The sequence below is a fragment of the Pseudorasbora parva genome, chromosome 22 (assembly GCF_024679245.1).
Source record: "Pseudorasbora parva isolate DD20220531a chromosome 22, ASM2467924v1, whole genome shotgun sequence".
NCBI lineage: Eukaryota > Metazoa > Chordata > Actinopteri > Cypriniformes > Gobionidae > Pseudorasbora > Pseudorasbora parva.
The window spans coordinates 3,338,096-3,440,615 of record NC_090193.1 but is presented as its reverse complement, the minus strand read 5'-3'; the positions used below and the strand labels follow the sequence as shown (position 1 = coordinate 3,440,615).

Here is a 102,520-nt window from a genome sequence, read left to right as displayed (position 1 = left end):
CCTTCTCTAAGCTCCAGTTGTTGTTGTCATCTCATTTGCATTTAAAGAGACACATGACCGCATGTTTTTGCTGCCACCCAAATAGGGGCTTTCAAAACATCCTATAATTAATAATCCGTGGGGTATTTTGAGCTGAAACTTCACAGACACATTCTGGGGACACCTGAGACTTATATTAGGCTACATCTTGTGAAAAGGGTATTAGGACCCCTTTGATTTAGCTGCTTAATTTCCAACTTTCTTACTCTTTATATGCTACTACTCACCATATGATTTGACAAGATTTGACAAGACACTCGTGAGCGACTGGCGTAGGCTATGTACGCACTTTCCCGCGAAAACCATCCCGCCAGGCGCAGTATCATCTCTAGCTCATTTCTGACTGGAGAAATAAGCCATGTTGCAACCGTTCCGCTCTCCCCTACTTTTAAATTCATGCTTCATTTCATCTGTTACTGTTTTGGTTTTGTTCCTTGTATTCCCGTCCATAAAGGACACTATTTAACTTGACTATGAAAGCTAAAAGTTAAAAGATGGAAACAGGTGCAACAGGAGCATTACGAAGAGTAATAATCATAATCACTTTACTATGAGATTTATAAAGAGTGAGTACAGGTAACTCAACAGCGTCACTCTGTGGATGAACTGCAAAACGTTTTATCAGAAGGTTAAGCATAAAGCCAAACTCATTAAAAAACCAGGACAAGAACAAGAACAGTCATCTCATTTATAATAACTAATTCAATTGCATTACACTGCCATAAAGCCAATGGATATGAATAATTATAATGCAATTAATATTAAATTAGAAATATATAACGATGATGCATTACATATACAACAAGATTTACATTGGTATTATATTAAAATACCCATTTAATAATATTAAAAAAGATATCAAACACACAGTGGATTACAGTAACTTCAAATAGCCTAATTAGATGGATTAGAAACAAAGTTCAGTTATTCCAAATGTACAACGTATAATCAAATAGGCGTATTATACAACATATGATGCATCTGCTGTAGATATAGAACTCGATGACTCTGGTTCTGACCCTGTTGGTAAGTTAAGCAGAAAACAATCGAGTTGTGGCTCGAAACAAATGTACCAAATACATTTTCATATTTCTTTTGTTTCCCTTCATTGGTTTTCAAGGTCTTCATGCAGCATCTAAAACCATCCTTGACCAGAAAAGAAAAGAAACACATTGTTTATTCATTGTCATCTCAATTCTCTTTTTATGTTAGAACAGAATATGATAGAAATCTCTTCATCGCGGCTCCTGTTTGTGGGTGGGACATTTTGTTGACATTTTGTCCTCAAAGTTGATGTGTTAGAAGAAGGAATAATGGGCAAGCGTAAGGATTTGAGCGAGTTTGACAAGGGCCAAATTGTGACGGCTAGACGACTGGGTCAGAGCATCTCCAAAACTGCAGCTCTTGTGGGCTGTTCCCGGTCTGCAGTGGTCAGTATCTATCAAAAGTGCTCCAAGGAAGGAACAGTGGAGAACCGGCCACAGGGTCATGGTCGGCCAAGGCTCATTGATGCACGTGGGGAGCGAAGGCTGGCCCGTGGGGTCCGATCAAACAGACGAGCTACTGGAGCTCAAACTGCTCCAGAAGTTAATGCTCATTATCAGAGAAAAATTCTCTTAACTTTACATTTTGATTTTATATTTAACATATCAGAGATTCTCTTCCTATCACACTAAAATTAATTTTCAAATACATTTATTTGGGGGGGGGGGGTGTCATTGCTAGTTTCATTGTAATCACCTGTTACTAGTTCTGTTTATTATCCTTTTATATATAAACCTTCAGTTCATTCAGATCTTTGTCTGGTATTGTCTATATTTTAATATGGTTGCATTCATTTCTACTGGATTTTTTATTATTAAATACTGTTTGCTGAGTGCATTGCTGCAGCCAAATGTGATTCCCTAGGCTATTACCACATTAACACATTGTACAAAATAATGTACATACAAACAAGAGTTTAATATGTGCAATAATACATCAGAGCATTTACATTGACGTGGGAGTCAAGGGCACTGAAAAATAAACTAGACCACCAGCATAGTGCATTAAAACTGATAACCGTGTCTGCTTGGGATTCACACACACACTGATAAGTGGACTTTACAACAATATGAGTACTTGCAAAGTCTGTAATTTGGGCCAGTAGGCTATCTCTTACATGACCAGCGGGGCTTGTAAATCATTATTCGTGTCCACAGAGTGCACTATATGAGGCCATGACATCGCAAAGAGGCAGCATGGGGATGTCCAGTGAATTTGTCAGTGTGTGGTCCTCAGAAAACAGTCCACAGATCAACTGCTGACTGAAAGAATGTGCAATCAATGGCGTATTAAGGAGATTTCTGCCTACAGTAAAGTTGGTGGAAAAATCTCAAACTATACACGTCCAAAAATACGTTGCTAGAGCATATTGAGTTTCTAAAGATCTCTGGCGCCACCACGTGGACAAAATGATGTGTGATTTATTAGTGTTTTTGAGGGTATTGCTGTCCCCAATAAAACTAATACTGTGTGCATGCTATTTTACGAAGCCTTAACAGAATGTAGATCAGTGTTGCTTTTGTAGTCTACTTTTCGAAACTAAATATTAAAAGGAGCCTTTAAAATGATTAAAGAACGATCCACAATGCCATCAGTGAGATCTTTCTCTGTCTCTATTATCTGTGAAGTTTTGCTGTGTTGAATCCCAAAAGTGTAATTAAAATTGTGTAGGCCTAATACAATTAAATAATTCCTTACAATAATCTATTTATTAGGCCAACCTCTTGCTGTAATTGTTCATTGTAGGCTATTAATCATGAAACACGACCCAATTAATCACCTGCTCAAATTATTTCGTTGAAATCACATTTAATCTCAATCTTGACATGAATTCATGAACTCACATAGCAATATTCTTTTTCATTTTATGGTCTCATTTAAATAAAAACCTTTTTCAAGCTGTAGCCTAGGCCTACTAGGAAAAAAAAGACCAAAGCACGTGAAGCAAGTGTGTTTTGCTTTTATATACTTTTATTTAATTTGCTACTGTAAATTATAGAATACAATCAGTTATATAATTAATATCCAGGTTTATAATGACAGTGAAAGGCAGCCCGAAATTTGAAGCTCAAAAAAGTGCATCCATCCATTATAAAAGTGCTCCCTCCACACTAGCCTGGATGCCCACAGATACACGTATACAAATCAAGCATAGACAGTAAAAGAAATGGACGGAGCGATCCCATTGACTTCTACGGCGTTAAGTGGTGTCAGTATAGGAGCACTCACTTCCTGATGGCTGAGCGTAACTGCGCCGGCTCAGACTGAGCTTGAGGACGTAGATGTGACGTGAGCCTCCTGACGGACAGCTGTAGGTCTTCTAGTAGATGTGGAAAGTGAAATCTGAATCACGTAGTTTAAATATTTTCTCCCGTTGCTTTTGGCTCACTATGGGCTTCTCCCCATTCTCCTCCCTTGACTTTATCAGACTTTATGTCTCCACGTCCCCTCCATTCACTGTCAAAGTGACTCAAAAATGAATGGGAGTCAATGGGATTCTAACAGCAGGTGATGGCTTGGTTAGCAATGGCAGCCCCTAGGGGTGGAACGCTTTCCGAGTGCTAGATTACCCCCTTGAAATCAAGCCTGCAGTCTCCCTCTCAGATACTGAAGCTTTCGCGCCTCGATCGCCCCCCGTTGGCCGGTCCCAGTATAGCCGCCCCTCTGTGTTTTCTAATGGACGCGAGGCAAACTAAATAATAAAATTACACTTCAAATATTTTTTGAAGGTCCCAAGATGTCCGCACCGTGCAGGCCGCCTGAAAGCTTCAACTCTGCCAAGCGGAAACGGATGTCGAGTCGTCCATATTTTTTTACGGTCTATGATACATATCTATGTGGATGCCAGCCCAATTTAGCCCCGCCCACAATATTTTTAGGTCAGTCTCGCTCCATAGAGGAGTAATTATCCCTGAACAGAAAATTATCCTTCGGGAAAAAACGGTGTTTGGGGGGTAAAATGTGGTATTTTGGCAAGGTTGCCTGCTAAAATTCGCACTCATGGGTCTATATTACATAGTAATCGCTTCAACCCGCGGACATAGAAAACGACACGGACTTGGCAACACAGTGCAGTTGAACTCTGTTGACATTTGACAGTCGCTTCGTTGCTCTGATTGGTTGTAGGTCTATCCAACTGAGGTCTTTCCTGGTTCGGTTGAAACACGCCCCATAATCACAGCCCAATGGAGCATCAGACTCATATTCTGACTAGAATTGAAAGAAAATGAAGAAAAATACCAATATTTAACACGTAATGAAGTAAAATATTAAGCTTCCGGCAGACCGCCTTCTGTATTCAACTTACGGAAAAAGCGAAGTAAAATGCTTACGCTACGTCCAAACTCGTCGCACCAGTTACGCTTTTTCCAGTGAGTCCAATACTGACGATGGTCCGCTGGAAACTAGATATTTTACTTTATAAAGTTTTAAATATTGATATTTTTCTTACACAATTCCATCAGTTTGCCTCAGAAGGCCTCTATATATTAACTTCCAGTTTCTACATTTTTGGGTGAACTATCCTTTTGGGAAAACGATTTAAAGAAAAAGAAAAACAATTGCCCCATTTTTTCAGACGACCATTTAAAGTTAATGCTCAGATTATGAAATGATGCATTATGAAATGTATGCCTGGCCGTCTTTAGGGTGGTGCGACCGCATTGGGCGGGTGAACACAAACAGATGGAGGGAGTAACTCACACAGGACAGAAGAACTGCTCCAACATCCAACAGCAGACATCCGGCCATACAGGCACATTATTTTCTCTCACTTTGACAGGTACTTGAAGAATAAGCCCTGTTTTTGTCAAAAATCTTAGACAGACTAATGAATCTAGCACCTATCAACCTTTACTTGTAACTATGGAAATTTCAAATTGGCTCTAAATTATGGACATCATACATAACAAAATATAAACAATGGTTAAAACGAAATTATGAAGACCCAATTTAACAGAACTAAGCTACTCTACAAGTGCCAAAACATTTTAGAGAAAAGAGTTGTAGAGTTTGGTTACAAGCATATAACACCACACCATATGCAAGCTTGTGTGTTATTCTGTTTAATGCGGTCAGGTTTGTAATTCCAAGATGAAGAATCAGGGCCCGTATTCATCAAGCTTCTCAAAGTGCCATTTTAGTCTCAAGTGCTGAGAGTTCATGAAATTTACTCCTACTTTCAAGGTTAAGGATCAAAGCAAGTTATCAAATTTCTTAAAGCTAAGAATCCCTCTGACTGTCCCAAGTATTTAAGACGGCTCGAGAGGTCTCTCAAGTGGTCAGGAGTGTCCAGTAGGGGCTTGAGACGGCACTGCGGAGACAGAGACGTGCGCAAAACTTCCAAATGTTTGACGACGAGCTCAAGCGGTACCGTTTGGACAGAGCAGGCATCATCTTTGTCAGTGCTGGATAATGTTGGACTGAATTTGCCTTATTATAACATTCTGCTGTTTGACTAATTCAGGCTTCTTCCAACAGCCAGTTTGGTTTTATTTGGTGGCTGATTATATCATGAAATCTAGGCTAAATATAGGCAGGTCAGTTAACACCACACTCAATCAATCAATCAATCAATCAACTTTATTTATATCGCGCTTTTACAATCACGATTGTGTCAAAGCAGCTTCACAGTGTCAAACAGGATAATATTGCGACAAAATTAGATTTGGCTGTACAGTCGTACTGGAGAAAACAGTGATGTTATCAGCTTATTTTAATTTGTCATATAGCGACAATGTTGGCAGATCAGTGTTATAGTTTGTAGAATTAAATAAGACCTAATTCATTCATTTTATTTGTATAATAAGTTGAATAACTTTAATCATAATAACTTTAATCATACCAGTTTAAAATAACTTTAATCACACCAGTTTAATGAAAATGTGATGCTTACCCTCAGTGCATCCAACATGTAGGTGTGTTTGTTTCTTCAGTAGAACACAAATGAAGATTTTTATCCCCAACCGTTGCTGTGTGTAGTTCATATAATGGGGTGACTAGGTAACAATTATGAGAGCAAAAAAAACAAAAACATGCTTAGACAACGTGCACAAAAACCCAAACTGTTGATCAAAATATATAGATTACTTTTATTAGTGCCTGCCCGGATCGGTTGAATGAGGATCTATATAATGTATATCTATGATCGCACCAGCTTGACCTCACCAGACGGAAGTAACAGCCGATGGGAAAACTTGAGGAGACTCGTCGGGTTATGAGGTAAAAAAATAAATACTGTTGTGTTTCTCACAGAAATCAATGTGTCGTCAGGAGCAGCAGGGTTTTTGTGCACGTTGTCTAAGCATGTTTTTTTTTTTTTGCTCTCATAGATTTGTTACCCATTCACACCCCTATATGAACTACACACAGCAACGGTTGGAGTTAAAAATCTTCATTTGTGTTCTACTGAAGAAACAAACACACCTAGATGTTGGATGCACTGGGGGTCAGTTTTGGGTGAACTATTCCTTTAAGACATGGTGGAAAACTTGATTATCTTTCATTTCAAATGTGTATATTATGTTTGGTCTTGAAAACTCTTTATTGTCAAATGTGTGTTGAATCTAAACTCCTCTTAGGAATTTCACCATTCAATGTGAATTTATCTGAGAATATTCCTAAATAAGGACATCTCTTCAGTGATTGGTTCATGCCTATGACATCATCCAAAATCCCGTTTGTGGCAGAGAAAAGTGTGGTGAATCTACTCTAAGACTGACACTTAAGATTTAGTCCTACACTTCACTTAAATTATGTTTGGGATGCTTGATAACTATCTTTTAAGCGCAGCTTTGAGCCAAGAATTATTTTACTCTTAAATCAATTCTTAGCTGTGTTCTTGTGAGTAATTCTCAGAGGCTTGATAAATACAGGCCCAGGTCTCGTTTCAGCATCATGTAAGAACATGTGGAGGGCAGAAACACAAACCATATGGAAAAACCGAGGAAGAAACGCATTCATTCATCCTGCTGAATATGTGGCTGTGCAGGCGGCTGTTTTGGCCCATCTAGATTTTGTCTAATTTCTCACCCAACAGGGGAGAATAGGAATGGCTTTGTCAAACCTCAAGGCCTCTTGTCGGACCACCATGATGGCATTCCTGCGTTAATTACCCGGATAATAAACGAGAATCTTCTTGTCTACTTCCATGTCTTCTGATACGGAGAAGCTTCTATGTACAGCATACATTATCCCATCTGAATCCATAAAGGGTCTTCCAAATTCTGATGTATTGACAAATAAGAAAATTGATTAAAACAAACATGCAGCTTATATACAGCTGATAAATGGGTTGAGCTTTATTTTATATGTGCACTTACAGTGTACCGACCTAAGAAATAGGTATATACCTAATAAAAAGTAATTTTATTTATTTTAATAAAATTAGTTTCTTAATATTTAGTGTTAGCGTTTGGGTAGTTTGTGTGTTACACAGATCCTGGGTCAGCGTTTGGGTAGTTTTTGTGTAACTCAGTTCCTGGGTCAGACGTAACAACCCAGTGTTTGGGTAGTTTGTATGTCACTCAGATCCTGGGTCAGACGTAACAACCCAGCGTTTGGGTAGTTTTGGTGTTAAACAGATCCTGGGTCAGACGTAACAACCCAGTGTTTGGGTAGTTTTGGTGTTACACAAATATTGGTTCAGACGTAACAACCCAGTGTTTGGGTAGTTTGTGTGTCACTCAGATCCTGGGTCAGACGTAACAACCCAGCGTTTGGGTAGTTTGTGTGTTACACAGATCCTGGGTCAGACGTAACAACCCAGTGTTTGGGTAGTTTGTGTGTCACTCAGATCCTGGGTCAGACGTAACAACCCAGCGTTTGGGTAGTTTGTGTGTCACTCAGATCCTGGGTCAGACGTAACAACCCAGCGTTTGGGTAGTTTGTGTGTTACACAGATCCTGGGTCAGACGTAACAACCCAGTGTTTGGGTAGTTTGTGTGTTACAAAGATCCTGAATCAGACATGACACAACCCAGCGTTTGGGTAGTTTGTGTGTTACACAGATCCTGGTTCAGACGTAACAACCCAGTGTTTGGGTAGTTTGTGTGTTACAGAGATCCTGGGTCAGACGTAACAACCCAGTGTTTGGGTAGATTGTGTTACTCAGATCCTGAGAGACGTATCAACCCAGCGTTTGGGTAGTTTGTGTGTTACACAGATCCTGGGTCAGACGTAACAACCCAGCGTTTGGGTAGTTTGTGTGTTACACAGATCCTGGGTCAGACGTAACAACCCAGCGTTTGGGTAGTTTGTGTGTTACAGAGATCCTGGTTCAGACGTAACAACCCAGTGTTTGGGTAGTTTGTGTGTTACACAGATCCTGGGTCAGACGTAACAACCCAGTGTTTGGGTAGATTGTGTTACTCAGATCCTGAGAGACGTATCAACCCAGCGTTTGGGTAGTTTGTGTGTTACACAGATCCTGGGTCAGACGTAACAAACCAGCGTTTGGGTAGTTTTTGTGTTACTCAGATCCTGGGTCAGATGCAATAAATACTTATGTTAAAATGAGTTTTCCGAACTGTACACTGATTGTTTATGGACAGGTTATGGAGACAGTCACAGAATATTTCAGCTATGAGTGAAACAGCGTTTCAGGCCAGACGGGGTTGTTCTTAACCCAGTGTTTTTGTTGGCCATTTCCGAATATGCATCATTATGAGGATGGTTGTGCCAGTGGTTTAACTAATGAAGTTGAGCTCTAAATACAAATGCTTTTCTTCCAAGAATATCCATTTGATTTGAAACGTTTTTTTTTTTTTAATTCAAAATGTATAATTTTGTCCACATTTCTGACAACTCCACTGGTCTGTTGACGTAATAACCTGTACTTCATCACTGGACCTTACCTGAGAGGTTGGACGACATTAATAAGTCATTTTTCAATGCCCAGTTATGCCTTTAATCTCAGCTGATCGCAGACATAATGAAACAATTAGGTGAAGCCCTCCTCTATAACACCACAATAATAAATTCAAAATTCCACACCATGTTAACTTTTATTAAAAAAATTGTACAATTCAAAGTAACGTTTAAAAAAACACATTTTTTGAAGGCTGTCCTGCAGCTTTTTGTTTTGTTCCATGATTTGATAACCTGAAGGAGAAAAGAAGAGAAAAATGCATCAAAAGTGTTCCAGAAACCTTTAACACAAATGGCATGCTTCAACTAAACACTGAACATTCAGATGCATCTAACCGGATCATGGGCCAAAACATAGTGTGCATATTTTATTGAGAATATTGAGAAAATTTCACTAATAAAACCAAGAGATACATTTTCGAAATTCTTTTAAGGAAACTTGAGCGGATTTGAGGCTTGAATTAAGGTTAAAAAGTTACCAATTAAAAGAATTAGTTCAAGTGTGTGCTTTGCATATGGCTGGTAATATTGAAATGAAGTGTTGTATCTTTGAGTGAAGGAGTTTCTGTAGTGATGAAGTTTTTGACCGTCACCACCATTGTGCAGAAGAGTAGAGTTTATGATGGATAACCGCATGCACTAATACAAAGCTTGATGCCTTGTTCAGTGAGCATTAGGGATGTCAATACTCAATATAATATTGAACCGTTCAGTACGGTATTCACGGTTCAATACGCGCTGTTGAATTGCGTTTTTTTTTGGTTTTGCATTTAAATTATTATTTCCATTTTCCTGTTTGAAATATTCCTCTCAGTTTATTTCGGCTCTTTCTGAGTGTGCCTGCGAGTCTACGCTCTGATTTCAGCAAATATCCAATCATATGCTCTAAAGTTAGGGGGTGTTTAGCCGCGTTTTAAAGCCTTGCCGGTTAAAAATGTCTAATGTTTACCCGGCAAGGCACGGACTGTTCAATGCATGCACTGTTTTGCATTGAGCGTGAGCACTAAACGTCTGTCTGGATCTAAAAATTACTGGACAGTCTTCCTGCTGTAATACTGTCAAATACACACACGGTTAACATATAAACGCAGTCTGTTATATCTAAAGTGAAAGTTAAATCACGTGCGTCTATATATGAGATGTGAGCAGGTCTCTAACTGACAGCAGCAGCCTAGTGAACACGTGTCCTTAAAGGGACAGATCACCTCTAAAATGATGCTAATAAAAAAAAAAAAAGACCTTTAATACAGCAGCTTTTAATAAATGTTGTATATTGAAGACTATTTAGTTTTAATTTAAGCCTACAATTATTCATTCAATTTCATACTTAAATGCTACTGTACATCTCTGAGCTGCCACTGTTAATCTTTATATATATTTATTTTATATTATACAATACACTGGGAATGTGTACAAGGGTCTTTTAGGTAAAGTTTTAAGTTTAAGTAAGGGTTTTTAAGTCTTTTAAGTAAAACATTTTCTCCTTAACCTTTTTCTGTTCCTGTCGCCTAAGAATAAAAAAGCAAAAAAAAACGAACCGGTGGTTAAAAACCGAGGTGTGTATTGAACCGTGGACTAACTGTATTGTTGCATCCCTAGTGAGCATTACCTTTGCTAATGCCAGTGCAGTAACAGGTTTGTTTCTACTTGTGCTGTGCTTTTAATTGTACAACATAACTCAAAGTCAAACATAAACTCTCAATTCACTCTAATTCACACACTTTTGAGATAGAAATTAAAATAAAAAAGCACATTTCACTAAAAAATTTAATGAATTGCGTCATAAACCCTATGACAGAAATTGTTTCTTACGCGAATGTCCGTAAAAATAAATGTGCAGCCACCAGTGATAAACTTGTGCATTCGGATGCCGTTTTATTCCCGGTGGAGGAGCGAGCTTTGATCTGCACTTGGGAATGCTCCAAGTGGTCAAAAACATTAGCCTAGAAATCTAGACGCACCCTAGCGGCAGCAAATCTAATCTGCCGCGAGTGTCGTCTAGCAACTCTCAGTACACTTCTGAGCTGTAAACGCCAAACTCTGGTCAGGCCAATCACATCGTGTATAGAGTCGGCGGGCGGGGCCATAATGACGGCAGAGTTGCGTTTGCGCACTTCTAGTAAACACAGAAACTGGCGAACGGCGGTCTTTCGAATCAGCTTTGACCGCGACTCTGGAAGACTTGGAGTTAAGCTTTTCTCTGAGAAAAGAACGGCACTGAAGTCATTCGGTATCGGAATCGGCCATGTAAAATCATGATCGGTGCATCCCTAATTTCAGCAAATATCCAATCATATGCTCTAAAGTTAGGGGGTGTTTAGCCGCGTTTTAAAGCCTTGCCGGTCACCGGTTCAATGCATACAATGCATTTGACCGCGACTCTGGAAGACTTGGAGTTAAGCTTTTCTCTGAGAAAAGAACGGCACTGAAGTCATTCTTAAAAAGGGAAGATGTGTTCAGAGTTTAGCCGACCGGATACCGCGAATGTTTAGTCTGTCAGCTAGCTCCGCTTCACCTTCGTTGCTCTGGTTGGTGTAGCGCTAGCCTATCGCGTGCAGAGGGAGTTTGAAAGACAACCGTTTATCCGCCCCTCGGATTGAGCTGCCAATGGTGAGTTTCCAGACCAAACATCTTGATGTGGGACTGGCTTGTCAGGCTACAAAAACATGACTGTCTGCTGTAAATAAAATGTCATATGCTTGGTATAATAAAAATAAATGCATATTTGATTTATTGGAAAATAATATCCTAATTATTATTTAAATCTGTCTAAAAATAGTAAGCTATATAGACACACATTATAGTTAAAATGGTTATGTCTTGTATTTTAACTTAAAATAAAGGACGTCATTTTATTCCACATTACCCTGGATGCCTGCTGAACGTAGCCCTGCCCACAACAATCAAATCATCAGGGCGGCCTTTATACGATGATTGACAGATGATCAACAGTAATGTAATCATCACCAAACAGCGCTGGGGTTGAATTCGCTCTAATCCTAAACGGAGAACTTATTTGTATATGCATTCACCTTTAATATTTCTCTCAAATATGATCGTGTTGGTAAGTACTGACTGCAGTCTGAGTATGACGACGTCAGGCTAATTCCACATGGAAATGATCCGAAATAAGTTAATACAACGGCCCATTTCAAATGTTTACATGTTTTTATTTAAAAACTGAGCTGTGATGCTCATTTTTCAAAATTTTGAGCGGTGATGCTCACTTGCCAGCATTTCAGCAATAAAAGTCTAGATCTTTAAAATGCACCCAAATTACAGCGAATCACAACCGTACGGTGCTCTGCAGGGGTCAAAAAGAATATAAACAGTGAATTTTTAAGTGATATATTCGTGAAAACTTGCCAGGGTGTTTGTTTGAAAACAGGAGGTAATCTAGCCAGGATTTTTACGCAGGTGGTGGGAGAAAAACACTATTGCCGTGTGAATCCAGATTGTCAATCACGGACTAGCCCCTGTCAATGATGAAAATACCTTACGTCCCACGAGAAACAATATAGAATAGAGCTATATGCGAAATAATTAAGGAGATTTTACATGATTTATTAAGGTTGATTCCATTAAAGAAATTCAAGCCTTAAAATCTATCCAGAAATATGTGTAATAATGTTACCATAAATTTAAAGCAGCACTAGGTAAATTTTCAACCTTCATAATATATTTTTTAAGACTTTTGTGATGATAAATCGACTTACAATAGGTTGAATGACACGTCTGCCATAGCCTGATGGGGTCTGTATCGTTTTTAATCGTACTTTTAAACTTCCGAGTTTCGGGTAGTAACCCGAGAAAAAGAAAAGAACTACAAAATCCGACTGCTTTACGGCATATACGCCACTTCCACCAACACACACACTTCCTTACATTCGGACGTGCGAGCCCAACTTTGTTCGTCGGATAATACAGTCATGTCCGAAGCAGCACAGACAAATAAGAAAGAAAAGGTTTTGTTGGAGGAAAGCAATAAGAGGAAACGAAAAAGTGATGTGATTAAAGGCAGGACGAGGGTCAACATGTGACCAGCGTTTGCTCGTCGGCGTGAGCTGAAGGAGGCGCGCCCGACCGATGCTGTCCTGCTTGTTACGGTGAGCTACCACACAAACATTGAACTGAAGGATCATATAGATTCTGGAAAACGCTAACCAATAGACTACTATAATGACGCTGGCTTGTAAACGTGAGCATCGTGATTATTTAGCATTTGAAAAAATAAAACCCATGAAATTATATTCATATGACATGCTGAAACATATGCCACTGACTGTACCTGGGATGACATTTCACACACGCCGCCAGAAGAACACCTGCATGTGAACTCCTCCTGCAGTGTTCAGGGTAACTGTTAGTGCTGCACCGACCCACGGGACGCTTTTATGAAGTTATTTGGCCCGCCCCGCACCACTATATATATTTTTACAACCCGCCGCGCACCCGCGACCATTAAATAGACATACGGGGTCCGCGGGTTATGAGACGACCCGCGCATCACTAGTTCAGGGCTATCAGGGTTGTCATGTCAACAAATGCACGCGCGATGGCATCCCCTGATGTAGGATGACAGCTCTTACGACAGTAGTTGAGGACATTATTTTTTCCAAACTGTAGGGGGACCCCGAGAGCAAAAGTAGCCAAGTGCGGCGTTAAGTTACCAATAGCACACTTTTTTTTTACAGTGCAGTAACAAAAGAAAACACGCAAAATGTATCAAATTCAAACAAAATCAGCTTACCGTTTTAAATATTGTCCGTCTGCAAACGTGTTGAAAACAGCACAGTCTCGTAATAGGAATGAGTGTTAAAATGTTTGTGCAGTCGCTGATTTAGGGCAGGAGTTTGCCACAGTCTTTAACTACCCTAGAGGTAAAGAAAAGAGTCCTTTAGTGAAACAACGAACCAAACGACGATCAATCCAATGAAATAAACTCACCTTTGAGATCACCGGCCATTTGAATTTGCTGTAACTGTGTCACAGGTATAAAATCCAGCAGTTTATATCCCTGGAAAAAGAAGGAATGGACTTAAAACCAAAACAAGGAGAGAAACAAAAAGACATGTAGCCAAGCACAGAAAGACTGAAGTCATAAGTGTCTCATGCACCACTGACACAAAAGACTACTTTAGAACAGAAAATGTACCGAACCTTACTTAAGACACAGTTGAAAATGTGGTCACTGTGATAGTTCGGCAGACATGTTTTCACCACAACCACGAAAACAACCAAACAACAGAATCTTTACACTGTTACCTCATTTTGAGGAGCACAAATAATTCACATGAAAGAAAACTAAAATTCTCCTCTTACCTACCAGTCTGGCATGTTAAACACCTTACTTTGGTAGCTGTTTCTCGCTAGTCTTACAACAGCAATCATCTGTTCTCAATAAGACTGCTGGCGATCCCAATAAGCTAGCCTCTCAGCTGGCTCATCCCAATGGCTAGCCTCTCTTCGATGGAGCGCTTCTCAACAGTCTCTTCTCTTTGGCTAGCCTTTAAGCTGGCTCCTTCCTCCTTTGCTGGCACTTCTGACCGTTTACGTGCGAGATTGCCTTCAGGTGGCAATTCAGAGTTGCTAAACATCCTCTTATGGCTTTCATTGACAACAGGAACAGAATTTTTCTAGGAGATGAACTACGTGCCACCCATGTGTTGCACGATACAAAAACACGTGCTAGGCTCAATTATAACAGTAAATGAGCAAGCTGATTCAGCTAAATGTTTTCATATAACCAGCGTTATATTAATTAGGCAGCAACCAAGGCTTTAGGGTAAAGCTACAAAAGAGAAATACCCGACGGCATCAGAATGCACTGTGGGTCCGAGAACTGAAGAACATCATCAGGGTTTCTGCAGGTTTGATGAAGGTAAATTTAAGACCTTTTAATTAGGGGTGTAAGAAAATATCGATACACGTGAATATCGCGATATTATGTTTGGCGATACTGTATCGATTCTCAAAAACGCTGTATCGATATTTATTTATTTATTTACATCCAAGATTCCTGGCTTTGTGTTTGGTTTAAACCACAGACTGTATAACACCCAACCGCTAGATGGCAGTGTTATCTCAGAACGTATAACGGACGCGGAGAAGTGCAGAGTAAAAGTGCGTGCATCACTAGTGTTTAGATTAGCAAACCCAGCTCTCAAGACGATAGCATTATTCCGCTCCTGCAGTATAGAGCTGAAGTGTGGACTCATGTTGGCTTCAGCTAAAAAGAAGCCACTAAGGAAATCGACAAGAATCATTTTGTTTGCAAAATAGGCCAAGTTATAATCTTATACTCGGGAAACACACTGAAACAGAGAGCTCGCTTAACATCCTGACGTCACCCGCGCTGCTGAGAAGTGTTTTGATAGAATGTCCTGCACGCTTTCCTCTCAGTAACAAAATAAACACACACCAAAACTGACAGCGGTGGCAGGAGAACGAAAGATAATAGCGATGTGGATATGGATGCACCAGCTCTGCAGTTCAGTAACGTTACTTGAAATAGCACTTTATACAATAGACTGCTTTATAGAAAACAGCTTTAGGGTCCGATCACACAGAACACGTTTTTCAGGTTCGAAAACGCGAGGCGCACTGCACTCCCTTTTTTGGTCTGCGTTTTCTCATTCAAAAATGAGCAGTGCGCTTTAATGTTTCTAGCCAACCCCCGAATCACCTGAACTGTCAGTCAAATCAATGTAACGGTCAACGGAACGGAAGGCCCGCCTCTTCATTCATTCGATTGGACAACAGAACATAAGCGCGATGATGTTGCGCACTTTTCCGCTCAGAGTTGACTTTTTTTCAACTTCATGCGCTCGGAGCGCTCCTTCAAAAACGCGAGGCACAGCAAGCGGTTTAAACGCGAGGCGCCCAGGGCGCATAAGCAGCGCGCATAACGCTCTCTGCCAAACGAAATCCATTCAAAAAAGGCGCCTCTCGCTGCACAAACGCGTTCTGTGTGATCGGGGCTACTGTGTTAAATATAAAACAAACAGTCACAAAGAATCCTGCAGTCACTTTACATTTCCCTCAACTTAGATTGCATATGATTAGTGATATAGATTATACTGCATTAATTAAATAAAATACTTTGTCTCGTGTTTTAGGCTTATGGTTGTGTTCTTTATTCTTTTAAATTATAAAAAACAAAAACACACAAAAAAGAAATATAGCAATATATTGCCTCTCTTACAATATCGCAATATATTGCAATATATCGTATCGTAACCCCTGTATCGTGATACGTATTGTATCGCCAGACTCTTGGCAATACACAGCCCTACTTTTAATAACACGTCAATATGTTCTCTGTCTAAGCACAATGATGAGTTATATTAGTGACGCTTCAAAGTTTGAAAACGCAATTTCCAACAGATCTCCATTACTTTTGAAATAATTTTACAAAAAAAAGGCTTATTTCGAGATGAGAAATCTTTGGAAATCTTGTGATTTTATTATTAAAACAAGAACAAATATCTGCCAGTTAGTTCATAAAAATCTTTGCTTTGAGACTTGCTCTTGTTTTAAGCACTAACTCACTTAATTTTGTTAAATTACTGAATTTCTTCATGCCATCAAAATTTTGATCTAAGGATGTTTTGATGCTGGAAAACAAAAATCCTGAGGAAGAACATCAGTTTTTACAGCGCATGCAATTTAAAATTGCAATTAAATCTTTTATTTTATTTTATAGTTTCTCCTATTTTTTTCCCCCCTGCTTTAATAGTTGGATTACATTGCTGACTTCCGTTCATCTTAAGAACACAAATGAAGATATTTTTAATGAAATCTGAGAGATTTCTGTCCCTCCATTGACAGTCTAAGCAACTTCCACTGACGCTTCAGAAAGTTCATAAAGAGATCGTAAAACGAATCCATACGGATCAAGCGGATTATTCCAGATGTTCTGAAGAGACTCGATGGCTTTATTTGATGAAGGGTTTGGATCGACATTATGAGGAGTAAATGATGACAGGATTGTCACTTTTGGGAGAACTGTCCCTTTAAGTGCTCTGACCTACTTTTGATTTATTCATCCGAAACTTGGACAAATTCTGTGTCATTACGCATTATACAGTAAATTACATTTTAATGAATAGATTCGGCAATTCCATCATCCCAGAAATCAGAGCCCTAACTTAACGTCATGATGTTTAACTTAAGACTTTCTGATCCAATTTAAGACATTTTTAAGGCCTTAAATTATGGAAGGTCAAATTAAGACCCGCAGAAACCCTGATCATTTACCAAATCAAAACACTGACGAATGCAATTAAATAAAAAAACTGGAGCGGTTTATTTAATCTTGATTGGTGACTGTTTACATTTAAAAAAAAGAAGAAGAAAAAAAAGAAATGCATAAGACAGACACCCTACTGGTTCAAGAGAAAAGCCAACACAATAATTAAACCCTGCATAAAACCTCATTGGAATGCTTTGCACTTCACAGACAAAAAAAGAAAAGAAAAGGGAAAACTACAAACTAGTAAATGTCTTCCAGGACAAGAGTACTTTTGAAAACGTTCTTTTTTTCTTCTTGTATTTTTTTTTTTTTTTTTACACTTTCAAGACCCCCAACCCCGTTCCCACATGATTTTCCTCCCCTATTGAACACGTTCTCTTCGCGTGGCAGACGTTAATATCGCCAGCACGCCGCTTGGCTGGGCAGATCTAGGTGTAAACCTGCTTGCTTCTCTCCTTTCCCTGTCATCTCTCTCTGGCTCTCCTCTAAGTACTGTAGCCTGTTGGACAATACGGAACATAAATTCAGTTACACTTTGCAACCTGGCTTTGTCTTTATCAAGAGCTGAACTGGAGGGGAATGAGTAGTAGTAGCACAGAAGCAAACCTTCAGGTCAGCTAAGACTGCATGGTTAGGACAATGAGGATGAGTTTGCATGTGCTGCAGCCAGAAGGTTTGGAGAGCAACTCAAAATCAACATTCGGCTTGTGATACTGGATCTTAGCTTAACAAGATTTGAAGGTTTGCTGCTGGATCCCCTGCACTGAAAACTCAATGGTTTTACTCATTTACCGACCAATTGAAGAGTGATTAGGGGCTAACATTTGCATAGGTTACGCATCTTATGAGATGTTTGGACATGGATGAGCTAAAACAAACTAGTGGCTAACTTCAGAGCCTCTTTCCACAAGCGGGGCAAATTCTTACCCTGGAATTTAAAACCTCCGCCCGCCAGAGCTGCCTCCATAACCACCACTGGAGCCTCCTCCATAACCACCTATAAAAAGAAGCATGATCGAGCTATGACAAAAATCCAGTCATGATAATAGTTCCTTTCGATAGACTTCAAAACATCCCAACTTCCAAAAGAGCCTCAAGGCTAGTTCACACCAAGAATGATAACTATAAAGATTTAGTTTTAGGGGGGGGTCTAATGCTATTTCATGCATTCTGACTTATTTACACTGTTAAAGAGTTGATTCACTTGATACACACTCCTTCAGAATTCAAACAAGTTTCAGTAAGTTAGTATCAATATGGTCCCATATGACTTCAAAAAGATCAGGATTGCTTGTATGGACACTTCACCTCGATGAGCACACACACAAGCACGCACGCACAGACAAAATCTGCAAGTTCTGCAAGTGTGCGTGTTTGTTCCCGGTCACGAGTGGAAACCGCAGGTGGTGAGTGCAACTGCATCAAATGTGTGTGGTGCTGGCAATCGGCGCAAATGCATATAATGTAAACAACCCCAACCAAGCCTGCAGTCTTCCCCTCAGATACTGAAGCTTTCGCGCCTTGATCGCCCCCCGGTGGCCGGTCCCAGTATAGCCGCCCCTCTGTTTTCTAATGGATGCGAGGCAAACTAAACAATAAAATTACACTTCAAAGATTTTTTTCCCAAAGTTAGTTTATGTCATTGAAGGCAGTTATCACCACGATGATTTCATTTCAAGTGTTGGTTTTTAAAAAAAATGTATTTTTAGTTAGTTATCTGATGCTATAAAAACGGGGAGGGGGGGGGAGAGACGGATGTCATGATTGACAGCGACTGACGGCTTCTCTGAGTGAAGTTGTCACTGAGGCACTAACGGACTTTTTTCAGAATTTTTGGGAGCAGATTGGAGCTTTAGCTTTAATTTCTACATTTCCATAACTGTTTATTTCACACCAACATAATTTATTGTTCTGCATCTGCAAGAGTGTGGGCGGGCTTTTGATATCGCAGCAGCATTTCCTGCTCGTTCCTGCTCTCTAATGCGCAACTCCGGTCCCGAAATCGCTACTGCGCAGACTCGGTCCCAAGATGTCAGCGCCGTGCAGGCCGCCTGAAAGCTTCAAATACAGCAAGCGTAAACAGATGATGTCGATTCGTCCATATTTTTTTACGGTCTATGACCCCAACGCATAGAGAAGCGAACGTTATCCAGGGATAAAGCATGATGTATTGTGTGTGTGTGTGTGTGTGTGTGTGTGTGCCTCCACAAGCTTGGCTGTCGTGATGTGCGTATCCGCGATAGCCACACCGCAGGTTATGTGGTCAAGTATAGGGATCGCAGTTGATCAGATCCGGTTAGGAAAGCATTTTACATTTGCGGAAAAATTGCAAAGTTTAACCATCATAAAGTGAAAGTTTTTCATTTCCAAGCGTTTTTAAGTCCTGTTCATTTAAACAAGACGACCAGAACTCACGCATTGTTTTCTGTGCGCACAGAACCATGTGAAGTCCATGACGACCGAATTACGTTATTTATTTGTGCTTGAACTGACGTGTGCACACAAAAGTGAAATGCCAATCTTGGCGAGTATCCTTGAAAACGCAGTTGATTATGTTGTAAACAGAGAAAAAACCCAACAGATGCTTATTAAATTGGATCAGTGCGTTTGTCTTAAAGTGACAGTAGCCTAATATCCCTGCTGCCTGTCACCAATTTTAATCAAACAAAAGAAAATCAATGTTGTAGCTTTAACAAAGATAAATTGTATTTATTAATTTAATTTATACAGTGAGGACTTATTTTACATTTGATTATTTGATATTTGATATATATTCTGTACCTGAATACTGTTAGATTTACCTGATAGCATAAAGCACTGCTTACTTCATTTGTATCTTTGTTCTATCACATTTATCTATGCTTGCAATGTGTTTATTATTTTCTACGCAGGATGCACTACCCTACAAAATCAGCCCAATCAACCTAGAATGATGAATTCTTTCCAAACAGAGCGATTCAAATCATCAGGTGAAAGTTTTCATATTGCTAAATATATCATAGGAAAACTAAATATCGCAATGTCAGATTTTTCCAATATTGTGTAGCCCTACAAAAACATTGACAGCCAATCAGAATCCATCCTGCTGTAAAGAGCTTGAACATTTAAAGTGACAGTCAAGCATGCGCTTAGAATAAACGATATCGTTCGCTAAAAGAGTTATCTTTATAGTTATCATTCTTGGTGTGAAAAGGCCTTTACACCGTGTCCTAACCATATGCGACATGTGATAAAAGGCATCTTTTCCCTTTTAATCAGACTAGCTGCAGTATGCAAGGAGTGACAGGGGATTCTCTTTTAGAAAGGGTTTGTATTTCTGCGATGTCCCTGCTGGAACAACAACATACAAAGTATGACAATGATAATCTGAGGTGGTGATTAAATGATTTAAACATTAAATAAAAGCACACAAAGTGACTACGCGACAATGGATAATTCACCTCAGATACTGAAAATAAAGGAAACGTTCAAGCTGAGCAATGTGAACAAAAAAGTGTATTCTATGACAAAGATTGTTTCAGTCACTCAGTATGTATTTTTTAAAATGCTAAATGGCGAAACATTTACGAATTTGTTTATGTGCGAGTGCAGTGCGCTTGCAGAAAGAGCTCCGCCCACACGCTCTTCTGATTGGCTGTGATTTATGACTGATTTTGTCATATCCTGTAGTTGCGTCACGTCTGGTGAAGACAGACAAATTGCTTGTTGCTGGAATTTTATCGCATCTGGTTAAGACACGGAGTTAATGCAACAATTTGAATTTAAACATGAAGTGATAATACTACACTGAAATAATCACTCACCACCATATGGGCCACCGCCACCGCCGCCACCACCGCTCCTTCCACCACCTCCGTAGTTTCCTCCCTTCATTGGGCCGTAGTTAGAGGAAGATTGGTTGTTGTAGTTGCCAAAATCATTGTAGTCACCACCACCTCCACCTCCAAAGTTGCCTGTGAAAATTTAGGTGATCCATTGAAAACGTATTTGCTACAGAAGCAGCACGGTATCACATGTAGAACTACTTTAACAGTATGTACTTCAAATTAATATTTTATGACTAAAAACTAGAGATGCACCGATTGCAATTTTCTTGGCCGGTGCGACCCGCCGATACCGTTTTTTGCACTTAAAAAGCACCATTGTAGTGTAGTAAGAAATGTGTTATACAAATAAACTTGCCTTGCGTTATTATCCAGATTAAAATGTGCGAGCGAGCGCGAGCACGAGAGAGAGAGAGAGAGAGAGAGAGAGAGAGAGAGAGAGAGAGAGAGAGAGAGAGAGAGAAAGAGAGAAAGAGAGAGAGAGAGAAAAAGACGTGCGAGGGAGGATCTCTCTGCTCATTCTCTCTGTTAACATGCGAAGCAGGATCTACATCACTCATAAATGTAGAAATAAATCCCAAAGACTGATCATATTAAGGCTTTGGTGGGCTAAAGATTCAGAGATAAAACAACTCAAGTATTGATAGCGGTATCGTTTGTCCTGATGCTTATCAGTATTCTGGTATTTGACCAATTACGTACTCGTCCAAAAAAAATAGGGTTTCTCGGTACCCATCCCTATATATAGACCAGTTGTGCGCACACTTTTGGTGAGTGCGAAACCTGCAGGAATGACAAAGGATGCGGACCCTGTACAGGGTCCAGAATGAAATCCGCCTGGATTTGGCCTACCCAAATTGAAAAGCTTCCCATACCCACATTCAGTTATTCTCTAAAGAATCAATTTTGGTGTAATTTTACAGAAAACCCTTTCAAGTAGGGATGTGCATTTCAAGCAAAAATAATATTCGATGATCGCTGGGAATTATTCGAATATTATTCGAAAATCGCACCCCTCCCCCGCATGCACGCAAACTGGCATAGGTATATCCTTAAATAAAAGCCTTTGGTCAATTAAACGCCGGGTCTCTGATAGTGGCGTGGTCAGCACAAACAAATAAAGACCGGGGGAAAATGTGTGTATAATCTCCTAAATGCCTTTCATTTAATGTGCACTCAAGTTCATCGTGTAGGCTACAGTCGGGTTGTGCCGTGAAGGCTGACCAACATCACGCAATCATCCTGATGCCACGCCCGTTCTTGCGAGTGCGACACACACTAATTCTATATAGTCTCTTCTATAGTTAACCTAAAAACTTTGTAGGGATGGCTCTGTAAATTAAATTGAGAATATAACTGATGCATTTATGCCATTTTAAATAGGCTAAATGATGAGAGATGAGATCTGTGAAAATACCGTGTCAGGCAGGCTACACAAATATTGATCTTCTCGTCGTTTTTTATACGTCTTAAACACTATTCGCACGGGATAAGTATTATCTAGGGACCTCTGTGATTTAGAAATTACTCCCCCACAACTGAGTTTTGCGTGGCGCGCATTCGCACGGGATAAGCCTGTGATTTTACTCGAATTTACTGACTTATTACCCGGATATGATGTCAAGACTTCGTTATAGATATAGCTGTATGAAATCATTAAACAGGCATCGATTTCGTTTTGATTATTTTATAGTAATAAATAAACATAATTTCGTTTTTTATTTATTACGCAAAACTCAGATGTGGGGAATTAGCCTAATTTCAGAGGTCCCTAGATAATACTAATCCCGTGCGAATAGTGCTAGCCTACTCTGCATTTAACTTAAAAAATATATTTTATTTTGTACACAGAACAAACAGAATAGAATAGGCTTCAAAATAAACTATGTTGATGAAATATTGTAAAGTGGTCATGAACTAGGCTACACGAACGACCGTTAATAAAAATAGGCAAAATCAAAAATGAATAGGCCCTATCTCCGAGAAAAGTGCGTGCAACCTATTGGAAGCACGGGTGAGTATTAGTTTGGTCAGAAAAATAACTAAATTATAGTTAAAAAAAACTTAGTTAAAAAAATTATGTAAAGCGACATATAAAGTGCATAAACTCTTCTTAAGTGGAAGGAAGCTTTTTTCCCTCACGTGCAACGATAGCCTATAGAAAGCGCGGAGTCATTAATTGGGTTAAAAAAATAACGAAATTATATATATTTTTTAATAGAAAATAATATTTATGTAAAGAAATATATTAAATTAAAAAGTGCTTAAAAGTACACTACTCTTAATGGAAGAAAGCTTTTTCTCTCACGTGCAACCTAAAGCACTGAGTAGGCTAATTAGTTGGGTTAGTAAAATAACGAAATTACAGTTTAAGGATAAAAAATATTTATGTAAAGAGATATAGTAAAATAAAAAGTGTTTAAAAGTGCACAACTATTCTCAAGTGGAAGGAACCTTTTTCCCTCATGCGCAATATAGAAAGCGCAGATGGATCATTAGTTGGGTTGGAAAAATAACGAGATCAGTTTTTTAAAGTAGACAATAATATTTATGTAAAGAGATGGCCTATATTAAAATAAAAAGTGCTTAAAAATAGGCTATACAACTCTTAAGTGGAAGAAGGCTTTTTTCCCCTCACGTGCAACCAGGCTGTAGAAAGCTGAGTGGTTCGGCTAAAATAACCTCACGTGCAACCTATAAAAAATTAAGCGAGGAATAAGCATTTTACATTTTTCTCAATGCTTGTTACCGATTAGGCTACAGTAATTCTGACCGAAATTGCTTTGTCGACTTTCTAGCTTGTTGTTGTATAAATGGTGATATGTTTGCATGTTTCGGAAAAAAAGAAAAAAAGAAAAAAAAAAAAAAATCAATGATAGATATCTGTCCACTGGAACGTTATCGCTTTTATTCGCTATTAATTTAAAACGGTTTAAAGGCTACATATATGAAGAAAGAGAGGGAGAGAGACCAATGGTGACTGTTTAATTCATTATGGTATAGTTAACAATTAATTCACTGTAATGTGGATAAACGCGCTGTCCATGAATCTGTCGTCAGTGCCATTTTTTCAACTATCCCTAACTGACTGTGCAGCTCCCATGGTCATCAAAAAGTTTCTCCAGTCTGACAGTGATCGTCTTTCTAGACGGGACAGTAAACTCGGGTTCTACAAACTCCATCAGACTTCTAAAACCCTCTCCTTCTACAAAGCTGATCGGAAGCATATCTTTAGCGATCATCTTCGTGATGAGGGCCGTTGTTTGCTCTGCCCGTCTAGCATCCGACTTGGTTGATCGGATCATAAAACTAGCCACTGATTGCTGCTGACCTGTGGATGGACCTGCTGGGTATTTTGCTCTCAGATGACTGTGCATTGTAGTGGTTGACCTATGATAAGCAAGCATCGCATGGCAGAGTTTGCACTGCACTTCTTTTTCATTAATTTTATTATAAGAACTCCACACAGAACTCTTATTCGACATCGTGACTCCACGTAGTGTGCATGATGATGTATTATTTTTTTCTTGTGTGAAAATTGATTGACAGCTTTTATGTGCGGATTTGACAGCGCGCGCCACCCGCTGGTTACATTAACACGTCACCACCGCATCAGCGCAGCAAACCTGGATTTTTTTTAGACGACAATCGCACAGCCTATTCGATATTCTATAGTTAAATCAACTAATCGAATATTCGAAAATCGTGACTCATCCCTACTTTCAAGTTACATAAAATACTGCTAAAAGTGATAAACAAGTAAGTATAGTTTGTCTAAGCAGTAATAAAAAAAGCCCCCAAAAAAGTGGCGCTTTTTGTCCTCCCTTCAGATCCATTTGAATAAATCTAGCATACATGATACAGACAAAAAAAATGTCCAGTGTTTGCTGCCATCTACAGGCAACATATACTTTTGTTATACTTACAACATATACTTAAAGTATACAACATATAGTTACTCATAGCTCAGACAACGTATACTTATGTTTTTCACTTTTAGCAGTATTTTATGTAACTTTAAAGGGTTTCCTTTAAAATGACACCACAGTTGTGTATTTAGAGAGCACTGTATGTGGGTATGAGAAGCTTTTCAATTTGGCCCCAGGGCTTAAGTGGTTAACCGGAGCGAATGAGACCAGAGAGTGAGAGGATGCATGTGTCACTCGTGAGAATGCACAGTTGATGTTAATGCCAGTGTTGCTGGCAGAAAAACCCGGCTGGAGACTGACCAGCCCAGTCCAATCATAAGGAAAATCGGCTGATTCTGGTCCCTGGCCAGTCGATTGGTGCATCACTACTTAAAACTAAAGCCGCGTTTCCACAACAAGAACTTTACCCAGGAACTAGGAGCTTTGGGCTGGTACTCTGTGTTTTGACCGCAGGAACCAGGGTCTAAATGAAGTTCCGGGTAAATATTTCCCCCTCCAAACGGCCCTGCTCGCGAGGTCGTACTTGTTCAAAATTCAGGAACTATCGAGAGCGGGTCTTGGGTGCTGAACATGCTGATTGGTTGAGCTCACGCAGCATTTTATTTCAACCAGCATTTTTAAGTCTTTTGAGAGGTTCGGTAAATATCAGTCTTGCTCTTTCTGTCTGATGGCACACGTTCGTCTCAGCCATCTCACAGTCAATGTTTGTAATATCTGATAATAACAGTCATTTTAAATCTAGCTTTACAAGCTTTCAGAATATGCTTTAGTATCAGTGCTCTTATTCGCCGTTTTGTTAATTACCTCTATAGTTAACCAGTACATAACCAGCATGAATCTCCTCCATACTTGTTATTGTTGCAGTGTGTGTCGTGCAAAAAGTATTACTGTCCGTCGCTGACTGAGAGGAGCAGTTGCGCACAGTCCTACATCACCAGACTAATTTGCCTAATCTTAACGGTACTTTAGACCGCAGTGGAAAACGCAGACAGTAGCAGGTCTGGGATAAAAAAAGTTCCTGTTACAAATTGTTCCTGGTAATTTCGGTGGAAACAGGGAAAAAGAGATGACGGGCAAACCTGAGAAAACAAAAAAGGGAACGTGATGATGTGCTAACAAGGCAACTGACCTCCTCCTCCTCCAAAGTTGCCTCCACCACCACCATTGTTATAGTTATCATAGCCGCCGCCGCCACCGTAGCCTCCTCCTTGGTTTCCATAGCCGCCGCCACCACCGCCGCCTCCACCTCCATAACCACGGTTACCACCACCATAATTCGGTCCGCCGCCTCCACCATAGCCACCTTAAAAACAGATGGTAGATAAATGAAAAATTATTATGGAAACTGTTTAACTGTCAAGCATAATGAGAATTGTGTTTATAAAAAGGCCTATTGATTTACCATTCCCTCCATAGCCGTTATATCCACCATCTCCTCCACCGTAACCACCACCTCCTCCTCTTCCTCCTCCACCACCACCACCTCCTCCTCCTCCATATCCACCTACAAATGAAAAATATTTCAAAATGAAGAACTCATTAAAACACTGCAGACCAGAAGTTCTCAAACAGGTGTGCCATGGAATTAGTCCTTACAACCCTAATAATCTTTTCTAATTACGAATTTGCAAAGTACAAAATTGTATTTAAAATAATTTGAAATTAAGGACTAAATAGGGTTATCACGATAACCGCAATATTGTAATACCGTGACACTGACAAGCCGAGCGCAGAGAAATGCAAGGAGCTGTTCACGTTTTTGTCTTTTTTCCGTCATCAACCATGATGGAGATCACTACATTTACATTTATGCATTTAGCAGACGCTTTTATCCAAAGCGACTTACAACTCAGGAGTACAGGAAGCGATCACTACTATTGCTGCTCTCTGTCTCTGTTGTTTGAGTCCTAAATATGCCGGAAAGCCAAACGCCGACGTGTCTGGGACACAGCACCCTCCAGAGGGACACACAACTCTGTGGATTTCACCATCTTCTCCAGCGCTACTTGATGAGATTGAGGCGAATATTGTCCTCACACACCATTCACGTCACCCGGCAAATGTGCTTCTATTGGCTTTTGGTGTGCACACAGCATTACTGTCAGGATTCTGGTCTATTATGTGGACCCTTATTTTGACATTATTTTCTGTTTCACTGCTCTGTTTAGTTTTGGTTTGATTGGTTACGGATGTTCTTATTTGCTGCTATAGTTAGGTTTAGTTTTACATATGTCTAGTTTACTTTTGTTTGTTCTACCCGTTTATACGTCCCTGGGTTTCGGTTGTTCTTGGTCAGTTTGCGTTATTTATGTTCATTCAGAGGATTTGGATTATTAATAATGCCTGTTTTGTTTTTGATTTTCCGTCTTCGTGACTAATGAACATATTGTAACACTTATTTACATGGGCGATATTTACCTGCGTCAGCAATGTATTCGCAGAAATTAAGCCAACTAGATTAAGTTTGCTTGTTATTTATTTACCTACTCATTTAGCCTATTTAATACTTTACTTAATTTTGTTATCACAGGAAATGCGCTCTAAATGTGAATCATTGTTTTTCCATCATTTTGAATATATTTGCATTTTAAACCATGAGGGTGGGTCCATTCATGTGGATTTAGATCTCACGCACGTGTGTGGAGGCTTGACTAAACCGCAGGGTTGCCAGGTTTTCACAACAAAACCCTCCCAATTACTACTCGAAACGAACCCCAAATAAGCCCAATCGCGTTTTTGGGAGGTTCCCCGGTAAAAATCATGTTCCGGTTGGGGGGGGGGGGGGGGGGGGGGGGTTGGCTTCAACCCATGGACATGAAAAACAGCCTGCAGCAACAGTGCTAAAGTAGCCCAATTCCACAGGAAAAGTTAGCAACACTGCTTAACTGATCCAACTTGGTACCTTTTCCCACAAATTAGCAGTCAATGGGCTACACTTGTAACCAGTGCTTCAGGCGCACCTTTAAGACTACATCTACACTAATCCGGATAAAAACGCTCCGCGTCCACACTATCATTTTCCAAAAAATGTTCATCGACACTGAAACGTCTGAAAACGCTTACATCCCCGTACTGCGCATAAGCAAATCCAAGACGCTTCGACTTGCATCATTCCCGCTACTCATTTATTTACTCTTTGAAATTTTGCGGCAATGTCGAGAAGAGGCACTGAGTTTTTTAACAGTGCGTACAAACTGACATTAATATTTAAAAAGGCTGTCAAAACAGAAAGCATACAAAACAACTGCTGTACAATGTCGTTCACCATCTTGGCTGAATTGGTCATATGACTGCATCACATGGCTAAAAATGCGTCATCGTATTAAAAAGCCTCCGTTTTCACAGTCCACACTACGACGTGAAGACGGCGTTTTCCAATGTATCCGCTTTGGAGAGCGTTTTCTAAACGATACGTTTTCATTGACTTAAAACACTGTCTCAGTGTGGACGGAAGGCCAAAACCGAGAAAAAAATATACGCCTAAAAAAAGATCTCAAGTTGAGCCAAGGAGAGATTTTGACTTTTTTTGGTTTTGTTTGATTGTTTTCTGCATGTATGCTTCAACATTGTATCACACACTCAACCAAGCACTGTGCCTTACACACTGATGTTACTGATGGCACAGAAACAGTTATTTCTTTTAATTCTATTATTTAATGTTATCGTTATTTAGTAGTAAATATATTTTTTGAGCTTAATATTTGGCTTGCGTGTGTCCCTGGTTTTTGTTGCTTCCCTCGAGTCAGGGGTCGTAACACCCCCCTAATGTCACCCATGCGTATTTATATAGCAAAGAAAAAGATAAAAGAAATTTTTTTTTTTTTTAAAAGTTACATGGAGCCACTCAAAATCAGTGCAGGGAAATTCCTTCACTGTGACAGCACTAGGATTAATCTAGTACAATTTGTACACTTATTCACATTTGGAGATGTACACAATTGTATTTCGTGCAAATGTGCGCACTTTAAACTTTACTAAAGTAATATTTAGGGACAAAAGAATGAAAATCTCTGCTATAGAGCACTACAACTATAAAATAAAAATAAGAACATGATATGCAGAACGATACCTCCTCCATATCCACCTCCTCCTCTGCCAAAGTTTCCACCGCCACCACCCCCTCGCCCACCTAAGATGGGTTTTATGAAAGATTTTAATAGTCAGAACAAAATCACAGGGCTACGCGACAGCTAAAATGAACATGGTTGACTCTAAGGTACATTTAAGTGAATTCCCCGTCTCCAGTGCGTGATTCTCACCTCGTGGAGTCATTGAGACTCTGTTCATTTCCTCTCTGGAGAGCGCTTTCCTGACTTCACAGTTGTGTCCATTCACCGTATGGTACTTCTGAACTGTGGGGTCAATGGGTATTTTTTTTTTTTAGATGGTTTTAAAAGAAATATTTTTAAATGTAAATCTGCTGACAAAGGATTGGCATTCACTTACTGACAATCCTGTCAACGGCGTCATGGTCATCAAATGTGATGAAGGCGAAGCCCCTCCTCTTATCGCTGTTCTTCTCGGTCATGATGTTCACCTCTTCAATTTTACCAAACTGGCCGAAATACTCGCGCAAGTGTTCCTCATCGGTGTCTTCTTTGATGCCGCCCACAAAAATCTTTTTAACAGTGGAGTGAGCGCCTGGTTTGCATGAGTCCTGAAAAAACATTGTGAAATTAGATGCCTGAAATCAATGATTCAAATATAAGATTAAAACTAGGGCTGGGTATTGACATAAACTACACCATTCGAATCCAGCTCAATTCACAAGCTTGCAATTCGATTAGATTATTTTGGATATCAGGTACAATCCATGGCAAATTTTCTCAAGGAAAACAAATCTATTAACTAATGCAGTTAACTATTTGAGTCGGTTATAGCCCGTAGGCTACATTAGCCTACTATAATATTGAAGGTAAAAATGAACTGATTTGTATACAAAACCTTAATTACTCTCAGTGTTTTTATAATAATAATAATAATAAAGTTATAATACTAAATTTACAATTAGATAATGATATTTTCAGGCAAATAACGGTGGCTGTCATAAAAACTTGCCAGGTTTATTCATACATGCATTAAATAACGTAAGAACCAGTGGCGTAACTTTGTTTTAAAAAGTGGGTGGGACATAAATTGCGTATCATATGCACGCGAAAAACTGCGTAGGCTACTATGCTCATTTTGACGTGTGAGGGCGCTCATACGTCAAAAAGAGCTTTGGCGTGCATATGATATGCACTATGTGGCGTTTTAAGGGCGAATTAAAATATGTACAATAACAATTGCAGAATTTCTTTTATTAAGATGTCCGGAAATCAATTTAATAGGTCGTTTATTGATATAGATCTCGTTTAATTATAGCATCTAAACACAATATAGTGTTGTGCCAAGAATTTTCACGTGAATAAAGCCATATAGATTTGCACACTTTGCTTATAATCCCTGGTCTAGTCTGTTAAACTTGTCAAAAGTTCCATACTTTTGACAAGTTTAATACTTTTACAAACCCCGTTAGGAACCCTGGAGTAATATTTCTCAAAATAAGCCACATACTTCTCTAGAAACCGCCCTCTTGGGTTCGACAGCTCTTCCGTCGACTTTGTGGGGACGAGCGTCCATCGCTGCATCCACCTCACCCACTGAACTATAGGTCACAAACCCAAAGCCCCTCGACCTCTTTGTGTTGGGGTCCCTCATCACCTGCGAGAACAGAAGGGGTTAAAGGAATAGTTCACCCAAAAATGAAAATGTGATGTTTATCTGCTTACCCCCAGGGCATCCAACATGTAGGTGTTTTTTTCTGCAGTAGAACACAAATGATGATTTTTAACTCAACCGTTTCTGTCTGCCGGTCATATGATCATGTGAATGGGTAACAATTCTATGAGAGCAAAAAAAAAAACATGCTTAGACAACATGCACAAAAACCCTGTGGCTCATGACGACACATTGATATCTTAAGACACAAAACGATCACTGTGTGTGAAAAATCAAGCCATATTTATATAATTTTTTCCCTTAAATACAACGCTATATCCAACAGCCTGGAACGCACTTCACTTCCGGTAAGGTAAATATCCACGCTATTGACACCTATATCCAGAGCATTTATTATTGACCTTATCTGAAGTTAAGCGTGTGAAGGCTGTTGGATAAAGCGTTGAATTTAAGGGAAAAAATTATATAAATATGGCTTGATTCCTCACACACACTGATTGTTTTGTGTCTTAAGATATCAATGTGTCGTCATGAGCCACAGGGCTCTTTGTGCATGTTGTCTAAGCATGTTTTTTTTTTTTGCTCTCATAGAATTGTTACCCATTCACATGATTATATGACCTACACAGCAACGGTTGGAGTTAAAAATCTTCATTTGTGTTTTACTAAAGAAACGCACACCTACATGTTGGATGCACTGAGGGTCAGCAGATAAACATCACATTTTCATTTCTGAGTGGCCTAACTTATCCCTGTAAGCAGCTGGTTTCGACCTGACATTAGCATGTGAATGCATGCAGATATACTCACCACACAGTCTGTAAGAGTTCCCCATTGCTCGAAATGGGCCCTTAGACTCTCGTCTGTTGTCTCGAAACTGAGACCCCCGATAAAGAGCTTTCGGAGCTGCTCAGGCTCACGGGGGGTCTGTTGCTGTGGGGAAAACATTAAAGAAAATACATTACATGACAACATTACAAACAGATCAACGTTTATTTACACAATGAAACAGAAGCAGCACATCTCGTTTAGACATTTTGCAATCACACAATCCTAATATACACTGAAAAACGTTTATTTGGAGCAAAAAAACTCGAATTGAACCAGTTGGTTTATTCATCCACATCAAAATTGATATCCGATATTTTCGATCTGCGGTGCACGCGCGCGGCCTACAAAGCCCACCACAAACAAGACGTATTTTCAAAAGGCCGATGGTAAAATAGATGTACACAAACAAAAACATTGTTCTTAATAAAGCCGAATAAGTACAGAACGACTGGTTGAAACAATTCAGAATAGCCTAAATGCGCTTCAGCTCGTGCATCGTTACGAGCCGCAGCTGCGAACAAAGAAATCAGACGAAGCTGCGAAGAAACGGTCGTTTAATCACACATTAAGATTTCTAAATGAATGCATTCACTCCTTAGCATTTTACTTTTACACAACCGCTGTAAAGTTCGCAGTTATAATGTAATCTAAAAACCACAAGCAAACGTCTTCTTGTTTTTTTACCTCTTTGGACATGGCGGTCTCCCGGTGACTGACAGCAGACCTCGCGCAGTCTCGCAGAGAATGGCAGCACGTCGTGGGGTCACTGTGGGTCATTACGTCATATGCAAGGGCGGGACTACGCCCGCTTTCTTCTTTCGTGTGAGAAAATGGCGAATAACATAAACACACACTGCCGCACAGCACACTGCCTAACATGGCTATAAATTCTGGCGCCTATTGCACAAAACTAGGATAAGGGATTAAGCCAGGATATATTGATCCTTACACGACAGCACTGTGCAAAATTGTGCATACAGATGACAAGATCACCAAGATATCCAAGCTTAATCCTTTATCCTAGTTTTGTGCAATAGAGCATTCTGCAATGACAGAATAAACACATTTATACAAATATTTATGCTTCAAATAAATGCTGTTCTTTTGAACATTTTATTAAAAAATAATCCTGAAAAAATATATTAAGCAGCAAAAATTATTTTCAATATTTATAATATTCAGAAATGTTTCTTAAACAGCAAATCATCAAGAATGATTTCTGAAGGATTGTGTGACACATAAGACTAGCAGGCTAATAATGATGATGTTGAAAATTCAGTTAGGCTGTATTAAAATGTAATAGGCATGGGCGTAGATTACGCGGGGGACGCGGGGGACGTGTCCCCCTCACTTTTAATAAAATGTATTTTCGTCCCCCGCACTTTTACTGGGTCTCACCGATCCTAGTCGACCCGCTCCGAGCGGGATTCGAACCGGTGTTACCCTGTGCGGGGGCGGACAAGTTAACAGGGACGCTAACGACAGCCTTCTCTAAACTCGGTTGATAGCGCGCTTCTTGAGGTCAGGGGCAAGTGTATTTACATAGAAACCAATGTGAATACATCAAGATTTAAATTCAGAGACAAAAAAATATCTATGCATGACCTGTAATTTTTTCCGAATCTTAATATGAGGAGGGCGCTCTCACAGAAAGTCCAAAAGTGGATTCGTAATACCCTGTCAAGCTGGAGCTGCAGCTGAAGGAAAACAATCGTTATGAGTGATGAAACGTGACGACGACAATCAGACGAGTGCGACAATATATGCTTTATGTGTGTTTTTTAAGTCATCTCAATGTAGGCTATTTATTGACAATAAAGTATCATATGAATAATGCAGCTTTTTTTAATGTTTAGTAGGCCCTATTCTGCTCACCACGGCTGCATTTATGTAATCGAAAATAGTTAAAACAGTAATATTTTGAACATTATTACAAATTAAAACCGCTTTTTTTCCCTATGTGAATACATAGTAATTTATTCCTGTGATCAAAGCTGAATTTATCATCATTACTCCAGTCTTCAGTGTCACATGATCCTTCACTAATCATTCTCAGATGAGGATTTCATAATCAAGAAACATTTATGATTATTATCAGTGTTGAAAACAGTTCCCAAAATGTTGTGGAAACCATGATAGCCTACATGTTATTTTTCAGGATTCTTAAATGAATAGAAAGTTCAATGGACAGCATTTATTTGCATTTATTAAATAAATTATCTAATTTGTAATATTAAAAATATCACTTGTGATCAATTTAATGCATGTCTGATCAATAAAAGTATTAATTTCTCTCTTTTTTAATTTTACCACAAATTTTTAGAAAATTAAGCATCACCATGAGCAGCACAACTGATAATAATCCTAAATGTGTGTTGATCATCAGATCCTCATATGGGAATGATTAAGGATCACTGAAGACTGGAGTAATGATGATAAATTCAGCTTTGATCACAGGAATAAATTACATTTTACTATATATTCACATAGAGAACAGCTGGTTTACATCAGAATATATATATATTTTTTTACATTGCATAAAATCTATGGAGTCTTAATGCACAAGTGTTTGTAGTATATAAACCAATCATAAAATTGGCAAAAAAAAAAGAAAAAAAAAAGGAGAATAGGAGAATAATATTATAGATATTAATTATTGGTTATTGTTCAGCAGTGTATTTGATATCTTGCCCAATTAAAAGCAAGAGATGCGATAAATTATATTGGTCCAAAAAAAAAAAAAAATGGTATTACGACATTTCTGTCCCCCTCACTTCTGAAAAGATGGCTACGCCCCTGGTAATAGGCTATATTTTTAAAATGTTTTTTTTTTCTTCTGTATTTTTGATCACATAGATTCAGTCTTGTTGAGTAGAAGAGACATCTTTCAAAAACATTAAAGAGATAGTTCCCCCAAAAATGAGCCCATGGTCTACTCGCTCTCAAGCCATCCGCGGTGTGTATGACATTCTTCTTTCAGATGAACACAATGTCCTGGCTCTTCCTAGCTTTATAATTGCAGAGAATGGCAGCCCAAAATTTAAATCTCAAAAAAGTGCATCATCCATAAACGTACTGTACATGGCTCTGGGTGTTAATAAAGGCCTTCTAATACGAAGCAATGCATATACAGTCTTGTTCAAAATAATAGCAGTACAATGTGACTAACCAGAATAATCAAGGTTTTTAGTATATTTTTTATTGCTACGTGGCAAACAAGTTACCAGTAGGTTCAGTAGATTCTCAGAAAACAAATGAGACCCAGCATTCATGATATGCACGCTCTTAAGGCTGTGCAATTGGGCAATTAGTTGAAAGGGGTGTGTTCAAAAAAATAGCAGTGTCTACCTTTGACTGTACAAACTCAAAACTATTTTGTACAAACATTTTTTTTTCTGGGATTTAGCAATCCTGTGAATCACTAAACTAATATTTAGTTGTATGACCACAGTTTTTTAAAACTGCTTGACATCTGTGTGGCATGGAGTCAACCAACTTGTGGCACCTCTCAGCTGTTATTCCACTCCATGATTCTTTAACAACATTCCACAATTCATTCACATTTCTTGGTTTTGCTTCAGAAACAGCATTTTTGATATCACCCCACAAGTTCTCAATTGGATTAAGGTCTGGAGATTGGGCTGGCCACTCCATAACATTCATTTTGTTGGTTTGGAACCAAGACTTTGCCCGTTTACTAGTGTGTTTTGGGTCATTGTCTTGTTGAAACAACCGTTTCAAGGGCATGTCCTCTTCAGCATAGGGCAACATGACCTCTTCAAGTATTTTAACATATGCAAACTGATCCATGATCCCTGGTATGCGATAAATAGGCCCAACACCATAGTAGGAGAAACATGCCCATATCATGATGCTTGCACCTCCATGCTTCACTGTCTTCACTGTGTACTGTGGCTTGAATTCAGAGTTTGGGGGTCGTCTCACAAACTGCCTGTGGCCCTTGGACCCAAAAAGAACAATTTTACTCTCATCAGTCCACAAAATGTTCCTCCATTTCTCTTTAGGCCAGTTGATGTGTTCTTTGGCAAATTGTAACCTCTTCTGCACATGCCTTTTTTTTAACAGAGGGACTTTGCGGGGGATTCTTGAAAATAGATTAGCTTCACACAGACGTCTTCTAACTGTCACAGTACTTACAGGTAACTCCAGACTGTCTTTGATCATCCTGGAGGTGATCATTGGCTGAGCCTTTGCCATTCTGGTTATTCTTCTATCCATTTTGATGGTTGTCTTCCGTTTTCTTCCACGTCTCTCTGGTTTTGCTCTCCATTTTAAGGCATTGGAGATCATTTTAGCTGAACAGCCTATCATTTTTTGCACCTCTTCATAGGTTTTCCCCTCTCTAATCAACTTTTTAATCAAAGTACGCTGTTCTTCTGAACAATGTCTTGAACGACCCATTTTCCTCAGCTTTCAAATGCATGTTCAACAAGTGTTGGCTTCATCCTTAAATAGGGGCCACCTGATTCACACCTGTTTCTTCACAAAATTGATGACCTCAGTGATTGAATGCCACACTGCTATTTTTTTGAACACACCCCTTTCAACTAATTCAACTAATTGCCCAATTGCACAGCCTTAAGAGCGTGCATATCATGAATGCTGGGTCTCATTTGTTTTCTGACAATCTACTGAACCTACTGGTAACTTGTTTGCCACGTAGCAATAAAAAATATACTAAAAACCTTGATTATTCTGGTTAGTCACATTGTACTGCTATTATTTTGAACAAGACTGTATGTAAGAAAAAGATCCATATTTAAAGGTGCACTATGTAACATTTTAGCAGTTAAATATCCCAAAACCACTAGGCCAGTGTAGTTCAATATCCCAAATGTTTTTAAATATTTGTGAACTGAGAGAAAATTGCTATTTTAACCAATGAGCGGGAACGTCTGGGGGAGTCTGATGTCAGTTGCATCATATACTCTCGGTTTCCGGTTTTATTCTGCAGAAACGCTATACTCTTAGCAGTGTGAACAAGTGTCACAGCAGCCGCTGAGCGAACGCACAGAGTAACGTCATAACATCATTCTCAACACACTCAGATGTGTCTAATGTGATAAACAGAGCTGTGTTACCTCATACTCCTGACCGGAAAAGCGGAAAGGGTGCCGGCGCCTGTGGCATAATAAAAGTCCCGTTGCTTGTGAGGTGTGTGTTGCGTTCATCTCAATAACAATCGCTCCAGTAGCCTTGCTCGGTTCCTCAACCCTCACTCCTGCTCTGCTTTATACAGTAACGTTAATAATCACATCCTCTTGATTCCTGCCCGAGTCCTATCCCGATTCTTTCCCACCGGCTGTGAGGTGCGCATCAAACTACGTCTTTGTTTTAAATAAGCGCCCTCTAGTGGATGCAAAAGTTACATAGTGCAGCTTTAAAAAATTATAAAGTAAAATATCGAGCCTCCGGCGGACCGCCTTCCGTATGCAACTTGCAAAGAAAGTGTAACGCCTCTCACGTTATAATGTCATCGTCGCGCCAATTACGCTTTTCCAGTGAGTTATATATGGAAGGTGGTCCACCTGAAACTAGATATTATACATATACATGTTCAATATTGATATTTTTGTCTGTAAATTTTTTATTACCGTGTTGTATTTGTATTGTTTATGTGCACTGGAAGCTTCAGCACCAAAAAAAATCCCTTGTGTGTGAAAGGCACACTTGGCAATAAAGCTCTTTCTGATTCTGAAGAATACAGTACATCATGGGGTAATTTTCATTTTTGGGTGACCTATCCCTTTAACAATTTTAATGACCCCAAATTTGTGAATAAAAAAATAAATAAAAAATTATATATATATTCTTTTTTTACATAAAAAAGTACTTATTTTTGTATTGCAAAACACTTGTGCTGCCATAGAGGTAAGGTTGGGACAGGTTTGATGGTGTGGGTAAGTTTATAGGTTTGTTAAGGGGTAAGGAAACCCTTTATTTTACAGTGTCATTATTACATGTTATATGCAGTTATTAATAACTACAAATTATGCATAATTACATGCAACTAATTTTAAACCAAACCCTAAGTACATGTAGCTACCTAATATTGCTCAGTACTTAAATAAATGTATAATTACACTGTAACAAAGACATCTTAAAATAAAGAAAGCCAACAACAGCATAATCATAGATGTAATTACATGCAGTTTTAATTATTAAAGCATTTATAAGCATTTTTAAATATAAACATGTCAAATGACTCATTTAATTTTGTTTAGTTAAAGGCACTTAAATAAGTAGATCCACTTTTATAGTTTTGACTGCTGTCCTTTAATTCCTAACTTTGCTGTTATTAGCCACACGCTGGATCACACACACATACCCTGAACCTTCAACCACAAGAGAAACACGGGCCAAACTGCAGTGGATATTTCCTCACCTATTGGCTGAGCTCTGACAGGGAAATGTATTGGCAAACTGTGATTTGCTGTTGGGCTTCTTTGAGATGAATTATGTAATTGGCGCTGATAGGACAAGACCAGCTTTAGAAAAACCAATGGGTTTTGCTGATGTATTTTATGTTGTAGAATAAAACATGAAAATGTCTTGAGCTTATCGTTCTCAACAGAACTCATTTCAGGCATTTAACAAAACCCCAAAAAACACTGACTTCGGGACAATGAAACTGGAAATTTACTTAACACATTGCATTTAAAGGATATCAGTGTTGCAAATTGCTCACCCCTCCCTCTCGGAGCACAAAGAGAAGCTACGGTGGCTGACACAGGACAAAGATGTCATCTGAGACAGCAGAGAGTGACTGCGCTCTGTAGAGAAGTTTGTCCCTCAAGGGCTACCGTAGAAACATGCCGGCGCAAAATGGCGACTTCACTGAAAGGGACCCGTGGTGTGTGTAGATAGAAATTCTAGATAGAGATTCGCTCATTCTAAGGTAATACGAACATTACAGTTCATTATGTAAGTTCTTTATACACCACTGAAAACATAGTAATGTACACTATATTGCATTTGTCAATAGATCCTCATAAATACTGCACACCTTTACGACATTTTACGACAAAATTGAATACCCAGAAAGTAAAAATGAAAACCATGTACTTTATGTAGTATTTTATTTATGCATGAAAGAAGCCCCTCTCTTGTCTCCACACAAAAACAATTCACCGTATCACGGACGTGTCTGAAGTCTAAAGAAATAACAAAACCTGTCCTTTTTTCTTTAATTCTGAAGTTTTGGGAAAACACCTTGGGATGAAGAAAAGGACATCAAAGTCTGCAACATCATGCAAGAAATAAAAAGCAAACTGCTTTGATAAGCACAACTGATGTGGTCTCTTCTTCCTTCCAAACAACTCCCAAAAATCATTTGGAGGTATGACTTCTATTGCTTCTTTCTTTTCATTTGGACTCATCACGGACAGCCAAATTATGCAATAATTCCCAACGCTTTGGAGAGAGGCTTTATCTAGTAACTACAGGCTAATTATATGAGTGTGTGTGTGTGTGCGCATACACATAAATACATGTTGAGTGCGTAACCCTTTGTCTTATAAGCCCCCTGCATTTAACAGATAAAGATTTTTCAATGTCCTTTAAGGAGTTAAAGAGATTTAGTTTCTTTATAAAATGCATTGCCTTGAGCATCAGTGAACATTGGTGCCTAATATAAGAAAAGGATTGTTTGTGTAAATTCAGACATTTTGTTGGAATATATGCCGATAACGTGTGAAATACTTATGCACTTAACAGGACACTATGCATCTAATATTCTGCGCAACACACACACACACACACACAGTATATGTCTATATAGTTTATCATTTCACACACATATCTCTCCAGTGTTTTTAAAAATTATATTAGCATAAAAAAGGTCAAATACACGAAGTTTGTTGCTATAGAACTAAGAGTTTTAACCAATTCAGTTATATAAACATACATGTAACATTAAAATGAAAGGGGAAAAAAATCAGTCATTACACAGAAATGCAGCAATCTTTTGTCAATAAACAGCAGACATTCCTCTGAAGATATATTCTGTCTTTAGTTTTGCATTGAAATGCCCAAATCAATCCCTAGTTTGTCCATCGGCACAAAAACAAAAGAAATCAGACGAGACTCTCGTCAAACAGTAGATATCATGTTAATGATAAGATGAGAAGTTAACTGACAAATACAATATCATTTGGTACAACAATAACATCAGATGTGTGTCATTTTCCTCTATTAGTGGCCCACGTGCTGAAGACGTCTCTCTCTCTCCCTCTCACACACACTGGACACCTGGACTTTATCCTCCTCAAGCTCAGAAATGACAGCAAAACTACAACAGCTGAGCTTCAACACCAGGCAGGAACATGTCCAAATCAAATGACTTTGGAAAGAAAACAAAAGACAGTGTCTGTCCTCGTGTCAGCATTTCAGTAAAATAATAAGTATATAATAAGAATACAAAATAAAATACAAACACATCCTAAGGCCACAAGATCTTCTTATATGTTGCACATATAAATCTGTACATAATATTGTGGGTCTTTTGGACGTTTTCATCACGTGTAATGTAGACGTATTAACAGTGTAGTCAATACTCGAGTGAATCGCACAAGAACTCTGCCATATATCGCTCTAAAATCACAAAAAATATATTTAGCATATAGAAAATTAAGCCTATTTTTACGAGCAATATCCCTTCAGCTCTGTAATTCTCAATAACGACTTACTGATGAATTAAAACATTAATAAATTCCCATAAAGGCAGTACAAAATTAAATATAAAGTATATTTAACATAATATTTTTGCATCAGCGCAATGCAAAAACGTAACGGTCTTAAAAAACAAAACAAAAAACGACCTCATTTTCTTTATGTAAAATATATTTTGTGATTTTGAGGACCCACACGTGGCCTTGAGAAGTTCAGAGAGATCATTAAGTGAGTGATGTCACTTCCTGTGTCATTTCCACCAGCTCACAGCAATGATAAGAGAACAAACCAGCTGTTACACACAGTAATATACACATCTTTCAAATTCTTACATAGTTACAATATCAGATCAAACATTTATCATTGAGAAAAAGCCTGCGAATGCTTAATGAATTAATATCTGGAAGCGCGCGGTGCATTTCCACGGGGTCACATGGGTACAGTGTTACCTGAGTCCTCAGGACAGTAGGGCGCGAACCCTCAGCACTTTACAGCAGGCCTATACATCACACACAATGCTGTCGAACTTACATAAAGTGTGTATCAATAGGTGTCAGTCGAAAGATGATGAGTTGTACCTTTGCACTTTTTTTTTTTTTTTTTGGTTAGTCACATGAAATTCCCATGTTAGGCGTGTTTTTTTTTGTTCCTCGCATCATAAAAGTACCATAAAACCCCTTCTAACCCCATATTATATTACCAAAAAGTATAAAAAAACCGTCGATGATCAAAAGAGAGCCTTGTGTGTGTCTCTCCATGAAGAAACAAAAGACGGGAATTTCCCTGGTCCTCTCTGTAACGCATCTCTCAGTCCGCAGGCGAGTTTGAGAGAGAGGTTTGGGTGTGCCGTCTTCTCAGGGCTGGTCTGGAGAGGGTGGTGTCAGACGGCGAGCCGGCCCGGGGCAGGATGTAGGGGGCTCCATGTGGACGGAGGGGCGGGGGGAGGCTCCTGGGAGAAAGAGCACGGCTGGGCCTCCACTTTAGCCACGCCGCGACCCTGACACAACCGCCGATGTCTCAACAGTCTGTCCGTCCGAGAGAAGTTCTTAAGGTGGAAAAACACAGAGAAGTTTGACTTTGTTATATTGGTTCACCTTAGGGGTTAAACGACTTGAGTTTTGGCAAAGTTGGCAAAACTCAAAATAATTGAGAAATTAAGTTAAGAAAATGTAAAGTTTAAGTAGGCAGAACATGCAGATTCTTTTTAACTCTTTCCCTGCCAAACACGGAATTTTCCGTTATTTGTGAGAAAACGCTTCCCGTCCAAAAACGGATGTTTTCACTGTTAGACGCTAGGGGGCGCTATTACACATCTTCTGAATGGGTACTGAATCTCCTGATCAAAACACACCAAGACGACGCAGTATAACAAGCGATCACATGTAAACAGAAGCATATGAAAAATAACGTGATCATCATCATCAAACATATAAATCAAAACTATCTAATGTTCCTGAATGAGATGTGGACCCAGGACGAGCTACAGGACTGTGAAGCTTTAGGAGTGTTGATGAACTCGATCGACTCCATCCGTGTTTGATCATCTCTGAATCTAACTTGGAGTCACAAACACGTGATTTTCTCAGCTTTTTGTTCAAAATGTTGCTTTTTTTTAATGAAACTTGCCCATATTCAAGTGTTGATAAAAAAGAAATGCGTGAAGCTAAAATAAAACTTTTTTTGTTTAAAAGAGGGTCAGCTCTTTCGTTTGATATATTGCATGCTCAGATATTCATAAAACAAAATATTCTGTGGGCTATTAACATTTTTGTGAAAATAGTTAATTTTTAACTATTTAAAGAGGTAAAGGAAAGAGTTAAAGGAGTCACATTGTATTGTATTTGGTTTAATGCAATGTTTTTAAGCGGATCTAGGTTCAAAAAGTCATTATTTTACACACACTGTATATTATTGTTGCTTTTCTATGCCCCTCCTTTCCGAAGCGCGTCGATTTTTACAAAGCTCATCGTTCTGAAAAGCACGTTGTGCTCTGATTGGCCAGCGATCCGGTGCATTTTTATTGGCCCGAATACCTTAAGCGTCTGACGGATGTGTCGTGCTTCTGACCATATTTGGAACATCAGCTCCCAAAAGCAATATTGACATAATAATGTTGATCTTATCCTATAAATTCGAGCCCGAATCTGATCCGGTGTCATGACAAATCCTGTCCGCTGGTAGAGGTTTTAAATGCCTGATCAAATTTTGTTATACATGGTTCTGGACAAGCAATTGTTTAAAAATAAACTATGAATTCATTGCCATACTAAGTACGCGCACGCACACACGCACGCACGCATGCACGCACACTTATTTAAAATATGTAATTGATTGCTATAATGGGAGCAAAAACATGTTCTGAATTATTTCAACTGATATACTAAGTACCAATACAAAATCATGACATATAATGTACCTATAATGTAAATAATAAAAAATACAAAAAAACAGCAATATGCAGAACAGGTGCACAAAATAAATAGATTATATACGAGATATGCTTGTATATCTTATATACTTATATAAGCACTTATAGCCTCAGTTATATATTACTAGTATATGAAACCTATGATTTGTAAGACATTAAAGACTATTTTAACACAATTTAAACAGCAAAAATCAAAATGCGATTTTGTAAGAATTGTAATCAGGCTCTGAACAGATTACACAGTTCTTTCAGCCAATAGAATCGCTCTGGGGTCCTATAAGCGGACACAATTTCACAGGGGGACAGGATTTGTCATGACACCGGATGATGCAGATGACCAATGACCGTTTGCCAGAATGTATCAGATTGGTAAGTCTACATTTGTTATGGTAGAAACGACAAAGAAGTAGAAACGGTCTTTGCTCACCCAGGTGCAAGCACACGGTGGAATATTTGGGTTGTAGTGTTCTGGAACAGTGTTGTAACTAAAGCTTAGCCACTGGTTTCTAATTGTCTCCTCTTTTGGAAGGTCAAAGAAAGTAGTTCGGCTTTGGCACCAAACTCCATGACATGGCGGCGGCGGAGGCAACAATACTACAGCAAATAAAAGTTACTCCTCCTTTCTTTGTGCATACATTGCGGCGGTGTTAGGAAACTCTGTCCCCACATTCTGACGTAGAGATGTGGGGTGTGTTTGAACAAAGTGTTCTAGGAAGGTTTAGTACACTTAACTTTTACAAAAAAAATAGCTCTTTTTGGTTTGAGACTTGGTAACTCAGCAGATCTTATACATGCAGTTACATGACACTAAAGAGAAAGGAAAACAAGAACTCGCATCATATGACCCCTTTAAAAAAATACAATTAAACATTATAGACATGCATATATATCAAGAACAAAGCATTTATAGCTGCATTTATAAAATGCTTATTAATGCTTTATAAATAATGAATTAACTATTTACTAATGCTTAACTAATGATTAATAGCATGCAGTTATTAAATGGTATATAAATTGAATAAAGGTATTAAAATCAAAGACGAACATTTAATAATGCATGCACTGTCTTTGCAGTTATGAGCTGTGGCTGGATAATGTCTGGTTCTACTTCCCAACTTCCAGTATTCTTCAATTTAATGGTGGCTTCTAACGCAATTTCATGCATTCTGACTTATTTACATGGTTAAAGAGCTGATTCTCATGCTAAACATGGCCAAAGTTTCAAAAAATGACTTGGACGTATGACGGAGTATTTCTGTGCCAAACACACTCCTTCAGGATTCAAACAAGTTTCAGAAAGTTTGTATCGAGTATGGTCCTGTATGACGTCAAAAAGGTCGGATTGCTTGTATGGGCAATTCTCCTGGACGAACGAACGAACGAATGAACAAACGAACAAACGAACAAACGAACACACGAACACACGAACACACGAACACACGAACACACGAACACACACACACACACACACACACACACACACACACACACACACACACACACACACACACACACACACACACACACACACATGTTTGTTTTTGTGAATTGTGGGGACATTCCATAGGCGTAATGTGTTTTATACTGTACAAACCGTATTGTCTATCCCCTTACACTGCCCCTAAACCTAAACCTACCCATCACAGGAAACATTCTGCATTTTTACTTTTTCAAAAAAACTCATCCTGTATGATTTATAAGCATTTTGAAAAGTGGGGACATGGGGTAATGTCCTGATATGTCACCATTTTCTGTAATACCTGTGTCATACACATGTTATTATACACATTTTTGTCCTGATATGTCACAAAAACAAGCACACACACACACACACACACACACATCACCCAGAGCGAGAGAAAGAACGCAATAATCATCGCGCTTCGTTAAGGTTATAGCAGCCGTCAGCGGCCCTGGCGTTGTGTTTTTAGACACGAGATCAACAATGTCACTAAAGAAGTGTGTGTGTGTGTGAGAGAGATCACCTCATTCAGCTTCACTAATAACCAGAGTTAAGGGAACAGTGGATGCAGTTTGTGTTTCCGGAGTTCAGCAAGAGTGTTTGTTCACGGTCACGAGTGGATTACGACTCATCCAAAAATATTATTAATGATATTCGGGTCACGGTCGGTCGGGTCGTTTGAAATAAAGATGCCAATTAAACCTTTGTAATTTATATAGTACTAGACACAATTTACTATGAAATCATATTGGCCAGGAGGATCCTCTGCGTTCCGGCATCAGTGCAGCCACATTCAGCTCCACAGGTCGTGAAAAAACCGGCTCAACCCAGGGACGATTCAATATTATTTCTACACGGCGCAAGGAAAGCTAAAAATAAGAAGGCTAATCTTCTGTTTTGGGCCACCAATGGCACCTTATAGCCCTTTTAACCCCTTTCCTGACGCGAGACAATATATAGCATATAGCTCAGTAATGTCAGTTTTATGTATTTTCTGAGAGGGGGTGGGATTTTTGTTGGGAAAATCAGGGGAGAGACGCGCACTTTGATTAGACTGGATAAACACATGCAGCATCTTAATTGTTAAGAAAATGAAACAAAAATAATAATAAATTGACGTTACGATGAGCATTTACCACTTTTAAAAAATGCGGGTCAGGAAGCGGATTGGGTACAATATTTTTTTTCTTTTTTTGCGGCCCGAGTTGCAGACGGGTTAGTTGAAAACGTCGGTCAGGTGCGGGTTATTTATACATTGACCCGCACTGGTGTGTGTGTGTGTGTCTCTAACTCCGCTCACTGCATGCCTCCACAAGCTCGGCTGTTTTCAGAAGGAATCAGTACAGTGTGTCTGTCTTTTATAAACCTTATTTAAAAAAAAAAGACTTGTGAGATATGAAGGATCAACACTGCTCTATAGGGACTCAAAATTAACATGAGACTGCCAGAAACTGTGTGTGTTATGTATCTTTTAACCACAGGATCAACAATAGGTGTTGTCTTGCCTTTGTAAAGCCATGTTATAAAGCATGTCCATACCTGCTGGCAGCGCTCACACTGGTAAGGCTTTTCACCGCTGTGAACACGCTTGTGTCTCTCCAGATGGTACCTCTGAATGAACCGCATGTCACACATGTCACATGCAAACGGCTTCTCTCCTATCAGAGAAAAACAGTCTTTATTAAAGCACTCCACACCTTCATTCTCACAGCATGCCACAACAACGATTCTGAAACACAGAGACTGGGATTGTATTTAAGGTTTCATGGAAACTCATATCACACAGAGTATATTCATGCTTAGATGACTTCATACAAACTCGAGTTTGTAGAGTGTATTTAATATGGAATGAAAAACTGCTTGATCGTAAAGTGGCACACTGGGGTTTTGGTTTTAAAGATCAGAAACCTGCTTTGAGACTTGAGGTTATATTCTTTCTACTTGGAGAATTAACATGATTGGACATTAAAATGGTTAAAAAGAAATTGCTAGCATCATTTTATCTTACCATTAGTTCACCCAAAAATGAAAATCCTGTCATAAATCCCCCTCATGCCGTTCCAAACCCGTAAAACCTTCGTTCATCTTCAGAATACAAATTAAGATATTTGTCCCCACATTGACAGTCTATGCAAGTACTACTTTCAACCACAGGAGTACTCTCTGTGAGTAAACAATTGACCAGTTTATTTACAAAGTGTTAATCTCCAACACATGTGTGTTATGTTGACGCGAGAGCAGACGGTGTTGCATGAATGAGAGCTGGAGATTAATATTTTGTAAATAAAGTGGTACATTTTGTCTTTTTGTGCATAGCAAGCACTCACGTCGCTTCATAACATTAAGGTTAAACCACTGGAGTCACATGAACTACTTTAATGATCTTTTTACTACCTTTGGGCTTGAAAGTGGTAGTTGTAGATCTGTCGACGAAATGAGAGGAAAGTCTTACGGGTTTGGAACGACATGAGCGTGAGGAATTAATGACAGAATTTACATTTTTGGGTGAAATAACCCTTTAAAACAGACAGAGACAAACAACCCCCTGAAGAAATATGAGGCAGATGCATAGATATTACAAAACCTGAAGCCATTAAGTCTGAAATGACTCACAAAACTAAGTGCAGGTAAAAACTTTTTTTTAAATGTCTCGATGTTGAAGCAAATCTTATAGGATGCAGGATTTGGCTAATTAATAATTCAAAAGTAATAGAGGTCCTATTCAAATCAAGTCATTGCTTTCCCTCCTAAACATCCCAACCACACAATATAGACAAACTCCAATCCAGGAACACTTAATAAATTGGGGGTACAAAGAATGGACACATACCAGTGTGAGTCAGGCTGTGTCTTTCCAAGTGGTAACGTTGGAAAAACCGCATGTCGCACATCGAACAAGCATATGGCTTCACCCCTAAATGCAGAGTCAGTTTTTAGTGAATGTCTTTACAAAACATTCAAAAGCAGCAAACAATTTTAATGCCGTTTAAAAACGTCGAACATTTCTTTTTCTAAATTATGCCATCCATGCTGGCATTAACTGTGTCCCAATTCAGAGGCTGCATCCTTTGAAAGCGCCAAAGCTGTCCCGTTTCGAAGGCGAGTAGTTATAAATAGTTTAAAATCCAAAGAAATCTTTCCAAACAATAGTAAAATTATGTTTCCGGGATTCATTTTTAAATCAGTTCATGAGGGACGATCAAAATGATCTTAAATCAAACGATGTTCATGATAAAGCTTCAGCTGTATTGAACCCTGACCACCTCAACCTCAAAACATAAAATAAGCTAAGGTACATTTATCTAATTTCAAAATCAATTTAAGCATTTATTCAGCTAATAGTAATTGTGATGGTTGTTCTCAGTATCATAGTGTGAAGTCAACTAGAAAAACTACATGCATGGAGCATTATTTGTTAAATTATTAAATGCTGACTGGTTTTAAAAGCTGAAAATGGTTGCCGCCCAAACTGAATTGAAAGTCATTTAGCATGCACAAAACTATCTTCACGTACAGAAAGACAGGGTTTGAGATGACACATACCCGTGTGAGTGAGGCTGTGTCTCTGCAGGTGGTAACGCTGAAAAAACCGCATGTCGCACATCGAGCAAGCATACGGCTTCACCCCTGAATGCACAGAGCACCAACATTTCAGGTATGCCTTTCTATTAATATAGCATTTCTGGGTTAAAAAAATACTGCTCATAGCAAGTGCATCTGCAGAACTTCATTTCCAAGCAGATGCATTCATTAGATGTATTAATCGTGTATAACATTTTCTCAATATTTAACAAAAAATAGTGTGTGCCACCAAGTATGAGTTGTTACCCACACCTGTTGATAATCACCTCCTCTGTAACATTTCAAGTAAAACAAATATGCTTTATGAAGTCTACGGTGTTTGGTAACACTTTAGTTTGGGGTTCAAATCTCACTGTTAACTAGTTGCTTATTTGCTTGCATATTTGCTGTTTATTAGTACTTATAAAGCACATATTAATAGCTTTTTCTACATGACCATAATCCTAACAAATACCTAAACTTACTAACTATTAATAAGAAGCAAATTAGGGGTTTCTTGAGGCAAAAATCATAGTTAATAGTGAATACACTGTCGTTCAAAAGTTTTTGATTGGTAAGATTTTTTATGTTTTTAGAAGAAGTTTCTTATGTTCACCAATACTGCATTTAAAAACTAATATTGTGAATTATTAAAATGTAAAATAACCTTTCTATGTGAATATATTTTAAAATGTAATTTATTCCTGTGATCAAAGCTGTGAATTTATCATCATTCCTCCAGTCTTCAGAGTCACATGATCCTTCACTAATCACTCTCATATGAGGATCTGACGATCAACACATTTATGATTATTATCAGTGTTGAAAACAATTGTGTAAATTTTTTTTTCAGGATTCTTTGATGAATATAAAGTTCAAAAGAACAGTATTTATTTTAAATAGAATATTTTATGTCACTTTTGATCAATTTAATGCATCCTTGCTGAATAAATGTATTTGTTTATATATATAGTACAGGCCAAAAGTTTGGACACATTACTATTTGTAATGTTTTGAAAGAAATTTCTTCTGCTCATCAAGCCTGCATTTATTTGATCTAAAATACAGATTTTAAAAAAATAGTGTGATATATTACAATTTAAAATGTTTGGTTTTCAGTTTATTATACTTTAAATTATCATTTATTTCTGGGTTTTTTTTCTTTTTTTTCCGGAGGATCGTTTCTCCAGTCTTCAGTGTCACATGATCCTTCAGAAATCATATGAATTGGTTTTAATTTAATCGCAATATTACTTTTTTTTGTGTATTTTTGATAAAATAAACGCAGGCTTGATGAGCAGAAGAAACTTCTTTCAAAAACATTACAATAGTAATGTTTCCAAACTTTTGGCCTGTACTGTATATATGTGTGTGTGTTTGTGTGTGTATATATATATGTATGTATGTATGTATGTATGTATGTATATATGTGTTTATATATACATACAAACAATATTTCACAATATAACATTTTTTGATTTGTAATAAAGTAAATGCAGCCTTGGTGAGTATAAGTGACTTCTAAAAAACATAAAAAATCGTACCGATCAAAAACGTAATGTGTTTCCCAATCTAAAGTGTCAGTCATGGAAAAAAGAGGTGGCATTATCACCAGAGTGGACTGTTTTTTTCCCTTTCATTTTAAGCCTGATGAATATATTTCAAGCAATTAGGAAAATACAAACTCGAGTTTGTTGTAGTTTTAACAGATTGTGTCTCTCTCTGTAACATACTGAGAGCTTTGAGAGGCAATTCATAAAAATATATAATCAGAGATTTGACCTACCCGTATGGGTGAGGCTGTGTCTCTGTAGATGGTAACGTTGGAAAAAACGCATGTCACACATGGTGCAAGCATAAGGCTTCACCCCTGAATGCACAAAGCAGCAGTGTATTAACCTTACCGCCACATGTTCACTGAAATCAAGCACTCATGAGAATGAATCAACATACACAACAATGCAAAGCAAACATTTTCACTAGTCTGATCAGCCAAATAGAGCGAGTTATAAGAGCAGCTCACAAATTGAACATGAAGTACACAGCAGGGCTGCCACCTCAGAAATCTGGAAATATTTTTGCTCCGGCTAAAATGTAAACCTAAAAACTCTGGGTTAAAGTGTCGACTTAATTCAAGTTAGTAATGTTCATACCCAATGACAGAACTTGCTCTTGTTTTAAGCACTAACTCACTCAATTTCTCAGAAAACTTGTCATTAAACAAATCTTGATTTAAGGGTGTTTTGATATTTGTACTGGAAAACGAAAATCCTAAAGAAGACCATCAGTTTTTACAGTGCATGCAAATTAGTTGTCTAGTTAAATGTAGGGCTCTGTGAATCTCTATGAAATGCTTTCTGAATCTTTGTTTTATAGTTTATTCTGTTATTGACTTTAATAGTTGGATGAAATTGCTGACTTTTGTTCATCTTAAAAACACAAATTAAGATATTTTTGATGAAATCTGAGAGATTTCTGTCCCTCCATTGACAGTCTAAGCTACTTCCACTGACGCTTCAGAAAGTTCATAAAGAGATCGTAAAACTAATCCATACGGATCAAGCGGATTATTCCAGATGTTCTGAAGAGACTCGATGGCTTTATTTGATGAAGGGTTTGGATCGACATTATGAGGAGTAAATGATGACAGGATTGTCACTTTTGGGAGAACTGTCCCTTTAAGTGCTCTGACCTACTTTTGATTTATTCATCCAAACTTTGACAAATTCTGTGTCATTACGCATTATACAGTAAATTACATTTTAATGAATAGATTCGGCAATTCCGTCATCCCAGAAATCAGAGCCCTAACTTAACGTCATGATGTTTAACTTAAGACTTTCTGATCCAATTTAAGACATTTTTAAGGCCTTAAATTGTGGTCAAATTAAGACTTTAAGACCTGCGGAAACCCTGATCTTCTGGCAAAATAAAAATAAAATTGTTGAACTAGTAGGGGTGTAACGATACACACTACAATTTGATTCATATCACGATATTAAACTCACGATACGATATTATTGCAATACTCCAGGACATGGTAAAAGGTACAAAAAGTGTACAGTTGATTAAAATGCTAGGTTTGGTTTTACATTGGGGTGGAAATTAATAGTTTTGGACTTGCTCAAAACAGAACCATTTTAGAGGACTATGCTTGCACTTGATCACTGACCATATTTAAACTAATTTAGGCCACTTTTACCAATTTACCTTGTCATTAGATATTTGGCATTATCAGAAGCCCTGCATTGCATTATTATACATTATATTCAACATTATATATATATATATAATATGTAAACTAGAATTTTTCATTTTGGGTGAACTATACACAATCCAGATTGTCGCTTTCTACAATACATATTTTTGCAGTTTTGTACTGCGATAAATTGTTACACCCCTATTAACTAGCCAACTTAAATTTAACTACAGTACGATTCAGTTAACATTTTCTTTAGGTTGTGTTCGTCTGAAAGAAGAATGTCTCATACACCTAGGATGGGTTGACGCGAGTAAATAATGGGATAATTTCTTTGTGCAAGAGAAGAAAAAAGAAAAGGCTTTCATGCCCTGAACATCTACCTTGGTGTTATGTGAATATGGACGTAAAACAATTGCCATTTTACATATGATCAATTTTAATAAAGTTATTGTTACTGGAAAAAAATAGCATCATAAATATTGATTTAATTATAAATACAATATTAAAATGTATCTGCAGTGTCATGCATAGTGTGCACTTTAACCCAAGAGCACATTAGTTTAATATTAATAAATAAATACATTTTAATAATTTGTCGGCGCTCCATTTCTTTTCCTTTCTGAAACTAATAATGAAATTGCAATTTTCTGTTACACAAGGGCAGTAGCTCAGATATCATCTAAGGGGGGTAAGACAGAAAGACACATACCAGTGTGAGTGAGGCTGTGTCTCTGCAGATGGTAACGGTGGAAAAAACGCATGTCACACATGGAACAAGCATACGGCTTCACCCCTAAATGACCAAAGCAAAATATTAACCAAAATCATTCTAAAACATTGTCTAACAAAATTTCATCTGAGAATCAAAGATAATAGCCTAATGTTACATTCTGACCCAGTTGTTAGTACATCATGATTAATTCTTAGCAAGAGTTTCACAAAGAGTCTAATTATACATTAAAGGCACAGTATGTAAGTTCAGCCACTAGAGGGCGCTTATTCAAAACAAAGGCGGAGCTTGATGACGTGCGTGGAGTCATGGGAGTTGTAGTCTTGACTTCAGCCGAGGGAAAGGAAATCCGACGGACTCGGGCAGAAATCATGTTCATGAATGAGTGAATGTATTATTAACGTTACGGAGGTATGAAGCAGGACACGCGAGTGAACGTATTATTAACGTTACGGAGGTATGAAGCAGGACGCGCGAGTGAACGTATTATTAACGTTACGGAGGTATGAAGCAGGACGCGCGAGTGAACGTATTATTAACGTTACGGAGGTATGAAGCAGGACGCGCGGGTGAACGTATTATTAACGTTACAGAGGTATGAAGCAGGACGCGCGAGTGAACGTATTATTAACGTTACGGAGGTATGAAGCAGGACGCGCGAGTGAACGTATTATTAACGTTACAGAGGTATGAAGCAGGACGCGCGAGTGAACATATTATTAACGTTACAGAGGTATGAAGCAGGACGCGCGAGTGAACGTATTATTAACGTTACGGAGGTATGAAGCAGGACGCGCGAGTGAACGTATTATTAACGTAACGGAGGTATGAAGCAGGACGCGCGAGTGAACGTATTATTAACGTTACGGTGGTATGAAGCAGGACGCGCGAGTGAACGTATTATTAATGTTACGGAGGTATGAAGCAGGACGCGCGAGTGAACATATTAACATTACGGAGGTATGAAGCAGGACGCGCGAGTGAACGTATTATTAATGTTACGGAGGTATGAAGCAGGACGCGCGAGTGAACATATTAACATTACGGAGGTATGAAGCAGGACGCGCGAGTGAACGTATTATTAACATTACGGAGGTATGAAGCAGGACGCGCGAGTGAACGTATTATTAACGTTACGGTGGTATGAAGCAGGACGCGCGAGTGAACGTATTATTAACGTTACGGTGGTATGAAGCAGGACGCGCGAGTGAACGTATTATTAATGTTACAGAGGTATGAAGCAGGACGCGCGAGTGAACGTATTATTAACGTTACGGAGGTATGAAGCAGGACGCGCGAGTGAACGTATTATTAACGTTACGGTGGTATGAAGCAGGACGCGCGAGTGAACGTATTATTAACGTTACGGAGGTATGAAGCAGGACGCGCGAGTGAACGTATTATTAACGTTACGGTGGTATGAAGCAGGACGCGCGAGTGAACGTATTATTAACGTTACGGAGGTATGAAGCAGGACACCTAGTGAACATATTATTAACGTTACAGAGGTATGAAGCAGGACGCGCGAGTGAACGTATTATTAACGTTACGGAGGTATGAAGCAGGACGCGCGAGTGAACGTATTATTAACGTTACGGAGGTATGAAGCAGGACACCTAGTGAACATATTAACGTTACAGAGGTATGAAGCAGGACGCGCGAGTGAACGTATTATTAACGTTACAGAGGTATGAAGCAGGACGCGCGAGTGAACGTATTATTAACGTTACAGAGGTATGAAGCAGGACGCGCGAGTGAACGTATTATTAACGTTACGGAGGTATGAAGCAGGACGCGCGAGTGAACGTATTATTAACGTTACAGAGGTATGAAGCAGGACGCGCGAGTGAACGTATTATTAACGTTACAGAGGTATGAAGCAGGACGCGCGAGTGAACGTATTATTAACGTTACAGAGGTATGAAGCAGGACGCGCGAGTGAACGTATTATTAACGTTACAGAGGTATGAAGCAGGACGCGCGAGTGAACGTATTATTAACGTTACAGAGGTATGAAGCAGGACGCGCGAGTGAACGTATTATTAACGTTACAGAGGTATGAAGCAGGACGCGCGAGTGAACGTATTATTAACGTTACAGAGGTATGAAGCAGGACGCGCGAGTGAACGTATTATTAACGTTACAGAGGTATGAAGCAGGACACCTAGTGAACATATTATTAACGTTACGGAGGTATGAAGCAGGACACCTAGTGAACATATTATTAACGTTACAGAGGTATGAAGCAGGATGCGCGAGTGAACGTATTATTAACGTTACGGTGGTATGAAGCAGGACGCGCGAGTGAACATATTAACGTTACAGAGGTATGAAGCAGGACACCTAGTGAACATATTATTAACGTTACAGAGGTATGAAGCAGGACACCTAGTGAACATATTATTAACGTTACAGAGGTATGAAGCAGGACGCCCGAGTGAACGTATTATTAACGTTACGGAGGTATGAAGCAGGACGCGCGAGTGAACGTATTATTAACGTTACAGAGGTATGAAGCAGGACGCGCGAGTGAACGTATTATTAACGTTACGGAGGTATGAAGCAGGACGCGCGAGTGAACGTATTATTAACGTTACGGAGGTATGAAGCAGGACGCGCGAGTGAACGTATTATTAACGTTACAGAGGTATGAAGCAGGACGCGCGAGTGAACGTATTATTAACGTTACAGAGGTATGAAGCAGGACGCGCGAGTGAACGTATTATTAACGTTACAGAGGTATGAAGCAGGACGCGCGAGTGAACGTATTATTAACGTTACAGAGGTATGAAGCAGGACACCTAGTGAACATATTATTAACGTTACAGAGGTATGAAGCAGGACGCGTGAGTGAACGTATTATTAACGTTACAGAGGTATGAAGCAGGACGCGCGAGTGAACGTATTATTAACGTTACAGAGGTATGAAGCAGGACGCGCGAGTGAACGTATTATTAACGTTACAGAGGTATGAAGCAGGACACCTAGTGAACATATTATTAACGTTACGGTGGTATGAAGCAGGACGCGCGAGTGAACATATTATTAACGTTACGGTGGTATGAAGCAGGACGCGCGAGTGAACGTATTGTTAACGTTACGGTGGTATGAAGCAGGACGCGCGAGTGAACGTATTATTAACGTTACGGTGGTATGAAGCAGGACGCGCAAGTGAACGTATTATTAACGTTACGGTGGTATGAAGCAGGACGCGCGAGTGAACGTATTATTAACGTTACGGTGGTATGAAGCAGGACGCGCGAGTGAACGTATTATTAACGTTACGGTGGTATGAAGCAGGACGCGCGAGTGAACGTATTATTAACGTTACGGTGGTATGAAGCAGGACGCGTGAGTGAACGTATTATTAACGTTACAGAGGTATGAAGCAGGACGCGCGAGTGAACGTATTATTAACGTTACAGAGGTATGAAGCAGGACGCGCGAGTGAACGTATTATTAACGTTACGGAGGTATGAAGCAGGACGCGCGAGTGAACGTATTATTAACGTTACAGTGGTATGAAGCAGGACGCGCGAGTGAACGTATTATTAACGTTACGGAGGTATGACGCAGTACGCGCAAGCGAACGCTAATGAGAAAGACCTGCACCAAACACCGTCTCAGAGCTTTCATTCTGCTTATGCTGCAGTCGCCGATTCCTCTCTTTACACTCCGTATGTCTGCTAACCCAGCGCCGTTTTACATGAACCAAACAATCATACAAAAAATAGATCTGAGTGTGAAAGTTATGTTACAATGTTATTCTATGTGTTCAAATCTAGATCAATATTAGAATATATTAATAAACAGATTTCTCCATCATGTCCTGCTGGAGTTTTGGTTCATTTGGTCACCTTTGGCTTGGCTTGCTCAGTTGGGGACACTAAAATGATGATCCAAGTTATTCAACTAAATATATAAATAAAGTTAATTAATTAGGTCTTATTTAGTTCTATAAACTATAATACTGATCTGCCAACATTGTCGCTATATGATAAATTAAAATAAGATGATAACATCACTTTTCTCCAGAACGACTGTACAGCCGAATCAAATTTTGTTGCATTATTGTCCTGTTTAACACAATCGTCATTGTAAAAGTGCTATATAAATAAAGTTGATTGGTTGATTGATTGATTGATTGATTGAAAAACATAGGATGACTAAATGACATATAATTAATTTTAATATGTACTGTATAATGGAGAAAGCCCTCTCTGATTATGCTGTTAGCCACTTGATAAAATAGTCTGTAAGATGTGGTAAAAACGTGAATCAAACTAGCAATTCAAATAACAAGACTAACAGTGTTGATCCATCTAACAATAATTCTTTTCTGTCAATTAGTCTCCAAACAGTTGCTCGGCTGTCTAATAAATCAGATCATATATTAAAAGCGTCTTTGGTGTTTTCATGGTTTCTACAGAAATCAAGGTTAGCACGAATATGATGTCTTTGGAGGGCGACAAGGAGACGGTTCATTAAAATAGTCAAAACAAAATGATTCAGATATACACCAGATATAATTTAAAATGACAAAGATAAAAATGACACCAGATTCCATTTTTTACTAGTGTGTGTAGGACGCAATAGTTCATTATAGTGAGGATTGCAAAATAAAGTAAACTGTGACATATTATAACTAACAACTCTTCATACAGCGATTACCAATACAATTTATAAAAATTTGGGAGCAAAATGATTCAGACACTTTGACCCGAGCATGTTTTGCTGAAGTGTTTTTTCTTTAATTGCTAATTTGACCTTTGACCCCACAGACTGAACAAAATGAAGCATTGCTTGGTCATTGGTTGAGCTAAATTTGGTATTATCTAATTGTGTTATTAAATCTAACAGCTGATTGGTTGATTGTAATCCATTACATCCCTTTCAGTCACAGTTATCTGACATTATCAAGATGAATTTGTTCTGACACAGTTTAACTCGGAGTTTGTGTCATATTTTATTACCATAAACTATAGCGAATAAACCGTGATAATGTGAGAAAATGTTGAAGGTGTCTGAAAACATTTTGGCTTGACTATCTGATTTCTCTGGATTTAAGCATTGCTGGAAACATTTGGGATTTTGCTAAGTACACAGGTCAACAAAATATATAACACTGTTCTAATGGTTTTGGGATATTTTAATATTTAAAAAAAACCTTTACATATTGTGCCTTTAACTCTCCAACAAAATACATTAAGGTCAATGTTGAAAAATCATATTTCCGTAATACCTGCCAAATACAGAAATCTGTTCTATCATTAATTGACTGTAGTTGTACTTGTCAGGGCAGAATGCTCTTCATCCTCTAAAACAACTGAAAATGTTATTTTAAAATCTATTTTTAAAATGATTGCAGAAAAAAGTGAGCACTGCTGATTGCCTACGATTCCCTACAAACTTTTTTGTTCCCTCACAAAGAACATGAATGTAAGGAATGGGTTAGGCTTTGAAAGTAAAGATAATTTGTATTTGCATGTGTAAAATAACTACCTATTAGCTTCTTCATAATCTGAAACATTAGTGTCTACCAAATAACAAATATTCTACTTAGTCTAACTCAACCATGAACTACTGTAATTTTCTCAAACTTGCAAATTAACAAATGCTAACTTAACACATTTCTTTATGTGAATGCCCATGACTGACGAGGGAAAAGTGGTACTTGACTGCTCCCCTTACAAAAATCTCAAACATATAAATGGCAAAAGCTCATCATCTTGAACATTATTTTATGGTAATTTCTTCTACATGCTGAAGAGAACCGGCAGAAGGGTACAAAGAGACGACACATACCCGTATGGGTGATGGTGTGTCTCTGGAGATGGTAGCGTTGGAAAAACCTCATATCACACATTGTGCACGCAAATGGCTTCACCCCTAGATGCAGAGTACTAGCATTAGAATGCACTTGTGGATATCAGCTTCATCAAAGTAACTTCATGTTAAAAAATGACTACATTAAAGGGTTAGTTCACCCAAAAATGAAAATTACCTCATGATTTACTCACCCTCAAGCCATTCTAGGAGTATGAGTACTTCTTTCAGATGAATACAATCAGAGTTATATTAAAGGGATAGTTTACTATAAAATGAAAATTCTGTCATCCTTTACTCGCCCTCAAGTTGTTTCAAACCTGTATGAATTTCTTTCTTCAGCTGAACACAAGGGAAGATATTTTGAAGAATGTCAGTAACCAAACAGATAACTGGAGCCATTGACTTCTGTAGTAGGAAAAAAAAAATACTATGGAAGTCAATGGCTCCAGTTAAATGTTTGGTTACTGACATTCTTCAGAATATCTTCCCTTGTGTTCAGCTGAAGAAAGAAATTCATACAGGTTTGAAACAACTTGAGGGCGAGTAAAGGATGACAGAATTTTCATTTTATAGTAAACTATCCCTTTAATAAATGTCCTGGCTCTTTCTAGCTTTACAATGGCAGCCCAAAATTTGAATTTGAAAAAAGTCCATCCATCTTTTATAAAAGTGCCTCACAAAGGATTAATAAAGGCCTTCTGAAGCGAATCGATGGGTTTGTGTAAGAAAAATATCCATATTTAACACGTTATAAAGTGTAATATCTAGCGTCCGGCAGACTGCCGTCCGCATTATGAAAAAAGTGTGACTGGCGAGACGATGACATTGGCATAGCATAAGCATTTTGAACCACGAGGGGTTACACTTTCTCTATAAGTTCAATACTGAAGGAGGTCCGCTGGAAGCTCGATATTTTACTTGAGAAAGTTTTAAATATGGATTTTTTTCTTAAAGCTACACTGTGTAACTTTTTTAGTTTATTCTTAGCTAAAAACACTTAGTTCTTTCAAAAATATATTTGCTCATTAATGTATATTTACTTCTTTCAAGTAATAAAGTAGTCTCGTAAGTTTTTAATATGCCATTGAAAACACATACGGGTGAGGGGTTAGAATGCTGGTCGCCATGTTGCTCCTCCATCTTGAAAGTACATTAGCCAAAGAGGGACATACCCATAAATTCAAGCTTCGCCTTTCGCGTTTTAACACCTGATGGCACAGTGTCGAATGTGAAGAGGGGGATTGCCATGTTTTTTGGATTGCCATGTAATCTTGGACTAAATCGGCCACCAGAAACAGAAACTAATATTCCCTGGATGGTCATATACCATTTCACCGCTAGATGGGGGAAAATATCACACAGTGTAGCTTTAAACAAGGCAATCAATTTTTATTTGTTTAGGCTTAATTTCACTTCTATTATAAAGTTTGTAAAAACCAAGATATTGTTTAATATACTGCTTATATCAGATCAGAAAGAAGAAAGTCATATACACCTATGCCTTGAGGGAGAGTAAATTATAGGATAATTTTCATTTTTGGGTGAACTATCCTTTTAACAAGCCACAAAAAACCCACACATATAAGATGGCTCATCCTCCATGTCTAAAACTGTTGAAAATAGTAACTAAAGCCTCCATGCAAATGGGTCTGAAAAAAAAGTTAAAATAAATAAACATTCTATACTTGTCCCTTAAAAACATGTGTTCATTACAGAAGGCTCATTCTCAGGAAATGGTGCCATTTGTGCCGCATGAATGAACAACAAAAATAGTTGGAAAAAGTACTGTTATGGTAAAAAAAAAACTATATATAAAGGGTTGTCAAACGTACTGGTATTTAAAAATAAAATAAAAGGTTGAGGTTACCAGCATTTCTGCAGAATCAAGTACCTGGTATTTTCAGTACCCACTGATAGACGCTGCTTTCGAATGCTCTCGTTTGCATTTGTGTCAGTTTATAGCGTGCTTTTACAAGCGTGGAGCATTGTAGCCAATCACAATAGTATCTGCACATGAACGTAGATGGCTAAATGACCAGAGGTGCTAGTCAGTGAATTAATCAGAAACAGCTGAAAACACAACAGTTTTAATTTTGTTCAACGTGAGCCACACACTTGTGAATCTTTTTAACCAACAAAGTGTAAACACAATGCAAATAAGAGATTCACTGTACAATTAAGACAGCTTTTTTATTATAACAGTTGTTTTTGACAAGAATGAAGAATTCAGTGATCTTTCTGGATTTAAAAGCATATTTAAATGTGTGTTTGAATCAGAAACTGCGATGACTGACAGCAGCTATGTTTCCATCCACCTATTTTTATTTGCATTTTGGGGATATTGCATTAAAAAGTGCTGGATGGAAATGCCAAGATGCGCATATATTGTAAAAAAGTGCATTAAAAAAACACTCCTTTGAGTCTAGAGATGCACTGATCGACTGGCCAGGAATCAAAATTTTGAGTGCGAATTGACACACACGCGCCTCCTCTCATCCACTCGCCTCATTAGCTCCAGTTAAACAGCGCTTGTACTGTGAAACAAGTTTACCATTTTATCACACACACACACACACACCGTTCGCAGTGTTACTATATGACAACATGAACAGATGAACTTACTATATTAATATCCATATAGTATAGCACTATGTACTATTGTATTACTATTGTGTAGCATAATGTACACCGATCAGGCATACTATTAGGAAAGTTGTCATAATATTGTGTTGGTCCCCCTTTTGCTGCCTAAACAGCCCTGACTCCCATGGACTCCACTAGACCCCTGAAGGTATGCTGTGGTATCTGGCATCAAGATGTTAGCAGCAGATCCTGTAAGCTGTGAGGTGGGACCTCCATGAATCAGACTTGTTTGTTCAGCTCATCCCACAGATGCTCGATTGGATTGAGATCTGGGGAATTTGGAGGCCGAGTCAACGCCTCAAACTGGTTGTTGTGCTCCTCAAACCATTCCTGAAGCATTTGTGCTTTGTGTCAGGAGCATTATCCTGCTGGAAGAGCCACAGCCACCAGAATACCGTTTCCATGAAAGGCTGAACATGGTCTCAGCAATGCTTAGGTAGGTGGAGCGTGTCAAAGTAACATCCACATGGATGGAGGACCCAAGGTTCCCCAGCAGAACATTGGCCAAAGCATCACACTGCCTCCGCCGGCTCGCCTTCTTCCCATAGTGCATCCTGGGGCCATGTGTTCCTCAGGTAAGCCACTAACAAACTGAGCTGCTCTGTGTATTCTGACAGCTTTCTATCAGAACCAGCATTAACTTCTGGAGCAGTTTGAGCTCCAGTAGCTCATCTGTTTGATCGGAGCACACGGGCCAGCCTTCGCTCCCCACGGTCATCAATGAGCCTTGGCCGCCCATGACCCTGTGGCCGGTTCTCCACTGGTCCTTCCTTGGAGCACTTTTGATAGATACTGACCACTGCAGACCGGGAACAGCCCACAAGAGCTGCAGTTTTGGAGATGCGCTGACCCAGTCGTCTAGCCGTCACAATCTGGCCCTTGTCAAACTCGATCAAATCCTTACGCTTGCCCATTTTACCTAACACATCAACTTTGAGGACAAAATGTTCACTTGCTGCCTAATATATCCCACCCACTAACAGGAGCCGTGATGAAGAGATCATCAGTGTTATTCACTTCACCTGTCAGTGGTCATAATGTTATGCCTGATCGGTGTATATTCCAAAAAAATAAACAGAACACATTTGAATGAGAATGTTTTTTTTGTTTGTTTTTTACGAGATGACCCACCAGTATCTCTTGCCCTCCTCATACACACACACACGCACACGCACAAGCGCACGCACAAGCGCACGCACGCACCTCTTTATACCCATTATGGTTTAACATGCATTACAATGTCTAAAAAGGATTTCCAAAATACATGCTCCAACAAACCTGGGGTTCTCCATGAACTCTATTTTATCCGACAACAAAAGCACTCGAACATGATTATGACTTCTAGAAGTCCCACTTCCCATATGAAGGCAGCATTATTTCAAGGCATTAAGAAACTAAAGGCATCTTCACACCTGGCAGGTCTTTTCCAATAATATGAACTTTGGTGTGGTTGCTCTGTGCTTTTCATTTGAATAAGTGTGAACGCTGCCATCTGAACCCTGGTGCGCACCAAACAAGCGGACCGAGAACGCTGAAAAGACGAGTCTGGATTCACATCCAAACGAACTCTGGTGTGGTTCGACTGAAATATGAACTCAACACAGACCAAAGACATGTAAACGAACCAAAAACAGGACATGTCACAATATACAACCCTAAAAAGAGCCGAATGCTCAAGCACACCAGTTCTTTCTCGTCATACGAGCTGCATTGTGCAGGTGTCTGAAATATATCTTGCAGCAGATCTTTGTTTGTGTGTAACAGAGGAAATCCTGTCACTGTTTTGACTCCTTTACACATTTCATAAGTTCTCAGATGGTAAAATACCATTTAGCCCCAACACACACAAGCCCCTTTGACACTGCGATTCCGGCAAATACACGGACAATGCGACCCGGCATTTGTTCCCGGGCCGCTAGATTTGGTCCATTCACACTGACAGCGAAATACCGTAATATGTGCGCTTTCACACACAACCCGTAACGGTCCCGGGTCGAGTTGACACGTGACATCCTGATGTGACGTATAACAGCGAGCGATCTCAGCTTCAGCGCGGATAGTAAGGAGCTCCGTGGTCTCGACTTGTGTCCAGTTTGCGCTCATTTCTGCTTGTTTAATTTTAGTTTCTTTTGTATTCGAACAGTCTCTGCGTTTAAAACACCGACGAGCTCTTCTGGCACTGCAGGGTTGTATTATTGAAAAAACAAGATCTAGGAGTCACACGATAACTACGTACACGTTGCGGCATTAGTTTCGGCTTTTGTTCACACAGCGCTCGTCCCGGGTCGAACCCTGCAATGTTACTAGGTCCCCGACCCGGGTCGAATTCGGTAATCAGTCCCGGGACATGGTTGCTTTCACACAGAAGGCGACCCGGCAATGATCCGGGAATATTGCGGGTCTGACGTGCAGTGTGAAAGGGGCTATTGTTTTCGATGTTCAGTAAACTCCATTGTAAAATATACGTAATGAATTGCTGTTTTTTCTTTTGCATCTTTTTGTTCCGTGTTAAAAATCACAGCGGATGTTAACGTGCAACCAAATAATCCATTAGTAATCGGATTGGCGTCCCAATCGGATTGAAAAGCCTTCATGTAAACACCTTAATCGATCCGATTGAGCTTAATCTGAATGAAATTTCGTTTGTTTATTCCTTTTCTAATCTGATCACAAGAACATGCAAATTGAACGGATTGAAAATCAAAACTGGAAAATTCTGTGGATGTGCAATGGCGTAGAAAAGACGTAATGACGCATCGAACAAGCTGCTGTCGTTGTTAATTAAGACCTCATGAATGACTGTTATTCTAAAATTCCCCTACCAGTCTATCTGTGAAGTGGAGCAGAACAACATCCCATCAGTCCTCACTTCATACTCTCATTCACAGACACTTTATTTTGGGCACAGAGGGCGTTTTACGGTTTGCTAAATATAAGCAGAATGGCACAACAGTTCATGTGCTCTTCATCTCCTAATCTTTAAAACAAAGAAAATAGGCAATGTTGGAGAATAGTAGGACCCACTTTATATTAGGTGGCCTTTACTGCTATGTACTAACATTGTAATTAATCATTTGATACAGTGCACTTATTGTGTACATACATGTTTTTACATTGTACTTACTTTTTTTTTTAAATACCTGCATGTAACTCTACCTGTCCCTAACTCTACCTGTATCCCACCTCAATATCGGCAAAAGTGTTTTGCAATACAATTTGAACACAGTAAGTACATTGTACTTATTTTTTGATGTAAGTACATAGAACTTAAGGCCAGCTAATATAAAGTGGGGCCGAATAGTATGCACAAACAAAGGGGGAAAATGTATATTCGTGCACACGTCAAAAACTCATTTCCGTTTTGAAGTTTGTGATTTATAAACCTCGCACATCCACCCAGTCACTTTAATAAGCGTTCATGTAAACACTTCGTCCGGATTCATCACTTGGAATTAATTAATTCTGACTGAAACAAATGGTGTGTATGTAAACATAGCCATTGTGAATGCTAAGCAAATCAAGACTAAGGGTGTGTTCACACTTGCAGTTTTGTTCGCTTGGTTCATTTGGTCTGGACCAAAACCTTTTTTTAGTCCTGGTCCAATTAGCTTTCAGACTTTTTTTTTTATCACTGAACCAAAAGATATGTTAAAAACCTGATGTTTGGCTTTTGACGTATTGCCTATTTTGAGACTGAACTAACCAAACATCCAAACCAGTGTTGATAAAATGCACCTGTGTGTGCGTAACTACATATGATAGTATTTTTACCAGCTGAGAACTCGTGAAGAGCATATAAATGTGTAAAGGAGTCAAAACAGCGGCAGGAATCCTTCCATCACACACACAAACCAAGATCTACTCCGTGGAGACGCCAAAAACAGGAAGATTACGTCAGTCATTTACGTTTGCCACACTTCCTGCTACCAGCTGGAGGCGCTATGACTAACTCAATTTTGGCGTGAAGATCTCTAGGGCAGCTTCCTGTTTTGTGGCATTAATTGCATACGTTAGGACTTAGCCAAGTGTTGCATGATTGAATGTGTTTCTAGTATGTTTGGTACTTCATGGCATATTTAAATGTGTTTCTGGGAGTGAATTACAGTGTAAAGCATGCTGTTTCCTGTTGCCTACAGGTGGCGCTATGACTAACTGAATATTGTCATGTAGATGTCTTCTTCAGGCCAGGACTCTTATCAGACGTGATGTTCGGCACAGATCGGACATTGAATGCTTGAATTAAGGCAGCTTCCTGTTTCAAGACGAAACATCAAACTTCGTCAGGCCGCAACGGACACTCCCTTCAGATCTTCAAAATTTAACGTCACAAAGGCCTTTAGATTAGACTGACCAAATATGATGTTGACCTGATTAAATCTCTAGGAGTAGGCTTTCCTGTAGCTCAAACAGTAGAGCGTGGCGCTAGCAACATCAAGTTCATGGGTTCGATTCCCAGGGAAAGCAAGAACTGACAAAAATGTAAAATGTGCACCTTAAAATGCAATGCAAGTCGCTTTGGAAACAAGCGTCGGCCAAATGCATAAATGTAAATGTAGTACAACATCTAGAAATGGCAAGAACTGCAAAAATTTTGCAAATAAAATTACAAAATATCTCATTTCCTGTTGGGTTTTCAGATTCTACTTGCAGGGACTTTATTGCTGGTATTGGGCTGTTACATGTGTGTGCAGAATTTCATACTTGTCTGTGAAACGTAGAGTGAACTGCACTTTATTGAAATTTTGTAGGTGGCACTATCGAACCATTTTGCCACGCCTAATTGTGAAACCCATCTCAGACGTAAATTTTCAGCACTTCTGACACGTGTACAAAGTTTCATGAGTTCGAGAGCATGCTTAGGCCCTCAAAAATGCAATTCATTTCAAAGAAGAAGAATAGACTGAGAAATTACAATAGGGTCCTCACACCATCGTTGCTCGGGCCCTAATAATGACTAGAACCTTTCGTTTAAGAAACGGCCACTGGAGAGAAAACCCACACACGTATTGTGATCACAGTATTCAGATTAGTGGTCATCCATCACTGGGCCAAAGGTGGGAAAATATTTCTTGGAGGTTCAATAGAAACTCCTTAGAATAAAAATATTTTTTTAAATGCTGTGCCGGGATATGGCACAGTTCCCTGAGAATGGGCCAGCAATTGCAAGACATGACACATACCCGTGTGGGTGAGACTGTGTCGTTGGAGATGACAACGTTGAAAAAACCTCATGGGACACATTGTGCAAGCAAATGGCTTCACCCCTAAATAAACAAAGTAACAGTTTACGGGGACAAGCAAATTAAATTGGTGCAACTGAGACGACGATGAAATTAAAATGTTACTCCATTGGACAAAAAACACCCCATAATGCACATGGAGAACAATGGAGAGTGTGATTGTCATGTCTGTAGTGAAGGCTGCAGACTTAAGTGTTTAATATGCTTTAATGTGCATTGCCCCCTTGGACTCATACCCGTGTGAGTGAGGCTGTGTCTCTGCAGGTGGTAACGCTGAAAAAACCTCATGTCACACATGGAACAAGCATACGGCTTCACCCCTAAACACAGAGTACCGGAGCGTTACGTTTTGATTAATAAAAACTTTCAGTATGTCCAACACCCCAATGCATCGTCTGTAACTATGCCCAAACTCGAGTTTGTTGCAGCCAAAACCTATATTTGAAAACTGTTTGTTATATGTAACTTTAAAAAATAATGTGTACAAAGCATTGCTGCCAACTTTTTAGTACCATGAGGAAATATTTGGATGTTCCCCCATGTTTGCAATCTTCTACAATCTTGTAGAAAGTTTCAAACCGGTAAACATATACACGTACAACTGTCTTTATTGTAAAGGCAACCGTTGGGAAAACAAATGTTAGAATATATTGGCAATGACAAGTTGGCAACAGTGCTAAGCTGTGCATCGGTCAGATAGTACAGTTCAAAGGTTAAGGAGAGACGGCTCATACCCGTGTGAGTGAGGCTGTGTCTCTGCAGGTGGTAGCGTTGGAAAAAACGCCTGTCACACATGGAGCAAGCATACGGCTTCACCCCTGAATGCACAGATCACATCATGTATAAGATTTAAACCATGCATATGCAACACATTTATATCAATATAGGAGCTGCACATTGATAGACAATGCTAGAATTGCATGCGTCACAAGAACGGAGTGCAATAAATGCTTGCAAGCACATAGAAAGCGCATGAAAGATGGTGCTGACCGACAACCCATGTGCTAATAAGTGAAATAGGTACTGAAAAATGTACTGAAAGTGTTACACACCAGGATGATTGGAATGATTGGAAGTAGGGGTGGGTAATATGACCAAAATCTTACAATATTAGGAATTTTATTTCACACTAATAGGGATGCATTGAAAATTTCAGCCGAAACTGCAGTTTCCGGTCGAAATGGTTTTGGAGGGCCGAAACCAGTGATCGAAACAGATGTTTACTTAGCACTTCTCTGATGGCGTGTTTTTACTGTGTTCAGTGTCAGTTTTGTGCACATAATGTGGATAAGCTACAGCAGTTAAACATGGATTGACAATATTCATTTCTTGATATGAATCAGTAATTATATGGTGTCTTAAAAGGTGCACTATGTAATGTTTCCAGCCGCTAGAGATCGCCTATTCAAAACAAAGGCGTAGTTTGATGACGCCAAGTTTGAGCGCAGAATCTTGGGACATGTGGTCTTCACCTCACAGCCGGTGGGAAAGAATCGGGATAGGACTAAATAGGCAATGGATGTGATTAGTATGAATTAGAGCAGGAGTGGGTTTTGTGGAGCCAAGTAAGGCCACTGGAGCGATAGTTAGTGAGATGAACGCAACACACACTTTGCGAGCAACAAGACTTTTATTATGCCACAGTAGCCGGCGCCATTTTCACTTTTCCGGTCATGAGTATGAGGTAACACAGCTCTGTTGATCACAGACACATCGGAGTGTGTTAAAAATTATGTTTTGACGTTACTTTGTGCATTCGCTCAGCGGCTGCTGTGACACTTTGACACTTTTATTCACTCTGCAGAATAAAACCGGAAACTGAGAGTAACGCAGATATAACGCAACTGACATCCGACTCCCTCACACGTCCTGGTTCATTGGTTAAAATAGCAATTTTCTCATTATTTACAAATAGTTGGAAACATTTGGGATATTGTAATAACGCAACTGAACAAAATATATAACACTGGCCTAGTGGTTTTTGGATATTTTACTGAAAAGTCACATAGTGCACCGTTAAATCTAAAATCTTAAGTCTGTGCTGTGCATGTACAAGACTAAACATTTGTAGCCTGTCTGCCATCCAATGAATAGCAAAAAGCTTTGTGCATTGTTACTTTCAATATGAAGCAAAGTCTCAACTTTAAAATTCTGTTGACTTTTATCAACAGATGTAATTTTGGCGCTCTTTAACGTGCCGTGACAGATCACTGCACAGAGGCACCGCCGTTTGGGCACACGATCATCTCATCTGTGTTTTACTACTAGTTACTGCACTAAATAAACATGGGTAAACACCAGAAGGTATGTTGAAAGATACTTTACAACTGGCTGAAATGAATCCTCATGAATCCTACTGACATCTCATGTAATCACTCCAAAGGGGAAAGACAGCTCGTAGAAAACAGCTTGTAGGCTAAACAATGTCACGTAACATTATGTTTAGCTAAATAAAACTACTCAAATGTCCATTAAATCATTAGGGAGCAAGAAGAAGAAGAAAAAATACTCTAGAGAAGAGCACAGTCATGCACATTCATTTATGAACATACATGTTAATTTTTAATGTTATCATTATTGACCCAATAAGAAAATTTGGCCAATATCTTAATGTATTATTTCCTTCAGCTGAGACACTAAACACGAAATATAGTTGGAATCCCATAAAAAAAAGGAAAACACAGTTCAGTGCAAGTCTTTCATAAAGCCTACATAAAACTATAATTGTGTTCTTGACACGTGGATTTAATGGTGAGACTTTTGTAATCTGGCTCTCAAAAATTAAAGCAAAATTTAGATATATCGGTCAAAATATCGGTTATTGGGTTTCAAATATAAAGAGTTATTGGTATAATCGCCATGGGCTGATCGTGCAATACGGCTGTGTGCTTGTCCTGTTTGCCAAGTTCAAGGGTCTATAAAAAAAGACTGGTACTGGCTCAGTGTGCTGTCATGTATGCTATGGTTAATGGTTTCTCGTGCACACATAAAAGTCTGTTTATTTTTTATTTTTTCAAAGGTCCTTTTAGAGGCTCTGTAATGGTGCTAAGAATATGGCGAGAAAAAAACCAAAACGCTTAAAACATGCATTTTTGCATTATGAAAAATTGCATGCTGAGTTAATTCAGTGTTTGACAATCACTAAAGATTAACAGCTGCCATGAAAACACACTTCTAGATACATACAATATAAAATTCTTCATTTTCTATAATAGAAAACTAAATTGGGGCAATAGTCTGAAAATGCTAATATTTTTCCGTACTCTTCTTTCTTTTTTCCATACTTTTCCAAATGGTGTAAAAACCCTGTAAAGTGGCTAACGTTAGGCTACTTCTTAGATGTTTCAAAAAACAAGCCAAGTCTGAGGCCGATGAATGATAGGTGAACGTTTGCCTGCAAAGTTTGCACGTCATCTTTCTAGGGTTAACCTTTACCGCCTCTGAACGATCCCACTTTGGATTTTCTGTCTGATATAATTAATCATATGTGCCAGCCGTGTTGATGACAGGTCAGTAGCGGACTGTGTGTGACTTTGCCATTTCCAATGGGGTTTTTTTGTTCTGCGACCAACCGGACCAATAAAAATTTGGTCAATCAAGCCTCTCATCATCGACTAACGATTGGTCGACTCTTATGGGGCAGCCCTAGCAAAAATGCACAAGCATTGGTGGCGTTTGGGAGGGAAATACGAAAGATGTCCTTGAGTGTACCTCAACATCGTCTGCCCAAAGCCCAACCATAATCACATACATGTGTTCATGGAAATTAGCGGTTAGAGCAAAGATCAGCAGGGCCCCTTTCAAATATAGAAGTGAAATAGAAAAGTAGCTTTTGTGAAGATTAAATATGAAGCATGAACTGGGACTCACAGACGAAGCAGACGTCATGCAGATGATATCTAGCATGCTAAAAAGGCAACGAGGCTCATGTACATGATGATGTGCAGGAATTCTCAGCAAAAGCAGAAAGCGGAAGAACTGCAGAGCGAGCGCAATGGTTCAAAAATGCCAGTCAAAGAAACAAAAGCAAAGCATACAGCTGCAGCAGCACATGGGCAAGAGATGACTTTGTACCCGTATGAATGAGGCTGTGTCGCTGAAGGTGGTATCTTTGGAAAAATCTCATGTCACACATGGTGCAAGCGTATGGTTTGACGCCTAAACGCAGAACAAAATGTCAATAAGCCGTCTTCAAATTGTAGTTCTGCATAACATCACATGATAACTTACTCAAAGCAAAGAAATTCTGCTTACTAGAAACTCTAGGCAGTCAGATTATCAGACTACTGGGTTCAGTTTTAATGGATGTCTAACATATATTACATTATATATGATATGCTGAGTCAACTTTCTAAAGGCTCAAATGCTAAAAATACACAAAGAAATGTAGTAGGTGTTGAGAATAGCTTTAGTACAACAACTATTTGTAAAAGCATTTGTAAAAGTATTACACTTGTGTAGAGATGCACCGATTGTTTCGCGCTCAAACCAAAGGCATGTGGACTGTGAGTGGCTCAGTGCACTTCAACGGTCAAATACAAAATTATGTCAAAATGCCCGTCTTAGCGAGTATGGAGTTAAACACAGGAACATAAATATAGTTGAGAAATATTACGGATGTTGTGTAACAGTATATTGGATCCGTGCATAAACTCTTAAAGGGGGGGTGAAACACTCAGTTTCAGTCAATCTCATGTCAATCTTGAGTACCTATAGAGTAGTATTGCATCCTGCATATCTCCGAAAAGTCTTTAGTTTTATTATATTTATAAAAGAAAGATAGGTTGTACCGAGTCTTTCCGGAAAAAAACGAGCGCCTGGAGGCGTATCGTGTGGGCGGAGCTAAAGAATGACGAGCGCGCAGCTACAGCACGAGAGCTTCTGAAAGCTGACATCGTCAAGCGTGGAGAAGAAAACGTTACCCTAATAAACAATGGCTATTAATCAGATTCAACTAATATATATATGATCCAGAATCAGATCCGGAGGCTAAAATAAATAATAAAGGAGAAGCAGCAATGGCAGGATGTCCGTCTCTGCGTTTGTTTACTTGCAGTTTATGAGGACATGATTCGGTTTATGGACTATTGTATGCAACTTAACCTTAGCAGTAGCAAGCAAAACCGTTTTGCACGTCAGACTAGTGTAACGTTATACATAGGAAAACAATGGAGTAGCGCATCTGAATGTGCTTTGCGTGAACGTCCCCTAGGTTTATGTTTGGGTGGCTTTTAATAAACAAACAGACACCTATAGTGGTCAGCTAAACAAATGTATTTAAACACACGCCATACATCGCATGCTCCATTGATAAATTCACTATTGTGTTGTTACTGATATTTACTGACGCGACGATATCCAACTACACACAGATATTTGAAGCAGTTTTACTCACCACCAGCTTCCAAAGCACAATCGTGAACCTTTATCGTCACGGTTCCATCAAAAACACACTTTTTTGGTGACATTGTTGCTTTGGTGAAGTCCTGAGACAGCAGTGAGTGCAGTGTTTATGGGCGGCGTGCGTTTGCTCTCTCACTGACTTGCTCTGATACGGTCGCTCGCGCGCGCACCCTACCGGGAGAAGAGCCCGTACGGCCCATACAAGGACATGCCACCCGGTTGACGTCAAGCCAAACCATACTTGAAAAAAACTCTCCGAAACTTGTGAGAAACCGGAAAGAGTATTTTTAACACAGAAATACTCCATCAAATGCCCAACTTATTTTTTTGAAACTTTGTCTATGTTTAGGATGGGAATCCAAGTCTTTAACAGTGTAAAAAGCTCAGTATGCATGAAACAGCATTTCACCCCCCCCTTTAAAGTGACAGCAGCCTAATATTCCTGCTAATATCACAGAACAGAAGACAAAGAAAATCCCTCTCTGCTCTTGCTATTTAACTTTAATTGTAAGCATTAATTAAATTTTTACAACGAAGACTATCCAGTGTTATTTTAAATTTCATTACTTTAATTTCTGTATTATTTCTTACCTGAATAATAAGACCCACCTGAAAAAACTTGAAAATAATACTTTGCATTGAAGAAAAGGACTTATGTTTGTGTATGCTGTCAATTTTAGTTCTTAGAAAGAAAATAGAAATCTGCGAAAATCAGTATTGTGGGTCACAGTGAAAAATTAACAAAGAAAACTGCAATCGGTGCATCTCTAGTTTTGTGCCATTGTACTTGGTGTGAAAGACTAAGATTATTTCCGAGATTAAGGTTTTGTTCTGTGTAGACGGCTATGATTTGAAACTCTGATATAAACCCAGAATACTCATGTATTTAATCAATGAAAAACCTTACAGGATGCAGATCAAAAACAACATCATAATGGGATTAGTGTGCAAGAAATTATAGCTCAGGTAAACAACGATATTAAATGTTTAAAATGTGTAAGTGTAAAAATCAAATATTGAAGGATTGTCCAATGTAATGACACATACCAGTGTGAGTGAGGCTGTGCCTCTCCAAGTGGTAACGTTGGAAAAACCGCATGTCACACATGGAACAAGCATATGGCTTCACTCCTAAACGCACAGAGTGGCAAATTCAATGATCGTCTACACAGAATCAAAACCCTGCTCATAACAAATGTCAAGCTTAATACACCCGCAAGGGTTTAGCTGCTATACATGATCTCTGGGTTAGTGCCTACTTCAAAATAATGCTCAAACAACTAGTCAAGTTTCGGGCTGTTCTTAAAACTTTGATTGATGTAAAAGTGTCTGAGCACCACTGGTACAAAAGTCCTTAAATAGACATTAAATGATGGTAAAGTGTACAAGAAACATACTTTGCATAAAATTGCACTACAGAACTTTGGCATCTCTTTTATATGGAAGTTTGTTTCTTTTTATCCCACAATTCGGACTTTTTCACAACTGAAATACAATTTTGAAAAAATTAATTCTGACTTCCTCGCAATAAGTTGTAGAGCTGCACAATTCTGGATAAATTGAGAATCACGATTTCTTTTTTGTTTCAAATATACCCCTTTTCCACCAAGGCAGTGCTGGTGCTAAAACGGAGCCAGAGCCTAGTTTCAAATTTTTTTTGTGTTTCCAAAGCCAAAGCACCAGCTCCGAGCAAGGAAAAGTGGTTCTTAAGTAGCACCAAAACATTGCTGGGCTAGAAGTAAGAACCGCATGGGTCACCGGCTGGGGGCGGCGTTACTGTGATCAACAAGACGAACACAAACTTGTGATTGCCATTTTTTAAATAGCAGCTAATAAAGCTAACAGCTGTTGTAATCTCCGTCTATTCAAATCATGGAGAGCTGCACGAATGCGTTGGATTTAGATGCCGATGTAGGATCATAAAGCCATGAGCCATTGAGGCTCGTTCCAGATGCATCGGCGCGCGCTGTGCAGACCGATCGCGTATGACATCAAAGTACAGGGAGCGCAAATGACTCCTTATGCTTTTGAATAGCTCACGCCGTATTTTGATATCATACGCGGATCAGTCCGCGGATCGGTCTGCGCAGCGCCGATGCAACTCGAACAAGCCTGGTGTGTTTGTATTTCCCGTTGCCTCGCTAGCATTGCTAAAACGAGAAAGATGAGACATATATAGTGACGTAAGACCTATAGCTCTGTGCTGGCTCTCTAGCATGTGGAAAGCCAAACCGGTTCTTAAAGGCTCCCAGTCGAACCAACTTAGAAATGACACTAGCACTGGCTCTGAACTAGCACCTGGTTCATTCTGGTGGAAAAGGGGTAATAGAGATCATGATTCTCACATGATTCGAATCAGACAACATGTAATTTACTAAAGTTTCTGACAAAATGTTAATTGCTGCGGTCGATTTAAAATGTTCAATTAATTTGAATGAATATTTTTAAAATAAATGGTTGAATAAATGATTTAATGACTGGATGAATCAGCTTTTTTTTATAAATTATTAAATGAATGATTCAATGACTCCGCTGTTTTGTTACTGGATGAAGCAACATTTTTGAACAAATCTCTTGAATGAATGATTCAATGACTTAATTTCTTTGGCTGAATCCAAACTCGCCCCTTAAACCCTCATTCACTATTCCCTACTTTAATACACTAATACAGTTCACTTGGAGTGGATAAAAACGAGTGGTGAAGTCGGACAGCTGTTGAGTGTACATCAACTGTACACTTGTTATTGCGGTACAACGCGGGATCGAGTGCACTCAAACATGTCCACTAAGGGTTCGGACACCACTACAAATGGCTGTCCCCTCAAATAGTGCCCTGTTTGAGAGTATAGGGGGTGATTTCAGATTCAGCTCTTCATTACTGGTGTTTTCGATCAAATCTCCTGACTGAATGATTCAATGACTCCTTTGTTTCATTACTGGATTAATCTGTTTTTGAACAAGTCTCTCGAATGAATGATTCAATGAATCGTCTCATTACTGGATGAATCAACTTTTTTTAAATGAATCTCTTGAATGAATGATTCAATGACAAACATTTTTAACAGTCATTTGTTGCCACCTACTGATGTAATGATTTAATTGATAGAATCTTTATTTGAAGCGTCAAGTTGCATGCAACCGTTGTGTGGTTGAAAAACGGTTTCATTCCTAAATATGAAAACTGCCCTCAGTGACACAGATCTGAATTTTCACAATGATTGTACTTGTCAAAGGTTTAATAGACACAGGAGAACAGAGTCATTTAGGAATGAGATCAAGTGGGCGTTTGAATCGAGATCTTTTAACAATAAATCGAGCAGCTCTAGAATTACATGATACAAACTCGTAATTACGAGATATCATTTCACAATTCTGGGGAAAAAAGTAAATTACCATTTTTGTTGTTTTTATTTCGTGGCAGAAACAAGCTTCCATACTTTCACCATCTGTGGCAGTAATATGAAATCAGCTTTACATCAGCTGTCACATTGAACACTTATTTGCTCAATAATGGAATCTTCTGTAGTGCAGCTTTAAGAAAACGTGAGCGTCTCTTCTAGTATTTGGACATTTGGGTATTTTATGCATAAACCGCAAAAGTCCAACAATTCATTGCTCGCATACAAATAATTTGCAGTACATTATTTACTTCTGCTAGGCACTGTTTAAAGTCAGAACGCAGAAGCAAAGTGGATGAAGACGTACCAGTGTGAGTGAGGCTGTGTCGCTCCAAGTGATAACGCTGAATAAATCTCATGTCACACACGGCACAAGCAAACGGCTTTTCTCCTGTGAGAAAAACAACAGAACACACTGACATATCACCAACATCTAACATGATCAACATTAGGGGTGTAATAAAACATCGCTATATTGAAAAATGCGACGATATGTTTTGTTGATCTAAACGATATGATTCACGGTATAGTTGTTTGATCCAAGGCTTACTGTGTTTATTAAAGTTTTTTAACGATTTTTTTTATGAAAGCTGAGAGATTTCTGTCTCTTCATTTATAGTCCATTCCTTTAAAAAGATCCCAAAAAATGTCAAGGGCATCGTAAAAATAATCAATCGAGTGTATAATCCAAATCCAAATCCAATTTTTCAAATCCAAGTCTTCCGAAGAGACTCGATGGCTTTATATGATTCATATCAACGCACATACTGTAGTACACATGGACGTACAAATGCTTGCGCAAAAACAACACGAGTGAGTAAATGCAGAATTAAAATGTTTGCACGAGCTAAACATTTGCAGTTTGGGAATAGACATTTTGACATGCTTTCTTGTGATTAGAACTGTGATTTTTTGCATTGATCATCTGCAGCACACACACACTTCTCAAAGTCAAAGCGCAAAGATTGTTTAAAGCACCAGATCACATCTAGTTTTAGAAATATGATTATTCAAAGTAGTGTTGTCAAAAGTATCGACCACCGAAGAAGGTCAAAACCCGGCGAGATATATATATATATATATAATGCCTCATTGGTGCTTGTGCAGATCAGTCAAATGAGGCATCTATATACACATATCTATGAACGTGCCCTCATTTTGCCCTTCTCCGGCCGCAGTAATGGCATTGGGAATACAGGAGGAGATTCATCTGATATGAGGTAAAAAAATATAAATATACTGTTCGGTTTTTCACGGAAATGGATCGTTTCGTGTCTTAAGACATCAGTGTGTCTCCACGAGCCTCAGGGTTTAATATTGATTCGTATGTCTGTGTTTTTTACTCTCATAGAAAAACATCCCATTGACATGCATTATACGAGCAATGGTTGGAGTTAAAAAATCTTAATTTGTGTTCTCCTGAAGAAACAAACACACCTACATCTCGGATGCCCTGGGGGTCAGCAGATAAACATCACAGGCTCATTTTTGGGTCAACGAACCCTTTAATAGCAGGAGATTTTGTGTGTGTGTGCAAGATATCCAATGAAATTGAAAAGTCCAAGGACTGCTTGAGGGGGAAAAAATTATATTTATGGAGTTTCACAGACATTACATTAAACTACAATATTGAATATAAAGTATAATAATGCAGTGGGGAATTATATGTGGTTCCAGTATCCTGATAATAAAATGGCAATACTATTATTTTATTAATAATATAGTAAAAAAACTCTTTATTTTGGCTTAAAATATTGCAATACGCATTGTATCGTGAGTTCAGTATCAAATCGTTACACCCCTAATAAATATATGTGTGAAAATGTGGATGTGTCACAGAGGTTAAATGTGGATAATCCATGAATGTATGTAACTGTACATATATGTACACCTCTGGCAGGAGTCCATGAAGCTGCGATATTCATACCAGTATGGATGAGGATGTGTCTCTTCAGGTGGTATCCGCTCCTGAAGGCCCCGTAGCAGTGATCGCAGATAAAGTTCTTCTGGACTTTTGAAAGTGGACAATTTCCATTTTCATCCACAACCGCCTATAAGGAAAAATAATGGAAGACATTTTTAAATGTACTGATCACCCTTTTCCATGCAAGTACCATTTAATTCTCAATAAAAAATAAAGAAAACCAGTATGAAGTTTTGGGTGTGCACCCCAAAGTGTCGCAACTCATACTCGTAATCTGTAGATCCCTACTACAAAAACAATTACTTATAAATATATACCACTGACAGTTATACACTTATCCGAGGACAAGGAGGGAGAAATCAATAGCAAAAGAGACAATAACAAATATGAATACCTGATTCTTAAAAGGATAAAAAAAATTATTACTTATACTGTATTGCATAAGAGTTAATTTCAGAAAACATACCAATTCTTTTTCAAATTACAACTAAATGCATGAAACACTGACAAGGCAATCATCTCATATCATATATTCTATTAGGAAAATTACAAACAAGTTAGAGGTGCAGTGTGAATTTTAGCAGCATCTAGTGGTGAGGTTGTGAATTACCACCGTCCACCGCTCACCCCTCCCTTTAGGAGCACATAGAGAAGACTTGAGATGCATCGGCGCTGTGCTGACCAATCGCCGTATGACATCAAAGTACAGCGAGAGCATACGACTCTTTATGCTTTTGAATCACTCATGTGGTATTTTGATATCATACGTTGATTGGTCTACAGCCTGAGGTGATTTTTTTTTTAACTCATTCATTTAAATTATATTGAGCCATAAAGTTCTGTAGGGCTGTGCAAAAAAAAAAAAAAATCGATTCACAGAAGAATCTAAATTCTCATTTGCAACAATTCAGAATCGATCTGAAATGTCCAAGAATCGATTTAATAAATTAATCAAATTAGCTGGCTGTTCGCCTCCATTTTGTAACTAGCCTATACGCGACGTAGAGTCCTGCAACGGGCATAAAAGTGGCTAAAACGGGTGGATTGTGACATTTATAAAATTCACGGGCGGGGATGCGGGCGGATAATTAACTCTGCGGGCAGGAAGTAGCGCGGATGAAAAATATGTGCAATATTTCTGTGGCGAGGTGGACGAGCGAGAGAGCGAGCGAGCGAGACCGGGGCGTGATGGTGAATAAGCGTCACCTGCGAGCCACACCAAGTCCTCTGAGGGAGCTCGAGGCAAAAAGGACGACAGATCACCAGACCTGGATTTGATTATGGATTTTATTATGTGTGTGCCCTTGGCAGATGTCCATGAGGGGCTGCCCACGTCACTTTCGTTTTGTTTGGTTTAAGTCTTTTAAATGTTCGCCGGTTCCCACCTCCTTCTTCCACCCTCGAACATACTGTATTATAATGTCCAAATTACCATTACACATACACACAACAACGATATGCCATGTGACCCATCACGTCACCACCACTGCAACATTGCAACTTTTGAGTATATGGCAGAGCCTGTTTCATTAGCCCATTCATGACGCTGTTGATGTCGAGAGAGGTGCAAGATAAAAAATAAACCATTTTAATTTGAATGTTTTAGCGTGTGTGATTTATCGCGGACACGGGTCGGGTAACGGGCCAAATATTAACGGGTCTGTGCGGGTGCGGATTTAATTTTGATATTTTCAAAATCGAATCGTTTTGAATCGAAAACCGATTATGAATCGAATCGTGGCCTCAATAATCGGAATCGAAATTGAATCGTGAGATGGTAAAAGATTCCCACCCCTAAAGTTCTGCATAATTAAAGGCGTGGCCACTTTGAGTGACAGGTGGATTGCCGTTTGTCTGCTGTCTTTAAGGCCCCGTCCAGACAAAGCCAGCGCTTTCCCAATCCAATCTTTTTTTCCTCATTTCAAGAAATATCTGCGTACACACGAGATCAGTGAAACTAACTCAAACCGATGTATTATACATGCCAGGCCAGTGTGTGGCACTGTAATTCTTCCACAGAAATACACCAAAAAGTTTGTGAACTGGGCGTTATATTACTCTTACTCCATATCCTCTAGAGTGAAAAAAAGACACGATAAACTTCACAAACCATCAGTAAAGTTTGGCCCTCAATCGGATGGGGTGCGCTACATTCTGTGTCCAAAAACAAGCTGCGATAAGGTTTTCAAACTGACATCTGTCATTGTAAGAGTTAGCAACTGTAACTAGGGGGGCAAGGGTTTCCGATAGGTCAATTGACATTTGGCGACAGCTAGGAGTGTAAGAAAATATCGATACACGTGAATATCGCGATATTATGTTTGGCGATACTGTATCGATTCTCAAAAACGCTGTATCAATATTTATATATTTATTTATTTACATCCAAGATTCGTGGCTTTGTGTTCGGTTTAAACCACAGACTGTATAACACCCAAACGCTAGATGGCAGTGTTATCTCAGAACGTATAACTGACACGGAGCCGGAGAAGCGCAAGGTAAAAGTGCGTGCATCACTAGTGTTTAGATTAGCAAACCCAGCTCTCAAGACGATAGCATTATTCCGCTCCTGCAGTATACAGAGCTGAAGTGTGGACTCATGTTGGCTTCAGCTAAAAAGAAGCCACTAAGGAAATCGACAAGAATCATTTTGTTTGCAAAATAGGCCATGTTATAATCTAATACTCGGGAAACACACTGAAACAGAGAGCTCGCTTAACATCCTGACGTCACCCGCGCTGCTGAGAAGTGTTTCGATAGAATAGACTGCACGTTTTCCTAGGCAACCCCCGAATCACCTGTACTGTCAGTCAAATCAATGTAACGGTCAACACAACGGAAGGCCCGCCTCTTCATTCATTCGATTGGACAACAGAACATAAGCGCGATGATGTTGCACACTTTTCCGCTCAGAGTTGACTTTTTTTCAACTTCATGCGCTCGGAGCGCTCCTTCAAAAACGCGAGGCGCAGCAAGCGGTTTAAACGCGAGGCGCCCAGGGCGCATAAGCAGCGCGCATAACGCTCTCTGCCAACCGAAATCCATTCAAAAAAGGCGCCTCTCGCTGCAAAAACGCGTTCTGTGTGATCGGGGCTACTGTCAGGGTATATGCAGGAATCCTGAAGTTAATTTCAATACCTTTTTAAGACTTTTTAAAGACCTTCTCAACATATTTTAAGACCTTCAAGTTCTAATCGGCAAACTAACCTTTAATAAACAGTTGTAGTCGAATGTAGACTTAAAATCTCTATCGTAGCCCAATTTTGTGAAACTAAATATGTCAAACTAAATATAAGGACATCCCTCAGGCAGCAGTAAAGGCTACTGCGCCTTTAAGACCTGAGGCAGGGATATGCTCGTCTTTCTCGACTGTGCATACCATACAGTTCACTTAAGGCATATTCAGACTATGTCTGCTAGGATACTCATCAAGATGGACATGATGACATACTTCTTGTGTGAGTTTGTCCGTTTAAGCGCAAGACTTGAAAGAGAACTCAATATTTGCGCGCTGTGAGATGAGGGCGCTCTCTCGGATGATGCACAGCGTCAGATCTTCTCTCAGCGCGCGCGAGTCTCACAGCGCGTCTTCACCCGAGTGACGACGGAGAAAACGACTGGTTATATGCGCACATACAGCAGCACTCGCATGCATTGAATAAAGTTTACAAAGAGGTGAAACAGCTCGGTAGGTGAAGCGAGTTTACCCGCCACAACTCTAAATCAGCCGCATTTGGCTGGTGGCGGTGCTAATGTCCATCCCTGGCGCGCGCGCTCCGAGCCGATCTGACTGAGCGCCCCGGTGTTTTTTAATACTTATGGGGATGAAAATAAATATATTCATAAATACTTTTTGGAGTCAAACTCTTTTGACAAAGCTTGAACAAAATACTTTCAAAATTTAAGACTTTATAAAGCCGTGATAAGACTTTTTAATACTTTATAAGGGTCTTAATTTTCCCAAAATTGATTTATCACCTTTTAATACTTTTCAAGACCCCGCGGATACCCTGACTGTGTTAAATATAAAACAAACGGTCATTCAGTCATGGAATGGACTGCACTTTCTGTTGTTAAATAGCCACTGCTATACTGTGAACCTTTAAAACATATACACAAAGAATCCTGCAGTAACTTTACATTTCACTCAACTTAGATTGCACATTGCATATGATTAGTGATATAAATTATACTGTATTAATTAAATAAAATACTTTGTCTCGTGTTTTAGGCTTATGGATGTGTTCTTTATTCTTTTAAATTATAAAAAACAAAAACACACAAAAAAGAAATATCGCAATATATTGCCTCTCTTACAATATCGCAATATATTGCAATATATCGTATCGTAACCCCTGTATCGTGATACGTATTGTATCGCCAGAGTCTTGGCAATACACAGCCCTAGCGACAGCGTATCGATTCTCGTATTGTACAGAGAAGTCGATATTTTGTCCCAGCCCCATTCGTTATTCTTTGTAATGTTTCAGGGGAATGTCCTTGAACACTAATCAAAGAAATATCATATATTCTGTTCTCTTTATTAAAAGAGGAGCTTGAACCAGTCTCCTTGCCATTTCAAACAAGAAAGAAAAATGACAAAAGCTTACTTGACTCTGCACAGCGTTACAATATTGAACTCTGATTGGTCAATCGCTGTTATTTATAGTATGCTAATTATCATATAGATCACTTTAAAATGTCAAGTTTTACATAATGCACAACACTGTCAATCTAATGGGGATGGGGGGGGGGTATTTTCCTCAACAAGGGGGATGCCATCCCCTTCAACTTCAGCCCTGCTCACAAGTAGACACACGTTTCCATGATTTATGGGGACATACATACAATAGACATAATGCCATAACACCATTTTATACTGTACAAACTGTATATTCTACCTCACAAACCTAACCATCACAGAAAACTTTCTGCCATTTAATATGTTCAAAAAATATCACAGTGTGATATATAAGCGGTTTTCCCTCCCTATGTTGTGGGGAGCAAAAATTTCCCCTCAAAAAAAGAAAACATTTCTGGTATTAACATCCTTTCCTAAAACATCAGAGCCCACAGTAGACACTGCTGCTGTGAAAACACACAATAACAGTTATTGTGCTAGGGCGGTCCCCTCCCGTACAGACACCCCACCCCCCGACCCAAACCAGCCATCTCCTCCCCCACAACAACACTAACGCATTACCATACAGTCCACATGCATGCTGTCACATCCCAGGAAACATATCCTACAATACTCTCAGAAACCCTCCAATGGGACCAGACAACACTGCAAATGTATGCTATATAAGATACTATTTTTTGCTTGTAAACTTACGTTGCCAATGCATTCACAGGACTGACACACTAAACTACACTCCAGTCCCACCCCCACACACTGACCTTCCCCGCCTGCCCGTCCTGCTCTCTCACTTTTGAGGGTGTTCCCGACTTCCTGTTCTTTTTCTTCAGCCCCATGTCTTCATTGGGTCTCATTTCCTTCTCATCCAGAAGTCGAGGAGCTGTAAAATCACCCTCCTTCCGCAGAAGCTACAGACACACAAACAGATCAATTACAAACCTTTGAAGCAAAGATGTTTCCTGCAAAGTTTATGATTTATGAAATACATTTTTAACCTTGAATGAGTGCATTTAAAAGTGCAGAAATCAGCAGCACTTCCACACATCAAACTTAACGGTTTTATTCCTATCTATAATCTGACGGTTTTAACAAAGAGGATTGTTCATTTATAATTTAATTAAAGTATAATTTACCTGATTGTATTGTTTTTTTCTTCATAAAAATTATGAAATTGTTCTGATTAATGGAATGATAAATAGATATATCCAAAACCCCCTAAGTTAAAACCACTGGCTCTAATATAAAAAAAAAGAAACAAGAATTTTAAATCTGCTTTATCCAATGTTCAGATTTTTCTTCTAAAAAATTATGCAAATTAGTGCATATTTAATTAGAAAATAGCTCATTTGCATATTAATATTACTTCAGAAAACTATGTTTGCCATTTTTAATGTAATCAATCAACGGGAGAAGTCTGGTGATGTATATTAGTTTACCCAAGACCCCTGGGGTGTTCCTCAAATGGTCCAGTGGTGGAAAAATACAAAAGACTTTTCCATTTTAAGTCTTTTAAACAATATGAGGCAAATAAAGATGTGTGTGTAATTATTAAAGAAATATTGTATATTTATAACATTTCTGTCAAAATGATAGTTTCAGAAAAAACATAGAATGTTAAATTGCGGTACATGTCCAATTTACAAAATAAAAAACAAAAACAGAGAAATTAGCTGATTTTGAAGATATGGCTGATTTTGATCACATCATCAAAAGATCTTCATGGCAACCTGTCAAAATAAAAGTTCTGTTTAACTTAAAGAAATTGACAGAAATATATTAGGCTACTATTGTACAGTAGATTAAGCTACGTCTCTATGTAATAATACTAGTACTACTAGCAGTAATTATGCATAGATGGTTGCTTATATTTCACTTGATCATTTTTATAAACAATGTTTACTTTTAAACAGCACATCGCCTTATAAATGCTTATGTATTATTTACTTATAATGATTATCATCATAAATAATAAACTCATAGATTTAAAAAAAAAAATTTAAAAAGTAAAATAAAATAAAAAACATTTTTGCTATGGTACCAAAATTTGTACAGAGAACCGTACAATTATGGTATTGGTATTGTGACATCCTTAATATGAATCTTTGCCCTACTGTATGCATTTGTGCTGTCGCTTGTAGTTTGATTATTTGTTCTTATTTTCTTTATTTTTATTTGACAGCTGAACATAGCCATACTGAACCGTACCGAAACCATGACCCTAAAACCGTGATAAATCGTGGCCACTTGTAAAGTAACTTGTTCCTTTATTTTGATTAAATTAAACAAAGGAACAAATTATTATAACATGCTCAATTAGTAAAACAAGGGAACAAATGATTATATTGTGTGAACAATTTACTTAAAACGAGGGAACTAGTTAGTAAATCATGCTGACGTAATAGTCCCGTATTTTCCGGACTATAAGTCGCTCTGGAGTATAAGTCGCATCAGTCAAAAAATGCATCATGACGCGGAAAAAAACATATATAAGTCGCACTGGACTATAAGTCGCATTAGGCCAGAGCTGGAGCCGCGCGCATGCGAGCACGCGAGCACCCGCGCGCGCATGCGAGCACCTGCTCGCGTGCACTCGCTCGTGCCCGCTTCACTGCATAACCCGAGCAGAAGAAAGAAAGTTTGAAGTGAGTGAGAAACTTGTAAGGGACTGGCGAAAAGCAGAGGTTACTTTAATTGTGATGAAGAAGAAAAAGAAATCTACTTGCGGACTGTAAGCAAGATGGCCAGAGCTGAAGGAACGAGTCCACAGAGGCTTGAACTCTCTGCCGGGAGAGGCTCTGCCGCGCGAGACGAACGCTGTGAGAATCATTCTCCGCTGCATATTTTACTACATGCTGTTTGTATTTTGCAGAATAAGATTTTCTTTATGGGAGCATTTTGTTTGTGTTCAGTCTTTCTAAGTTGTTGTCTATAAGTAAATATTAGGCTACAGGAGCAGCATAGAGCGCATTCTCGCGGCTATATGTTTATTCTTGTCAGGCAGTATGAATTAAATTTGATATATAAGTCGCACCTGACTATAAGTCGCAGGACCAGCCAAACTAGGAAAAAAAGTGCGACTTATAGTCCGGAAAATACAGTAAGTTGTGGGAACAAATTGTTATTTTACACTTTAGATATACTTTCTGTAGAAATTCACTAACGTGTTTGAAAATCAAGCATTATACATTGACAAGACATTTGGCAGACTTCATAACTATCATGCTTTTGTTCGCCAACCAAATCTGAAAATGTTATGAGACGATTAATCAGCCTGAGCGATATCAGTCAATTAAAGGTGCACTATGCAACTTTTCGTCCACTTGAGGTTGCTTAGGGTGTACTCACACTAGGCACGGTTTCCATGAACCAGGCCCGAGTACGATTGCCCCCCTCCCCACTCCCCCGCTGGCCTGCACTCACATAGGGTTTCAGCATTCGTGCCGGAGCACGTCTACGTCATTATGGTGCGACGGTTTCGGGTTTCAGCATTCGTGTCGGAGCACGCCTACGTCATTATGGTGCGACGGTTTCGGGTTTCAGCATTCGTGCCGGAGCACGCCTACGTCATTATGGTGCGACGGTTTCGGGTTTCAGCATTCGTGCCGGAGCACGCCTACGTCATTATGGTGCGCCGGTTTCGGGTTTCAGCATTCGTGTCGGAGCACGCCTACGTCATTATGGTGCGACGGTTTCGGGATAAACAGGAAGAGCGGTGCTCTCTGAGTCTGAACACAATGTCCATTGCTTTGCTTTCTTTGTCGATAATTTTGTGTCGTTTGGTCCACGGTGGTCCACAGCCCTCTCACAGCCTGTTGTTAAACAGATGTGTCGCCTTAGTAGCGCGAAAATGTTCACGTAATCGTGCTGCTCGTATGAGGAGGTTTGCAAGGTACCAGCTGAAGTGCAGCAAGGACTTTGCAGCTTTGATTACGGACTCAGGCGCGGTTAGCGCTCACACTGCATGTGAACCGCGCCCAAGTCCAACTGAACCGTGCTCTGGCCCACCTCTTCCAAGCGGGCCAGGGCCGGCTAATCGAGCCGCGCCCGGGCACGGTTCAGAGCACTCACACTAGTCAAACGAACCGCGCTTTGGTGGTCAAACGCACTCGGGCACGGTTCAAACTGGCTGAAGTGAGTACACCCTTAGTCAAAACAAAGCCATAGTTTGATGACGCAAAGTTTGAGCGCAGTATCTTGGGACATGTGGTCTTCACCTCACAGCCGGTGGAAAATAGGACTCAGGCAGAAATCATGTTCATGGATGCGGTTATTAACGTTACTGTAGTGCTTCTGCAGAATAAAACCGGAAACCGAGGGTAACGCAGATATGACGCAATTGACATCCGACTCCCTCAAATGCTATGCTGACACGTCCCGCTCCTTGGTTAAAATAACAATTTTGTCACAATTTACAAATAATTGGAAACATTTGGGATATTGTTAGAACTCAACTGAACAAAATATATAACATTGGCCTAGTGGTTTTTGGATATTTTACTGCAAAAATACTACATAGTGCACCTTTATTATGACATGTATACAATTTTACAGATGGCACAAAATAACCTATTAGCAGCTGTACAGTAATCTGAAGGTGTCTAACCAGTGGAGGACAGGTCATGCTGGTTGGTAAGACCATGTGTCCTTGCGTCCCACGGTCCTGTACGTCCCTCTGGGCAGATCCGTGTCCTGAAGCCGGACCCAGCGGAGACATCATTTTCTTAGGAGCAGCGATGGAACTGGCCTGCATCAGAGCCATGCTGGACAACACCGCTTCACAACCCAACAGCCCTGCCTGAAGAAAACAAATACAGAACAAAGAATATAAGACGAGCGGTTGTTGGAAGTGTTTGCTTTAAGGGGTTAGTTCACCCACAAATTAAATTTATGTCATTAATTCCTCACCCGTGAGACCTCCGTTCATCTTCGCACAGTTTAGGATATTTTATATTTAGTCAGAGAGCGTATGCACACTATACTGTCCATGTCCAGAAAGGGAATAAAAACATCATCAAAGACATCAGTGGGTTAATTAGTCTCTTGAAGCATCCAAAATACATTTGGGTCCAAAAATAACAAAAACTACGACTTTATTCAGCATTGGCTTCTCTTCTGGATTTGTTTTCAATCGTCAAATAAAGATTCAAACGGTTATGAATCAGTGTATTGATTCATGATTCAGATCGCCAGTGTCACGTGATTTCAGCAGTTTGACACGCGATCCGAATCATGAATCAATACACTGATTCATAACCGTTTGAAACTTTATTTGACGATTGAAAACAAATCCAGAAGAGAAGACAATGCTGAATAAAGTCGTAGTTTTTGTTATTTTTGGACCCAAATGTATTTTGGATGCTTCAAGAGACTCTAATTAACCCACTGATGTCTCATATGGACTACTGTGATGATGTTTTTATTCCCTTTCTGGACATGGACAGTATAGTGTGCATACACTTGCATACGCTCTCGGACTAAATATAAAATATCTTAAACTGTGTGTGAAGATGAACGGAGGTCTTACGGGTGTGGAACGACATTAGGGTGAGGAATTAATGACATAAATTTAATTTTTTAATTTTAAGTAGCACTAAGGAATTACAGTGAAAAGCAAAGTCAAACGAGGAGAAAGAGAACCAACCCATTTCATGTGGTCCCGGACCGAGCTGCCGGGTATGTGTGACATGGTGGCAGACAGCGGTTGAGAGACAGGAGAGATGTGTAGATGAGACGTCAGTTCGGACCAAGTGTCACACAAGTCTCACCGGACTCTATCATGGGGCAGCAATGTCTTTTCTTTGTGGTGACAAAGATGAATTAGAGTTGAGACATGAGACATTCACAAAGAAAACACAGCAAATGTTCAAAGACCGATCAGAGCGGTTAAAAGCAACCACAGGCTTTTCACAGGCAGCACTTAAACACAGATTGCGTCGGATAAAGGGAGTTTGCGAGGTCTAATGCCCAAACACGCTGGCTGAGCGCCTGATGCATACGGCACAGAACATTGGTAAGTTTAAAGTCATCAGCTGATTGAATTCTGCAGGATTTTCGGGAGACGTGTGTCACACTCAACAGTATGCTGTTTGGACACACTCCCTCTCATGGAAGAAGAGAGTCTGTGTGTTTATTTCTGTGATTATAGCACGGTTTCCATCCATTTAGCACATTAACATGTTTACCGATATCACTGATGGAAATGCCAACTATTGATACTGTCGATACTTCAAAATGTCACAAAAAATTGTTTGGAAACACTTTTTGTCAAGAAATATTGGCTTTAACACAAATAAATGTCGTGTCACATGACAGAATTGCTCCTGTTAAAGCACCATTTCGCTGTAGCTCAAAGCTGAATTAAATCTATTATATTCATTTGATTAAAATGTATATTAAAGGCTTAGTTGACTTCAAAATGAAAATGTCCTGATAATTTCCTCACCCACACCTTATCCAAGATGTTCATGTGTTTCTGTCTTCAGTGGAAAAGAAATGAAGTTTTTTGAGGAAAACATTCCAGGATTTTTCTCCTCATAATGGACTTCAATGGGAACCAACGGCTGAAGGTCCAGATCAATGAGGAAGAGCTTCAGAGACTCTGATGATCCCAGAGGAATAGAGTCTGATCCAGACCAACCATCACACATTTACTACACTAATACACATTTATATACTTTTAAACCTCAAATGCTCGACTTCACAGCGATGTCATCACGTCGGAAAGGTCACATGACGGAGGTGGAAGAACGGACCCAGTGCTGAAAAACTCCCCCGCATGTTCTCCTTCAACTTTAAAATCGTCCGACATCGTTGTTTTAGCTTTATTTGTGTAAAAAGCGTTCGATTTAGTCTTTGCACGTTCGTTTTAACACTGGGTCGGTTCTTCCACCTACGTCATGTGACCTTTCCAACGTGATGACATCACACGCTGTGAAGTCGAGCATTTGAGGTTAAAAAGTATATAAATGTGTGATGGTTTGTCTGGATCAGACTCTATTCCTCTGGGATCATCAGAGTCTCTGAAGCTCTTCCTCATTGATTTGGACCTTCAGCCGTTGGTTCCCATTGAAGTCCATTATGAGGAGAAAAATCCTGGAATGTTTTCCTCAAAAAACTTCATTTCTTTTCCACTGAAGACAGAAACACATGAACATCTTGGATAAGGTGTGGGTGAGGAAATTATCAGGACATTTTCATTTTGAAGTCAACTAAGCCTTTAAAATATTTTATAACTATTGGTAAGAATAAGACGCACTTCCTCTCAAACATCATTCATCCTTATTTTTGTAATTTTGCCAGATTTTTTAAATATAATAACAGTTCATCAGATAAATAATAGCTGCACCCGTTTCTGAATATTGCTTGCTCAACAAAGACACTTGTTAATAAAAAAGTGATGTATAGAGCCTACAATTTAATAATATTTAATAAAGATTTGTTTCTAAAGGGATGAGGAAAGTCTCTAGAGCTCGTTAAATAAATGTGGCGTCTGTCAAAGAAAGGCTGTGAGTCTCACTGAAACAAATAAACACATTTATTTTCAACAAATTAGAAAAAAAAAAGTGGGTTGACTCCAAAGAGCTTAACAAATCTTAACGGCTCTACAGACCATACTCAAGTTATTATAGGCCACACAAATATAAAGTTTAGGTTCAGCTGCATCTCTGAGGGGAAAATGAGCAGAGATTTGATGTTTTTGATGGATTTGATGTTATTGAAATCTGAAACCAGAACGAATATCTTTGTTTGGTCTGAATGATCTGAATACATGCGTTCTCAACCACCTCAAACCGCGACTGCATGTTCAATATGTAAAAGATTGTTGCTTTATGACAGAACATTTTACAGTACCAACATTTTTATGGGGATACAAAAATTTGGCATTCAGGACAAATGAGCGGACGTGCCCAAACCCATGGGCTTCACCACAAAGGCCGTTCATCAGTCCTGTCAGACCAGCTGTCGCTTCACCCTCATATTTCATCATTTACTAATAGGCCTATTATTCCTGAAAATAGTAAGCAGTAAACTGGTGAATTTCAATTGTCTAATCACTGTGCACTTTACAAATGGGATGCGGAAGATATAATGTGATATACGATAAATGTAAAATTATGTATTATTTTTTTAGCGACACAACAAAAATGTATGCGATAATGCGTTTTTTTTTAGAGATGACGTCATTAGTGGACACAGTTTTATTGGTAAAAGGACAATTGGATGGAAACGGAGACGGCAGATTGCACAGTCTTTTTTTCAGCATATTCACCTTGTCGATAATAAAACAGTGGAAAAAGTGGATGGAAACTTGGCTAATGAGCACTTATCAGGATCAACTATTGGGTTATCAAAAGTATGTTAAGTTAAATACTTTTTTTACCCTACTAAACATTACACTGAACAAAATAAACTGTAATTGATTGCTTTACATGTCAGTCAGACGGCCTCTGGGCGGCCCTTGGCCAAGACCTTCTGCCTGTCTAAAGTCCAGACCTGTGAAACCTTCGTTCATCTTCAGACACAAATTAAGATATTTCTGATAAAACCCAGGAGCTCACTGACCCCTCCATAGACAGCTGTTTAATGAACACTTTCAAGGTCCAGAAAGGACGTAAAGACATCGTTACAATAGTCCATGTGACTCCAGTGGTCCAACCTTAACGTCTCCTACACCGCTTCCGTTGTAAATACAGTGTATCTCCTACGTCATCATTAGACGCATGCATCACGGTGCTCACATGAACAGCATCGGCTGCCGTAGATCTCGAGACACTGAACTGTTTACAGCTTAAAAGATAGGAGTCTGGCAAAAGCTAGACCGAAATTGTTGAAAAGTTGTTATTTTTGTTTGTTTTTGCACACAAAAAGTATTCTCATCGCTTCATAACATTAAGGTTGAACCGCTGGAGTCACATGAACTATTTTAACGATGTCTTTACTGCCTTTCTGGAACTTGAATGTAGGGATATGTTGAAAAAAAAAAAAAAATCGATTAAGAATTGGTGAATCGATTTTCATATTAATTTCTAAAGATCGAGCCGTAACTCAGAGGATCGATTTAATAATAGGCCTACATTTTCCCCGTGTATTTTAATTTGCCGCGTCATTGAATTCACGCATGCGTGCGAGGTGGAAGGACATTAAAACAACGAACATGGCAGCTTTGAAAACTACAGAAACGCCGCAGACAGAGAATACTAGAGTAGATAAACAAACTCAAGCCGAAGCTCTCGTCACAATACCGCCGCCGTGCTAAAGAAGCGCCACAAACAGACAGAGTTTTCCTCACTCTTTCTCTTCTCTCGTTCCGCCGCGGACAGAGAACACTAGTTAGACGAGCGAACTCGGGCTGCTGGATATGTCAAAAACACGGCTTACGTCACAGCTGTTCTCACTGCAGCTCTTACTGCCAAGGAAGTTGTAATGGCTGCCTTGTCATGACAGCGCGCGCCCTCTCCACAGCGCGCGTTCGCTGACTAGAGCCCTCTGGAAGGGGGATTGTTCTTTACAACCATCAATACTCCATTAATTTCCAGTTGAATGTCTATAATAATAGTATCAATATGTTGCATAACTACAGTCCTGTAATTCAGGTAACAGCTGGAAAAAATGCTTTCTTTAAAAACACTTATCTAAATCTCGAAGATCGGATAATGATAATCAATTCAAGATCTTGATAATCGGAATCGATTCTTGAAATTTGAATCGAAACCCAGCCCTAATTGAAAGTGTGGATTACATCGCTGTCTATGGAGGGGTCAGAGAGCTCTCGGATTTCTGAAATATCTGAAATATCCTTATTTGTGTCTGAAGATGAACGAAGGTCTTTAATAATAATGTATCTTTTTTATATGACTTAAAGTTTTGATAATGTATTATTATTACATTGAGACGTATTTAAACTCTACTGTACAACAGTGATATATTTGTCAAGGTCAACCAAAATTTTATTTTGATGGGTTTGCCATGAAGAGCGTTTTTGATCTGGCGGTAGTTTTACTCAAATTAAACGGTAAAATGTCCATGAAGTGACTCTCAGAGCGGTTCTAAAGATGAAGTTCATGCGCTCATGTCCTCGTATGGCAGAGATGGAAACACGCATTTCAGTGTGATGGTGTGTGTGTGTGTGTGTGTGTGTGTTTGTGGTTCTGTTCGCGGTTCAGTATTCATTTCACAGACATTAGTCTATATCCCCAGATGCGTTCTGAGGTATGGAACTGGCACTGATTGATTTAATGTGAATCTGAACTCTGTAGTACCGATGTAATACCTAACCCTAGTGTAAAAATAGCTTTTGAAGATGGCAGCATCATTATTTTATTTTTACCCAGAGATTGATGGGTCTATTAGTAAAATCTGTTGACTTTAACAATCTTTGTTTCATTATGCCAATGGTGACCATTCAAAAATGGGAACAATGTTTTGACATTGACATTTATCAACTCACACATCAGTTGTGTAAACAGAAGCTCAAGCATGTTCGCTTGATGTGCGAGGACCAGTCAGGTTCATTCTGGTGTTACACAGTGTGTTCGATCTCTTTATGAATTGTTTGCCCCCCATTTACACTGCATGGTTCAAGTGACCCAATTCCAATTTTTCCCTCTCATGTGGCAGAGATCGGATATGACATGTGAACATGTAAAAAAAAAAAAACGCATAAATTCCGATATCCTCAAATCGGATATTCCCCAGTACGGAGGGTGAATGACGTCAACTCAGGTGGACACGAACTGCGGTCAAGGACTCACGTCTTTTTTCTCCGCCTTACGAGAGCAATGTTTTGCTGACCTTTAAAAGATTTGTTGAATAATCCCTTCGTCTGCAACCATTGCATATCACAACATTTTACTTCCTTTTCCGGGTCAGAACGTCTTGGGCTGTTTCGCCAGTGCATAGCGGATGTGGGTCGCTTTTAAAAGATAATGTAAGTGGGTCGCCAAAGAAAAAAAATGGATAGAGTCACCAAATCGGAACTGTGCATTAAGACCTGCAGTGTAAATGCAGCCTTTGAAGATTAAAACTGGTAGTTGCGTAGGCTGTCAATGGAGGGACAGAAATCTCTTAGATTTTATCAAAAACATCTTCATTTAAATTCTGAATACCAACGACGGTCTTACGGGTAAGGAACAACATGACGGTGAGGAATTAAATGACAGAATCTTTATTTTTGGGTGTACTATCCCTTTAAAAAAATCAATTTAGGCACACTTTTCAAGACCCTTCAAAAAGAGAGGCATGTGTAAATCCGAGGATTTTCAACCCTGCTCAGTTGACGTGATAGTATGGAGTTGATTGAGGTGTGTTAGCTAATGGGAGAGAGCCACAAAGTGAGGAGCTGGGGGCAACATATAACGACGATTTTTCACTGCCACATGCATCAATTAATTATGTGTTTAAAAGCAAACACTGAGGACATCCATGCATGTTGTAGACTAATGAAAGAGGACAGATGGAACAAAACACACAGACATACATCAAGCATGTGAAAAACATCTCAGCGCGTTGATGTTCGCACTAAACTCCCCCGCAAACAAACACTCCTCATCTAACACGACTAATCCTTTCATTCTCGCAAGATTTGATTAATTTAAACCGCTCTAAACGTGTCACCGTATGTCTCGTATCAGTAATGTGTGCTTTAGTTCGAACTGGAGTTTATTTAAAACGCGTTGATGTGTGATAATGTGTTTCGTGTACATATGGCTTTCTATAATCCGATCTCTATCTCTCGAGGCCTGTAAAGGCGCAACAGACCACATCATCCCGAGGTATAAAAGAACAACAGCTATCGTTCGTATTGCAGCGATACATGTAGTGCGTATGAATCTTACCTTCGTGTTGCTCAATTTTTGCTCTTTTATTCCAGCTCAGGTCAGTTTACAAACACAGGAAACGCCACCGGAAAAGCTCCACGAGAACGCGCACACTGGCTGCAACGTCACTATAGTGTTCATGAGCGAAGCTACAACACGGCAGCAAATGTTATTATATAGAGAAAGTGGGAACAAAAGTGTAAAGAGGTTATGCTACATGGCCACCCTGGAGACTGTTGTAAATGTAACATAGCATCATTAGATGTGGAAAAATGCCAGATCCAATTTTTTTCTCTCTCATGACCAGATGGTACAAAATATACATTAAATGAATGTCTACATCTGAATTTCATCATGTAACGTTAGTCAGTCAAAACATGCATAACACTGATGATCTCTTCATCACGGCTCCTGTTAGTGGGTGGGATATATTAGGCAGCAAGTGAACATTTTGTCCTCAAAGTTGATGTGTTAGAAGCAGGAGAAATGGACAAGCGTAAGGATTTGAGTGAGTTTGACAAGGGCCAGATTGTGACGGCTAGACGACTGGGTCAGAGCATCTCCAAAACTGCAGCTCTTGTGGGCTGTTCCCGGTGTGGTCAGTATCTATCAAAAGTGCTCCAAGGAAGGACCAGTGGAGAACCGGCCACAGGGTCATGGGCGGCCAAGGCTCATTGATGACCGTGGGGAGCGAAGGCTGGCTCCTGTTATTGTATAGAAAAAAGTGGGAACATGGAAGAAAAATATAAAGAGGTTATGCTACATGGTCACCCTGCAGAAAAGTGTCAATGAAGATGTAATTAGCTTTTCATAATAAAATTAGCCTAATATAATAGTACAAAACATCAATGAATGGCTACTTCTGAATTTCCTCATTTAGTCAGTCAAAACAGTTGTGAAGTAATCTGTTGTGCCTCTTGAAGCTATGTTAAATATTTTTTTTTTTAAATTATGTAGCCTATGAGGCATTTGGGGAAACATTTAGTTTTTTTAGATTTGTGGAATAAAAAACATTTCTCTTTTAGAAGTGAAACCCAGAGCTACACTGGATACAAATTAAAAAAGTCATTAAAGGGTTAGTTCACACACACAAAAATAATAATAATATGTTGGACTTTTAATATACTTATAAGAGTTATATTAAGAGGTCAGAGGTCACTCGTCTGCCGGAACTACGTACGCCCACCACTACCAGAAGAAGCCAGTGATTATAGTTCATAAAGTTATAAATATGGATATTTTTCTTACACAAACACGTGGCTTTGCTTCAGAAGGCCTTTATTAACACACTGGGGCCAGTTGTTCAAAAGTAATCAGATCTGATTCCGGCTATTGGTTTGGATCCAAAAAAAAAAATCTTGAAAAAAGGTCCAAACTTGGTTTCGATGGATTAAATCATTGGTTTATGTTGTTCAAAATTTTTTGTACGATTGGGGATGACTTTGATACAATATAGGCTCTCTCTCTCTCTATATATATATATTGGTATATATATTTTTAGTTCCATATAATTCATTTAATTTTTTTAATTATAAATCTTTAAAAGTGGTCAAAAATACAAAATTTGTATCATGTAATACACACACACACATTTTTTATTTTTGCTCTTGATTAGTTTAACTTCTTGGTATTTTTCTCTGTTTGTAAACTATAGTGGCACAATAGGAGATGACCCAGTCAAAAGTTCTTTAAGAGCGAACTCCAAGTTTCTCGGGTGAAACTTTTCGCAAAAACATTGAAATATTTTTTTCCCAGCATCACATATTGTTTCCGTCACCATGTCCCTTTAGGGGCTCCGTAGGGTGTAGCACTAGTGAAACAGTTCAATAAAACAGAAGCAATCGAATTAATTACGTGTCCAATCTGAATTAAACTTAATGTTTCAGATTTTCACCTAACTTCCTTGAACTGCATAGAATAAACTATCATCTGCTTTTCTGTGGAGTTAATCCCCTAGAGTGCAACCCAAAGGTGAATGTTGTTTCTCCATTCGACAGAGAAGCATGCTCGCCCATGGTGGCCAGTCCTGGTCAAAAGGCCAGTATTGTCAAAATCCGCAGCCAGCATCCTTGAGCTCCCACCAGTTCTTCTCTGTTTGTGCCACTTCAGTTGGGAGCCCTCAGAGGTATCATCATGTTAAAAACCCTTCTGTCTGTCATCCATATCTGGATATCTTCAGTCCACAACATGTTTCACAACTCCCTTCACACTGACCACCAGGTTGTGCCATTGAGCTGCTGCCAGGTTTGTGTTATAGCACGTTAGATTTGATTTAGTAGTCCTGAATTAGATGTTTCACAGATGTTGACAGACCACAAGACAAAATAACTGCATTTACACAAATTAACCAGTTTCAAATTAGGGTTCTGAACCCTTTTTGGTTTATACACTCAAAACAATGCTGGGTTAAAACAATCCAAGTTGGGTTGAAAATGAACAATGGACAGTTGTTTTGACCCAGCAGTTGGGTTAAATGTTTGCCCAACCTGGTGGGTAGTTTTATTTGACTCAACTCATACTAACACAAAGTATGTTGGAAATTAACATGCATTAATCATTTTAATAAATGAACATTATTGATGTTTAATGCATAATTAAACAATAATAAATAGCTTCTGTTCACCAAATGTTCACCTTCTGATTACTATTATTGCCTCTAGTAATTTTGTGTCTGATTTTTAATTTCCAACCTATTTTGGGTTCATTTTAACCCAGCCATATAGTCATTTTTAAACAATAGGACAAACCCAACGATTGGGTTATTTTAGCCCAACAGTTGGGTTAAATGTTTTAAATTTAACCCAACCGCTGGGCTAAAATAAGCCGATCTTTGGGTTTGTCCATTTTCAACCCAACTTGAATTGTTTTTAACCCAGTGTTTTTTTTTTAAGTGATAGAACCATTTCCGCCAAATTTGAAAAAAGAAAATTGCGACTTTTTCCTCTGACTTTATAACTCGCAATCGTGAGGGAAAAAAGGTCTAAAAATAAAAATAATAAAAGTCGAATAAAAAGTCGCAATTTCTTTTTTCTTTTTTTGTGGCGGAAACAGACTTCCATACATCCAAGACGTTCATGACTTTCCTTCTTCAGTGGAAAAGTAATGAAGTTTTTTGAGGAAAACATTCCAGGATTTATCTCCTCATAATGGACTTCAATGGGAACCAACGGCTGAAGGTCCAAATCAATGAGGAAGAGCTTCAGAGACTCTGATGATCCCAGAGGAATAGAGTCGGATCCAGACAGACGATAAGTCATAAAAAAAAAAAAGTGACATGAATATACCTATTAACCTAAATTTCTCATCTTGCACTATGTTCTGTGGCGTGACATGGAATGTCATTGCACAATCACGGCGGAAAAGTCACGCAAGATGTAGGCAGAAGTATCACCCAAAGAGAACATGCAAAGACTAATACCAATGCCCACTCCATCTTCAACTTCAAAATCATCCAACATCATTGCTTTACCTTTTTATTTTTTTGCTAAAGGGCGTTTGTATTAGTCTTCACATGTGCTTTTGGTAATCACAGGGACGGGGTGATACTTCTGCCTACATCTAATGTGACCTTTCCGATGGGATTGCACAATCATTGGCATGTCCCAAAGCAGCCCTAGATGACGAATTTAGGTTACTAAGTATATACATTTTCAAAAACATCCTCCAGTTTCTAATATTCTCATGGTTTTCTAGCATCTTCTGGATATTTGACCCCTTTTCAAAAGTGACTGTATGAATTTTAAGACAGGGAAGACAAATGACAATTGCAATGCCTCCTGTCAGAGGTCATAATGTTATGCCTTATCGGTGTATGCCACAAGTTCAAGAGAGGCCATGGAGGGGATTCTCCACCCATCTTTGCATCCTGATAATGTAATTTATGTTGACAAACAAAATGTAATAATAAATATATCTGCAAGCAGTAATTTTGGAGTCAGAAATACGCTTATTATTTTTCAACGTCTGCTTCTGCTGTCATTTACTAAGATTTAGCCATCAATTCCAATACGACTTGAGTAAAAGTCTTTGAGTATCTGATTTTAACAGTACTTAAGTATTTTATACGCTATGTAGGCTCTAAGATGCACTAGTGCTCAACACCGAGACATGCAGTGAAAATAAGAAAATATGGGATGATTATTATTTTGCAAGAGAACTAGGAAAGGAAGAACAAACTGAAAAATGATCTGTATAAATTTTACTATGGATATATCCCAAACAGAATTGCGTAACAAGTCAAAAGAAAGATAATTATTTTTAACCTTCAGGAGAGCAGGGTGTGTCAGGTAGGATATTAAAGGAAACTCAACAATGCCAAAGGCTACAGCACTGAAAATCTCCAAAAATATTGTTTAATCAATTTAAGGAATCCTCGCTGAATTAAAGTAGGCTATGCATTGAGTGTTTTATTAGATAGGTGTACAACTGTTTACCTTAATCAACAGACAATCATTGCTATAGTTTAACATGCGGTTAGTAACTGCAAAAGCACAGAGAAGTTATCCGTAAACCCATGCTGTGTGAAATAAATTATCACCGGCAAAACTAAGATCCTTTGACCCTTTTACCACTTACAGTTATTCCGTTTTCCTCTAACTCTTTTAAATCCACTAACATCTCAGAAAAAACCTTAGCACATATGATTTGTTTTTAAGTAATTCTCTAAGATAGGGACATGTGATCAGTATTGGACCAAACATTAGGAGGTAAATTAGCCACAGAAAGATAGACAGCAATAACTTTGTGCTTTTTCTTAGTAGACCTAGAGGGGATTTACATTTTTAAAAGAGTCCTGGGAGAAAATTAGCTTCACATTCTAGATTTTCAATGAAGACCTGGTTGGACTTAAAGCTTTTGCCATCACTCATGTCACTAACCAAGTCTGTTTTACAGTTGTGACACTGAGTCTTCCAGAATTTTCTGTGCGATTATAACCGTAATTGATTTTTTTATTTTGACTTTATCCTCTGTGAGACACTTGATGCCGGCGTGGCACGCAGGTCTCACTCCGTTCCAATGGCTCTCGGCCACGCCCTGCTTGCCACATACCCACTTGCATGCAAGAGAACTCTGACTCATTTTTTTTTTTTTAATTACTGTTGTTTACTTCAGGTGTAATCTTGCCCTAACTCATGTAGATTTTGCATCTCTTCAAGAATCATCTGTACTGTTAAAGCTGAAAAGTGCTGCCCTTGCATTTTTAGGTACAGTTCATTTGAAATTCTGTGGCAATTCAATGCTCTCATTTGTTGTATCATTTGAGCTCTGGGAAGTATCTACACGTGTAAAATATGATCCACTGCAGGCAAGTTATCAGAACCCATGTGCAGTTTTATTAAATCTTACCATAAATCAAAATCCAAACATAAAACAAAGACTTGGTTTAATAAACTTAGCTTGACTAAACTCAAACTCAAACACATGTCAAAACAACGTGCGGGTACATTTCTCTCCGATACGGCAGGAGATTAAACTGAATGTGGAGGATTTGAACTGTGACGAATCTGACGATCAGGAAGTTTAAAGGGTGATGGGACACACGTTACTAAGCGGCAGAGTCCATTAAAGATGACAAAGTAGATTGTCCCACAGCTTGAATACTCTTCTGCTACACACTCAAAAGTATGTACTTTTTCTTCACAAAAAGAGTACATACTTTTAGGACGTAGTATAAGTGAGAAACATGACAGTGAACATGAAACCTCAAAAACATGAACCAACACCAAAACACCCTGTGAAAACATGTAAATAGAAGACCGGGAAATAGTTTCCCTGCAAATGTCACTTATGCTATCAACCGAAGACACTCTATGCTTCCTGGACATATGAGCAGTGATTTCACAGTAAATGTATTTTAACAAGCTGTTACTGGACATGCCACAGGTCGCCTCTTTATGCTCTTTTAAGCGGCGTATGTTCTTTAACTGTGTGACATTGTCATCACACAACAAAATGGCACATTTAAAAAAGGCTCCAGTGGTAATAGAACATAACTGAATGAACATTAAACATTAACATCTTTCCTTTTACTCAAAAACACATAAAATAACACTCTAATCCCTAAATTTACTCTCCTAATTCAGTCTCTTGCAAAGCATGCTGGGAACAACAGATTCACTGCCCAGTTTGTTCATTTCACTCAGCAATGTAAGGAGGTAGGGGCGTGGCAAAATGTAGGGGCGTGGCAAGAGGTAGGGGCGTGGCAAGAGGTAGGGGCGTGGCAAGAGGTAGGGGCTTGGCAGGAGGTAGGGGCTTGGCAGGAGGTAGGGGCTTGGCAGGAGGTAGGGGCTTGGCAGGAGGTAGGGCCTTGGCAGGAGGTAGGGGCGTGGCAAGAGGTAGGGGCTTGGCAGGAGGTAGGGGCTTGGCAGGAGGTAGGGGCTTGGCAGGAGGTAGGGGCGTGGCAAGAGGTAGGGGCTTGGCAGGAGGTAGGGGCGTGGCAAGAGGTAGGGGCTTGGCAGGAGGTAGGGACTTGGCAGGAGGTAGGGGCTTGGCAGGAGGTAGGGGCGTGGCAAGAGGTAGGGGCTTGGCAGGAGGTAGGGGCGTGGCAAGAGGTAGGGGCTTGGCAGGAGGTAGGGGCGTGGCAAGAGGTAGGGGCTTGGCAGGAGGTAGGGGCTTGGCAGGAGGTAGGGGCGTGGCAGGAGGTAGGGGCTTGGCAGGAGGTAGGGGCGTGGCAAGAGGTAGGGGCTTGGCAGGAGGTAGGGGCGTGGCAAGAGGTAAGGGCGTGGCAGGAGGTAGGGGCGTGGCAAGACGTAGGGGCGTGGCAAGAGGTAGGGGCGTGGCAGGAGGTAGGGGCGTGGCAAAATGTAGGGGCGTGGCAAGAGGTAGGGGCGTGGCAAGAGGTAGGGGCGTGGCAGGAGGTAGGGGCGTGGCAAGACGTAGGGGCGTGGCAGGAGGTAGGGGCGTGGCAAGACGTAGGGGCGTGGCAAGAGGTAGGGGCGTGGCAGGAGGTAGGGGCGTGGCAAGAGGTAGGGGCGTGGCAAGAGGTAGGGGCTTGGCAGGAGGTAGGGGCTTGGCAGGAGGTAGGGGCTTGGCAGGAGGTAGGGGCGTGGCAAGAGGTAGGGGCTTGGCAGGAGGTAGGGGCTTGGCAGGAGGTAGGGGCTTGGCAGGAGGTAGGGGCGTGGCAAGAGGTAGGGGCTTGGCAGGAGGTAGGGGCGTGGCAAGAGGTAGGGGCTTGGCAGGAGGTAGGGACTTGGCAGGAGGTAGGGGCTTGGCAGGAGGTAGGGGCGTGGCAAGAGGTAGGGGCTTGGCAGGAGGTAGGGGCGTGGCAAGAGGTAGGGGCTTGGCAGGAGGTAGGGGCGTGGCAAGAGGTAGGGGCTTGGCAGGAGGTAGGGGCTTGGCAGGAGGTAGGGGCGTGGCAGGAGGTAGGGGCTTGGCAGGAGGTAGGGGCGTGGCAAGAGGTAGGGGCTTGGCAGGAGGTATGGGCGTGGCAAGAGGTAAGGGCGTGGCAGGAGGTAGGGGCGTGGCAAGACGTAGGGGCGTGGCAAGAGGTAGGGGCGTGGCAGGAGGTAGGGGCGTGGCAAAATGTAGGGGCATGGCAGGAGGTAGGGGCGTGGCAGGAGGTAGGGGCGTGGCAGGAGGTGGGGCGTGGCAAGAGGTAGGGGCGTGGCAGGAGGTAGGGGCATGGCAAGAGGTAGGGCGTGGGGCGTGGCAGGAGGTAGGGGCGTGGTGAGAGGTTTCTCATTGGTCAAAGAAGCTTCCTCCGGGTGACTGCGTTGGCCAATCAGCAGTAACCTTAGTTTTGCTATCATATGAATAAGTGGAGGAGTGAGTTTTGACTTAGAACACAAACCTTTGATGACAAATTCAACTGACATTTTAAAAAAACTTAATTGTAAAAAAAAATTTTTTAGTTTGTTGTGCTTACTTGATTAATGTCACTTAAAAGTAGTTTATTAAACCGGTTTTACTTCATTTTATATTATATGATGAGTGTTTGATCAAACACGTATATATATGTATGCCTTTATACAGCAAAAACATTTGCTTTACCATTATTATAAAAATAATATTACTTTTAGTTTGTATGTAGCCTACTTTAAATGAAAGTACAAAATTAGTATGACTTTAATAGTAAGGAGACATTTTTATCTTTAAATTAATAATTTGTTTTTTAATTATTTTAATTTAATTATTTTTTATTTTATTATTTAGTTCAAGTACAGACATTTCAAGTATAATACAATAAAAACAATGAACACAAAGCATTGTAAATACAGCTCAAAATGTGTAAATCAGAGAATAACAATAACAAGTATAAAATGAACAATACAAATAAATACAGAAATATAAGTTTATGAATCAAGGTAGAAAACGTTTTGTTTTGTGATCTCATGTTTGAAAGGGTTTCAATACTGTGAGGTCAGTCTTATAAAAGGGAGGAGTTCTTTTATTTGTGTCATGCATATAAAACTTTGGCAAAATAATTGAATTATATAATTTTGTTTTTCAGAAAAATATGGGTTTTGGAAACAAAGTAAAATGCCATGAAGTTCTACATTCTAATACTAGGAATTACTATTTTAGGAATATCTATTTTAAAGTCAGTCCAAAATGAAATAGAAAAAAGGGCAATACAAAAATAAATGTTTAATATAGTCAGGTGATGAGTTAAAAAAGTGCATTTATCACAAACAGTATGAATGTTTTTTAATGATTGATCCTAAAAAAGTTGCGGTGACAAAGTCCCGTAACCCATGCCATACAGAAGGTTTTTCCGAAGGTAACATACCCTGCGTCTCAATGAGCTCCCTAGTTCACTAGTCAGGGCACTGATCAGGACATAAGTCAATGGGCTGACTCCCTGATCAGTGCCCTGACTACTGAAATAGGGAGCTCATTGAGACGCACCCATACTTTTGAATGCATTCTTAATATCATTATTGCTTTTTTACAGTGAAAGAAATGTATTTTTTCTTGTGTAATTATTTGTGTAATTATAGTGATTCAGTTTATGGCTCGCTTTTATGCGGATCAGGAAGCTTTTCGCGTCCTGGTCATAGACTGTAAAAAGACGAAAAAGACCTCGTGGCACGCCCCATTCCTTTCCGACCTCATGGCACGACCATTGCTCCAGTCTGCAGTTCCCTCTACTTGCCAAAATGTATATATTTAAGTTCACTTAACTTGGTGCTTGTGTTCACTGTACTTAAATTTTTAAGCTCACCAAACTGGGTACAACAGAAGTTCAGTACACCATGCAAAAGTACTTAAGTATCAAAGTAAATTTCCTTTTTATGCCAATGCATTATTTTATTATTGTTGTATAAATGCACACTGTTATCATGGTTTAAGTCAAACAGTGATGCTCCATCTGACGTACTACTATACAACTAACTTAAACTCATTTAAATACTTGTATATAAGTTACAAAGCTCTTTACAAAGCTGCTGTCACTTTAAGGCCAAATGAACAGATCCTATACACTGATACACATCTGATACTGTCCCAACTTTACTCTTCTCTTTCTCCCAGATGTTTATATTGTTAATATTTTATAAGACATGCACCAAGTGTATGTCAACTAAACTAATCGTGATATTTTTTTAAAAAACTGAAACATACTTTCAAAGTATGGCTATGGGTACACACACTGTGCCTAAGAACCGTCTTCTTCTATTTTGCTATGAACTGATCAGTGTTCAAAAAAAGTTGGGAAAATCTATATCACCCTATAAGTGATTCCTGACAGACTGTCTGAAACAACAAAAAAAAAAAAAAAAAAAAAAAAAAAAAAAAAACGGGGGGTGGGGGTTGGCTAATGGGGCTTAAGCCCCGAATGTTTTGTCAAAAGCCCCGAATCTTTTAGTAAAAAATAATAATAATAATAATTTTGTTTAATTTCCTTTCCTTCAAATTTCTTGTTGCTTGATCAGACGGAAATGAGTGAAAAGACAGGTATGGTTGTTTTTGGGTACAACACGAACAACCCGGGACACAACAAAAACTCCTGTTTTTTGACTCACCCATTTTTGCATTTCCCACTAGCTACTACTACGATAACAGGAAGTGTCTTTGCACGTCCTTAACTAACTTCCGGTTAAAAATGC

The 102,520-nt window shown here is 39.2% G+C and overlaps 3 protein-coding genes across 29 annotated transcripts; all 3 read right to left on the bottom strand.

Annotated features, from left to right (window-relative positions):
- Positions 1–9,067: 9,067 nt before the first annotated feature.
- Positions 9,068–32,326, bottom strand: hnrnpa1a (heterogeneous nuclear ribonucleoprotein A1a). 5 transcript variants are annotated; one of them, XM_067431995.1, is made up of 13 exons: positions 32,193–32,326; positions 31,488–31,610; positions 30,513–30,659; positions 29,403–29,613; positions 29,216–29,308; positions 29,026–29,085; positions 26,359–26,460; positions 26,086–26,259; positions 21,007–21,156; positions 18,131–18,200; positions 13,897–17,702; positions 13,700–13,823; positions 9,068–9,183 (listed from the first exon to the last, which is right to left on the bottom strand). In XM_067431995.1, the coding sequence occupies exons 1-10, from the start codon at positions 32,283–32,285 to the stop codon at positions 18,139–18,141; spliced, it is 1,215 nt and encodes a 404-aa protein (XP_067288096.1). In that variant the 5' UTR covers positions 32,286–32,326; the 3' UTR covers positions 9,068–9,183; positions 13,700–13,823; positions 13,897–17,702; positions 18,131–18,138. The 5 variants fall into 5 exon arrangements, with proteins under 5 accessions (XP_067288096.1, XP_067288097.1, XP_067288098.1 ...); XM_067431996.1 differs by having other exon boundaries at positions 13,897–13,966; XM_067431997.1 differs by having other exon boundaries at positions 29,026–29,040.
- Positions 32,327–38,591: 6,265 nt separating this feature from the next.
- znf740a (zinc finger protein 740a) lies at positions 38,592–92,644 on the bottom strand. Of its 23 annotated transcripts, none has more exons than XM_067432245.1 (18): positions 92,493–92,644; positions 86,300–86,454; positions 85,262–85,453; positions 81,420–81,566; positions 76,023–76,146; positions 74,403–74,486; positions 71,745–71,828; positions 69,369–69,452; positions 66,029–66,112; positions 65,531–65,614; positions 65,235–65,318; positions 57,388–57,471; positions 51,562–51,645; positions 49,437–49,520; positions 47,633–47,716; positions 46,920–47,003; positions 45,629–45,747; positions 38,592–41,244 (listed from the first exon to the last, which is right to left on the bottom strand). In XM_067432245.1, exons 2-18 carry the CDS (start codon positions 86,342–86,344, stop codon positions 41,080–41,082), a joined length of 1,716 nt encoding a protein of 571 aa, XP_067288346.1. In that variant the 5' UTR covers positions 86,345–86,454; positions 92,493–92,644; the 3' UTR covers positions 38,592–41,079. The 23 variants fall into 23 exon arrangements, with proteins under 23 accessions (XP_067288346.1, XP_067288347.1, XP_067288348.1 ...); XM_067432246.1 differs by having other exon boundaries at positions 81,450–81,566; XM_067432247.1 differs by having other exon boundaries at positions 86,300–86,324; positions 92,493–92,590.
- Positions 92,645–98,609: 5,965 nt separating this feature from the next.
- On the bottom strand, positions 98,610–100,007 carry LOC137058860 (uncharacterized). Its single transcript, XM_067432361.1, has one exon. It carries the CDS (start codon positions 100,005–100,007, stop codon positions 98,610–98,612), a length of 1,398 nt encoding a protein of 465 aa, XP_067288462.1.
- Between the last annotated feature and the right edge of the window lie 2,513 nt (positions 100,008–102,520).

What these genes read in the sequence shown, in the direction of transcription:
- hnrnpa1a (XM_067431995.1), bottom strand. Translation starts at nt 32,285, where the DNA reads ATGACCCACAGTGACCCCACGACGTGCTGCCATTCTCTGCGAGACTGC. An exon ending in AGACCGCCATGTCCAAAGAG is followed by an intron (nt 31,611 to 32,192) that starts GTAAAAAAACAA and finishes TTTTCCCCACAG; the next exon opens with CAACAGACCCCCCGTGAGCC. An exon ending in AGTCTCAATGACTCCACGAG is followed by an intron (nt 29,086 to 29,215) that starts GTGAGAATCACG and finishes AACCCATCTTAG; the next exon opens with GTGGGCGAGGGGGTGGTGGC.
- znf740a (XM_067432245.1), bottom strand. Translation starts at nt 86,344, where the DNA reads ATGTCACACATACCCGGCAGCTCGGTCCGGGACCACATGAAATGG. An exon ending in AGGACGGGCAGGCGGGGAAG is followed by an intron (nt 76,147 to 81,419) that starts GTCAGTGTGTGG and finishes TTTTCCTTATAG; the next exon opens with GCGGTTGTGGATGAAAATGG. An exon ending in ACACAGCCTGACTCACACTG is followed by an intron (nt 45,748 to 46,919) that starts GTATGTGTCCAT and finishes TTTCTCTGATAG; the next exon opens with GAGAGAAGCCGTTTGCATGT.
- LOC137058860 (XM_067432361.1), bottom strand. Translation starts at nt 100,007, where the DNA reads ATGCCCCTACATTTTGCCACGCCCCTACCTCCTGCCACGCCCCTACCT.